The sequence below is a fragment of the Podarcis erhardii genome (assembly GCF_964252035.2).
Source record: "Podarcis erhardii genome assembly, chromosome: 9".
Taxonomy (NCBI): domain Eukaryota; kingdom Metazoa; phylum Chordata; class Lepidosauria; order Squamata; family Lacertidae; genus Podarcis; species Podarcis erhardii.
This window is the reverse complement of record NC_138512.1, coordinates 1,158,488-1,302,666: the sequence shown is the minus strand read 5'-3', so window position 1 is coordinate 1,302,666 and position 144,179 is coordinate 1,158,488. Positions and strand designations below refer to the sequence as shown.

Genomic DNA, 144,179 nt, shown 5'->3' with positions numbered 1-144,179 from the left:
AAGGCTCCCAGAGCAGTTTCCATACAACTAGTTGCTGCCTGCATGCTTACAATCTGAAAGGCACAGCACAAAAGGGAAAAGGTTTTGAGAGGGAAGAGGACAAACAAGCCCTGAATGACCAGTTGAAATAAAACACTCACACTCCCCTGTACAAAAGTTTCATCCTCCTCTTTCAGGTTGAATGTGACTATTTGGGTTGAGACCAATATTAGGTAAATGGGGCGTGCCCTGTAGAGCTATGGGGAGGGAGCATTTCCTGCTATTCCTGCCATGGACTTAACTCCTGCATGAGGAGGGTGCAAGCATTATACTGTGGAAGGGAAACAGCTCCCTTCCTTTGGAGAAACACGGCTGCTGGTCAGCTTTGAAACTGGCCTGCTTCTTCTGAAACCATCTTAGCTTGGAAGCCAGCAGAGTTCAGCTGGAGGTTAGCAGGAGGCACTGAGTGCTCAGAGCTGATTGGCTGCACAAGGTCGGTCCTCTGGGGTTGTATGTGTGGCCATAATAAAAGATACTGCATAGCCAGCCAGATTTACAGGCAAGACAAGGAGCCCTCCGTCGTGAATGTCGCTCCCACTCGGTGCTCGTAATTCTTGGTCTCCCCCTCACGTCAGCAGAAGGAGGAGGCCTCTGATTCTCTGTCTTTCCTCCTGAAAAAGAGGAAAACTGAAAATGGTGAGCAGCTGGGGGGGGGGGAGCTAAAGACACCAGGGGGTGGAGTGCCAATAAAATAGCTGGGGGATGAGCAACTGTTTTTCTGTGGAGAGTTGCATTCTGGGGTGGGGAAGGGGTTAATTTGTTGAGGGCGGACTGCTGTTAGTGGGTGGGGCTGGAGCCAGTGGTGGGTGGGGCCAGGAGCCCATGCCTTCCCTTCACTCATTCAACCCCCTTACTTTTCAATCTGTATTTTTGACAAATCTCTCTTTCTGCCACTCCTTTCATTCTCGTTTTCTGCCCCCTCCTCTTCCTCCCTCTCCGTAAGGCGGAGACACACCCTCCCTCCCCCTGGAGCCCCTTCTGCTCCCCTCCCTCTTCCTCGCTGCGCAGCAGGTTGTGGGGAGAAGAGCAGAAGGTCCCTGAGATCCACAGAGGGCTTTTGAAATTAGACCAACCACCACATTCAGCCCCAGGATTGGAAGTTGGGTGAACCTTCCCGTTTCAGTTTCTCTTGGTTTCTCGTTGACCTAGTCTTAAGTTCAGTTCTCCACATTTCCAGCTCAGTTTGCAAGTATTATCATTATCATTAGTTGTACTCCTGAGAATACATCAACATTTTTGTGGAAATTTATTTAAATATGCGCATTTTTGTATGCAATTTTGCCTAAAGCACAGCAGTTTTTCCTTAATATTTTTGCATGATATTTTCATTAATACCTGCATTTTAATGCACACTTTTTACCTTATAGTATATGTGTTTGATACACATTACTTGGGTGGAGAACTTCATTGCAAAATTCAGAGAGGTGGAGCGAGAAAGATGGTGTTTTGAATAGCCTGCCAACAAAAAAATGCCAGATTAAGCTTTGCCCATAACACATCAGGCTAAGCTGTCCCCCTAAGACACTGGGTTCCACCCTGGCTCCATTGATCGGCAGTGGGGAACCTTTTTCAAATTGTATTCCCCTCTGGGCAACCTAGTGGGCAGGCGCCATGTTGGCAACCCCCTAAGTACTGGATATTGTGGTCTGCTGGGCAGACATTTCCTTCAAGGTCTCCAGAACCTTTTGAAATCCTTTAAAAAAAAATTTTTTAAAGCAACTAGAGGTGCAATCCAGAGCAGGCCCAGGCATGGAGTTAAGATTGGACCCCAGTAGCAGAGCCTCTTTATTTAAGATATGTCCAACCCACCTCTCAGGCTGGTGCTACCATTAGGTACTATCGGTGATGGGGAACCTTTGCCTTCCCGTATGTTAGACTTCAACATCCATCATCCCTAAACATCCGAAGTGCTTCCTGAGTCTGGTGAACAACTGCAGTTCCCCCATCCCTGGACTTAGTGAATTAATGTCAAAGGCAGACCTAACTAGAGGCCTTGCATTCCACAGCTCAGTTGTTATATTTTTATTTTTTAAAAAAATATTTATTAAGGTTTAACGATTACAAATAAAAGAAAAACAGACAATAATAATAAGAGGGGGGGAATTACAATACTTCGAAACTATAAAGAAGATACAATACTAAAAAGAAAAACGAAAAACAATACAACTAAACAATAACAATAACATTTAAAAAACACTAACATCCAGTATTTTTGTATCTTTATCCTTCATTTACTTATTTCCTTGACTTCCTCACGCCTCCCTTTTTGTATTCTAATTCATAATTGCTTCAGCAAGTCCTTTCCCTCTTTCTCAGATTTTGTTCCATAAATTTATCTTAACACTATTTAACCTTGAATTTTTCACTTTAACCCATTAACAATCCAATTTAACTTAATTCTTTACAACCTTTCTGCTAAGACCATGTAAATTCACTCCAGCATCTTTCTAACATTCATTAATTTTACAATATTGTTTAAAATATACTTTAAATTTTTTTCCAGTCTTCTTCCATCGACTCTTCTCCCTGGTCTCGGATTCTACCAGTCATTTCCGCCATTTCCATGTAGTCCATCAGTTTCATCTGCCATTCTTCCCTGGTAGGTAGGTCTTCCGTCTTCCAATACTTTGCAATAAGTATTCTTGCTGCTGTTGTGGCATACATAAAAAACGTTCTATCTTTCTTTGGCACCAATTGGCCGACCATGCCCAAAAGCAAGGCCTCTGGTTTCTTCAGAAAGGTATATTTAAATACATTTTTCATTTTGTTGTGACGTGGGGTTTGTGATTTCAGCTTTCTTGACATAATATGCTGGAGTCAGTTCTCTAGTAACACTTCTTTATTAAAGCAACAAGACTAAAACCTGAGGAGGGGAGAGCTACATTTATAGGGACAGGGAACTAGCTAGAAAGGATACATTTTGGAGGGAACAATATCAGGCAATCCTGCCTTTTGGAGGCAACCAATAAGACAGAGGATCCAAATACAGCAGCTTAAATGAACCAATAGTAGCTGTACTTTACCCTAATGCAAATACAGACAATAATAATACAGATATAAAATCCTTTGACTCAATACACAACACCCCTCCCCCCCTAGTGAGCACAGCAGACGTAATCTCTCAGGTACTGTGGGGTCCTACAACTTCTACTTGATCTCCTGACAACAGGTGTTGCCGGTTCTGGATTGGGTGTCACCTGTGGTAGGGGGGCTGCTATAGGGGTTTCGTCAGGAACAGATGGAGTCCCAGACATCTCAGGGTCCCCTACCTGTACCTCGTCATCCTGAGGACTAGCAGACCCTGGTTCATTTGCTGAAGCCCCTGGTGATTGCACCTCTGGGCCATTTTCACTCTGGTCTTGCAGCTCTGTGTCGTTAGCCAGGGATGAATTATCAGACTCCTCCCTGCTGAGCGCCCGGCGCCTCAGCTGATCTATATGTCTCTTCCAAACTTGCCCATTTTCCAAGGTCACATAATAGGACACAGGTCCACTAGCCCGGGTGACCACACCAGCCACCCACCGCGAACCTCGTGAATAGTTCCTCACCCAGACCAGATCTTCAGGGGCGAAATACCTTGTTGTGTCAGTCTCAGCCTGGGGGTTTGCTCTTGAATTACGGTTTGGCATTTTATCCGGGTGGACATAATCCAGCACCGTTACCAATCTTCTACCCAAGAGCAGCTCAGCTCGCGACTTGCCCGTCGCAGTACACGGTGTCGCATGCTGCAAAAATAACATTCGCGCGATGCGAGCTGACCAGTTACCCTCCATTAAGCGCGCAATGGATTCTTTGGCTGTTCTTACCATGCGCTCCACCTGCCCATTGGAGGATGGGTGAAAGGGCGCGGATGTGACCCCCCTTATGAAGTTATCAGCCAAGAATGCCCTGAATTCTTGGGATACAAAAGCTGCCCCATTATCTGATACAATGGTCTCAGGTAACCTGTGGGTTGCAAACAGCTGCCTCAACACCTTGATTACGGCAGCTGATGCCATGCTAGGGACCATCGCCACTTCTAACCATTTGGAGCCCCCGGAAGTGTTTCCAGCATCATTATGTGCTCCGCTGGAGCAGGATCCTCATTGCTCCCGCCCGGAAGGGGCAATCGACTCAGCGCATCAGCGTGGCACAACCGTTTCCCCGGCACATGGGTCAAGGTGTACTGGAACCCGTTCAGGAATATAGACCAACACAACATTCTGGGGGAGAGAATTTGTGGCGTTTGTTTGTTCGGGTTGAACAACCCCAACAGTGGTTTGTGGTCCGTTTCAATGGAGAAATGACGACCGTACACATAATCATGGAACTTTTTGATTCCTGCCACAATTGCAAGCGCCTCTTTGTCAATTTGAGCATAGTTGCGCTCCGTGGGCGACAACGTACGGGAATAGAAAGAGATGGGCTTTTCCGACCCATCCAGTTCCCTATGACTCAGCACCGCCCCCAGGCCGTATTGAGAGGCATCACATGCCAGGACCAGAAGCTTCGATTCATCATAATGAGCAAGGACGCTCTTGCTACTCAGCATTCCTCGCAAGGAGTCAAAAGCCTTCTGCTGCTCCTGCCCCCATCGCCACACATTCTTTTTCTGCAACAGTCTATGTAATGGTTCAGCTACCGAAGCTTTCTGGGGTAAGAACGAATGATAAAAGTTAATAAGTCCCAGGAATGACTGCAACTCCGTCTTGTTCTGTGGTCGTGGTGCCTCGATGATGGCCTTAACTTTAGCATCTGTGGGGTGGATGCCTGATGCATCAATTTTAAACCCCAAGAATTCCACAGTTGGCACCCCAAAACTGCATTTTTCCTTTTTTTAGTTGCAACCCCACCTCCTTGAACTTGAGCAACACTGCACGGACACGCGCAACCAGTTCCTGTGGGTCTTTTCCAGCAATCAAAACATCATCAAAAAATGGCAAGACCCCCGGCAGACCTCTTAACAGGCGTTCCATTAGCCCTTGAAAAATCCCTGGGGCCACACAAACTCCAAATTGTAATCTGTTAACTCTGAACGCCCCTTTATGTGTGACAATAGTCTGTGCTTCCGCTGATTGTGGGGTTACTGGCAGCTGTTGGTAAGCTTGTGCCAGGTCAAGTTTGGCGAACACCTTGCCCCCAGCCAGTTTAGCCAACAGATGTGATACGACTGGAATGGGGTATGAGTTTCCCCTGAGTGCCTTATTGATAGTACATTTGTAATCAGCACAGATCCTGACTTCCCCATTTGCTTTAAGGGGCGTGACGATTGGAGTCTCCCACTTAGCGGAGTCCACGGGTGAGAGAACTCCCTGCTTGACCAATTTATCCAGCTCTGCTTCGATCTTGGGTTGCAGTGCAAATGGCACTCGCCTTGGTTTGAGTCGGATTGGGGCCACCCCAGGGTCCAATTCGAAGTCAACTGGGGGCCCTTTATAACAACCCAGTTTTCCATTAAAGAGACCAGCAAATTCTTTGCATAATGCCTCGTTCATCTCAGGGCAGGTTTGGATTGAATTAAGCCCTGATATACTCAGTCCCAGGGCGGGGAACCAGTCAGTGCCCAGGAGACTGGGGCGACTGCCCTTCGCAATCACCAGTTTGAGTACCGCCTGTTTGTCCCGGAACTGTACTCTCACGGCACACATTCCCATGACATGGATGCGGCCTGCTGAGTATGACTGCAAAGTTGCCAGGAAGGGCTCCAGAGGGGGCAACTTACCCCTGGGGAAGAATGTCCTCGCGGTCTGGTCCAACACGATAGTGAATCCAGATCCGGAGTCCACCTCCATGTCGCACAGCTGACCCTCAATCTTCACCTTGATGTGTGCCTTGCCTTGCGCTGGAAACTGCACGACCCTCCCGTTGATCTCCGTTACGTAGTGGCAGTCCTTCAGTACATGGTTTGCTGTGGGCTATCTGCGATGCTCCAGTCTAGGTGCTCCTGTCGCTCCCAACGCCGCCGATCTACAGACCCTGGCGATGTGACCTGTCTTTCCGCACGTCCGGCACATAGCATTCCGGAAACGACAACTCTTCCGCTCATGGTTTCCGCCACAACCAGGGCACCTGCCTCGGTGATCTTTGTGCACTGTGCAGGCCTGATGCACTGACTTGACCCCACGGACTGGACTCTGGCTCGGAGTAGCCTCTAGCTCGTCCATGGCATGCGCAACTTCTATCTGTGGCTTAGGGGCCCTGCGACTGGCATCAAGCTCCTCTCTTTCATAATTCTCCGTGGCAGTGGCCTCCTTCAAGGCTGAAGCAAGGGTAACCTCTTCTTTAGCCACGATGCGTCTTCTGGCTTTCTTGCTGCTCAGACCACTGATAAACCGATCCAGGAGAGTCTCTTCCAGATCTTGGAAGTCGCAGTGCTGAGCGAGCTTCCGCAGTTCAGCTAGAAATGCAGATACAGACTCCCCAGCACGCTGCTGCCTCTTATGAAACTCCATCCGCCGGGCCATCTTGGTCTCAGTAGGCGCTAAATGGCTTGTTAGGCAGGCAAGAATATCTTTGAGAGATGTCTCACTTAGCTTCGCTGGGGCAAGCAATGCCTTGGCCAGCTTGAAGATCTCAGGCCCACAGTAGCTCAGGAATGTGGCCCTTCTGTTGCTGGCATCGGTGATCCCTTGAGCCACTGCGAAGAACTCGAAGCATTCGACGTAGTCTTCCCACGTGTGGGGCTCTGATGGCTGGAAGGGCTCCAATACCCTTGGACTCTCCATTGTCCTGTGGGCAGGGTCGCCTTCTCAGCTGGCCAGTGAGTCTTGTTCTTAGCTACAATCCGGACTCTGAGGCAGGGCTGCGTTTAACCGCTCCTCAGCATTCCGGATCCCACCTTCGTCGCCAGTTGTTGTGATGTGGGGTTTGTGATTTCAGCTTTCTTGACATAATATGCTGGAGACAGTTCTCTAGTAACACTTCTTTATTAAAGCAACAAGACTGAGACCTGAGGAGGGGAGAGCTACATTTATAGGGACAGGGAACTAGTTAGAAGGGATACATTTTGGAGGGAACAATATCAGGCAATCACAGTCCTGCCTTTTGGAGGCAACCAATAAGACAGAGGATCCAAATACAGCAGCTTAAATGAACCAATAGTAGCTGTACCCTCTGGAACCAAAAGGCAGTTACTTTACCCTAATGCAAATACAGACAATAATAATACAGATATAAAATCCTTTGACTCAATACACAACACATTTCATTATAGATCATCTCCCAGAATGCCTTAATCTTTGGGCATGTCCACCAAAGGTGAAAAAAAGTACCTTCTGTCTCCTTACATTTCCAGCATTTATTGTCAGGCAAATGGTAAATTTTTGCAAGCTTGACTGGTGTTTAAGGCATTGCATGCCGTAAATTTCATACCAGTAGTCCATAACTGTTCCCAGTCAGCCATCATGATATTATGTCCCACATCTTGTGCCCATTTAATCACAGCAGATTTCACCATTTCATCTTGAGTATTCCATTTCAACAGCAGGTTATACATTCTTGACAAATTCTTAACTTTAGAGTCTAACAGTTCTGTTTCCAATTTTGATTTTTCCAGTTGGAAGCCTATTTTTTTGTCCAAATTATATGCCTCCATTATTTGATAATAATGGAGCCAATCTCGTACTCTGTTTTTTAATTTTTCAAAACTCTGCAATTTTAGTCTGTCTCCCTCTTGTTCCAAAATTTCCCAATACTTTGGCCATTTAGCCTCCATATTGAGTTTCTTCTGGGCCTTTGCTTCCATTGGTCACAGCTCAGTTGTTATACCACACTAGCTATATTTTATCACAATTGCTGTATCATCTAAGCAGGGTTTGCTAAGGCAGCACCCACAGGCACCTGTATGCCCATTGGCATCTCCCAGGGTACCCACAAAAGGTCTCAAGAAATATCATTTCAAAAATTCACAACACGTAAGAAGCGGCTTGATGTTCCTGCTCAGTTCCTGCTCAGTTCCTGTTTGTGCTGCCTCCTAGACGGAATGCACCCTCCTAAAGGACGGTGCCCACATCTAACTGGATGCTAGGACTGAACGCCAACCTTCCCATCTGTTCTGAACAGATGATCGGCACAAAGAGCTTCTCCCTGTGAGCAAGCGGAGCAGGAACGGATGAGGAACCTTCCCAACAATTCATAGGGAGGTTGGCGGAGGTCAGGCCTGCACAATATTGTGGACCAAGCCTGGCCCACCATGAGGCAGGGTGAAGCTGTGGAAGGAGACCCCGAGGCAGAACCTCCGAGATTGCCCTGCCTGCCCGGCTGCTGGCATTGCCACAGATTTCTGTCAAAATCTCACAAGATCATGTGGAGTCAGTGGTGGAGGTGGCAGGGCATGGCAGGATGGCACTTCCTGCTCACATCAAGCCCCAAAATGGGGAAGGCCTCTTTTCCTGTTCTTTTAGATGGGGCAGCCATTTTGTGTTAAGCTGCAGTTGCCCTGGCATCCCTTTGGTGCCCATGTCACTTTCTCAAAATTTAAAACGTGTCCCCTGACACCCTAAAAAGGTTGGTAGCCTCCTGCTATAATAGATAGACAAATAATTTGAGCTAGCCAAAAACCAGGACCTGTTCCTTTCTCGCTTCCCATGCTCAGAGGGAGAGATACAGGTAGAGGCTTGGAGAGGCACTGGCAAGGAATGACTGCCCTTGTTGGGTTTGGGAAGCATGGTGTGGGAGAGACCAAAGCAATACGGGGGGGGGGGAGGGCAGTGACCTGTGACCCTCCAGGTGCTGCTGGACTCCCGCTCTCATCATCTCTGACCACTGGAGGTTCTGGCTGGGGCTGATGGGAGTTGGAGTCCAACCGTGTTTGGCAGGGCCACCGGTTCCCCGTTGCTACAACACACAGAAGGCCTGTCCACTCGCGTTTCTGGTCTTGCGCCAGAGGCCTCCCTGACCTTGCACGAAAATGGCTGCCAGCTTTTCTTGAGAGGGATGAAATTGCAGCTGGAGCAGGAAGCTGCATTTAACGGCCTAAGATTTATTATTCCTGGCCACCCCCACCCCTGCACTTTTTTTATGAGGCACATAAATGTCTTCAAATCCAGGGGAATAATTAGATGCTTGGGACAATGTTTCTATCCAGGGTGAGTTCCATTCCCCTTTCAGCCTTATGAGGAGGGTTTTTTTAATGCACAACACGCACAGCAGCCTTGGCTGTGATGAAGCCACAACTCCCCTTGATATCTGTGTTTGCTCTTCATGGCTTGTTTAGTTCATTCAGCTCCATTTAAAGAGAACTCCTGGCAGTGGCCAGACTCCTCACTTGAATTCCTTGGACTGGTGGAGGGATAGGATCAGGCCCAGATTAAGGCTTTGAGGGACGTAAGTCTAATAGGAGGGGATGGAGGGAGCAAGCGAAGGAGGGAGAGACACACACCACACAGAGAGAGTGTTTGCGGTGCATTTGGACACTTCTCCAAATGCTCCTTGATGGCTCCTGAGATCAAGGAGCAGGTTTTCCTCTATGTTTGGACAGCATTTTGACTCAAGATGGCAGACTGAACCATTCAAAACTGCACTGATTTTAACCACTGATTTGAAAACTGCTGATTTTTTCATTTCTTAGAATTTTGATTGCAGAGTCAAGAAATGACACCGTCCACTTCTGGGTTAGCGCGATCGGCTAATGGCGGATTCCCTCCAAGCTCCGGAGGGAATCTGCTCAGCGGGGGCTGGGTCTTGCCGTGCCGGCGACACGGGGACCCTTAAAAACCTCGGGCGCGAATGACCGGGGACGTGGTGACTCGGCGGGCACCGCTAGCGCCCTCCCGACCCGCGAAGGAGCCTTTTTAAAGGCTACGGAACGGGTGCCGGGGAGCGGCGTGGTGCTGTGAGTCCTCTGCTCCCCCCGCTGAGTGAAGCCGCATGCCATTTGCCGGACAGCGCTGACTTCTTCCGTCTAAAATTCGGACTTAAATTTAAGAGCAACAACCCGTGAGTAATCTGGAACCGAACTTTTGAAATTATTTACATATAGATTTGGTACGAGCGGGGGTAGGTGAAAAGAGGAAGTCCGCCTCACCCCCATTGTAAACAGCTTAACAGCAAGGATCTGTCAACTAAGGTTGTGAGAAGAGTCGTCGCTTATTTTTTAGTGATCGGATAAAAGATATTAACTCCACGGATTTTAAAAGATTAAGTTATTGTGCTGGAGGGCAAGAGTTTAGATATTTGGATTAAGTACCACTTTTCTAAAGACTGGGAGTAACTTGTGAAAGAGCCTGCAGTGGACTTACAAGCCTTTGACAGCTGTCAGATTAGCTGTCAAGGTCTGGGAATAACTGAAAGTTTTAACTCTTAGCCGATTATCTGGATATAAAGTAATTTAAAGTAAAGGAAAATTGATACAAATAACATTGACTTTTGGGTCGAAAGTGAAAGGAATACTAAGTAACAAGAATCCCTCTAGAGGGGATCCACGGACATTACAAGATGGAAATATGTCGGGAAATACGAGCAGAGCTGCAAGAGCTGGTTGTTCTCATGAGAAAGCTGCAAGAGACACACGAGCAAGGTCATGTTTGGTCTACAAGCCCTTCAAAGCTGAAACTAAAAGAAAATATAATCATTGAGATGGAAAAGGGCCTGATACTCCAAACATCGGCAGCTGGACAAGAAAGGAAACTAAAGAAAGAAGAGGAGGAAAAGACATTTGTCAAACAAGGGACGGCCGAAGTGATACAGAAGACAAATGAGAGCCGAGGACCTATCAAGATGACTTCAAACCCGACCAGAGTGAAAGCTGGACTAGCTGGGATGTATGAACTTAAGAAACAAAGACAGAGTTTCACACTTAAACAACTTGACTTGGTTGGAAAAATCATTGATAGTATTGGGAAAGTACTTTTTCGAGTTTGGGTATTTAATATAAAAAATTTTCAAAAAAGCCGGCTGAGAGGGACTAAAGGGGACTTGAGAGCCTCGGACGTTAGGGCACCGGGTTAAAAAGATAGACTCATGGACCTAGGTTTGGGGTGAAAACTGGGGATGGAAAAGGAGGGTTTGGGAGCCCGAAGGGGACCTGATTTTCACTATGCAGTGTAAAAATTCTTTTTTCTTTTTTTTTATCTTATTCTTTAGTAATAAAATGGGGAATTCGTGGACGGGAACCAGGGACAACCTTAGGAAAAATATTTTTATTTTTATTCTCTATTCTCTCTGCTCTTCTATCCTGTTTATATATGAACAAGATATATAGTTTAAGTGTCTTTGATTAGATTAAAGCAAATACAATATTGAAATAATGGTTAAAACAAGTGATGATATTAAGGTTAAAACTTGCTGAACAAATATGGGAAATGGAATACAAGAAGGGGAGGCGTGGGGAAGTCCAGAAAAGAAGTTACTGAAAATGGGATTTAAAAGGTGGAATTTTTCTTTAATTTCTCGTTTTGTATGTACCTTTGTTATTTGTATTGTATTTTTCAAAAATGATAATAAATATTATTAAAAAAGAAAGAAAGAAATGACACCGTCCACATGGATAGTCTGAGAAATTACATCAGAGAAATTACTTTATCTTCCCATCATTATTTATTTACTTTATTTTTAAAAAAAATCTCCATGAGGCCTGGAGAATGTGCACGACAGCCAGTTGTTTTGCACATTAACTACTCAAATTACATTCCCCTTAACACATACATAAAACCTGTTTCCTGATATTGCCTCTGACAATTGTGTTTCTCTTTCAGAAGCTTTGAATGATCTCTCCCTGCGAGGATTATACCCTTTCTGACTCATCATTCTTGCACACATTTGCCTATTTGCTTGTGCATCCCTCTTCTCAAAATATTATATACTGTCTCTGTTGCTCTCCATTAATACTCCGCTCAGTACCCCAGCCCCATTTCCCTTGCTGGGGTTTCCTAATTAAGGGGATGTTATGTACTGAGTTGAATAGGATCCAAAATGCAGCAGTCTGATTGGTCCCAGAACAGCAGGATCCAAAATGCAGCACGAAGAAGACGCCAAGAAGAGGGTGATATTCTTCAGCGTGTGTAGAGAGGAGATGTTTGAAATCGCCCAGGCTCTCCTTGCGCCTGAAGACGTCACTACTGTTCCATACAAAACAATAATGGAACAGCTGAAGGGGCACTTTTCGCCACTGCCTTCCATGGTGGCTCGTTGAAATGCCTTCTACACAAAGCGGCAAGCCCCTGGGGAAACCATAACTGGGTTTGTGACCACTCTCCGCCAAGCCGCCCTGTTCTGAAACTTTTCAGAGTTGGAGAACATGCTTCATGACCGCCTCATGGCCTTCGTGGCCTGAAGGATGAGAAGCTGCAACGACGCCTCTACGCTAAGAGGAACCCAACATTCCAGGTCGCTCTGGAGGAGGCCTTGGCAACGGAAGCTGCCGAGAGGTCGACGCAAGAGGCACAGCCGAGCCTGCCGTCCCAACCGAGGGTCCACCACGAAGACCTCACCGACGACTCAGGATCTGACAGGGAGGAGGTGCACCGAGTACAGCAGCGCACTCAAGCAGCCCACATACCACAGCTGCCTCGACAAGAAGGAGGGAACTGTGCAAGCTGCGGAGAGTCATGAGAGAAGGACCTGCTGTTTCCGCAACGCAGAGTTCAGGCAGTGCAGAAAATTGGGACACATTGTCCGGGTGTGTCGGGCTCGGCCCACCCGATGCCAGGCATCAGATGACCGATCCAAGAGCCCCAGGTCCCGGGGCCCAACGCACCAAGGCAATTTGAGAGAGCTCACGGACTTCCAGGTATACCAGTTGTCCCACCCCAACGTAGAGAAAATTTATGTAGAGGTACAGATAGAGGGGGCCCCGTGCTGCATGGAACTTGACACGGGTTCAACTCTATCCATAATCTCAGCAAGGACCTTAAGGAAACTGTGTCCTAGTGGGGGTCCCAAACTCAGGCCGGCCCCATTCATCCTCCGGGACTTCCAGAAACGTAAGGTCCCCACAATGGGGGTGGGGACCTTCAGGGTGCAATACCGAGGCCGGACGCGGCAACTGGACTTCCTTGTGGTCAAGGGCCCCTACATTAGCTTACTGGGATTGGCATGGTTTGGACCACTGGGGCTAGCCATCACCGGGGTGAACCGCACTAGTTTACAAGTGGACGTGGACGCCATATGCAAGGAATTTCCGGGGGGTTTTCGATGGGAAATTGCGACAGTATATGGGCCCCCCCATTGCTCTACAGCTTGACCCCGCAGTACGACCTGTCAGACTCAAGGCCCACCGGGTCCCATTCGCCCTGAAACCCTGTATAGACAAGGAATTTGACCGGCTCGTGGAGCAAGAAGTGCTGGAGCCTGTCCCTAATGCCCCCTGGGAAACCCCGATCGTCACACCTGTCAAGCCTAATGTTTCGGTCCGCATCTGCGCAGACTACAAATGTACCATACACAAGGCCCTCACGGCCCATGCATACCCAGTGCCAGTGGTCAGCCATGTCCTTACCACCCTGGCTGGGTCAAAGATTTTTGGCAAGCTGGACTTGGCCCAAGCATATCAACAGCTGCTGATATTAAAAATTGATAAACCAGCAGCTATTATGTTGGTAGATGCTGAAAAAGCTTTTGATAACGTGTCCTGGAAGTTTATGAAAAAATTAATGGGAGAAATCGGACTGGGAGAAAATATTTGTGAAGGAATAAATGCCATCTATTCGGAACAATATGCAAAATTGATCATCAACGGAAGAATTACTGAGGAGTGCAAAATAAACAAGGGAACCAGACAGGGCTGCCCACTGTCTCCACTGATATTTATCTTGGTGATGGAAGTCTTGAACAATCAGATAAGAAGGGATCAGCTTGTTAAAGGCATCATTCTGGGAAACAAAACATATAAAATTAAAGCTTTCGCGGATGATCTACTTGTTATGACTGAAAACCCTAAAGAAAGTCTGAAAAGAGTGCTGGAACTGATTAAAGAATTTGGAGAAGTGGAAGGCTTTAAGCGGAATATAATAAAAACAAAAATGCTTGTTAAAAATGTAAACACAGAAGAAAAGGACGACTTAGAAAAAATATTGGGCCTGAAAATCTCTTCAAAAGCGAAATACTTGGGTATTTGGATCACCCCCAAGAACATAAACTTATTTCAGGATAATTACACCAAAACTTGGCTAGAGATTAGAAAAAACTTGGTAACCTGGAGTAAACTAAAATTAACATTTCTGGGTAGGATTTCCATTATAAAGATGAATGTGCTTCCAAAATTAATCTTTTTATTTCAAATGATTCCGATACTGGGTGAAGCAGGTTGTCTCAAGATATGGCAAAGAGAAATTTCCAAATTTCTGTGGGAAGGGAAGAAACCTAGGATTAAACACCTGATCTTAATAGACATAAAAGAGAGAGGAGGCTTTTCCCTACCCGATCTAAAACTTTACTACGAGGCAGCCTGTTTCACCTGGCTAAAAGATTGGTGCACATTGCAGGATCCGGACCTCCTGGACCTGGAAGGTTTTGACAGCTGTTGGGGATGGCACGCCTACCTAATATATGGAAAAGCGAAAATTCATAAAAATTTTACCAACCATATAATAAGAAAGTCACTCTTTGCTGTATGGGAAAAATATAAAGACCTGATGGAGCCTAAAGTCCCGTGGTGGACTTCTCCAGTAGAAGCCATAGCAATAAAAAGGAAAAATACTCAGGAAAGCTGGCCAACATATAAAACACTTCTAAAAAATGAAGATAACCAAATAAAATTTAAAAAAAAAATTGAGGAAATAAGAGAACACATTTCAGACTGGTTCCAATACCATCAGTTATTTGAAAAATTTAAATCTGACAAACAAAAGGGGTTCTCAGTAGATATTTCCCGATTCAAATCTGATCTTGTAAATTCTAAAAGAAAAACTCTTTCCAAAACTTACCGACTCCTCCTTGACTGGACAGTCAAGGAGGAGGAGGTAACAGTGGCAATGGTGAGGTGGTCCCAGGATTTTGGCCATTCAATAACCATGGCCCAATGGGAAAATTTATGGAAGATCAATTGGAAATTCACAAACTGTTACACAATTAGAGAGAACTTTCAAAAAATGCAACATCGATGGTATCTAACACCATGGAAACTTTCAAAAATGTATAAAAATGTGTCAAGTAATTGTTGGAGATGTGGGGACTCAGGAACATTCTACCATATGTGGTGGACATGTAGGAAAATACAGGTATTCTGGGAGAGTATACATGCAGAACTGCAAAAAATGCTAAAGATCTCTTTCAATAAAAAACCAGAGGCCTACCTCCTGGGAATAACAGATTTGGATATTCCACAAAAGAGGAAGGGTATCTTTTTATATGCGACGGCGGCAGCAAGAGTTTTGATCGCAGCAAAATGGAAGAGTAATGAAATCCCCTCTATACAAGATTGGATCCAAAAGCTGACAGAATATGCCAAATTAGATGGTTTATCAGAAAAAATAAAGAATAAATCAAAACAGGAATTTGTTTCTAAATGGGAGGTTTTCAAAGAATATCTGAAAAATAAATATAGTAGTTTAAATTCTGTTGCAGCATTCGAGGAACTTCAGTAATAGTTGCTAGGTAGATAGAAGAAATTAGATTTATTGAGAATAAGTTTAATTATGAAAAAAATGTGTATTGGCAATAAGTAATATGAATTTGAAATATGGAATAGACGGGAAGTTGGGTCTTTAGTGTTAAGACCAATAGATGTTTTATTGTTTGCCAAGAAAATTATGTCTCTATGGTTATTTTTGTAATTTGTGTGTAATTTGGTATTTGTGTTTTTTTTGTGTGTGTTTTTTTTCTTGTTGTATAAATAAATATTATTTGGGGGGAAAAAAACAACAGCTGCCGGTAGATGAGGCCACAGCAGAGGCACAGACTATTGTGACGCACAGAGGAGCATTCAGGGTAAAGCAGCTGCAATTCGGTGTCAGCGTGGCACCAGGCATATTCCAGAATCATCATCTTCTTCTTCTTCTTCTTCTTCTTCTTCTTCTTCTTCTTCTTCTTCTTCTTCTTCTTCTTCTTCTTCTTCTATTCAAAGTTATAACGAAACATATTATCCAAAAACATATCCTTATTTCCCCCCCATTTTTCCTGCCTCCCCCTTCCCCCCACAGAACCCATCCCCCCACCCCACCCCCCAACTTCCCTCAGTTCCAGTCTTTGGTTTCTCCAATAATGCTATATTCTGCATGTTACAAAATTGTATAGACCCTCAAACTGTTTAGCTGATTATTATCAGTAAAAAAATTGTGAATGTTTATTCAAAACCTGCCAAGGAGTCCAGTTCGCTTTGTTGCGTCTTCAGATACTTTGTAAAGGGTTCCCATTCATCCTTAAAGTCACAGTTATCCTTGTCCCGTAGCTTATATGTCAATTTTGCCAGTTCTGCATAGTCCATCAATTTTTCTTGCCATGATTCTTCAGTTGGGATTTCTTCAGTCTTCCATCCTTGTGCTACCAGAACTCTCGCAGCCGTTGTTGCATACATGAAAATGTTTTTCAACTTTTTTGGCAGGTCTTTCCCTACGATCCCCAACAAAAATGCCTCGGGTTTTTTAACAAATGTTAAATGGAACATTTTCTTCAATTCATTGTATATCATTTCCCAATTTTTTAAAATTACTTTACAATCCCACCACATATGATAAAATGTTCCCTCCTTTTCCTTACACTTCCAACATATATTTGAACTAGCATATTCCAGAATCTAATGGACTCTCTCCTTAAAGGGATTCCTGGCATACCCCCTTCTTCGATGATGTGTTGATTGCTGGGCCCACGCCAGAGGAGTTTGAGGACCGCCTCCGCACCATTCTGTATCTTTTCCAGACGGCGGGTCTCAAGGTAAAGCGGGAAAAATGTCTACTAGGAGTGCCTCAGGTGGACTTTCTGGGATTTATGGTGGACGCAGAAGGGGTCCACCCAACTGGGGACAAGGTACGGGCCATTTGTGATGCCCCAGTGCCCAAGAGCAAGACTGAACTTCAGGCCTTCTTGGGACTATTGAACTTTTACCATTCCTTCCTTCCCCACAAGGTGGCGGTAGTGGAGCTCCTACACAGACTCCTGGACAAGCGGGCCCCTTGGGTGTGGGGCCAGCACCAGGAGGCAGCATTCCAGGCAGTCAAGGACTTGCTCGTCTCAAACTGGGTCTTGGCACACTTCGACGAAAGGCTGCCGGTGGTGCTAGCATGCGACGCCTCACCCTATGGCATCGGCGCTGTCCTGGGACACCAACTCCCGGATGGAAGAGAGGTGCCGGTGGCATACTTTTCCCAGACACTCAACGCAACCGAGCGGAACTACTCGCAAATCGACAAAGAGGGTCTGGCAATCGTCAAGGGAGTAAAAAAATTCAATGATTTCTTGTACGGGTGGCCCTTTACTGTGGTGACTGACCACAAGCCGTTGCTTGGCTTGTTTGCCCCTGAAAAGCAGACCCCCGCAAATGCTGTCTTGTCGCATCCTCAGGTGGTCAATTTTCCTTGCCAGCTACCAGTATGCACTGATTCACCACCCTGGGAAGGCGCTGGGCCACGCGGACGCCCTCAGCAGGCTACCACTACCGGAAACAGGCCCCGACCCAGCACCCGCGCAAGAGGTTATGAGCCTGGAGCTGCTTCCCAACCGCCCCATTCAGGCACAAGAATTTGCACACCATTCCAAGAAAGATAGGGTCATCTCCCGGGTCCTGGACTGGGTGTGGTGGGGATGGCCCAGCAGCAGCCCCGGGCCAGAATTCACCAGCTACACAACCCACAAACATGAACTGTCAGCCCACGAGGGGTGCCTGTTATGGGGAAACAGCATTGCCGTTCCCCATCCCCTCTGCAAAAGGGTCCTCACAGCCCTACACGAGACACACCCAGGGGTAGTGAGAATGAAGGCCCTCTCCAGGAGTTATGTGTGGTGGCCGGGGATCAACGGAAAGATAGAGGTCTGGGTCAAACACTGCCAGGCCTGCCAAGAATCCCGCCCAGATCCCCCAAGGGCCCCAGTCCAGTCCTGGGAGTCTGCCCAAGCACCATGGTCATGCCTGCACGTGGACTTCGCTGGCCCCTTTCAGGGGAAAACATTCTTCATAGTGGTGGACTCCTACACGAAATGGCTGGAAGTCGCACTGGTACCGTCCACTTCCACGTCCGCAGCCATCCGGGTACTCCGCAACCCACGGGCTCCCTGACACTCTCGTCTCAGACAACGGAACTGCATTTACGTCAGTAGAATTCCAAACCTTCACAGCACAGTACGCCATCCGCCACATCCGCTTGGCGCCATTCCACCCTGCAACCAATGGCCAAGCAGAACGCATGGTGCGGACCACCAAGGACACCCTCCGCCGCATGACGCAAGGGGATTGGGAGTACTGCCTTGCGACATTCCTTCTAGCACAGCACAGCACCCCCAGCTCAATGACTGGCCGGAGCCCCGCTGAACTACTAATGGGCCGGTGACTTGCAATCAGATTGGACCGCCTTCACCCCGATAGAGCTCAGGATGAGGTAGTGGTGGGGGAAGGCAGGAACCCCCAGACTTTCGTGGCCCAGGACCCAGTGTACGCAAAGAATTTTGGGGCAGGCCCAGCATGGGTACCCGCCACAGTCACCAGGGTCACTGGCCCCGTGTCGTACAAGGTGCTAACGGATGGGGGGCAATGCTGGCGCCGCCACTGCGACCAGATACGGCGATGATTCCTGGGAGAAAACCAGAGGAGGACAGGTGAGAGGAGTCCCAAGGGAACAGTAGGGCAGTGAGGCTTGTAGAACAGGAGGGGCCAGCAGGAGAGGCAGAATCAGTAAATAGAGAGGACCCGCGAGGCCGAAAGGACACCGGAACCAGAACCACGACTGAGCGAGCCGGTTGCGCCCGATCAAATGGCCCCATCACAGCCAGCATCCTTGGAACACGAGCCAGAACCTGAACCCTGGACCAGGGAACACCCCAGGCCGCAACGCACACGTAGGCCGCCAGCGTACCTTGAGGACTATGAATGCGACCTCCTGGGCAGGACTGGAACTTAGAGGGGAGGGGTGTTATGTACTGAGTTGGTCCTAGAACAATGCAGCAGTATGATTGGTCTGCAGGAGCCACCCAATCCAGCTCCAGATGGAAGTGAATCCACAACCTGATTGGCCTACTGGAGAATTCCGGAATTAGCCAATCACGTGCAGCCCATTGTGTAAATAATGTATATAAAGCAGATACTTTGAGGGGACTTTCATTCCTCCTCACCACTATGAGCTGAATAAAGAGCATGAAATCCACTCTCGACTCTGAGTATATTTCAGGGGAGGAGGACTGGTGCCAAGGGGCAGCATTTTTTTTTTAAATAAATATTTATTGGCGTTTTCAAAATACATATAAAATAAAAAAAACAAAAATTAAACAAAAAAATAACAAAAATACAAAAAACCAAAACTTAAAAACAATTAAAAACACATAAAAATTCAAATACTTATTTTCTTTTAACTTGTTTCTCAGACCTCCTCACACCTCCCCTTCTTGTATTCCAATTTAAGTTATTAGCTCAGCAAGTCCTTAACTTATTTCTCCATTTTGACTTAATAATTTATTCTAAACTGTTACTATTTTCCTTTTTTTCTTTCTTCCATTTCCTCAATTTATGTTTACAAACCTTATTTTCATTTAATTTAAACCGTTTTAAAAACCAATTTTTACCTGTCCAAATTTACACATCAATATTTATACCTCATTATTTTTTCTTAAACGTTTTTCCTAAAGTCGACCAAAATTTCCCTTCCACGACTTTCCCAATTTCCATACCAATAGCAAAGCAAATTATTTACCCTTTGGATTCCCAAACTCCACCCACCCTTTTCCCGGTTTCAGTCCCCAACAAAAATCCATCAGTCTCAATATACTGTTTAGCCTGGAGAGCTCACGTCCGAGGCTCTCAATTCTCTCTCAGTTCCTCTCTGCCCGTCTTTTTGATAGTCCTTGATGTTAAACTCCAAATCTCGAAGAGGCTCCGGCCCAACAGGATCCATGTTTCTGCCAGCCAGACCTCCATATTTAATAGTAAAGCCTATGGGGTACTTCAAATCTTGTTTTGTACTCCTTTCAAGTCCAGATGACCCCCAAGCTCCAGCTTCCACCTTAATCAAATTTATAATCCTTCGGTCTTCAGATCTCCACATAAGGAGATCTCTCAGTGCTCCACTCTCCAATTCAGGCCAGGCTTTCCACATCAGATTTTTATTTTCCTTTTTTGTCATCATGTCAGGCTTCAAATTGCAACTCTCCTTTAGCATCTGTAAAATTTCAGCTCCTCCTTCCTTTTCTTCAGGAGCAACATATGTCTCCTGCTCCATATTGTCAAAGCTCTCAGTTTTCTCTATTTGTTCAGTTGAATAGGCTTCCTGTTTCAAATCCTTATCAAATTCAACAATGTTATTTACTGTCAAGTCCAGAATTGTAACGTTTGTAGCCAAAACATCGATTTGGCCTTGTAACTTTCCCAAGAGAACAAATGTTCTGTCTAATTCAGCTTGGATTTTCCCTCCTCCAGCCATTCCTGTAATGTCATTAAACCCCTCTAGGGGGATTTTAGTTCCTTAATATTTCTTTCAGCTGAAGTCCAAAAGTCAAGTTATTTTGTATCAGCCCTTCCTTATTTTCAACAGATTATAACCGATGTAACCAGCAGAAACAACAAAAACAAGGTTCTCTTTTCCCTTCTTGACAGCTAACTTGACAGCTGTCAAACTCTTCAATATTTCATCAGCAGGCTCTCTCGCGGGACGCTCCCGGGTCCGGGGGGGGGTGAAACTTCAGCCCCCAAAATTAATCTTTTATCCTCCAGTGAAAATTCTTGTAATGTCTAAACCGTGAAGTTAAAATCTTTTACTAAAAAGAAGTAAAAGGTTCTCTCGACCTTAGCTAACAGGTCCTTTGCTTTAAGTTGTTTACAAAGAGGGGGGGTGGACTTCCTTTTTAACCCTTCCCCGCTCGTTCCTGATCCAACAAATTTTTCTTTAAAGTTCTAATTTCCGTATTACTCACAGGTTGATGTTTTAGAGTCCGATTGTTCCAAGGAAAAAGTCAGCGCTCTCCGATAATGGCTTGCGGCTTCACTCCACAGAGGAAGGAGTACTCTCAGCACCGCGCCGCACCCCGTCCCCGTCCCCATTTAAAAAGGCTCCTTCGCAGTTTGGGGGGGCGCAAATGGTGCCCGCCGAGTCACTACACTCACAGGCTTCCGTGCCTGTGATTTTTAGGGTCCCTGCGTCGCCGCAGCGGCAAGACCCAGTCTCTGCAGAGCCGATTCCCTCCGGAGCTCGGAGGGAATCCGCCATTAATTGATGGCGCCAACCCGGAAGTCCCAAGCGGCAGCATTTTTGGGCACCTGTCCAGGTCCACAGCCCTGCAGAGCCCCCACTGCTGAGCCCCCAAACCTCCAGGCCCCTTCCTCTCTTGGATGCTTCCTGTTCACCTCTCACTTTCCAAACTGGCACTGGTCTCTGGAAACTATCCCTCTCCTCCTGGGAGCTCGACTGACTTGTGTGCCCAGGAGGAGGCAAACAAATCTGCAGTGGCATAGAGGAAATGGCCCTGCTATGGAAAGAAGGGCTCACTGAGAGCATCTTGACCGAGATGGAAGGAAGAGACAGCCCCCACCAGAGAAGAATGGCAAATCAAGTTGATGGACTATGCCCAAATGGCAAAATTAACTGGGAAGCTCAGGAATCAAGAAGACAAGAAATTTAAAAAAAGAACGGGAAATCTTTATAATGTATATACAAAATCATTGCAAACAGATCAAAACATTAGTAGTATTTTAAATACACTTGTATTATAGAAGAATGTATAGATAACTTAGATAACTTAGGAAGATAACTTAGAAAGATAACTTAGAATAGATAACTTAGGAAGATGAAAAACTGGAGAAGTGTTGCTATGCAGTTGAAAATAGAATTAAAAGGACCCATGAAAGGGATGGGGGGAAGTCACAAGATTCAAAGCAATCTTGATATTTGGATTATGTACTGGTTTTTTATGTATGTTTGTTTTCTTTATTTCCTTTTTCTTTCTCCCTTTTTGAAAATCAAATAAAAAGATTACAAAAGAGAGAGAGAGCATCTTGGCCCTCCAAAAACCTTGTGTTGGCAGGGAGGGATTTCTGCCTCTTCTCTTCTCTTGCGCCTCTATTAGACGGCAATAAAAATAAATTGCAGATTTAAGCAGAATGGGAGACTCTCCTCTCTTTGTGGAGCAGAAATTGCTCTCTGCAAGTTCTAGTGTCTCTCTCTTCTGTTCTGTCCATCTGCTTTAATCCTGCCATGGCCGAAGGAAGGTGGGCTGGGAAAGCATTACAGACAAAAGACCACCAGGGCTATTTCTGACAGACAGAGATAGAGAGATATGGACCTATAGAGATATAGTCTATAGAGATATAGTCTATAGACCAGGCTCTGCCTCTGCCTTCACCATTTATTCCGCAGCCAGAAACTCCATGGATGAAGGTTTTGATGCGCAGCGTAAATTAATAATGCAGAGTTTTTAAGTGAAAGAATAAGAGCTTTACTGAGTTAAAATAAACTTCTTCATAAACAATATGGTTCCAAACAGTTTGACTGAGATTCCATACTGCTCTGCTCACAGCGGAGGCAGACGGACTCTGACTAACATCTTACAGAGAGCACAAAGAGAAACTGGCTGCCGAGTCCCCGGCCAGAGGGACTCCCCAGTTAGCAGTCAGGCCTGAATAACTTGACTAGGCCCAAATGATTGTGCAGTCCCAGCACCTCCCAGCCTGCTTTGCTGCTTCTGCTCTCATGTGTCTTTGTCACATGACAGGTTTCTCCACATGAGACACATTGTGAAGGGGAAGCTGCATCTGTTTTACGACTGCCTATTTCACAGCCCTTTTTGTCTTTAAAAAGAGGCATTTTTGGAACAAAAGAGGTGCAAATTGCAAACCCATTGTAAATAAAGGGGTACATGTTTGTGCATCCCCACCTGAGATTAGATGAGGAGATTAGACTCTCCACAGAGTCTACACTGTGGAATACCACCCCCTCCTAAAAAGACAGGTTAAAAGTCATCCCAGTGAGAACTTTTGGGTGGAGGTAGCTTTTCACTGTAATTTTGCAATTTGTGAATTTTACTGTACTTTTAAATACAGATAGATAGATAGACATAGATGATATAGATAGATAGATAGATGATAGATGATAGATAGATAGATGATAGATAGATAGATAGATAGATAGATAGATAGATAGATAGATGATAGACAGACAGACAGACAGACAGACAGATAGATTCCTGGGGCAATTCCATGAAACAATGGGACATAAATGAGTCAACAAAATCAGTAAAATGTAAACTGGGGTGGGGGTGATGCTCTTGCTTCAATAGGGGGCAATTGCCATGCTGGAGGCTGGCCATTGGGGCAAATCGGGCACGGAGCCAGCAGCACCAGGCAGTCCTCAGCCAGCTCCCAGCTCCCAGCTGCTCTTTAGTCTCACTGCTACCTGCAGGGACGGTAGCTCAGTGGAAGAGCATCTGCTTTGTATGCTGAAGGTCCCAGGATCAGTCCCCAGAACATGCAGGCTTATTTATTTATTAAAATATCTGTATGCCACTTTATCATAAAGAATATTGCAATGATTTGCAGTAATAGAAACACAATTGGGTTGTTTTTGTTTTGATTATGTATTTTGTGTTTTTATATTCTGATTTTATCTTGTGAACCACCCTGAGATCTTTGGGTATAGGGTGGTATACAAATAAAAAAAATAAAATAGAAAGCCATACTATAAAAGAGCAAATCAGTTTACAACAGACATCAATCAACCATTGTGGAAGGATGTATTGTTAATTTCCTGCATAGACCTTGTGGAATAGAAACGATTTCAGCAGGCATTTGATAGTTGGCCTGGAAGATGCCCACAGAATCTCTCCTGGGGTGTTCCACAGGACTGGTTTGATGGTGCTAAGGCTTGTCATAAGATGAGCCTCACCAGCTTGGGGAATGACTAGTGATGCTCCTGAAAATGATCTCCATGATCAAGGTGAGGTACAAAGGTTCAGCTGATCCCTGAGGTACCTGCAATTAATGCAAGACATGATCCCATGTCTGAAGCCCCGGAGAGCTGCTTCTGGCCATTGCAGACAGCACGGAGCGAAATGGGGCAGTGGTCTGACTCAGGAGTTCCCTGGTAAGAGTCTGCAGGGTGGAGGAAGAAGGGGCCAAAACTCTGCCTGTCGTTGGCTCTGGCTCCCCCACCCAGCCATCGGCCTCCCTTCCAGTCCCACTGAGCATCAGCCACCATTAGCCCAGTTGGTTGGGAAGTGCTCCTGCCTGTGCAAGCAGCCAGTGATGGCTGCTAGATGGTCGTGATTAAAACATTTCTGAGAGACTTTGCTGATCCGAGGAAGGGAGCCAGCTTTTTCCTGGGAGCCATGACTCCTCTTCTCCAGGGGCCGCATGACAGAACTGCATCTTGACCCTTTCTCCCCCTTTACAAAACAGCAGGAAGCTCTTCTGGCAGCTAATAATTTGTTTACAAGATCTTAATAAAATCTATGGTATGTTTCATCAGGCTCTGATTTATAGCCCCGATGGGAGATAAGGAAGTGTGGTTTGGAAGCCGGGGAAGATAATTTTCTCCTTGCTTTGTGAAGGAGGAGAGACTTTAAAAGAATCTTGGTCTCCGCCAGTCAAAACAGCCAAGGGAAACATGCAGGTGATCCATATTGAGGGGCAAGTCCTGCAAAAGAGGGTCTGGGACTCAGAAGGTATAACAGAATCATAGAGTTGGAAGGAAAACCCAAGAGGTCATGCAATCCAACCCTCTGCAATGCAGGAATCATGACTAAAGAATCCCTGACAGATGGCCACCCAGTCTCTGTTTAAAAACCTCCGAGGAAGGAGAGTCAACCACCTTCCGATATAGCCAATTCCACAGTCGATTGGCTCTTGCCCTCAGAAAGTTGTTCTTAATAGTTAGACTCTCCTTTCTTGTCATTTGAATCTGTTGGTTTGTGTTCTGTCCTTTGATGCAGCAGAAAACTAGCTTGCTCCATCTTCCAAGCCCTCCAAGTATCTGAAGATGGCTATCATATCTTCTCTCAATCTCCTCTTCCACAGGCTAAACAGACTCAACCTCCTCAACTGTTCCTCATAAGGCCTGGTTTCCAAGGGGGTGGGATGTTCAAGCCAGGCATGGCTCGATTAGGTTCAGCCAGGACCCCAGGGAGACATTCTTGAAGGAAGAGGCTTGGAGTTCCACAGGATATCTTTCATAACTGGGCCCCAGGGAGAACCAGGAAAGGCAGCATGAAGTACTGTACATGCTGAACACCTTATGAACACCTTACCTGTGACCCTGACAAGCCCCTCTGATTGCATCCTGAATTTTGCCTTGATGTCCCCCCTTCGCCTCCCAAGTCTCAAGAGTAAAGGTGCCAGTGGATAGAGTTAGCGTAGGAACACTCTTTTGGTTTACCAGGGGAGGAGAGGGAGGGGGGGGAGGAAGAGGGAGAAGTCAGAAAAGAGTCAGCTGTGAACAGTGACCCAGCAAGCGATCAGGGGAGGGTCTGGAGCACCAGGAACAGGGCAGACTCTTCAGAGTACATGGACCATGCATAGATGGAGGAACTAGCTCTGATGTCTGAGTGCTATAGGGCCTGTTTCACTGGGATTGGTTCTTGTGGAGGGGAGGGCAGGGGTGGGTACCTGAGCAGTACTGCAGCAGCCCAAAGCCCAGTCTAGCAGGCTTACAGTCAGCACTGAGCCCTGCTGGTCTATAGGGATGAAGTACTGGAACTCAACAACTGAGAGGAACTCAGCCTTTTGCTGAGGGCTCATCCACACTTCCCTGGATCCCATGATATCTTTTCTTTGTCCCATGATGTCTAGCCACGAGTCTCAGAATCCTAGAATTGGAGTTGGAAAGGACCCCAGGGGTCATCTAGTCCAACCCCTTCCAATGCAGGAATCTCAGCTAAAGCATCCATGACTGATGGCCATCCTACCTCTGTTGGCTTGACAACCATATGTCAGGAGTGCTCTGATGGTGTTTCCTGCTTGGCAGGGGGTTGGACTCGATGGCCCTTGTGGTGTCTTCCAACTCTATGATTCTATGATTCTGTTAAAAAAACCTCCAAGGAAGGAGAGTCCACAATCTCCCAAAGGAATCTGTCCCACTGTCAAACAGCTCTTACTGTCAGAAAGGTCTTCCTGATGTATAGTTGGAATCTCTTTTCTTGTAACTTGAAGACATTGGTGCAGGTCCTGCCCTCAATTGAGCGTCCCCTCAATTCCTTCTTCCAAGTCATTTATGAAGACTTTGAAACTTTTCTGCAGATTGACATTCAGCAGCAAACAGCGGGGTTTTCTGGGTAAAGGGGTAGGACAAAAAAGAAGCAACCTCTTGGACCTATAACTAGAAACCATAGGGAAACGTCCCGTGTGGAGGAGCCCAGCTTCAGACCACTGTGTCCTCCCAGCTCAACATTTGTCTGCCCTATCTTTCAGCAGCTCTCTAGGATTTCAGGCTGCGCTTTCCCCCAGCCCTGCCAGGAGATGCTGGGGTTGAGCCTTCTACATGCAAAGCAGGTGCTCTGCCACAGAACTATGGCCCTTCCCAAAGGCTTGAGATCTTCCCTGCATCACAGTGAACCTCTTACGAAAACCAGCAGTGCTTATTTTCTAGAAAAAAGTGCCGGTACTAACCATTGTATTCCTCTTGCTTTTCTCAGCACTAATTTAAATGTCAATATTTCTTCTTCCTCCTCCTCTTTGCCTACCTTTCCCCTCTGTTGGCTTAAAAAACAAACACCCTCTTTCTCCCTCCCAGTGGGGAACCCTCCTTCTGGTTCCCCAGCCCCAGCACATCCTTTCTCCTTTCCCTCCAGCCCTTTCTCTCCCTAAGTGTTCCTAAACACTGCCCCCCTCACCACCCCTTAGGGCTTGATCCCTCTGTGCCTCTCGCTCTCTTTTTAATTCACACACCCTAACTGGGTCTCCTTCCCCTTCACAGTCACCCTTCAGAGCGGGGTCACTGAAAAGAAAAAGGTGCTGGTACTATGTACTACTGTATATCGCCAGAAAAAAAGCACTGAAAGCCAGAATCTAATACTTCCTCTGTATATTGTGGTGTGAGTCATTTCCCCATGGCATGGAGACCTTGTCCTTCAACCTGCTGCTTCCTGGCACCCAAAGGCAGCTTGTGGTGTGCTCTTCCATCTCTGAGAGATGAGGTTTGGACCTGTTAGAGGGCTCTTTTGCACCTGGAAGCCTGGCACATCAGACTTTGGCCCTCTGCCTGGGGGTGCTGCCCCCTCCCCTGAGTCCTCATGTGGTACAATCTGCATTCCTCTACTACCTCATATTCATCCCAGCTGCCTTAGTCACCTGAAGAGCTTTTGGTGGTAACACTTGACTAACAAGTAAAAATAATACTAGTAATAATAATAGTAATATAATTATTATTATTTAATTAAATACAACTGGAGGGTATTCTTGGAGCAACTGCCGTCCCTTCTTGCACTCCCAAACCATATTTGGATTCAAATGCATTTAATTTCCTTTGTAAGAGCACAAATGTTTCCTGATCCTATCCTTTGATAGCTGGGACACTCTGGCATGTGGCAGATGCTTCTTGGGGCTTTATTTCCCCCCCTATTCCATGCACAACTGAATTAGGCTCTTTAATTGCAGTATTAAAAAAGGATAACTGGAAGTCAATTATGAGAGCCCTTGGAAATTATTAGTGTTAATAGGCATCCAGGAAAAACATGGATCTTTTAGCACCTGCCCACCAGTCAGTGGCTGTTTCCAAGACTCTCTGAGTTTGACTCTTTAATTGCCAGGAAGGAAGAGAAAATCTGCAACAGGGCTGCTCAGAACTCCCTGGGCTTTAAAATGAAACGGGATGCTTCAAATAGAAAGAAACGGAATGAAAACCAGAGTTTGCTTCATCTTAGGGTTCAGACACATCTGGTGAAGCCAAATGCTGGAAGATTCAGCACAGAGAAAGTCCTTCTTCACACAGCTCAGAGTTAAACTAGAGTCCATTCCTGAAGAGGCAGCAGTGGTCACCAGCTTGGATGGTTTTAAAAGAGGATGAGATAAATTTCACATAGGGAAGGCTGTCAGTTCCTAGCAACTGGTAATCAGAGGCTTCCAAGAGTGGAGGCAGAACACACCAGGCCCCACTGTATTAGAGGAATATTCTTTATTTGAAGCAAAAGGTCAGGCAATTTTTTGATTTTGAAAGTAACATATATGTACCAGCACTATAAGCCTATGTGGTTTTATACCAGTTAGGGCCTAGCTACACTTTGTTTGCCCTGTGTTTTCTTCCGTCTGTTGTGCTTGCAGATTAATACCACCACAAGTTTGGTCCGGAATTCTGGGTCCTCATGCCATACCTGTTCTGCGCTACTTCAAGAAGGCAGCCCTGAAAACATGTGACATCCCACCCACTGCTGCTCCATTTTTCTTCCTGCTTACCCACCCCTTTCTCAGTCCCTGGTGCCACAGTGTTGCTGCACACGCCCTTCTTTTCAGTTGCTCGGGGGTTCTTGTGGTCCATTGTGTTCCTGCGCACAAGCACACAATATCAGGTTGTTGCTTCTCTAGAACACCAAAGGAGGTGTCCAACAAGCACAAGTTGAAAATAAACATATATGTAATTGATCACAATGCCTGTAGGCAGTGCTTTTTTTCTAAAAAAATGTTTAGGAGTACTCATATTGAAATACTGCCCCTCAGTGAGGCCAAACTTAGATTCATAAAATGTTTAGAGGCATGCATCCCCCCAGAAAAAAGGCACTGCCTGTAGGATTGCAAAAGGGAGACACATTTGGGGCAGGGAATCAGAAGGGCACAGCAACAGGCTCTGGAGACAATGTGTGGAGACACAAGGGGCTGGGGTCACAGAGGAACACCCACACAATGTGCCACAAGGGAAAGGAAGCCCTGCAAAAGGATTGAATTGGAAGGAAACAAATTTCTATTTGGGTTTTTCAGGGTTTTTCAATACAGTGGTAAAATGTGTTGCTTTGCGTTTCCGAGTTGTGATATACATGAACAACTTTTGGACCATTGCTATTGATCCAAAACAAATTCTAAGAAAGCTTGGGACAAATGGACATGTGGACAGGCCCTTAGTGTTTGCACATTTCCCCAAAGATTTCTGAGTATAAGTAGTTTGTGGGTGCTTGGCTTTCCGTGAGAGAGACTCCTGTGGGGAAGAGGAAGTAGCTCTTGAAGGCATTTACACCTGTGCTGTGTAAAGGCTGCATCCTAGCCAAGCTCCTATGCTTGAATGCCCTCCGGCCCCTGCAAAACCCCCCACCATTTTTGCACTTGGCAAAATCCCTTGTGGGCTGATATGCATGGCTAGCTGGTTACAGCGGTACCTCGGGTTAAGAACTTAATTTGTTCCAGAGGTCCGTTCTTAACCTGAAACTGTTCTTAACCTGAAGCACCACTTTAGCTAATGGGGCCTCCTGCTGCCGCCACACCGCCGGAGCACAATTTCTGTTCTCATCCTGAAGCAAAGTTCTTAACCTGAAATACTATTTCTGGGTTAGCAGAATCTGTAACCTGAAGCGTATGTAACCCAAGATACCACTGTATTTGGGGCATCTAGCATTTTCTGATTGCTTCAGTGCCACTTCCTCTGGGTGATAATTTTACATTAGTGGAAGGGCACCCGTGTCATGGCACTAAGCAGAAGTTGGATTGTGCACACAAATCTCTTTCCTCGGGGGTGGGGGGTGGGGTTAAACTGTGAGATCACCAGACTCTCTAGCTCACTATTGATCTCTATGTAGATCAGGGATGAGCAACCTTTGGCCCACCAGATGTCGCTTGACTGACAACATTTGGAGTGTTTACAGCCACAACCTGCAATATGGAACCTGATGGTAGGGTTGAGCACCCATGGGCCTGCATTTCAGACAAAGGATACACTCACTCAGGGACTGTGTACGCTGAGTGGAGTAGAGCTTTCCTAGTAAATTCTTCTAGAAAACAATTGTGCTCACATGATCAAAAGGGTGGAGCACCTGCTTTGCAAGCAAAGGCAATCAGATTCTTCTCTGAGTCCTTAGAGAGCCTCTGGCAGTCAGAGTAGGCTACAATGTGCAATTCGCACCAATGGGCTGACATGTGTACGGATGCGCATATAAAGACATCTCCTTAGCACCAAAACCTCAACTTTGAGGTTTTGCTTTATTTTAAGGTGACAGGGTGGGTGGACTATGCAAACTAAAGCTGGAGTGAGTGAGGAACCTGTGGCTCTATGGAGGTTGCTCCCTCCTTTGGCCCTGCTAGCTGATGGGAGTTGGAGTCCAACAACATCTCAAGGGCCACAGGTTTAAAGCAAATGCAGGAAACTAAACAGTAGAAAAAGGAGGCGCTGCACAGCTGGGAGTCAAGAACATCAAATGCCATTTTATACGTATATATCATTTGATGGATGGAACTGAGGGATGTTGCGTTCCAACACCTGAGGGCTACAAGCCCCTGCTCTAAATTGTCAAGTACTACAGCAATGGTTCCCAAAGCGGGTGTGGTTGCCCTCTGGGGGGCAGAAGGTGGGATAAATTAGGGGGAGCACCAAGAGGTAAAGAGGCAGCAGGGTGTGGGTCTATTATAGAATTTGTGCAACATTTCCACAGATGGTGGCACCAACCCTGTTAACGTAGGTGAGATGCACCTTGGTCTCTAGACCTGCTGCCCTTAGGACTCCGGTTACTGCAGAGTTCAGCAGATGGTGAACACCTTGCCCCTTCTGCACCCAAGTGAGCCTCTTTCTTTTCTTACAAGCCTGCTCTGCTGTCACCAGATTTCCAGCCCTCCCACGGCATTGACAGCTGAAGTCCCAAGGAAAGGCCTGAGGGGGGCTATCGGAGTCTAGCTCTCAGCTGCCAAGGATGAAGCAAGCCGCTGGGAGTTATTATGAGACAGTTGAAGGGGAACCAGAGGAAGGTTTTGCCAGGAAGGAACTCCCTGTGGAAGGTGTAGGCGGATGGCCATGGCAAATGAATCCCTGCCGGAGGCCAAGACAGACAAAAGGCAGAGGTTTATTTTGGGAGCAACCAGACTCTGAGGGCAGGCGGTAGCAAGTGGTTGCCACTCAGCTGCCCCCTCGAAGAACTGCAGCCACTCTGAACATCTGTTGTTTCTATAAGGTCAGCACAGGCATAACTCCTCCCCACATGGCCCTGACTTTTTCCAGCTCCAAACCCAGAAATGGGCCTGAAATGGAGCTGGATTTGCAGGTGGCACCTGTTGGAATTGATCATTTGGAATGCTAGGGCTGGCTTAGATAGTCACACCCATCACTTGATCCCCTGTGTTGCAGCCAGATGCATGAACTATATTGTAATAAGAGCCTGCTGGATCAGGCCAAGGGCCCATCTAGTCCAGCCTCCTGTTCTCACCATGGGCAACACATGGCTGTGTGAAACCAGCAAGCAGGATTTGAGCCCAAGAGCTCTCTCTCCTCCTGTGGTCTTCGGCAACTGGGATTCAGAAGCATTGCTGGGGAGGCAGAGCAGAGCCACCATGACTAGAAGTCGCCCATAGCCCTCTGCTCCGCCATGAATCTGTCTAATCCTCTTTCGAAGCCATCCAAGTTGGTGGCCATCTCTGCCTCCTGTGGGAGGGAGTTCCGCAGTTTAACTTCATGCTGCCTGAAGGATTGTCTTTTTTCCTTGTGTTCTATAACATATAAACCAACAATGAATTACAAAAGAGAAAGTTATCCCAACAGACAGGCATTGGAGGTGGCTCTGAGTCTGGAACTGCAAAGCTCCATGTCGACTTCCGTTGCAAGATGGGAATGTGCTTGGGAGGATGGACTGGCATAGGATGTTTGAGGCCACATGCGGGGAATATTAGTTTTAGCCTGAAGTCTGCATTTGCTCGTGGACAACTTTCCAGGGTCCACATGCAGCCATTGCGTAGGGGCCAAGGCAACGCTGGGCAGAGCCACTGGAAGATGCGACTCTTACCTTTGTACAGGCTATAATCCAGAGGCTGCGGTTTCTACACCTGACAAGTGAGAGCCATTGTCGCAGTTCAAGGACACATTCCCGCCAGGGAAGAAGCTTGGGGAGAGTCTGGAGGGCCACACTCACTTCATGTACCTCAGTGCACTTCCTGATGTATGGCTACCTTCAGCTTCTGCTATTTAATACTAACTAATAGCCCAGGGAATAGGAGTATGAAGCCATCACTGGGCTTTCTGCAAAAATATATAAATCCTGCCTTCTCCACCAGTGCAAACACAAGATAGATCTCAGTCATGAGATTTGTTTCACCTGATGCCAAGGACATCCTTGACAGAGGTCTCTGTGAATTCTCTAGGTTTCTTTTGCCCCCCCTCTCAAAAACAAACAAACAAACAAACAAACAAACAAACAAACAAAAAGCATGAGCTACTGTTTCACTTCCAACTCTGCTGCTGCTTTTATCAATGGGGACAGAGCAAGAGTAACAGCCTTGTATCCCTTAGCATCCCCTTGGAGCTGGCTTAGTCATTCATAGCTAGCAGGGTGCTCACTGGCATCCAGATACTGCAGATCTGAAATGTAAATAGATGCCAAGCGGCCAATGCTCTAATGGAGGAGAATGGACAGAAAGGCCCTTGGTGTTTTCATTTTCTTGAAAAAGAACTCTGCTCTCCATAGGAAAGGGGAACCTGGTTCAATTAACTCAGTGAACAGGCCTACCTGGCATTGACAAACAGAGACGAGCTGATAAAGAGAGGCGGCTGGATGTACAGCTGAGAATGAGGATGTACAGCTGAGTTCCATTTATCACAAGCCGCAGCAGCTTCAGATTCAACATTAAGGATGACCTGTGTGAGACAGAGACTTTTGCACCTGCCCCTGCAGCAGCAGAGTGGCATTGCTCACTTTCTTGAGCATCCGAGATGCAATGTAATGATACTGTAATCCTGTACTCACTTACCTGGAAGTAAGTCCACTGAAATCCATAGTGGCTTGCATTTAAGTAGACATATATAGCAGGGATAGGGAAACTTTTTCTGACCAAAGGCCACATTCCTTTTGGCCAGCTTTGGGGTTGGGGCTGTCACATGCCAGCAGAGGAAGGGGGGAGAGCAATGCACACGTGAGAAGGACCATCTATGCACTCACATCCATGCACATGCACCCCCCCCCCCCCGCTCATATTCACCCACACAATTGTTGCACACAATATGAACCACACAATATGAACATACATATTCAAAAGACTTCATCTGTAAAGCTGCAGTCTTAAGCACACTTAGCTGTATGTCCATTTAACTTGGTAAGGCTGACTTCTGAACAGCCATACCCAGGATTGCAAGGTAACCTACAGCAGCCTTAGCTCAGTGGCTGAGCATCTGCTTTGCATGCAGAAGGTCCTGGGTTCAGTCCCCAGTGTCTCCAGGCAGAGAAAGGAATGCCCCTTGTCTGAAATCTGGGAGGGTCACTGCCAGTCAGTATGGACTGTTGGGTTAGACGGTCTGATTCGATATAAAGCCAGTTACTATGCTTATCTGAAGGGAGCTTAAGAAGCTGCCTAATACAGGCATAGGCAAACTTGGCCCTTCAGATGTTTTGAGACTACAACTTCCATCATCCCCGACCACTGGTCCTGTTAGCTAGGGATAATGGTAGTTGTAGTCCCAAAACATCTGGAGGGCCGAGTTTGCCTGTGCCTGGCCTAATACAAGGTCAACTTGGGGGTTCCTTCTAGCCATGACTGTCTACTCTGACTGGCAGCAGTTCCCTAGGGGGCAGGAAGAGAGAGGTTGCTCCTTTTACTGCTACCTGATCCTACCTGAGACCTGCGGGTACAGGGCAGTATGCAAATTTAATTAATTAATTACCAGTAATTTATAATATTAACAACCAGAAATGCTGGAGGACTGAACCTGCGAACTTCTGCATGCCAGGGGTGCCAACTTGAATAAAATATGGGGGGGGGAGGTAAGCCCCGCCCCACATAATTGATCACAGGACGTGACACACACACACCATTTGAATGGCAATGTACATCAATTTTGGGGGAGCCCAGCCACCGCAAATATTTTATGGGGGGGGGATGGGACAAATGGACCTTGCTCCCCAGCCCTTGGCTAAGCCAAAGAGTTTATTCTGAGCCACTAGAGCAATTCTATTCTGGGAGGGTTTCTTCAAGAATGGAGAAGGAACAAGACGCAGAGTAAAGCAGCAGAGCTCTAGGCAAGCTGCCAATAGGGTGTGTCATAGATCTGAATGCTCTCAACACCTCAGAGAAAGTTTTCTGTATACAAGAGACAAGCACATCAGGGACTAATGCTCAATGGGTCTCTTTTCCTTGTGTGCTCATCTAGCATGGGGAGAGGAATCTGTGACCCTCCATGTGTTCTTGAACTCAGACTCCCATCAACCCTCACCATTGGACATGCTGACTGGGACTGATGGCAGCTAGACTCCAAGAATAGCTGGAGGGCCACAGATTCTCAAACCCTGAGCAGGGATTAAAAAACAACAACGCAACAAACTTGGACGAGCATTTAAAAATGGGATGTCCCCACCTGCAGTCAGAGGTAGCACTGCCTGAAATGTTACCACTTTGATTGACCACCTCACCTTGCATAGTGCATAGACAGAAAGGTATAAGAGCAGCACCGGAAGCGGTGCCCTTTGCTATTCAAGGTGCAGGAGCAGTGCCGCCTTTTTGCATCTGCTTGCAACCCAAGGTCAATCAGAGCCAATCCTAGAGAAGCATTAAAAATAAAAATAAAGCAAGCAAGAGCCAGAAACGAAAGTGGACAGATCAAGAAGTCAAGATTTTGCATTCCAACTATCTATAGGAAATAGTTTTTTTATTATTATTTCAAGTTTTCATAAAAATCCATAATTATTGAAATCAAAGTTACAGAGGAAGTTCGTAACTTTCTTTTTTAAATCAATTGTTGTTTTGAATTATTGTTGAATTTCCTGTCATTGTTAGGATCGACACTGGAGTCTGTCAGAATAGGTCCTACAAACATGGGAAGTTCTGGAGACGTCAGCAGAACCCCCCCCCCAAGAGGTCAAGGGGGAAGTGATGCAGGATTGTGGGCCACAGAAGGAGGGTGGGGAGCTGGGTGGAGAGAAGAGAGGTTTGCATGTTTCTTGAACTGGATCTCTTTATTATTAAATCTTTTTTATTAAAAAAACCCACCCACCCACGCCTCTCAGCTATTGCTCTCTCTCCCTTCCTCAGATCATTTTCATGTTGAACTTGCGTGGCGCATCCGCGGCAGAGCTGATGCCGGCATCGGATTTGCGCGGGACATACTCTATTTCGATGTTGTGCTTGGTGTTGCCTTTGCCCCGGCTCCAAAGGAAGAGGAGCACCAGGCAGAAGAGGACGACCCCCAGGAAGGAGATGAAGCCCATCGTGGTGGCAATGATGAGGGTCTTGATGTCAAAGGGGAAAGGCACCGTGGCTCGCGTGCTGTTGGCGTCGCTCTCGTTGGGCTGGTTGGAGATGAAAGCAAAGGTCTTGTTGGGCTGGTGGGGCCAGTCGGGGGAGTAGCTGCGGACGTGCAGGTGGGCCAGCATGGTGTCGTTGCCGCCAGCATTGCTGGCGATGCATAGGTAGGTGCCGTTGTCTTGGATCTGGGCATAGCGCACCTCAAGAGTGCCATCAGGGAAGACGGTGAGCCGCCCATTGGTTTTGGTAGAGATGAGGTGCTTCCTTGGCGAGAGCCACATGATGGTCGGAGGTGGGTCTCCATCCGCACGGCAGATGAACTGGACCGTGTGGCCCTCATCCACAAAGATCTGCTGGGGCTTGCGGTCCCTTATCCGGGACCGGCGGCAGATGAAGTAGTTGGGCAGGAGTGCCTCAGAGAAGTCCTTGAACTCTTTGCCTTGGACAAATTCAGGGGTTGCACAGGTGGGTTGACGCTTGTTGAAATTGAGCCTCCAACGGCGGCGGAAAATCCAGAGAAGCCGGCAGTCACAAGCCAGAGGGTTGTTGTCTATGATGAGAGTCTCCAGATTCCCCACAGAGTGGAAGGCTGACTCTTCCAAGGTGCTCAGGAGGTTGCCTGAAACATTCAAAATGCGCAAGTAGTTCAGGCCCCGGAAAGCGTACGGTTCCACCATGGTGAGCTGGCCACCAACCAGCTGTATCTCCTGAAGCCTGAGTAGATCATGAAGCATGGAGCCTTCGATGGTGATGATGGGGTTGTAGGACAGGTTCAGGAACCTGAGATAAACCAAGTGCCTCAAGGAGACGTAAGGGATGGAAGTCAGGTTGCAGTGGGTGATGGACAAGGATGTCAAGTTAAGCCCGTAGAGGCAGTTGGATGTCATGGTATCTAAGTAGGGCCAGTGTGAAATCTCCAGAACCTTGAGTCTGTAGAGCCTCTTAAATGAGTAATCCCTGATGGCGTTGATGTTCAGGTGGCGCAACCGCAGCACAATCAAGCCGTGCAAGTGAGAGAGAGCTTCTGTGGGGATGGACGTCAGGTTGCATTTTTCCAAAGTCAGCTGCTCTAAGCTGTTGAGGCCGCTGAAGGCCCGGTGGGAGATGTAGACCAGGTCATTGTCCCCAACCTCCAAAGACTTCAGATTGTACAAGTCCTGGAACATATAATCCAGGAGGATCACAATTTTGTTCTCGCTAATGTCCAACTTGGTGAGATTGCTGAGTCCAGTGAACACCCCGAGTGGGATGAGTTTGAGCCTGTTGCTCCTGAGACCCAGAGTCCTGAGGTTGAAAAGGTTATTGAAAGCCCCCGGCTCAATGGCACTGATAATGTTCTCGTTTAACTCCAGCTCCTCCAAGTGAGGAAAATTGGCAAATTCATCCTGGTTGAGAGTCTTGATGCGGTTCTTTCCCAGGTCCAAGAGCTTTGTCTCCGTGGGGATGCCCTCAGGGACAGCCAGGAACCGCTTCCGGTGGCACAGCACCGAGCGCTCCTGGGCAGAACAGTCACAGCGGGGTGGGCAACCTGTGGCAGAGCCTGAGAGGATGGATCCCAACATCAAGATGAGAATGGGCTGCCAGCAGGCCAGGATTGGGCTATACATGCTCAACTCGCCCACCACCATCCTATCTTTCACCTGCAGGCAAGAGAAACAAGAGGAGGTGTTAGAAACAGAATGGACATGAACTCACCAGGTGACATGATACTGTTGATATCTACGAAAAACCTGAGAGAGTTGATAGGGAGGCAATGTTTTAAAAACTCACAACTCCCTGCAGACTGCTAGCAGAGGAGCTAGCTATGCACTGAACTTGATGGCACATTCAAACAGGCTACACAAAGACACCTCTGCATGCTGCAGGCCTGGACAATGTGCTTGCCCCCTGCAATTGATTCTTAGGCATGTTCTTGGAAGTATTTGGGGGCAATATCTCTAATAGGCCATTTGTGGTGTGGAAAAATATCTTAGCACATTTTGGGGGAAGTGGGGTTTGGGGCCTGAGATCAGTAAGCCTTAGGTGGGCTTGACTTCCCCCTACTCCAAACTACATCAGAAGCAGGTGGAAACTTGACCAGTGTCCTGAGGTTCCGTGGCAAGGATCAAACCATCCAATCCCAAACCTCATTTGTGAAGCACCAGCATCTTTTAGGCTGTGGAACTAAGGAGGGAGGCAGGGAATCTGCCAGTGCAATTAAGGTTTAGCTGCATGACCATGAGGGGAAGAAGAGTGCTTGAAAGCTGCTGTTAATATCCTTTGCCAGATCAAGGTGATCCTGTGAAACTCATTGGAATGCAAAACCAATGGCAGCAAGGAGGTAGTTTGCTCTCTGCCACCCCTGTCTCCTTCCCAAAACTCCCCCAAAGCTGCAGCCCACAAACCTGGCAAGTAGGATTGGGTAATATATGGATATATCTTCCAAAACTGGTTTGAAGTTCACATTGTGATAATTGTTTCATAATATAAGTCACCAGCTAAACACTGCAAACCTCACAATATCACCTACTAAACATTGCAATCTACCACATAACGATGGGACTATACAAACAGGACAATGTCCAGGCAACTGTTACTACTTAGGGGTCTAAAATGGATACATGACAATATTATCAATCATCACACACTCAGTTTCATCAGCAGGCAAGCCAAAATGCACCCAAATGAGACTTTCGGTTTAGGGCTTTGCTGCCAAATGGTGGTATTCAGGACAATCCAAAATACGGTGAGGAGTCATAGTGAATACAAATAATCTGCCACAAGCAGCAGAAGCCTGGTGGCGGCAGAATCAACAACCGGGGGAGGGGGGAGCAGTGGCAGCTTGCGAGGCCTTGTTGTGGTGGCAGCAGTAGCGGCAGCCTGCAAGGTCTTGTGGCAGTGGCAAAGGCGGTGACAGCCTGGAAGATCTTTTCATAGCGATGACCATTGTGGCGGCCTGCGAGACCATGCGGTGGCAGCAGGAGATGCTGGCAGAAGCAGAGGCAGCCTGCGAGGCCTCGGTGAGGCAGGCTGCCACAGCTTCTGTCACCGCCTCCCACTACCACCAGGAGGACTTGTAGGCCACTGCCACTACTATTGCCACCATCTGCTGTCGCCACCGGAAGGCCTCTCAGGATGCCGTTACTGCCGTCACCTCCTGTCACTGCCGTGAGTCACCACAGGCCTCTGCATAGTTCCTCCCTTATCGCAATGTTGAAAACCAGTTATCGCCCAGCCCTACCGGCAAGTGCTGAGGGACTGCTTTGCAGTCTACTCATATATTAGGATAACAGGCTCCACTAATGAAAGCCCCACTACAGAACTGAGATGCGTATGAATGACGGCAGCTCCTAGCTTAGCAGGCAAGAGGAGTTGTGGGCCGTCATCCAAATGGATGACACACACAACCTTCTCCCCCTTCCCCCTGAAGCCATTCTTCAACTGCCTTGGAGAAGTTAAGAGCCAATGGACACCTTTAACACAAAAAGGTGGTAGACCAAGCATCCACCAGATGTTCCTCCCATCCTCCATGACCACTGGCCATGCTGGTTGGGGTTGTTGGGAGTTGGAGACCAATAGCATCTGGACTCCAGCTCCAGTCACTCTGGGCAGCTTCCAACACATACGAAAACATAATAAAACACCAAACATTAATAATAACAATCTGATCTGCAATAACAGGCTTCCTCAACCTTGGCCCTCCAGATGTTTTAAGACTACAATTCCCATCATCCCTGACCACTGGTCCTGCTAGCTAGGGATCATGGGAGTTGTAGGCCAAAAACATCTGGAGGGCCGAGGTTGAGGAAGCCTGTGCTAAGACTTCCAGATGGTGCCATGCTGCACTCCATGAGCTGTGGTCATTGCTCTGAATGCTCCACAATGTTATTAACATCAAAATGCCAACCCTGTCCACCCCCCATTCAATCTGGATTTGCCATTTCTGAGGAAAATCCAGTAAGTAACAAAACAAAACAAAACAAAACAAAACAAAACAAAACAAAACAAAACAAAACAAAACAAAACAAAACAAAACAAAACAAAACAAAACACTATGCCCAATTGTGTTAGCAACAGTTCATTGGCAAATTAAGTGCCTGTCCAGAAGCACACAGGGATCATTTGCTGAAGTGGATTCCATCAGCCCCAGGCAATAGCCAGGGATGGTGGCAGTTTGAGTCCAACTACCCCTGGAGGCCTTGGCATCCTCATGCCCTCCATACTGCAAAGTAAGGTGGGAGGGTGGCAGTGCTGGAGCTCGAGAGGTCTAGGAGTGGAGCTGCCATAAGGAGGGACATTCAGCCCTTCCCCTCCATGGACTTGGTTCCTCCTTCAGAGGAGGGGAAGAGTGAAATCATTCTCCCCAATCACAGTCACGAGGGGCGGGGTTTGCACTCCTGGAAATCCTATCAGCTCTGAGGGCAGCTGTTTCTTACCTGTTCTTTGGTTTGCTGCATTGGCTAAATAAAGCAAGTTCCACCTATATCTTGGAATATATTGATCAATTGTCCCATATTCTGGATTGTGCAGTTTCAGACTGAATGGCTGGTGGGGCTCTTCTGAACATCCCTTTTATTTGTTAACAGCCCTGAAATTACCAGAGGTGCAGAATGCTGCTCATAAACTCTCCAGGAAGCAAGTTAGAATTGTGTGCTGCATCAGGAATTTATTGGCAGAAGTGAAGCAGCAGGACTGCAAATTAAGAGACAGGCCCCTGAGGTCAGTAAGGCTGTGGATATTGCATCTGGGGAGGACAGCATTTATGGGGCCCACTCCTTTGCAGCCAAGATGGCTTGTCTGGGCTTTCTCATTCTGCTCCCGTTTGATAGGAGTTCTGTATTCAAATGGTATTTTACAGATTCAAGCTCAATCTCACGGGAAATGAGCAGCTTTATCAGCTTAAAATAGGATGTAGATCTTTTCCTTCCGAGAAAGAGAGAGAAGACATTCTCAATTCTAAGAAGTAAGTAGTTTGACAAATGCAATGACTTGAGGGATTTTTGCTAGAAGTGTTCTGCATTATGTTTCCAAAGCTAATTGTAATGGTTCTAGGGGTTGCTCGTGCGTAAGTTGTCGCCACACCTGGCTGAGTCACCTGGGTGAACCCTTTCTGTCCGGACAGCCATTCACCCGTGGCTCTCTCAATAGCTGGCAGAATCCGTCAGTGGGCGTTTCTTGAACTTCTTCCAGCAAGGCAGTTCTTTGACGCCAAGTCTCCGCCTACTCTCCCTGCGTGGAAGTCTTCTGCGCAGGGAGGGTGTGGGCAGTGGAGGACCCATGCTCTCCCCGCTGGTCTCTGGCGAGGAGTCATGGAGCCTCCTCACCAATTCCCCCATCTGCCCCCCTTCTCCACTGGTGCTATGCTGATTTCCTTCCCCCACAGATGGGCTGCCTCTCTCCCTCCTGGGACGCTCTCCGGCATCCCTCTGGAGCCCTCCCTCCTCCTCTGGCTCCGATGGCAGTTCCCTGACACTAATGTTCAAGGATACCTTAATTTTAAATTATGAAATGTTGTTGTACTGTGGATCACTCTTCTGGCTTCCTTGCTGTTACTAGGCTAGAGTACAAACACACGAATAACCTGCTGGGTCAGGGCAGTGGTCCATTTAGTCCAGCACCCTCTTCTCATAGGGGCTGAACAGATTTCTGTGGGAAACCTGCAAGCAGGACTCAAGCACAAGAGCCCTCTCCCCTCCTGTGGTTTCCAGCAAGTGATATTCAGAGCAGAGCCACCCTGGCTACTAGCCATCAAGAGTCCGTTCCTCCATGCATTTGTTTAATAGTAATGCACATGCTAAACTCAGCTTCCTGGAGTCACCGATTTCGCACATGCTACTCATGCGCTGCTCCCAGAAAGAGGCAAGTCCATTTGAAAGGCAAATGAGCCAGGAGAGAGCTGAGCCACCAAGAATCCCTGCCAAGGGACGGCACTGCATCTGATACATAAAGTTATTTGGGAGAAGTTATGGCTCTGTCAAAGCGGCCTTTCCTTCCCCGCCATAAACAAGCCCACTGCCTTGCCAGAGGGATGCTGAAACCTCCTGTCACATTGCTTCTGGTGCCTCCATCTTCTTTTCTTTTTTAAATGTTGCCCCAGCTGTTACAAAGGATTGCATCCGTTAATATCACACATTATGACGCTTCCACTCATCACCTCCACTGGCTGTGTTTATCTCTGTTGTTATGCAGATGCTCAGCGTTTGCTTTGGCTAATGCTATTTACAGCTGCTTCTGAATATATGCCACACATTACTTTCAGTGGTTAGGAGATACATCTTTGCATTACTCCTGTAAATTACTCTCCTCCCCTACCCCAGTACTATTTATGGCTCTTGGATACACCCTAAACATTGTTTTCATAGCTTCTGCTTATAAGTGTCATTTTGCAGAAATGTATGGCCTGCACTTAACTTCCCTTCCCTTCCTTGAAAATTATTCAAACATTTTTGTAAGTTGCAAGGTTGGGAAGTGATGGGTGAACCACAAATCTGTCCGTTTTCCAACCCCCTGCCAAACCCAAGGTCTTGTGAACCAGGGCTGTCCTGGCCAATGCAGACTAAGGAGTTAATTATGGTTTTACTCTGCTGAATTCCTTCTTCACAGGGTTAGTCCCAAACGGGATCTTCCTTCTCCATAACTCCCTTGGCAGTGCTCTTTGTGGTTGATACGGAAAGGGGGGGGGATGTCTTCTTTACCTTCTTCTTCACTACAATATATCCATTTATTCCCAATTGTCAATGTCAAAAGGGACTAAAATCTATAATCCCTCAAGCAAGGTGTCAAGACCCTAATCCTGTCAAATCGCTCTGATCAGCCTTTCCTCCAGGCAATGTCAGGTGGCAGACTGGACCATTGTCTTCTCATCCCCAATACTCAGGAAGTGTTTATCTGCGCATATCTCCGACTCTGCATATTCCCCCCTCCTTCCTCCATATGTTAATCTGTGTAACCCAACCTCCCTTTAATATATTCATGATGTAATCTGTGTAACCAAACCTCTCTTTAATGTATTCATGACGTGTTTTGCACTGTATTCTGGGACATGGAGGGAGTTTCAAAAACTCATGTCACCCCTTTCTCACTGTTCAATCTCGTCTTGAACCTGTTGCGCAATAAACTTGGATCTTCTGCACCTTGCTCCTGCCCGGCTGAGCTCATTTTCCTCCGCAGGGACCCACGGACTTAGTCCGATGAGCTGGGTGGCAGAGCAGCCTCGCACGCAGATTTTGCCGTAACAGTTGGCGCCCGAACGTGGGGCATGCGGTTCTCCCGCGTTGCTGACCGGGGCCCCCGAAATCTTCAGCCGGCACCAGGCCATTTTGCCTGGGAAGATCCTTTGGACCCCCAGCCATCTTCCGGGCGGTAATCGAAAGCCCCAGGAGTTCAGCCAGGGAGCAAAGAGGGATCCAGCCGGCTTATTCATCGACCCCGGGATCATCATAGAAGATGCGTGAGTATAAGGAAAAGGAAAACCCAGTGCACTGGTGGGAAAGGGGTGGAAATCTCCTGGCAAATGAATTCTCTGCCCTCCTCTCTATCGCTCCTTCTCGCCTGTCTCTTGGTCCAATTGGTGAGAGAGACCGTGGACTGCTGCTCGACCCAAAAGGGGGGTTCTGAGCTCTATCTCTTTCTCCTCTCAAACCCTCCAGTCAGGCGCACCAACTGAGAGTCTGAAAGTAAGACGGAGAGACCCGACTTGAAAAACAGCCGACTCTCCGCAACGGGCATCTCAGTTGAAAGCAAGGGGCTGGAGTTCTTCTTCCGAACTTCCCGAGCATCCTCACCGAGGGGGCAGGAAGGGGTCTGGCTTTCTGTATCAATCCCAGCCGCACTGGTCGGTGCCACGTAACACGTGTATCGTGCGTGAGCCCGCTTCCAAAAGCAAGGGGGATTTTCAGTTCGAAATTCTATTCAGGGATCACCCGATCTGGCACCGCATGGCGCGGGCGTTCAGTAGGACCCCTTTTCCTGAGATTGCGACGATAGGTAGGAGGTTGCCAGGAGGGATAGCCCATGAGGAATTGGGCGGGATCGGCAGAGTGGAAAAGGACCCCAGGTTATTGAATAGGAAATAGGAAAGAGTAGAGAAAGGAACCGAGTGGGTAGAGCTCGTTAAATTGTTAGGAAGTTGCCAAGCAACAAGGAAAAGGAAAAACCCTAAATAGCCCCCTGTACAAGTTACCCAAATCCTAATCAACCCCTCTCTTTCTCCCTTCTCTATCCCAGAAAAAAAGAAAACAACAACAAAAAGCAACAACAACAACACATGCATATATAAAGGGGTACCCAGTCAACTAAGCATTGTGAGCCCTGCCAGTTTGGTTAACTGGTGGTGTTTGAAGAGGCAAGGAGGCACTTAAAACCATGTGGGACCTTCCTACTAATTTCACTTAATAACTCCTTGCAATAACCAACTAAAGGATGAGAATATATATGTTTACATGTTGTCTGTTATGTGTGTTGTGTGTTAATACATATATGAGAATATGTGTGTTTACATTGTCTGTTATGTGTGTTGTCTGTTCCTTCTGTCTCTGACAGACTGCCTTTCTTAAGCGCGCATAGTTTAAACTGCAAGCTTGCTTCAAAATTTAAATCTAAGGAAGCCATGCTGGACCTTATCAGTCCTAAATAAGACAAAATGAGAATGAAGGGTGCAAATGTTTACCCCACCTCTTGCTTTGCCGCAACTTTTCAGATTGTGAGTCTACAGTCTATTTTGGAATGTGAATGTTTCTAATGTTTCTGGAATGTGAATGTTTCTAATGTGAATTAGATGTTTCTGCTGCAAAAGCGTAGTTGAGCACAACTGCTCTCTCAAGCTAAAATGCAGTGTATTTATTTCATGAAGCACATAAAAGGTAGAAGCTTTGATAGACAACAATTGTCTATCTATAGAGTCCAGTCCTGATACCAGTCTCTAAGATCAACCAGGGTTTCCTGGCTTCTTATTGGAAAATACTTCCCCCACTTGTTTCTGTCTCTTTCAGGTCCCCCCCCCTCCTTCTTACTTCTGTGCCAAGTGAATTTACTCTTGAGTAAGCTTCCTTCAACAAGGGAGGGGGCACATTATTTGCTAAAAGTACCCGACATCTCACCTTCCTATGTATCGTTATTTAAAAATCGTAGTTAGGCGTACTATTCCTATGCAAGTTCAGAGACATTAAATCAAATCCAGGACTGGTTTTATTATTTGAGTGGGTATATCAACTGAAATAACCCTATGCTTATAAAATATTCTCTCCCAGATTCTCTTCCTATCTTATCTTAGGAAACTGTTCTTCCTTTAGAGGGTTCTGTATAAAGCTGGATACTTTTATTTTCCTCTTCCTTAGTACATGATAGGAGCATTGAGTGTGCTCTCTTCCCCAGTAGTGCCTGTGTACATAGGTATGTGTGTGTCTCTTTGGTAGTACAAATCTTGCTGTGAAATCTTGCTGTGAACCCTATATTTCGGAGGGTTGGACTAGATGACCCCAGGGTCCCTTTCAACTCTCCCAATTTGTGGCTGTGTGGAAGGACATGTGTCCGCAAGCATTGCAGGGTAATTCTTAAATTCTGGTGTGGTGATGGAGTTGAAATTCAGCCTAGCTTTGCTTTTTAGTTTTAAAAGGTGGGAGGTGAAGCTGTGATGTTTTGAAGCACAACTGGTAATATCAAGCATTTGAGTGATTACAGTGTTTATCATTTTGTCTACTATTTAAAAATCAGACTTCAAAGTCAATTCAAAGTTTAAACACATACAAATACATATGGGCCTTGACCAATCCTGTAAATAAAGGGGCAGGAAAATTTTTGTCTGCAAATGGTAAGGCCGAAATAACTTAGAATGTTAAAAAATCCTATGAATTCTGACTCTCTGGCCTCTCTGGCCATTTTTTCCCATATATAAGGGCGTGGCATTGTTCCGCGAATGGCCAGAGGGATATTAGCCCTTTCCTGTACATAAAGGAAGCAGTTGCTTTGCTTGGGCTGAAACTGCTAGCTTTTGTTGGTGAATACTTCAATTGCTGAGTTTCTCTCTTTTGTTTTAAATCTAACCCTCTTTTAAAATCTACTCCTTACCCTTCCCTTATTCAAATTCTAATTTTGCCAAAAGATGCAACATTTCAATAGTATAAAAGGTTTGCTGAGACATGAACTCCACACATGCACAGAGACTAGATCAGCTATAAAAAAAAAGATAGGAAAAGAAGAGAGAGAGAGAGAGAGAGAGAGAGAGAGAGAGAGGAAGGAGGGGGAACTGTAGGGGGGGGGAGAGGAGGTTTATGTAAAACTTGGAACCATTGAGAGAAATCACCCTTAATGTGTCCCAAGTTTGAAATCTTAACATGCCAAATTCTTTTCACAGGTAAATATCAAAGCATTCCACCCCTCAATGGGATTTAAATCACGGACTTTGTGTGCATTTTAACAGGATATGTGAACCCCCGATAACAAAGTGTTTGTCCCTTCTTCTCTCCCACAGCAACTTTCTTTCCTGTTCTGTGAAACAAGTCTGAATCCCTGCTGTATTAGTGACTTCCATCTCTTTGTGGCTTTGACACTTTAAGTTACAAATAATCTCTTTTCATTTATTTAATCAGTTTTTCCATGATGTCTATGAAATTAATCGAAGCACAACCAAACATTGTTTGTGGAATGGTATTTGTTTACCTTTTTGCCTGAGTATTATTATTTTTGGTTCCTCATAGGCCATTGTGTGTGTGTGTGTGTGTGTGTGTGTGTTTTACTTTGGGGACATGTCCATCACATTGAAAGTCATTTTCATCAAGTGAATTTTAAGCCTTTTTCCATTGTTTTCCCATTTTTTAGTCCAGTAGTAATCTGTGTAGTTTTGATAATATCTTTGTATTATTTAATAATAATTCTTTTCTGAATCTGATGTCTTTCTTGTATTGTTTATAGTTCTCTTTCTCTACATGTGGAGTAATTTTTTATTTCATAATATGAAAAAACAACAAAAAAACTAAGTGAAGGAAAGCAAACAAACTTAGCAGATAATAACAGTAATTATATGAAAATGTGATAATAATATTAAAATGAGTAAAATGCTTAACATGCTAAGATTTTATTATTTGCAGCTAATAACTCAAGGAGATTTTCTTGGGGAGGGGGTTTTTGCTCCTCCCTTTTCTAACTGTCTTTTAAGTCCCTAAAAAACCCTAACCCCTTACAGGATATCACTTCTACAGATGTGAAATGATGAAAAAGCAGCAACAACCCCTCAATTCAGTTCTTCGCCATCACAAGACCTGCAACAGACACCAGAGTTTTCAAAATGCCCACAGCTATCTCTTTCAAAGGATATAGACTGCCGGGGGAGTGGGGCTGAAAAAGGGGGGTGGAGTTGAATTGCAAGGACATTTTCTGACTTTTGAACCTCAAGATACATACATAAAATATCTCAATTGTCTCAAGATATGCAACTGATATTTAATTAGTTTGTTTTGTATTATGTGTTATTACGTAGGAATGTTGAAATGTGTCTTGACAGTTTGTTATTTCCACAAGTGGGGGGGGGGGCTATTTTTTGTGTGTAATTGTTTTTATGTTTAATGTCTTATTCCTTACACCCCAGTGGAGGATTCTCATACATTTTATGCTTTTTTACAGATCAGGCTATTATGTAGTCCAATGTTTAGAATTAGATAAATTTATAACCACATTTCGTTGTTTCACCTGGCACTCCGCCAACTTCCCTACCCATTTTAAAATGTGCTAAAACTCACTTTACCAAGGAGAAGCTTCTAAGATACATGAAGGTGGATATGCTTTGGTTTAGCAGGAATGATCCCTTATAGAGTTAAATTGACTTATTTGGACAAGTGCCCTTTTTACGAATGGTTTTCTTTTAACAGATTGGTTTGAAGAGTTAAGAACCATGGGGCAAGATAAATTCAAATTGGACCCAGTGTGAATTGGGCAAGTGTATCCAGGCTGCAATTAGCTTTTGGTCCTTTTAAGTGCAAGTGAGCAACTTCCCATGACTGCAAGACCTGAGCCTACAATAATAAAACCCCATAGGAAGGCCAAGGCATAGACATTTCTCTCATGACGTGTCCAAAACCTGTGCCAGCTGTGATGGGTGCCAGGCAACATGGTTAATATGAAAGCCCTAAGTGGATTCACCAGGGATTGCCACTACTGTGACACCATGCCGGTGTGAGACCACAGAAGAGCTACCTTGACACCTGAGAACACAAAATGGCGGGGGGCAAAGCAAACTGCATTTTTTTTCCAGTCAATAGTGGACCTTCCTACTAAATGTAAAGTATAGACCACTACTGAACAAAATACAACAGGTGTTCCTTTATGGGATATCCTATATCCAACTATCTGCACTACTATACTTGCAAATGACCTTAAGAGGCATGGCTTGCAAGTCCCCTTCAGGTTTGCACAAACCCACACATCTGGTACGGTAGATACAAAGTTATTATTTAGTGCATATCTATATAACATACACATACATTGTATTGGTCCGTGTTGCTCCCTCCTTTGCTGCCCTGCTCAACCCACCTCCTTTTCCATTGGGCCTATTCCCACTCACAGGGCACCCCTACCTTCACCGAGATCTAGGGTGCGGAGAAAAGATTTGCAAGTTCTTACAGAACTTTAATGCAAATCTATCTCCGAATGGGGGACTGATACGGAAAGGGGGGGGCATGTCTTCTTTACCTTCTTCTTCGCTACAATATATCCATTTATTCCCAATTGTCAATGTCAAAAGGGACTAAAATCTATAATCCCTCAAGCAAGGTGTCAAGACCCTAATCCTGTCAAATCGCTCTGATCAGCCTTTCCTCCAGGCAATGTCAGGTGGCAGACTGGACCATTGTCTTCTCATCCCCAATACTCAGGAAGTGTTTATCTGCGCATATCTCCGACTCTGCATATTCCCCCCTCCTTCCTCCATATGTTAATCTGTGTAACCCAACCTCCCTTTAATATATTCATGATGTAATCTGTGTAACCAAACCTCTCTTTAATGTATTCATGACGTGTTTTGCACTGTATTCTGGGACATGGAGGGAGTTTCAAAAACTCATGTCACCCCTTTCTCACTGTTCAATCTCGTCTTGAACCTGTTGCGCAATAAACTTGGATCTTCTGCACCTTGCTCCTGCCCGGCTGAGCTCATTTTCCTCCGCAGGGACCCACGGACTTAGTCCGATGAGCTGGGTGGCAGAGCAGCCTCGCACCCAGATTTTGCCGTAACAGTGGTCAAGAGCTGAGGAAGTTGCTCTTCCAAGGGACATGCAGAAACCAGTTTGTGTTGCATGCCAGTCTTACAGCAAGAAATTTGGTCAATGCTTAAACTTTTACCAAATCCAGAGGTGAATGTCAGAAAATTCTGATGAGTAAATTTGAGAGCCAGCTGGGTGCTTTCCGTAGATGTCCAAATGCCAGGCCAGAATCAGAGGGTGGCAAGGCTAAGCAGGGCTAAGAAAAAGCTTTCTGACTCAACAATGCAATTGTTCTAATTTTGCATGGAGCATTCTAGAAGGCCAGTTAAGGCTATCAATGTCTGGATAAGGCTAAGTCACCCAAACCCTCTCTCAAATGAGAGATAAGGGTAAGGCTGTGACCATGGCTAGTAACCCAGTGGCCATGTCCTCCCTCCTCTGAATACCAGCTGGTGGGATGCCCAAGTGGCTGAGTTGCTGTTGCTCTTGGGCTTTGCTTGTGGGCTTCCCATCCATACCTGTGGGTCCCTGTGAGAGGAGGCTGGATTTGGTGGTCCAGCAGGGCTCTTCTTATGTTCAGTGGCAGGAGTGTGGGAATTATATCTTTGTATTAGTGATGTTGCTGCAATTCATAGAGCTCTCTGGTTTGCTATATTAATTTGCCCAGGCTTAAACGCTGGGCTCTGCTAAGAGTCAAGCCCCATTTCCCCAGAAGGACTCTGGCTCAGAATATTCCACCAGATTCTGAGCATGTGCACTCAGCGCTCAGCAGATCTAGTGGTCAAAGATCTAGATCACTCTTGAGATCAGGGTGGGGGCAGACTTTGATGGTGGTTTTTAAAAATAGAATGCCAGCATCTCCCCAACCCAAGCCGGGTGCAAAAGAAATAAAGAACAAGAATCAAGAAATAAAGAACAAAAAATAGCTCAGTGTTAGAGCATCTGCTTTGTGTGCAAAAGGTCCCAGGTTCCATCCCCTGCATCTTCAGGCAGGGCTGGAAGAGTTCCTTGCCTGAAACCTTAGAGAGCTACTGCCGGTCAGTGTACATTGAAGGAGCTAGATGCACCAAAGGTCTGATTCAGTATAAAGCAGCTTCCTATGTTCCTAGGGTGCCTCTGAGCCTAGGAATTTGTTTTCAGTACCAAAACTGAGCTGAGCTTGCAGTCATTGCACACAAAAAGTCTGTGCTTGGGTATATATATATATCAGTTTATTACAGTCATAGACCAGCAGTCAGAGAATAGAATATTAAGTGGATAAAAAACAAAACTGATAATTAAAACAGATAAAAAAAACTAAAAACAAATTAAAAACATTCAGTAAAACAGACAATTAAAACAATGTACAACAATGAATTTAGACACACTGTGCAACAATAAACTATCCCAGGGAGTTGACTCAGAGTCACCCATGGAACCGGGTTTGGGGATTTTCATACCGGACTCTTTTGAGTTGGGCGATGGTCTGCATCTACAGATTTGCACACAGAATCTGGCGACCATCCAGGTCTTCTTCTGGTCTTTGCCTAACAGCAAAAGGTCAAATTTTTGCTTTTGTGGGAGGTCGGTGAGCCTCACCAGTAGGGGATCAATGAACTTACTGCGTGCCTCTTCGTAAAAGGGACATTTAAAGAACAAGTGTTCTGGGCTTCCTATCTCTCCCAATGGACAGGAGCAAAGTCTCTGGGCATAGGGGACTTTTCTAAAGGCTCCATCCAGGACCGGCGAGGGAAAAGCCGTGCTTCTGGCAAGTGTAAAAGCCCTTCTTGCGTTTCTAGATACGAGAAAGGAGAGATATGGTGCCGGTGCAGCTATGTATCTCTCAATTTCTCCAATTTTATAGTCGGGGCACCTTCTGTGCTTGGGTAGTTTTCTCCATTTCAGCATCCTAATAATGTTGTTGCTGCTGCTGCTGCTGGGGCTAAACCACTGGAAGTCTGAAACCTTTGCTGATCTATTGCTGGTTGCTCAGCAGATCTAGCAGGATATCCCAATCCACCTTCTGTGGAAGACACATGCAATGAAGATCTTCCATGTTAGCCTTTACTCTTAAGGAGCTATGTGAACTGCAAAACCAGCTGTTTCACAGGCACAGGCACAGAAACAGAAATTATTAATACAAACCACATGCTTTTGATTAAAATTTAACAGATGTTCTGTGACCAGGCCATGCTGCTGCAGACTACGTTACCAAGCCAAGGATGAATGTTTTCCAAGACAGCGGGTAAAATCTCAAGCCATTTCCAAACTCCCAAGTGAGCAGCATTTGCTCCTGAATCATTCACACATCCCACTTCTTTCTGGCTCATTGAGATCACTGAGGAACTCCAAAATCATGGAACTGCCCAAATATTAACCTCCTACAGGTTAAAATGTGTTTACTGCGCTAGGGATGTAAACATCAAATCATACTTCCTACCACAAAACGAAGTCACTTTTCCCATTGGTCCTCTAAATAATTGCCATTAAATGTCAACATTCACCACATTTCCAACACTATGACACACTACAACTCTTCCAGCATTGAAGGGGGTTGGATTAGATGACACTTGGGGTCCCTCCCAACTCCACAATTCTAACTAGCTTTCACCATGTGGTTCTTTTCTTCTCTTATGGATTATTGAAAAGTTTTTAAGACATTTACAACAGAAGTATCTTCTCCTTTAAGGAATAAAAATATCGCTTTTTCATAAAAGGTCAGAAGACCTCAAACAGTTGCAACACCTGAGCAACAGCTTAGGAACCACAGGCTTGCTCGGAGGCTTCTCTTTACTGGCTTGGGGTTAGAACACCTGAAAACATGGCAGCTTGCTGTTAGGCTGTGCTTTATCTAGACACCTCCGCATGCTTTGGCAGGGGAGAACTTGCGCACACCTAGGCACTTCACTTCACTTCAGCATGCTTTAGCAGGGTAGGACTCTGGTATGCCTAAGAGGATGGCAGGAAGTGGCTCTATCACTTGAGTAAATGTGTGAAAGCATAGGAACACACTTCCTTATTTGGGTAAATGTAATTAAGAGTGATGGTCCCTGGATTTAGCGGAATGGGAGATGTCAACAGGGGAGGAGAGTTTAATATTTTAATTAGGTGGTCATGATAGGCTGTAACCCCTGCACACCCCCAGCCAATGGGGGACAGGGGAGGGACCTTTTTGCTCAAGGGATGGTGATATAAACTTGTGTTTTTCTGAAATTGGGTGTGCCTGCTTTTGGGACACCCAATTCTTGCAAGAAACATTCATGTAATCAATAAAACTTTTTGTTGCTTCACCAATTTTGCTCAGATTTTATTTTGAGGGTCTCAGGACCCCAGGCGTTTTTATATCTCACTCCCTTTCCCCCACTTGGTGATACAAGAAATGCACCTCCTGGAAGTAGACGGACCACAATGCCCCATGGCATTAACCTTCATCTGATGGTAGATGATTGGCCACTGGGTATGCTGACTGGGGATGATGGGAGTTGGAGTCCCACAGTTCCTGGAAGGCCACAGGTTCTCGGTCCCTGCATGAAAGTTATATACTGATCAAACTAGGATTATAAGTCATTCATATACTGGTTGGCTGACACTTGTATTTCCCACGCCAACCAAGGTTTAAATTGGGAGCCATCTGTGAGAAGCTTTTTCCTCCTATGCTACAGGTCTCATGCCTTTCTAAGGAGGCCTCTCCATTTAAGAGCCACTCCCATAGTTAAACCAAGCCAACACGCTTCTGAGTTGGGGGGAACCAACTGATCGCCCATCACTGGCAGAGGAATCATAGAATCATAGAGTTGGAAGGGCCATCGAGTCCAACCCCCTGCCAAGCAGGAAACACCATCAGAGCACTCCTGACATATGGTTGTCAAGCCTCTGCTTAAAGACCTCCAAAGAAGGAGACTCCACCACACTCCTTGGCAGCAAATTCCACTGTCAAACAGCTCTTACTGTCAGGAAGTTCTTCCTAATGTTTAGGTGGAATCTTCTTTCTTGAAGTTTGGAGCCATTGCTCCGTGTCCGCTTCTCTGGAGCAGCAGAAAACAACCTTTCTCCCTCCTCTATGTGACATCCTTTTATATATTTGAACATGGCTATCATATCACCCCTTAACCTCCTCTTCTCCAGGCTAAACATGCCCAGCTCCCTTAGCCGTTCCTCATAAGGCATCGTTTCCAGGCCTTTGACCATTTTGGTTGCCCTCCTCTGGACAGGAAGAGGTGTGCGGGGGGAGCGCACTGCCCCTGGCAGTGCAACCCCGGCAGGGTGCCATCACGGCTGCCCCCCTGCCCGTGCTGGGCACCATGCACCTACGGGCAGCACGCCCCACCCCGGGACGTGCGCCAGCCCCGCCCCGCCTGCTCTCCGCCCCCCAGTGCCGGAGCATGAAGCTCCGCCACTGTCGCCCATGAGATGCAGCTGGGAGAGCCAGAAAACCCTCCAAAGGCATCACCGGCTTTCCTGCAAGCAGCTGAATCAACATCTCACTTGCTTTAATCCTCTGGAGCAACATATGGGGTGCAGCCAGCAACCCGCAACCTCTCACCTACTTCTCATCCCAAAGGAGCAAGAGGAAAATCTGTTTCAGTTTAACACCTTCTGTTCTTGTGATATTCACTGGGGACATTTATTTTCCAGATAAGAGGGTATTACTTTGCACAAACCTAATTAAACTTCTTTTGCTTTCGAAAAGGGAAAAGAACAAACAGACACCTTCTTGGAATTAGCCAAGACAAAGAAAAAGATCATCCCAGACAATTAATAAATGTGCCTGTAATTGTGACTACAATACAGCAGGTAGGACTCTAGCATCTTTAAGGCCTTGTTTTGCCATGGCTGGGAATGGGGAAGAAAGTCAATTCAGATTGCATTTAAAGGTAAAGTTACCTAATTCACACTTTCTGAAACAATCTTGGAACGGAAACTTGGCCATTGTTCAAAATTTGCACTTCTCCAAATTTTCATTGCAGTTTTCCAGCCAAGTTGTGTGTTCCAAATGGCTTGTATACAAGGGCGAAGTGTGCATATACAAGCACATATTAGTGCAAGTATCATACACAAATGCATTACGTCAGGGGAAATTGCTTTGCAAATTTATTTCATAAAATTTATACATCGCTTGAGTTTTTAAAAACTCACAAAGCAGTTTACACAAAGAATAAAACAATAAAATTATCAATAAAAACAACTGTTTAAAACAACTGTTTTGAACATTCAAAAAAATTAAAGAAAATCAGCAATAAACTGACAGCAGATCACACACATGCACATTCTACATGTCTGGGTGGGCTTGTTTAAGAATAAATGTTTTTCGCAGGCTTCAGAAAGAGTACAGTGAAGGAGCCTGCCTGAACTCAATAGGCAGGGAGTTCCAAAGTGTGTCAAGGGAAATGGCATGCAAAAATATATACAGTGGTACCTCGGGTTACGTACTTAATTCGTTCCGGAGGTCTGTTCTTAACCTGAAACTGTTCTTAACCTGAATAACCACTTTAGCTAATGGGGCCTCCCGCAGCCATGCGATTTCTGTTCTCATCCTGAAGCAAAGTTCTTTTTTTAAAAAAAAATAAAGTAATTTTTATTGAATGATTTTATGTTACAAAAAAAATTACAACCATACTACCACTAAAGATGATTGAGAAATAAAAATTACATACATCAATATTTAGTTTGTTATTTGTTATCTACCGTCTTATTTCCTCCCAACATTCCATACAAAAACACACATATGTACACACACACACACACACACACACACACACGTGATAATAGTGAAAGTAAATATTGTCCCCCTTTTATCTTAAAAAATCTTTTCTTCAACTTTGACTTCCTGTCAAGTCCCTTTGCATATATTTTATCTTACAATTGAATGTACACAAAACAATAAACCTTTCTATATAAATTTTCCAATACATTCTGAAAACATAATAAATCCTTAATTGTTGTCCACCTCCTTTTAGTTCCTTTATCACTCGAATGCTAGCACGGAGTCAAAACTATCATAGTCTTTTTGAAGATATCTTCCATAACCATTCCATTTCCCCGCAAATTTTTGCTTTGAGTTTCCTCTGAGTTTCCTAGTCAATTGAGCCGTCTCCACCACTTCCTGTAACTTGATTTGCCAATCTGTTATTTTTGGAGCCTCGTGATCTTTCCATCCCTTGGCCACAAGTATTCGAGCCGCTGCGGTTGCATACAAGAATACCTCTCTTAGATTTTTTTTGGATCTCTTTATCTAAAATACTTAATAGAAACGCCTCCGGTTTTTTAGTAAAAGTTATCCCCATCATCTTTTTTAATTCATCATATATTCCCCCCCCCCCAATCTTAATCTTTTCACACGTCCACCACACGTCGCCGTTATTTCCTCCACATCTCCATCTCGGAGGGAGTCCGCCATTCGGCGATGGCGCTGACCCGGAAGTCCTATCTAAAGAACTTTTAACTGAGTTAAGATTAAAAAAAGGATGTGTACAAAAAATGGAAAAGGGGGGAAACCACCAAAGAGGAATTCAAACAAATAGCCAGCACGTGTAGACACAAAGTCAGAAAAGCTAAAGCACAGAATGAACTCAGGCTTGCTAGAGAGGTTAAAAGCAACAAAAAAGGCTTTTATGGGTATGTTCGTAGCAAAAGGAAGAACAAAGAAACAGTGGGGTCACTCAGAGGAGAAAATGGTGAAATGCAAACAGGGGACACAGAAAGGGCTGAACTCCTCAATGCCTTCTTTGCCTCAGTCTTCTCCGATAAAGAAAACAATGCCCGACCTGAAGAATTTGGAGCAAATGATTCAGCAGAGGAAACACAGCCCAGAATAACTAAGGAGATAGTACAAGAATACTTGGCTAGTTTAGATGTATTCAAGTCTCCAGGGCCAGATGAACTGCATCCAAGAGTATTAAAAGAACTGGCAGATGTGATCTCAGAACCACTGGCAGTCATCTTTGAGAATTCCTGGAGAACAGGCGAAGTCCCGGCAGACTGGAGGAGGGCAAATGTTGTCCCTATTTTCAAAAAGGGGAAAAGAGAGGACCCAAATAATTACCGCCCAGTCAGTCTGACATCAATACCAGGGAAGATTCTGGAGCAGATCATTAAGCAAACAGTCTGTGAGCACCTAGAAAGGAATGCTGTGATCACCAATAGTCAGCATGGATTTCTGAAAAATAAGTCATGTCAGACTAACCTGATCTCGTTTTTTGACAGAATTACAAGCCTGGTAGATGAAGGGAACGCAGTGGATGTAGCCTACCTTGATTTCAGCAAGGCATTTGACAAGGTGCCCCATGATATTCTTGTAAAGAAGCTGGTAAAATGCGGTCTTGACTATGCTACCACTCAGTGGATTTGTAACTGGCTGACTGACCGAACCCAAAGGGTGCTCATCAATGGTTCCTCTTCATCCTGGAGAAGAGTGACTAGTGGGGTGCCACAGGGTTCTGTCTTGGGCCCGGTCTTATTCAACATCTTTATCAACGACTTGGATGATGGACTCAAGGGCATCCTGATCAAATTTGCAGATGACACCAAACTGGGAGGGGTGGCTAACACCCCAGAGGACAGGATCACACTTCAAAATGACCTTGACAGATTAGAGAACTGGGCCAAAACAAACAAGATGAATTTTAATAGGGAGAAATGTAAAGTATTGCACTTGGGCAAAAAAAATGAGAGGCACAAATACAAGATGGGTGACACCTGGCTTGAGAGCAGTACATGTGAAAAGGATCTAGGAGTCTTGATTGATCACAAACTTGACATGAGCCAACAGTGTGACGCAGCAGCTAAAAAAGCCAATGCAATTCTGGGCTGCATCAATAGGAGTATTGCATCTAGATCAAGGGAAATAATAGTGCCACTGTATTCTGCTCTGGTCAGACTTCACCTGGAGTACTGTGTCCAGTTCTGGGCACCACAGTTCAAGAAGGACACTGACAAACTGGAACGTGTCCAGAGGAGGGCAACCAAAATGGTCAAAGGCCTGGAAACGATGCCTTATGAAGAACGGCTAAGGGAACTGGGCATGTTTAGCCTGGAGAAGAGGAGGTTAAGGGGTGATATGATAGCCATGTTCAAATATATAAAAGGATGTCACATAGAGGAGGGAGAAAGGTTGTTTTCTGCTGCTCCAGAGAAGCGGACACGGAGCAATGGTTCCAAACTACAAGAAAAAAGATTCCACCTAAACATTAGGAAGAACTTCCTGACAGTAAGAGCTGTTTGACAGTGGAATTTGCTGCCAAGGAGTATGGTGGAGTCTCCTTCTTTGGAGGTCTTTAAGCAGAGGCTTGACAACCATATGTCAGGAGTGCTCTGATGGTGTTTCCTGCTTGGCAGGGGGTTGGACTCAATGGCCCTTGTGGTCTCCTCCAACTCTATGATTCTATGATTCTATGATTCTATGATTCTACTATTTCTGGGTTAGCGGAGTCTGTAACCTGAAGTGTATGTAACCCAAGGTACCACTGTATGGAGAAATCCACAATAAAAGGAAGGATTTCCATGAGGACTAAAAAAATTAAAATTGGCAAACTGATGCTGAAATGGAGAGGCCTGAATGTAAAACTGTAAAAACAAGAAGGCAAACTTGACATATCTGCCCCTCCTTGGCCACAGCAGATGTAAAATGCTAACATGCTTGGTGGCACTGCAGCTCAGGCCCCACACTTGCAAAACCTCTGCTATTGTTCTCTCTGTTATTCTCCTTTGGAATCCCAGTCACTGTACTTGTGATCTTGCTGAGAAAGCATCGAGGAAGAAGGAGAGAGGAGAAGAAGCATCGCTGGCAAAAGAAAACACAGTCTAAGGGGTCTAATTAGGCTGAGACTGGAGAGGCTACACCTCATTATATCCATGAACATCCTGCCTTATTTGGACGAGTTTGGGAGCTGACAATTCCATGTACATCCTTGTGGTAAAGAGCTGAGCATCAAATGGATATTAGACAAAAGAAGCAGAGAAGCCACTAGACTCCAGCCTCCGCCTCTTGATATTACAAGGCTTGTGTTTTCAGATGATTCATCTGAGGAATGCCAGATTCTAACAAAAATAACACAGCCTTATGAGGAACAGTTGAGAGAGCTGGGCCTGTTTAGCCTGGAAAAGAGGAGGCTGGGTAAAGATATGATAGCCACCTTCAAATATCTAAAGGCTGTCACATGGAAGAGGGAAAAAACTTTTTTCTCCTGCTCTGGACGGTAAAGGACTCAAACCAACGGCTTCAAGTTACAAGACCAAGAGAGGATCCAACAGTCAAAAAAGCGGTTTCTGTATGTACTAGGGAAGTGTGGGGCAGAAGGGGCAATGTCAACCTGGGAAGGTAGCTCATTTAGGAGAAGGTAAACGCTGATCCTAAACCTCCACTGCCTTGCAGGACATCATTGGGGAAAGAAAAGATGAAGACGTAAACCCTAGACAAATCCAGACTGGAGTCCCTAAGGTGGTTGGGTGGCACCTTGTACACCTCCTTCCGGCAACACCTGCAGCCAAGCTGGTGCTAAACTTATTGATCTGCTCTCTTTTGGACCCCCTCAGTGAGTCTGAGAGGGGTCTCTTTTCATCTGGGCAGCCCAGGATCTCAATCCACACTGTCCACACTTGCGCTTCAGGGAGGTCACTTTGGATTCATCCCCATTGTCTCTCAAGACAGAAGGATGTCAACAGCTTTGAGGAGAACTTAGTTGTAGCGAATCCCCTGTGTCTTAGCCCACACGGTTTGATTTAAAACTGCCTGGGCAAAGGAAAATATATCACCTGATGCCAGGTGACTGAGAGGTGGGCAGCCCCACCCAGTTGCCCAAATGGCCTGTTGGGATTGGGTGCCAGAACCAATTCCCCCTCCCTTGGTCTAGACAGAACAATGGTCTGATTCAATGTCCAATAGTTTCCTATGTGTGCAAAGGACAAACTCTCCCAATAATTACTCCAAGTTTCTCTTTAGACAAAATTTCTGCAGCTACTCTGTGAGTAGTGTGGTTAGATGATCCTGACTCACACCAGGGGATTAAATTAAGTGGTCTTTTGATCCTTTCTGACCCTGATTTTATACATCTAATGACTTTTGTTTCTCCCTCCCCCTGACAATAGCAAACCATCTTTGTTCCATCTTTCCCTTCAATGTGTGAAAGCCATTACCTTCCTCTTCTCCCTTCTTAATCTTCATTTCCCAAAGCTCAACATACACATTTCTTCCTGCTTCTCCTGACCTGTCACCATCCCTTCCAGATGCTTTATTGTCTGTGTTGCTCTTCCCTGATAAGTTCAGCGTCATTAATATATTTGAATATATTTATCCTCATAAAGTATTCGGAAGGGAGGGAAGTGCCATTATCCCTATTTTCTTTTATTACAGTATGCTTCATTTATCTGGAGATGCTCAGAAGCAACATCTAAAAACAACAACAACACACAACACCATTTGGATAATGAGATGTTTGGATAAACAGGAGCACTATTTACAAAGGACTGCATTTGCAAGAGCTAAACAAACAGTGGTGGATATTTCATAAGGAGCACTGAATGTGGGCCGTGTTCAATGTTCCCACATGACCAAAACACACACACACACACACACACACACACACACACACACACACAACAGCAACAACCCTGCCCTTAGAAAGCTAGCCTAGGCTAGAACTCTTCTCTCTGACTTGGGTTGGCATGCTTGTCAAGGATGACATCTGGACTGTCCCAAACAGGCTATGTGACCAAATCAGGAAAAGGCCCTGCTCACAGAAAGCTAGCAGGTCAGAAACAAGGCTAGGTTCAAATTCTTCTCCCTGAACTTGGTTGGCACAATGGTCAACTGACCTGTCAATAATTATGATATCACTTTTAAACAAAAAGGCTTCTAAAGCAGCAAACAGCAAGTTAAGCAGGACATTCCAACGGCATAAAGGAAGGGCCACATTCTCTCATGGGCAACTTTGGTGAGCAGGACAGAGGACAAGGGAGGAACAGCTCTGACTCTTTCCTTTGCCCTGGAAGCTTCCTTCAAGATCTTTCTGCGCAAACTTCTCTCCATCCAGGCAAGCAAGTGGCACTTTCACCATTCGTAGAATTGGAGAATCGTAGAGTTGGAAGGGACCCCTGAGAGTCATCTAGCCCAACCCCCTGGAATGCAGGAATCTCAGGTGGCCAGGCAACCTCTGCTTAAAAGCCCTCCAGAGCAAGAGAGAACAAGCTCGCTCCATCTGCGTGAAAGCCCTTTAAGGTTACCAGATTTTTTCCAATGAATCTGGGGACACTTTAAATAAATAAACAAATAGTGTGTGTGCGCGCACACACGCGCACATAAAGTTATTTTAAAAAATTGAGAAGTAATATCTTCTCTTCTGGGATGCAGGTGGCACGGTGGGTTAAACCACTGTGCCACTTGGGCTTGCCGATCGGAAGGTTGGTGGTTCAAATCCCCATGACGGGGGGGGGGGGGGGAGCTGGAGGGAGCTGTTGCTTGGTCCCAGCTCCTGCCAACCTAGCAGTTCGAAAGCATGCAGTGCAAGTAGATAAATAGGTACCGCTGCAATGGAGGTACCTCAACAAGAGCAGCCACAACTTAAAAGGACATAAGGCTTCTCTGCTCCATTTACACCTATTGTGACACAGAAGGTACCCCCCCCAAGCCCCATCCCAGCAATCTCTCCCTTTTTATCAAAGGGAAGGGGAGGGAGGCAAGCAAGCAAGCAGAGGTAGCCTCTTTTTATTTTTTTAAGGGTTCATTTTAATTTTTTGAAGGCTCATTTTTCAATAAGAAGGGAACAGGAAAGCTGTTTAGGGGGAACCAACATAAACATCCCTCCCCTTTTATTTTTTGCTAGTGGGGGTGGGTGCAAGAGAAGAAAAATGAAGCAGCAGCACATAATGATGTATAGGGTTGGGGAACCAAATGTGTGAAAAGACAAAGGGAGAACTGGGAAGAGTTTATGGGTAAGGAGGAAAAAATGGGGAGACAGACAATAACACAGAGAGAAGGCAGGGAGGGAAGGCAGTCTAATGTAGATCACAACATGCAGAATGGAGCAAAAGAGGCAAGACAACCCCCCCCAACTTTGAAGCAACAGCCTCTGTCTGGGAGAGCGAAGGGGAGGCTTAAGGCAGCATCCTGCTTTCTGCCGGCTTGGTAGCTCACAAGCAGGCAGAATGCAGCAAAGGGGGCTTTAAAGGCATGAAAAAGTGCTCCTTCTTCCTCATGAGCAAGCAGGACAGAGTAGGCGCAGAGATGTCATGCAGGGAGGATTCTTCCCTGCTCCTCAGCTCTTCCGGTCCAAAGAGCAGCCTTGTGTCTCCGGCTCAAGCAAGCAAGCAGGAGGAGCAGGGCTGTTTGCAGAGCTGACGGAGAGGGAGGTTTCGGCGGAAGAGTTGCAGCAAAGTCCAGCTGCACCTCCGACCTCCGGCTCCTGAGGAGACCCTCTCTGGAGCTGTAGCGGATGATTGCTTCGGGCTATGGGGAGGGTCTGGAAGTCCCCAGGCATATGATTAATCCGGGGACATTACATTAAATCCAGGGACATTCTGGGGATGGATTTTGTCTGGGGACAGATTGGTAAACCCGAGGGCTGTCCCCGAGAACCGGGGATGTCTGGTAACCATACTTTAGACCCAATCGGTCCAGGCAAAAGCACTGAAGGGAGGTGGGGCGTGAGTGGCCCGTGTGGCACGGGAAAGGGCATGGCCTGGGGAGAACCCGGGAGGGCCACATGACCCCTGGGCCTGAACTTCCCCACCCCTGTCACAAATCAGTCAGCAAGCAAAATAATGCAAGACAGCAACATCACAACATAGGGAGGGCAAGGAAAAAATCTTCCCAAGCCGGTGGACTAATGAGCTCCAGGTGGCATGCAGGGTATTGATCCTCCTATTCCCCTTAAGCTGACAGAAAAGAATCCCAGGTCAGCCAGCAAGCATCATGGCTGAATGGGAAGTTGAAGCTCGGTCTCCGGAATCTTCCCCTTTAGTTGCTTCATCAGAGCTAGACAACCTGGTCCTCTCTCGATGCTGTTGGACTCCCAGCTCCCATCCTCCCTGACCACTGACCATAGTTGCTGGGTCTGGTGAGAGTTAGAGGCCAGCAGCATCTCTCCCTGTGCTACATAGAATCATAGAGCTTGAAGGCACCTCGGAAAACTATTCTAATCCTGGGCTCAATGCAAGATACGCAGCACAGATGTAAGTGCAGCATCTCCAACAGATAAGCCATCCAGTCACTTCTTAAATCTCTCCAGCCAAGGAATAAGATGGAGAACATTACCATCCCATTTAAAGAATAGTACACATGAGACTGGAAAAGATATCCCTTTCATTTAACGTGGGATTAACTTTTGTACAAATCACCAGGGCCTTGAATCACGGGGGGAGCATGGGTCTGCTTTGTGAATGCAAGCTGCCTTCCCAGCATACATGTAAAGCACATTCAAAACACCCTCCCAAAGAATCCTGGGAACTGTAGTTTGATAAGGGTGCTGGGAATGGTAGCTCTGTGAGGGGTGCACTACTGGTCCCAGGAATCTTGGGTGTGTGTGCATGTGCTATAATTGTATGGAGCATCTACAATTACAAAGGCTCTATCTTCACTGTATATTTAAAGCAGGATGCTGCTGCTTTAAACAATCATGGCTTCCCCCAAAGAATCCTGTGGGGTGTAGTTTGTTAAGGGTACTGAGAGATGTTCCAAAGGCCTCCTATTCCCCTCCCAGAGCTATAATTTTCAGAGTGAGAATTGTAGCTTTGGGAGGAGAATAGGGGTGTCCTGCAAGTATCCTTAACAAGACTAAAGTCCCTGAGATGCTTTGGGGGACACCATGAGTGTTTAAAGTGGTACGATACTGCTTTAAATTTAAGAAGGACATTGACAAGCTGGAAAGTGTGCAGAGGAGGGCAACCAAGATAATCAAGGGTCTGGAAACCAAGCCTTGTGAGGAACTGTTGAAGGATCTGGGTATGTTCAGCCTGGAAAAGAGGAGGCTGAGAGGAGATACAGTGGTCATCTTCAAATATATGAAGGGCTGTCACATGGAAGATGGAGCAAGTTGGTTTTCTTCAGCTCTGGAGGGCAGAACCTGCACCAATGTCTTCAAGTTACAAGAAAGAAGATTCTGACTAAAAACACCAGGAAGACCTTTCTGATAGTCTTCTTCTTCTTTGGTGATCACTTGTAGCTGAGTAAGATCTGAGTAAGTCTTCCATAAACATGGTCTTAACAGTGAGTCTATTACTGTGGAGGCCAGTTCTGCATCCGCACATCCTTCCATAGTGGGGACATAGGTTTCCGGGTGGGAGTTAATCATGGTGTGGGTTTGCCAAGTGTGCCTTCATCTTGGCATGTTTCTCCCTTGCGTCCTGAGTTTGAGTGTCTTCAAAGGCCATGACACCTTTAGTAAAGGCTGTTCTCCAACTGGGGCACTCTCAGACCAGTGTTTTCCAGTTGTCAGTGTTTAATATTACATTTTTAAAGATTTGCCCTGAGAGAGTCTTTAAACCTCTTTCGTTGACCACCAGCATTACACTTTCCATTTTTACGTTGGGAATAGAGTAGTTGCTTTGGAAGATGGTAATCAGGCATCTGCACAACATGACCAGTCCAACGAAGTTAATGTTGAAGAATCATTGCTTCAACACTGGTGAGCTTTGCTTTTTCTAGTCACTGGCGGAGGAAGGTGGGTGCGGGGGGTGCGCACCAGGTGTCAGCTGTGAGGTGGGTGACATCGCTGCGCCACCCACCCCCACTCGCTGTGCGGGCGGAGCCCCTGGGCCCTCACTGCGTGGGTGGTGGGCTGCTAGGGATGCTGCTGCTGTGGGTGGCTAGCAGCAACCCCCCCCCCGGACGCTCACCATGCAGGCAGCAGATGGCTAGGGAAGCTTGTCACATGGGTGGCAAGCGGCACCCCCCCAGGCTTGCTGCGTGGGTGGCAGTCAGCTAGGGACTCTCCCCATGTGGGCAGCTAGCAGCGCACCCCCATGCTCGCCGCACGAGCGGCAGGCCGGCTAGCCCCGCCCCTTACCTCTCCGGGTGCCAGGGCAGGTAGCTCTGTCCCTGCTTCCAGTACACTGGCATTAGTTTGCCTGTCTTCCCAAGTGATGTGTAAAATTTTCTGGAGACACCATTGATTGAATCTTTCGAGGAATTGGCGTTTATAAGTGGTCCATGTTTCACAAGCGTACAGTAAGGTTGGTAGTACAATAGCTTTGTAAACAAGCATTTTGGTTTCCCTGTGAATGTCTCGGTCCTCAAACACTCTGCACTTTAGTCGGGAGAAAGCCGCACTCGCAGAGCTCAGGCGATGCTGGATTTCGGCATCACAATAAGAGCTGTTTGGCAGTGGAACAGACTCCTGCAGGAGATTGTGGACTCACCTTCCTTGGAGGTTTTTAAGCAGAGGCTGGATGGCCATCAGTCATGGATGCTTGAGCTGAGATTCCTGCATTGCAGGGGTTGGACTAGATGATCCATGGGATCCCTTCCAACTCTACAATTCTATGATTCTATGAAATGTATTGTGCGGATGGGGCCAAAGACTCAATTTCAATGGTTGGGTCTGCTGCTGTGCGCCCACTCAATCAGTGGAGCTGAACATTAGCAGAACTCATTTTTTATGTTTATTTATTTGTCTATCTTTGTTGTTATATTTCATAAGACCCCTTTGCTGCTAGGCTAGGAAGGCTTGGCTGCTCAATACTTCTGTGTTCAGCTTTCTAGAAGCAAGGGCACAACCTGCCTTAAGCTGGGAAGAGTCCTCTGTGAGGACATAAGCCTAACTAAGCTGATGGAGCACAGTTTGGGCAGGATGTTTTCTATTTGAAAGAAATGGAGTGGGGGGAAAGAAATCCCCAAGCAGCATTTCAGAGTCAGCTAATAAAAGACAATCATAAATTACATTCCTGATGTTTACCCTTGAACCAGATGCCTGCATGAGCATCTCTTAAGTTTCTCACCACTGACTTCAGCAAACCTCAGCAGTGCGAGGGCAGAGACTTAAAAGTTTGAGGTGGCTTGAGATGGAGTGGCTTGGAGAAGGCTGGGCTGGCGAGGCATGGGATAGGCAAAGAAGGGAGGAGGGACCCTTGTTCTCCTGTGTTAAGGCTGCCATGCAAGCTGTGTTGTAGAAAGACTTACTCATCCACCAGGCAGGAGATCTAACTCCCATGTCACTCTAAAGGGATGCTGGAATAAGGAGTGGCAGTTGGTGGTGGAAGAATGTAACAGACAACTTGGAGGGGTCAAATCCAAAACATCCATCACAGGTTCTTGATTTCTACTTGTTGGATTTGTTTTGCAAGAAAAGAAAGCAGTTCTTCCCCCGAGATCTCCACCGTCCATTATGGACAAGTATTATACCTGAACACTTTTGGCCTTTAGCTTACACATTCATGAATGCCTTTGCTCTTCTAGAAGGCTGGCTCTATATCTTACCTCTTTTATGGGTCCTCTGGTTGGTTGCTTCCATTTTTTTTCTGTGGCTTAGCCAGTAGTACTGGGCAGTGCTATTTTTTCTAGAGAAAGAGGTGCCAGAACTCACTGTGAACACCTCCCTCATTCTCTTAGGATGGCAAGGGTGCCCACCTGAGAGAAGCCAGAACTGAATTCTGGCTGAAAAAATGCCCCGGGGCTGGGATGAAGAGCTCACCCACACCTCTGCTTGTTCCACTTTCGCCCATGCAAACCCACTGTTCACTGCTGAATAGGAACAAATGGCAGTAAGTTTTTCTGTGGATTGATGTTTGTTCTGATTCAGCAGTGAACAGCAGGTTTCCTGGGGAAAGCAGTGGGACAAATGAAAAACTGCTCAGCCACATGCCTAGGAAGTGTGCTCTCTAGGCAGGGGGCCAGAGGAAGTGTGGATGAGCCCTAAGCTCAAAGTCAGTATTTGTCATGTATGTTGTGTTTGTTATTAGGTCTTTCTCATTTGTCTGAGTTGGGGTAGATCACTGATCTTCCACTGGTGGGCCGGGACCCACAAGGGGGCCATGGCCTGCACCAAGGTGGGTCACAGGAGCACTATCACCACGCAAATAGATGGCAATGGGCCCTCAAATTCATGTTTGAGTTAAAAGTGGTTCCTGGGTTTGAAAGGGTTGAAGATGCCTGGTACCTAGATGACCCTGCAGACCCCTCCAACTCTCCCATTCTCTGACTCTGCAAGAGGCTCCTCTAGTCCACCCCTCTGACCTCGCAGTGGGGAAGCAGATGCCGTGGGGACCTGGCAAAACTGGATGTGGGTGGCACTTTGGTCTAAGCCACTGAGCCTCTTGGGCTTGCTGATTGGAAGGTTGGTGGTTGCAATCTCCAGGATGGGGTGAGCTCCCATTACTTTCTCCCAGCTCCTGCCAACCTAGCAGTTCGAAAGCATGCCAGTGCAAGGAGATAAATAGGTACCCTTGCGGCAGGGAGGTAAACAGTAAGAGCTGTTCGACAGTGGAATTTGCTGCCAAGGAGTGTGGTGGAGTCTCCTTCTTTGGGGGTCTTTAAGCAGAGGCTTGACAACCATATGTCAGGAGTGCTCTGATGGTGTTTCCTGCTTGGCAGGGGGTTGGACTCGATGGCCCTTGTGGTCTCTTCCAACTCTATGATTCTATGATTAAACGGCGTTTCCATGCACTCTGGCTTCCATCATGGTGTCCCATTGCGCCAGAAGCGGTTTTGTCCTGCTGGCCACATGACATGGAAAGCTGTCTGTGGACTAACGACGGCTCCTTCAGCCTGAAGCAAGACGAGTGCCACACCTCATAGTCACCTTTGACTGGACTTAACCGTCCAGGGGTCTTTATCTTTTTTTATTATTCAGAGGCCCCCTGCCTCCAAAAGGGGAGGTTTAGGGACAGATGAGATGAGTTATTTGCAAAACATTTGCTTCTGGTCAACTTGCTCATTCTGCATCTTGAGTGACACTTTGTGATAAAGTAGAAAGTGAGCCTAGGTAGGAGGCGTATCTGGCAAAGGCACAAGGTTTTTGGGATGTGTGGATGACTGTTCAAAAATTATTATTAAGTATAAAAAGCACATTTCCCCCTCTAAAAATAGTAACGCTTGTTTTTGAGAGCAGTTATTTCAGCATATCCTGACATTCCCAGAGAGTGGAGCTATGAAGGCTAAGACTAGTCAGGGGGTGTCATTGTACTCCAGAGTTTAGCAGGTGAGCCGTGGAGGGACTCTCTACCTGTCTTCCTCCGCCTGGTCCTGCTGGATGTAGGTGGACTTCCATTCCCACCAGCCTCCACCAGCCTGGCAATGGTCAGGGATGATGGGAGCTGGAGTTCAGGAATATCTAGAGGACCACAGGCCAGGTAAGCCTGCTCTGTACTAGGAATATTTATTCCTCTGGTACATTTGGATAGATCTCAATGGATTTCAGCATGAATGGACAAAGCTCAATGGGCATGCAAGCAAGTTATCATCCCTAGATCTGCGCAGGTAACAGGAGAGTGGATCTTGACTCCCAGGGATGTCGCAAAAGTAGCCTAGAACTAATCCTTGCATTTCCATTTTGGATTTCTTTTTAAAAGCCCCCGAGTCAGGGCTTTCCAGTGCAGTCCTCCAGCTGTAAGCTGCTAAATAAATTTTTATTGAACTCAACACAGGTTTAGAGATAAAGGCTCTGGGTTTACAAATAAATATTTAGCAACTTTTTTCCTGCTGCTAAGAGACTGGCTTCTGCAGACCTCAGGCTTTGTGCTAAGTATTCCTGCAGCTATCTGCAAAGCAGTGAAGCAAAAGGGTGGCGGGAATGCTTTAATTTCCAAACACGTTTATGCCTTTGTCTTCTCCTTGCTATTCACTCATTTTGGCCCCCCATCCTCCACCTCCATTTTTAATGAAGGAGTTGACTGGCAACTGGATGAGGTCAGAAAAATGAGACCCCTGCTCACACACCATGAGTGACAGAGAGAGGAAGGTCACTAAAAGCAGGCCCCCAACAGAATCCCCATTGCAGCTGGTCCTGGGTCAAATGGAAAGGCAGGGGCTAGGACTGCTACTGTCTGAGTGAATTGCAGCCTCTGCCTCATATTAGTTTCCCTCAAATCCAAGATTTGAGGAAACCACCCAAAGGGTAGAAGCCCTTTGAGGATGCTCACCAATGGTGGGATTTTGTTTTTTCCTTTTTTAAACCCCAAACCCCCAAACTTAAAAGCAAAACAGGAGAGAGTTGTGGAACTCAAGTTTCATCTAGTTTTACCCATAATCCTAGACTTTGGGAAGCTGAGTTAACAGAGTATATACACATCACAAATCAAATTCATTGGTTGTCAACTAGTGCGCTGTTGCACCCTGGGGAGACTTGAGGAATGTTCAGGGGAGACCCAGGCATCCTTTCATTTTCTGCACCCTAAACCTGGCCAGCTTTGTGGGTGAAAACCTGCACAGCCTTTCTTTAGCGGAGGAAGTCATGCGACACATGCTGACTTCCTTGCCATTTCTACCTAACATTCTGAAGAATAACCTGCTTCCATATTGAGCTTGTTGATAATAGGTTTATTTAGTAATTTTGCTGATGTTTCGGTTCACTTCTGATTGATCCATCTCAATTGTAAACTAAAATCCATTGGATTAAAAGGCTAGATATAAATGCCTGAAATAAATAAATGCATTGGACTTCTCTGCCTTCAGTTTTGTAGGCCTGTAATATCTGTTAATTGTTGTTGTTTGGTACAGAACCAGAAAATGGTAGTTACTCCAGATTAATTTGCCCAAAATACAAAGGTATGCTTTGGGGTGCTCATTTTGTTTTTGATGCTTTCTTTTTTTGAATGGTTAATTGCTTCCATTTTTCAAAAGGTCACAAAAGACACCTGAAATAAAAAAGCAGCAAAAAAATTGGGGAAACACTTTTGCATGACTGTTTATCTTCTTAAAATCCCCCAAACAAAAATCCTCCCCAGCTTCAGTAACTAACAGTTCCTTAGTTTTTACACAGAGGGCTTGAGAAATGCAAGAAAATAGCAAAGCAGCTGGATGGTGTGTGTGCCTGGATGTTTGTGTGTCGCATAAGGAGAGATGTACAAATAGCCCTACAAGTGGAGAATGTTCTCTGTATTAATCTCTCCTTCTACTCCCGACATCCCTTGCCCCTCTTCTTCTCTCCCTCCCTCCTGCTTAACAGTCACCCAGCTTTATAGGGGCCGGGAGTCTGGAGCCTCTCCTAACCCTACTTGCAGATGCCAGCGATTGAACTTAGGACCTATTTAATTCAGCCCTTTATCCAGAGACACGAGGACTAGAATCTTACAGTAGCTCAGTGACAGAGCATCTGCAGAAGTTCCCCGGTTCAATCCGCAACGGCGTCTTCAGGCAGGGCTGGGAGAGACTCCTTGCCTGATATTCTGGAGAGCTGCTGCCCCTGAGATGAGAGAATAAGGAGCTGAATGGACGAATGGTCTGACTCAGCACAAGGCGGCTTCCTATCTGCTTTCTCTGGGAAAGCTTGGAAAAACTGGGCCAATTATGGAGAGGGCCAGAGTGTGCCTGCCCACGACTAGTGACAAGCCCCTTCTTGGATGATGGAGCACCTCAGGAGGGAAATAGAAAACAACACTCAAAACACTTCTTCAGTATTGATGCTCTGACCTTTGCTCGAATAACTGCACTAAACTCATGTTACATCTCTATAAAAGGGCCTGTTGGGTGGGGGAATGGAAGAGGGCAGCAGAAATATTCAAGGGCAAAGGAGCGCTTAGGCAGAGAAGGAGAAAAGGCTGGATAGCTAGGTATGGGGACAGGTCAAAGGGACTGTGAGCAAATGGGACATTCAGGTCCCCTCTGAAGGAAGACAGTAGTCATACCCTCGAGTTCTAATGTATCTGCTTTTGAATTAAGTCTCACAATAATTGCAAAGCTATTGCTTCCAGTTTTCCCCCCAAATCTCTATACTCTGGTTTCTCTTCCTAACTTCCAGCTCTGACTGTCATTACCTGTTGCAGAGGCCAACTTGGTTACACTCAGCAAACACATTTGACATTAAGAGCCTGTGGTAGGGGCTGCAATGTGACCAAGTCCCCTTTTAGTATTATTAATTTTAAAAACTGATTTGGTTTTCTTAACATTAATAATGGCTTCCCAGTTCTGCATAAATGCATGAATCTTTGGCCAGCCTTCTTTCATCAGCTTTGCCATGATGGCATACTCAAACAGTATCAGTTTCATAAGACACAATTTCTATTCCTCACAACATCGACAAACGCTGAACAACTCCCTTTCCTGCCTCACATTTCTCTCTCACCTACACACACACACACACACACACACACACACACACACCCCTGGAGTGGCACAAACCCTCAAATCACCTCCTTTCTTTGGACTTCATTGGCACAAGAACTGACGTTGGTCAGCAATTCATGTTGGCTTTAAGAGAGGATGAGACCAGTTCATGCAGGAGAAAGTTACTGGTTGTGGTGGCTATATGCCAGAGGTAGCCAAGAGGATGCTCCACAGATGTTGTTGGACTACGACACCCTTTTCTGCTGACCATTGACCATTGCTGGCCAGAGCTCCTGGGAGTTGCAGCACAATAATATCTGGAGGGCATCCCCTTCGGCCCCCCTTGCTATATGCCTTCAGGATGAGAGGAAGCATTCCTCTGAACAGCAGTTCCTTGGAGAGAGGGCCCATACCTGCCTGGAGGCTTCCAGAGGGACCAGGCTGGAAACGGTGGGAAAGAGGATGCTGGACTATAAAGGTCTTGGTTTGGATCCATCAGGGCTCTTCTGAGGTCAGCTAGGAACCCATAACCCTTCACTTTATTGGGAAATAGCTGCGTACATATGGAGATCCCCAACTGCTGCTATGCCCGCTTTTAATTCTCCGTCACCTTAAGAGCCATGGGTGGAGTGAATAGGTGCTCTCTCCCCTGCAGCCACTATGCAGGGAGCAGGCATGAGGGGGGCATTTTGGATCTGAAGAACAGCAGGGACCTGATCCAGCTAGCAGTTCATATGTTGGCTATCTTAGAAGGAATACATGGCACCTATGTGGAAGACACGTATTTTGGCACTGAATGGCTATCATAATCAATTCTTAGTCTCTTAGGGGTATACGGATTGTGTTAGTGGAATGTTGTCATGCAATGGAAAACACAAGTACTTTGCCAAACTTGTTGTGCAAAAGCTGATTTGTGTTGTGCAACCAGCTATCACCAAAATCCCGTTGTTGAAGGACCTTTGAGCTCTGCCACCCATAAACACACAGAACATAGCATATGGTCCCAAGTCTTAATATCCCTGGCTCTCTCTTTGCCTCGGGGATGACTGTTTCATTTGTGTTGAGGACATTCTTGCAGATCCAGGATGGGGGACTCTTGCCCCCTCCCTGATGTTATTAGATTCTGCCTGCCACCAGCTCTAGACCAAGAGTGGCCAAGGATGAGGGCAGTTGGGGCCATAAGTTTCCTGCCTCTGCTATAGATATTTTGAGGTATATATACAAAAGGAACAAATGCCTTAAGTTTCATTACTCCCCCCCCCTTTCTATTTGAAAGTGTGGGGTGTTATAACCACAAATGAGCCGACTTGCCAGGCTTTGGGGGAATCATTTCTTTTCCAGAAATGTAGTTCTCATCTTTTGCATGTACCAATGTTTGCATCTGGAAAAGCAGAGGTTCTCCAGAAACACCCATATATTTCCTTGTACATAGGTATGGGGAAGATGAGAGAAGCCATCCTCATTAGGCCTTTGGACTGGAAATTCACGTAATATTTCTTCTTTCCTCTCTCTGTGCGCCTGTCAAATGTAATCTCTATTGAGCTGAATCTTGCATGAATCAATTCCACCCAGCGATGCAGCCCGTCTACCAAGCTACTGGGTTCCAGTTTCTAATTTGTGTGTGCATCTTGTTGTTCCTATTTATTACCGTTCTCTTTCTGCTGAAAACCTCAAGACAGATAATTTGCTTTGGAAAAAAAACTCCAAAGGCTAAACTAAACAGGATTGCAGGACTGGCCAAAGACATATTTCTGCCTGAAGCAAAGGACAAGAAGGAGAGCCGCCCCCCCCCCCCCGCTCGAATTCCACATACAGAAGTCAATTGGATTTGCAAAACTAGTGACGGGGCAGCATCCCCCATAACACCTGGTTGCTGGAGGCCAGCTTCCGTGGTGCAGGGCACATGCAGCTCCACCCCCTTGTTGCTGCCGCTCCCCCCTCAAGCCTCTGGCACCTGAGGCAGCTGCTTCCTTCTGCCCAACAGCAGGGCTGGCTCTGCAAGGCTGCTATTTCAAGGCCCAACCAGAGAATATGTGAAATGCAGGAATAATGTCTCACAAACAGGTTTTATTTACATACAGTACATATGGGTGGGTAGATATGGGGAGCCAGGATTCGTTCTATGGCGCACTAATGAAAGGTGAAGGAGGAGTTAGCCTCCTCTCCCTGATGCTGTTCAACCTGCGACAGTTATTTGAAAATACAGTGGTACCTTGGGTTACATACGCTTCAGGTTACAGACTCCGCTAACCCAGAAATATTACCTCTCGTTAAGAACTTTGTTTCAGGATGAGAACGGAAATCCCACGGCGGCAGCAGGAGGCCCCATTAGCTAAAGTGGTGCTTCAGGTTAAGAACAGTTTCAGGTTGAGAACAGACCTCCAGAACGAATTAAGTTCTTAACCTGAGGTACCACTGTATACTGATAAAGTTTGGGCTTTTCAACATATAGCAGACTTCATATGTTATGTCATTCAGTAGTACGCCATTGTCTTTCCCCCCATTTTGTTGCTGTTGAAAAAATTAATAAACACCTCTCCCCAAGCAGCACAATTCTTATTACCATGGTTGCTATTTAGTTCTTATTTTTAAACACATGTGAGAAATGCACACAGGTATTCCACAATTCATCTTGTTTTGCCCCCCAAATGGCAACCCAGTTTTTGCAATGCAACACAGCGGGAATGCTTCTCTTCAGAGTGCTTAAAAGAAGAAGCTCTGCACTGGATTCAGCTGGACTGCAAATTATCATCTCCATGCGAATGTCTCCCCTCTCCCCCCTTCATATCTCAGATTACCATGGCCCTTCCACCTCAAATAAGATTTTCTCACGCTCATCTTGCACATGCCTCAGTGACCCACCAACAAAGAATATGTTCTGTGAAATGATCAATAAGTAATTGCGAAGGCAGCTGAGCAGAGCTGGGGTCAAAGCCCAAGAGAGAAGGCTGCAGTGTGGAAGGGGGGGGGGGGCTTCAGCTGTTGCCTCTCAGGCTCTAACATCTTTCTTGTCCATATAAGACCCAAGGTTTTCATTTGCCATGCCCTGCAAAGCCTCTTTTTTGTAGGTCATTATTTTGTATCTCAAGCAAGTGATTTGAAGAATGAGATTTTTTAAATTATATGTATTTATAGTCTGTGCTCTCATGTGAGAAAATGGGCTGCCCCATTTCCCCCCGGGGACACTTGCGGGGAACGTACTCACACCTCTCTATCCTCTCTCCAGGCAAGCCAAATTCATTATCAGATCTCAAGGACATATTCCCAAGGAGAGCGCAAGCAAAGCTGGTGAAAGGTGTGGCCTGAGGAGAGTGCCAAGGGCCAGTTCGGGGGCTGCATTTGGCCCCTGGGCCTGTGGGAACCCATCCCCTGCAGTAGCCCGTGGCTACTGATCACACAACCAAAATGGTGGAAGAGTTCAGTCCAGTGTCCCTTTTCTGCTAGTTGTCCACAAAAGCTGGACAACCATCTAGCATAAAGGCAGCCAAAGAATAAAACGCTCTCTCTTAGTTCTTACACTGTGCAACATCTACCAGGCCCTGAAGCAAGGATGAGCTTCCTAAACTGGTGTTTGGTGGATAAAATCCCCTCTTCTAGTGTGTAACTTTGGCAGACTCAAGCAGCAAGGGGTATCTGGCACCATGTCATTGCCATCCTGCAGGCAGGGGGCTGCAGAGCGAGGTGCACACCAGCATTTAAAAATAAATAAATAATCTAAACACAGTCACTTCCCAGATTACAGAAAACTGGCAGAATAACACTTGCTGTCATTTTAATGTTACTTGGGCTGACATGCTAGTGTCCCCTGGGAAGGTATCTCAGAGGCAATGACAGAGTGGGGGAACCCCAGATCCAGGGGGGCAATATGGCCCTCAAGTCTTGTCTGTCTGCCCCTCGGGACCCTCTCCAGGACACTTCCCTTCCCAGTCACCTCACTTTCTCTCCCCAGGCCCAGGCCCTTCCTTCAAGCCTCCTGATTTCCCTGGGGCATCCTGGAATTACAGAAGCCATGTCCTGTTTCCCCCCTCCAGCACTCCCCCCCAAGCTTGGGGAGGTGGGTGAGCCACTCCTTGCAGCCAGCGCTTGCAGTGGTGCTGTGCTCTTGCACGAATCAGCTGGCTCCCGTGAGAGCCACTTAACTCAGGCAGAAGCACCACACCAAAAGACACGCACCCCGATTTCCATCAGAGTAATGTTGGAAGGTCTGCAGGCCATGCTGCTTACCCACCTTGCTCGACATTCTCTTTGAGTGCTTCTCTTTTGCCTGGCTGGCATGTGCCCTTGAACTCCACTAAGGACCTTTGCTTTCCTAGAGGGAGAACACTTAGAAACTAGCCGAATGTGTATGCAAAGTAAAGTTTTTGCATTCCTTGGCCTGGGCTACTTTTGCCTCTGGGGCCACCCAACACGGGCACGTGACTCTTTAGGAGGTTGCCCCAAAGAAAGCCTTGGGCTGAAATGTGCCCACCCTCAGCTGTAAGCTGATCTGCATCTCCTTTTCTTGGGGAGGAAAGGTCCACCCTCAAAGGAGGAGGAGGAACCCTCTAAGACCTCCACGGCCTATTCCAGAGGTTGACTGAGAGGAGTACAACCCATTCAGTCGCACTGGGGAGCTGCAGGAGGTGCCACAACTATGATGCAGAATGGAAGGCAAGAGGAAGGGGGCAAATGTTGACGTTACCCAGGGCACTGCTGAAATTTGAGACCCCAAGGTCCACCACCATCTATGCCTTATTGAAGTTGGCGCTTCAGTGTTGGTACCATTGGGAAGTGCCAGGGGCAGAGGTGGAGGAGACATTAATTCAGTTCAGGTTTAAATGCAAAGCTACAAAATCCATACTTTCAGAAGCAATACGTGAACACAGCTATCCTTTGAAATCCCTACATCTCCTAATTTCATAAGGCAGTTCCCCTGCCAAACACAAAAATGCCTATAGTCAATTAATTTCCTTCCTTTTTCAGTTTTGTTTTGTTTTTGCAAAGCAAAGAACATAAGAAAATCCCTGCTGGATCATCAGACTGAAGGCCACTGAGTTCAGTATCCTCACAGTGGCAGCCAGATCCCTGCAGGAAGGCCACCGGCAGAACCTGAGCTCAGCAGCACTGTTCTCACTTGTGATCTCCAGGAACTGGCATTCAGAGGCATCATGTCTCTGACCATGGAGGTAGGACAAAGACATTGTGGCCAGTAGCTGGTATATGATGGATATGATGTCAGTGCTGCATGGAAAACACTCCAAAGTACTATGCACGGTGCTATTGTCATCATCATCATCATCATTCCAAGGCAACAAGGTGGCAAATAATCCCAAGGCATTAAAAGTTCATTAGGCCTCCAACAGGCAGCATTTGAGGGTATTAATGCCCTTGTACGGGCATTAAATGCATTTTGCAGCCTCAGAAGAGATCTGAAGCGGATTTGTTGGCAAGTGTTCTCATGCCTCCATAATTATTTGGAAGAGTGGAAATTGGAAGAATGTGTACGCCAATGGCTTTGAGAGACACTGAAGGAAGTGGAGCAGACACAAGCTATACTCACAAGACAAGAGGGAGAGCAAGACAGACATTTCACAGAGTTCCTGCGTAGCCTGACAGACCCCAGAGTGGCCACCAGAATGTTGCCTATGCACTTGGAGATGGAGAGCACTTGGAGCCCTTCCTCCCACTTGAACCTGCCTATTTCCATCTTCTATGGAAGCCCCTGCTTTGGAAGAGAAGGTCAGCTTCTATCAAGAACAGGGCCTTTTTTTGGTCATAGGTCCTGTTTTATGGAATGTGTTACCCATGGATGTCCACCATGAGCATTTGCTAACATCTAACTATTCCATTTGGCAAGACATTTGGTTGGTTGCAAATTATTTTATTTATTGAGTGGTTAAATTTGTATACCGCCCTTCATCCAGAGATCTCAGGGCATTATGCAGAGTTTGCTCTTCCTCATTTAGTACAACTGCTGCAAGCTGTTGTACAACTTTGTGTGTGTGTGTGTGTGTGTGTGTGTGTGTGTGTGTGTAGCTTCATTTTAAAATTTGAATTGAATGTCTGGGTATAACTTTTGAGAAGTAAATAATATGCAAGATGAAATCTCAGCTTCTATCATCTATATCAACAACAACAACAATATTTATTACGGCCATAGGCCCATACAGGTAAAAACAACACATAAATAACAGCTTGTGCACGTGGGAAAAAAACAGCCGCTAAAACACCACAATAACAATAAAATACTATAAAATAGAATGGCATACTACGCCTTAGTTAGCTTGTAGTGCTCCTTGGCGTCGCTTTTGGGTAAGGACAGCGACCAGGAACCTAGCCACATTCAGGGTCGTATGAGTATCCTTATCCTGCAAGATTTGAGCAAGGTGGAATTTTGGTGGGGTACCCTCTAGTTTCTGTATGATTGATCCCAACAAATTTGCCCGTGGCACATTGAACAGGGGGCAAGTGAACATGATGTGCTGGAGCGACTCTGGCGTCTCCTTATCACATTCGCACGTGGCGGGGGCTTGGCCCTTTGAGAATCTATGTCTCAAGACGTTGGAGGGAAAAACATTGAACCTCGCTTTGGTGAAGGCCAGTCTATGGGCAACAGTCGAAAGGGAGGAGAGGTATGATGGAACGCAGTAAGTTAAAGTGATACCAATGTTCTGGGGCGAACAAACACCTCCCCCCAGCATATAATTTCGCTGTAGATCGATGTCATCCAGTCTTTGGCGGATCAGTCTTTGAGCAGTAATTTGGTCCAGTTTTAGGGAATCTGAAGGAGAGATTCCATAACTCAGGAGTTTGGCATGAATTCTACTAGTCCAAAGGCTAGAGAATTCATCTCTCCATAAGCATTGGACAAGGTAGTGGTTTGGTAATCTATGCCACAATGATAACCAATAATTGAAGACTTGCTTCCACAGGCAAGTTTCTAAGGATGAGATCTTCAGTTCTAGTCGCATGGCTGCGTTGCTTACGCACAGGGGGAGCATTAGGAGCCGACGCAGGAATTGATTTTGCAGTGTCTCAAGAGGAGCAAGATCTGTCATCACGGCCCAAAGCGGGGCAGCATAAGCAAGCACGGTAACCACTTTTGCCTTGAACACCTTTAGGGCCGAGGGAACATGCAAAGCTCCATCCGAAAAAAAGAATCGGAGGAGCGCATATGACAGAGTTTTGGCCTTGTTAAGTAGGTGTTGAATTTGAGCTTTCCACCCCAAATTGTGTTGAAAAATAACTCCTAGGTATTGAAATTTTAGGACTTGCTCTATTTTTGCTCCACCAAGCTTCCATTCGTATAATCTCCGGCTTCTGGAGAAAATCAGAATCTTGGATTTAGCATGGTTGATGGTTAATTGGTTGAGTTGACAATACGTGGCAAAGATCTTCAAAGCTCTGGTTAGTCCAACACGTGTATAAGATAGAATTACCGCGTCGTCCGCATATAAAAGGAGTGGGCAGCGGTAATCCGCAAGTCTAGGCGCGTGTGTACTTGGAGATGAGTTAACTAGGGGTGCTCGCATGTCGCTGATGAATAGGTTGAATAGACAGGGAGCCAATATACATCCTTGGCGCACTCCCTTGTTTATTGGTATCGAATTTGTGAGGTCGCCCGCAGGAGTAAGTCTCACTCTAGCAAGGGTACCTTCGTGGAGCTGACTTATAAGCCATAGGAGTCTTCTATCAATGCCCTGTTTCGCAAGTTTCTCCCATAGAATATTTCTAGGAACGCTGTCAAAGGCTGCCTTTAGGTCTAAGAAGGCAGCACAGAGGTAGCCCCGGGGAGGAGAGGAGTACTTTCGTGCCAGATGGTAAAGAACTATCGCATGATTGGTTGTAGAGCGTTTAATTCTGAACCCTGCTTGTTCGTGGCCAATCTGATTAGTCTCATCTACCCATCGCAATAGTTTAGTCAGCAAAAAGCTGGCATAAATTTTCCCTATGATCGAAAGGAGGCTGATGTTACGGTAGTTTTCCGGCTCCATTGGAGAACCTTTTTTATGAATTGGTACTATAATGGCCTCCTTCCATATTTTGGGGATGAGGCCAGAAGCGTTGATTGCATCGAAGGTTTTGGCCAAGATGCCAGCCCACCATTTTGGGTGTAGTTTAATGGCTTCAGCAGGGATCAGATCGGGCCCTGGGGCTTTACCCGGTTTCAGCTGAGCTATTAGCTTGGCTATTTCGTCAGGATCGGTGGGAGGCCAAATAGGTAGGTGGGTAAACAGATGCGTCAGGTGGTCGGAGGGAGCATCTGCCTGTGAGAAGCATTTCTTCAGGAACAATTCCCATGTCGGTGCAGGGAAATCATCTATATCTATCTATCTATCTATCTATCTATCTATCTATCTATCCATCTATCTCTATCTATCTATCTATCTATCTATCTATCTATCTATCTATCATCTATCTTTCTCCAACCCCAACGAAGTGAGTGATATGGCCCAGGAACAAGGGTGAGAGGACCTGGTTGAATGAAACAGTCCCTCTGATGAAATCCTCACCTTCCTGTGAAGAAACCTTGAAGTGGAACAGTGATGTGAGACAAGTTTTGGAATACAGAGCAGGTTGCATAAATGCTCTGCTGAGGAAAGCAACGCAGCCTAAACCATCATTTGCAGCCAGAAGGAAGCCAGAAGGAAGCTGGTCAGAGCTGTAGATCAAAAGATCTGGAGGGCAAGGCAGGGATAGCCTTCATGCTGCCCTCCAGATGTTTAGATCTACAGCTCTGACCAGCCGCATGCAAGAAGGCCGGCAGTGAGGGAGGATGAGAGGTGTAGTCCAACACAGCTGGAGGGCCCCATGCTCTTCTAAGGCAGGCAGAAGTGAAGTCCTGCCACCAACAGTGTATCTACCCAGCAACAAGACAAGACAGAGAGGCAAGGCCACCAGAAGCACGAGTAAAAAGCTGTTTCTTTTCTTGAAAACAGCTTTACGCTAGTTTTTATTAATTTAGTTAGGGGATGATTCTGCTAGAAAGATTTGCATTCCCATGGCACATCCCCTAAAATAACCTCCCAATTAATGTGTTGCTGTTTAATTATGCAAAGGGCTGGTGTCGTATCATCTGCGCTGCAGCTCTGGAGCAGGATCACATGAGCCATAATACGGGCACAAATCACTATGTCCTAGCGGTTTATCTGCAGACAGCATCACTAAGCCACAGTTATCGCCCAGCACACTTCAGGCAGTCAGAACATCGCAGAACTGATGTTCCGATAACTTCCGATAACTCATGGGCACAGAAAGGTGTTCTTGGCCAACAAGGCAACACTTGCAGTGACAGGTGAGCACTGATACAGCTTGATTAACTTGACATTGTGAGCGCAGCCAGATTACCGGCAGTGTGAAGAAGTCTTAAAGTCATCTTGATAACACTGTTGCATCTGTCACCTGGTGGAGAGCTACAGAGCCCCGGTGCTGAGATACCAAGGCGAGAGAGGCTGATGGGAGTGCCAGGAATGAGCCACAGGGAGGAGCGGATGGGACTGAGAAACAGCCAAGTGGACATTAAAACAGAGGCCCAGGAAAGCATTCGTCCTCTCAACATGGACAAGTGCATTTTCCATCCCATGAAGAGTCCCCAGCCTACATTTCATTTTTGCCTTTGATTTGTTCATTGCCTTTTTATATTGCTATACACAAGGCCATTTACAAGCTGTAGAAGCAACAACAAATACATCAAAGGTCACATGCCCTATAAAAATCTGATCCAGTGCAAATAAGTCATAATAAAAAATATGACTTTAAAATAAGCAACTTTTATCAAGTAAAGTAGTATTCAGTAGGGGGAAGAGGGGCATATTGATACACGGGGCACACTGATACACCAACAATATTTCAATTTTGAGAAATGTTATTTGTGTCGCGACATCACTAAAACGTGTCTATACATGTGTGAGTATAACTGGGCAGCAGCTGAAGAAGGAGGAAAAAGGTGTTTCTTGTGTGTGTGTTTCTTGTGGCTGATTAGCTGCTCTCCCTGTGCAAAGGTCAGAGGGGGCAGGGTTTCTGTTGAGGCAGGTGAGTAGCTGTGGGAGGAGCTTATCAGAGCTTGCAGGGCAGCAGCACGCACAGTTTGATCGATCTTTAGATTTAGGGGAGCTAGTCTCAAATGTTTGTTGGGCGAGACCTAGGGTTTTTGGGGGGGGAGTTACTTGTCCTGTCTGCACGCTTCTTATGATGGAGGACCGCTGTAGCCACCCCCAACGACACGTTCTCAAGATGGAGAGTGAGGGAACAGCTGCAGTCTCCTGCGGTTCCTGCGCAATGTTTGCCATCTTGCCAAAGGTTGCAGGCAGCTTTACCTGCAGCAATTGCATGTTGATTGCCCTCTTAAAAGACAAAGTCCAGCAACTGGAGGAACGTGTGGCTACGCTCCAAAGAATTAGAGAGCTGGAGCTCTTCTTGGAAGCAACAGAGCACACCGTCTCCACCAAGGAGGAGACAGGGGACTCCCCTGAGAAGGAGGCTAGTTCACCAACACAGGAGCCAGATATATGGAGAAACGTGACACAAAGAAGTAGGAGGCCCAGGGTTCGCTCTGATTGTTTAGAAATACACAATCGCTTTGAGGTCCTCTCCCCTAGCATGGAAGATGAAGAGCAGACTCCATTTGAGGATCTCTCCCTCATTACAGTTGATCAGGTATATGAAGACGAGCAGCAAAGTCAGTCCTCAGGGAATGTGCACAGCTCACGGAACGGACAGCTCACGGAAGAACCCCGACCAGACCTAAGAGGAGGCGTGTAGTGGTGATAGGGGATTCCCTACTGAGGGGAACAGAAGCAGTGATCTGTGGGCCTGACAAGATGTCTCGGGAAGTGTGCTGTCTCCCCGGGGCTAAGATCCAAGATGTAACTGAACGACTGCAAGAAATCATAAAACCCACTGACAAATACCCCTTCCTCTTGGTTCATGTGGGAACCAATGACACTGCAAGCAATAGCCTCCAGAAGATCAAAAGAGACTATGAGGCTCTGGGCAGGAAATTGAAGCAATTAAATGCACAAATTGTCATCTCATCTGTCCTCCCAGTTGAACGACGTGGCCCAGGGAGAGAGGGAAAAATAGTGGAAGTGAACAGCTGGCTTCGCAAATGGTGTAAACAGGAACGGTTTGGATTCTTAGATCACGGACTGCAGTTTCTTGAAGATGGACTTCTGGCAAGCGATGGGCTGCACCTCACAACGGTTGGGAGGAATGTTTTTGCCAAAAATCTCAGAAACCTCATCAGGAGGGCTTTAAACTGACTAACGTGGGGGAGGGAGACAGTGCTCCTGAAGGTAGGAGTCTATCAATTGATGAAGATGATCATCCAAATGTCATAGACCAAATGGAGCAAACAGCACACAGACCTAGTGGTGGGAGGAAAAAATCCTTAAATAAGAGACATGGGGGAATGATTAATGGACTTCAATGTCTGTACACTAATGCACAAAGCATGGGAAATAAACAAGATGAGCTTGAGCTCTTGGTACAGCAAACTAAATATGACATAATAGGCATCACTGAAACCTGGTGGGATAAGTCCCACGATTGGAATGTAATAATGGAGGGATACAATCTATTTCAGAGAAACAGACCAGACAAGAAAGGAGGAGGAGTGGCGTTATATGTCAGGGATGTGTATACCTGTGAAGAGATCCAAGATTTAGAACCTCAAAGCCAAAGTGAGAGCATTTGGGTCAAAATTAAGGGAGAGAAGAATACCAGGGACCTCATTGTGGGAGTTTACTATAGATCCCCAAGCCAAACGGAGGACATAGATTATGCCTTCCTGGAACAGATGGCCAAGCATGCAAAAGGAAGGGAGATAGTAGTAATGGGGGACTTCAATTACCCGGATATTTGCTGGATGTCAAACTCAGCCAAGAGCATAAGGTCAAACAGATTCCTCACTGGCCTTGCAGACAACTTCGTTGTCCAGAAAGTGGGAGAAGCAACAAGAGGAACAGCCATTTTAGATCTGGTCCTAACCAATGTTGATGACCTGGTTAGTGGGGTAGAAGTGGAAGGATCATTAGGCGCGAGTGATCATGCTCTTCTGAAGTTTACTATACAGCGGAAAGGAGCAGCCAAGCATACTAGGACTCAATTTCTTGACTTTAAGAAAGCCGACTTCATAAAACTTAGGGAAGTGCTGGGTGAGATCCCATGGACAGTAATACTAAAAGGAAAGGGAGTTCATGATGGCTGGGAGTTTGTTAAGAGGGAGATAGTAAAAGCACAACTTCAGGCAATACCAATGAGACGGAAACATGGAAGGTGCCTAAAGAAGCCAGGGTGGCTATCTAAAGAACTTTTAACTGAGTTAAGATTAAAAAAGGATGTGTACAAAAAATGGAAAAGGGGGGAAACCACCAAAGAGGAATTCAAACAAATAGCCAGCACGTGTAGACACAAAGTCAGAAAAGCTAAAGCACAGAATGAACTCAGGCTTGCTAGAGAGGTTAAAAGCAACAAAAAAGGCTTTTATGGGTATGTTCGTAGCAAAAGGAAGAAGAAAGAAACAGTGGGGTCACTCAGAGGAGAAGATGGTGAAATGCAAACAGGGGACACAGAAAGGGCTGAACTCCTCAATGCCTTCTTTGCCTCAGTCTTCTCCGATAAAGAAAACAATGCCCGACCTGAAGAATTTGGAGCAAATGACTCAGCAGAGGAAACACAGCCCAGAATAACTAAGGAGATAGTACAAGAATACTTGGCTAGTTTAGATGTATTCAAGTCTCCAGGGCCAGATGAACTGCATCCAAGAGTATTAAAAGAACTGGCAGATGTGATCTCAGAGCCACTGGCAGTCATCTTTGAGAATTCCTGGAGAACAGGCGAAGTCCCGGCAGACTGGAGGAGGGCAAATGTTGTCCCTATTTTCAAAAAGGGGAAAAGAGAGGACCCAAATAATTACCGCCCAGTCAGCCTGACATCAATACCAGGGAAGATTCTGGAGCAGATCATTAAGCAAACAGTCTGTGAGCACCTAGAAAGGAATGCTGTGATCACCAATAGTCAGCATGGATTTCTGAAAAATAAGTCATGTCAGACTAACCTGATCTTGTTTTTTGACAGAATTACAAGCCTGGTAGATGAAGGGAACGCAGTGGATGTAGCCTACCTTGATTTCAGCAAGGCATTTGACAAGGTGCCCCATGATATTCTTGTAAAGAAGCTGGTAAAATGCTGTCTTGACTATGCTACCACTCAGTGGATTTGTAACTGGCTGTCTGACCGAACCCAAAGGGTGCTCATCAATGGTTCCTCTTCATCCTGGAGAAGAGTGACTAGTGGGCTGCCACAGGGTTCTGTCTTGGGCCCGGTCTTATTCAACATCTTTATCAACGACTTGGATGATGGACTCAAGGGCATCCTGATCAAATTTGCAGATGACACCAAACTGGGAGGGGTGGCTAACACCCCAGAAGACAGGATCACACTTCAAAACGACCTTGACAGATTAGAGAACTGGGCCGAAACAAACAAGATGAATTTTAATAGTGAGAAATGTAAAGTATTGCACTTGGGCAAAAAAAATTGAGAGGCACAAATACAAGATGGGTGACACCTGGCTTGAGAGCAGTACATGCGAAAAGGATCTAGGAGTCTTGGTTGACCACAAACTTGACATGAGCCAACAGTGTGACGCGGCAGCTAAAAAAGCCAATGCAATTCTGGGCTGCATCAATAGGAGTATAGCATCTAGATCAAGTGAAGTAATAGTGCCACTGTATTCTGCTCTGGTCAGACCTCACCTGGAGTACTGTGTCCAGTTCTGGGCACCACAGTTCAAGAAGGACACTGACAAACTGGAACGTGTCCAGAGGAGGGCAACCAAAATGGTCAAAGGCCTGGAAACGATGCCTTATGAGGAACGGCTAAGGGAGCTGGGCATGTTTAGCCTGGAGAAGAGGAGGTTAAGGGGTGATATGATAGCCATGTTCAAATATATAAAAGGAGGTCACATAGAGGAGGGAGAAAGGTTGTTTTCTGCTGCTCCAGAGAAGCGGACACGGAGCAATGGATCCAAACTACAAGAAAGAAGATTCCACCTAAACATTAGGAAGAACTTCCTGACAGTAAGAGCTGTTCGACAGTGGAATTTGCTGCCAAGGAGCGTGGTGGAGTCTCCTTCTTTGGAGGTCTTTAAGCAGAGGCTTGACAACCATATGTCAGGAGTGCTCTGATGGTGTTTCCTGCTTGGCAGGGGGTTGGACTCGATGGCCCTCGTGGTCTCTTCCAACTCTATGATTCTATGATTCTATGATTCTATTCTATGATTCTATGATTCTAACTGTTGTGCCCGTGCTGCCCGCCAGTTTGCTGGTGGCGTTTGACGAGAGGAGGTGTGTTTTTAGCACGGCCAACTAAAAAATTATGTGGAATGTAAAAGTGTTCCAACACTGTTTTACGTCATTTACTTAAGATGTAAAAATACCAAAGATAAGTTGTTCCACTCAGTAATGAGGATTACAAGTGATTTTATTAATAATTGTTAGTTTTTTTGAAAATGTCTGTTGGGGCACTTTGATACACCAAGACACAGGGCACATTGATACATATAAAAGTGCCCCGCTAATGTACAATAGTGCCCCAATATACAAGTTTGCATGAAATCTCTAAACTCATTAAATTTGAAAAACACACACAACTGTTTACTACATGGCCAAAGTCATTTCTAAATATAATATGACGATTATCAAGTGTCATATCTCAGGAAAGAAACAGGATCTTGTATGTTTGTTTTCCCCACTGTAGAAGATAAGGCAAGTGTTGATTTCAAGGATGTTGTTTTGCTAGAGCCGAAACCAAATTTCCCAAAGGGCACATCTCAAACATCATCTCTTTATACTTTTTCTATTGACTTAAGTGGATAGAATGTGCAATAGAAGCTAAATGTTAAGTAATTATCCTATTTTTTTATAAGCATTTTGTTTAAATTACAATTTTTTGACTACCTAATGTGAGTTCTTATACTTTCTAAGTTTTTCCAAAGTTTATTTTAAAATGGATAGGTGTTTGAGGAAAGATTAATATAAGTTTTGATGTTTTGTTAAGAAAACCTGCCATAAAGTCTATGATATGTGTGAAACACTGTTAGTTTTGATACGTAATTTAGATTTTAAGCAACAAATTGTAAGGCTGATTATGATCTCTCACAATAAAATTTGTTTTTTCATTAAATTTTTGAAAATAATTACCATTCTCATACAATTTACGCTTTGTATCAAAGTGCCCCGTCCAGTGTATTAAAGTGCCCCGTAGGTGGAGCAGAATGATACAAAACCCATTTTTTTACTGGTCATTATATTCTCATTATCTTCTAACTTTAATGGTTCTTTTGATTGCTATTATAATATTGATTAGTTATGCCATGCATCAAGCAAAAAAAATATTATTTGACTCATTTTTGTTACATAAAATATGAGATTGAATTTTTCTGTATCAATCTGCCCCACTTCCTCCTAATCCTTTTAGAATATTACACAATAACATTAATTATCAGTGAATGTTTATTAAACAGAAATCCACTCCAAATCATTACAGGAAGGGACCATTTTGCATGGGGGTTCCATTCCTGACCCCATGTGTCTTGGCAAAGTGCGCAGAAGCCCTCCCCATTTCCTGGCCACTTCCAGGTCAGCAGTGACAAGTGTGTGCGCATCAATCGGAGACATGCAAAATGGTCGCTGCCTGTACTAGACTAGAATCAATAAAAATAGCAGCAAAGTCACAAGAGGCCATTTACAAGGGTTCAGCTGAGCAGCAAGGGCACATAGCTTATAAAATTACAAAATGCACTAACATAACTGGTGCTTTGGTCCAGGCCAACACTGAGGAAAAGGGAGGGGATCCCACAGATCTTGCACTGGCTTTGGAAACTGTTGCTGTTTTCCCAACCTTTCCCAAGGTTCCACATGATACCTTGGAGATTCCTCCTTCTGTTTCCCAGAGCTAGAAACTGCCCAAACCTTTCCAGACTGTTTTCTGGGCAATTCTAAGGTCCAGGACTACCCAAATTCCAAGGATCAGTCCAGACTTCCTAACCTGGGGCTGGGGCATGTCACCCCAGTCATGCTGAGCACAAGAGGGTAATCCGTCATCTTATGCGTGAGAAGCCCTTCTAATGTTGAGAGACTGCTGTCCCGACTTTGCTTTCTCCTGGTTTTTCATTCTTCTCAACCCTAGGTTTGGTTCTCCACATTTCCATGCCAGTTTGTGCTTTTTCCTTTTTTTAAAGAACTTCTCATGGAAAATTCATCAGCATTTTAGCGTGCATTTCTCCCAATACAAATTTTTGTACGCAATTTCACACAATATGACTTTTTTGGGGTGAAGTAATTTCCCACAACAGAATGCATGTTTGCATGTTAATTTCACTAATTTATGCATTTATTGGCACAAACCCCCAGAGTATATGCAGTTCTGTACACATTACTTGACTGCAGAACTGCATTGCAAAATTCAGAGGAGTGCGAATTTTGAAGCACAGCTGTGCTTTGGTTCGCTAGGACCAGGAGGAGACTAGGGTTCCAATCCCTACTTGGCCATGAAGTAGGGCCAGTTGTTGTGGGGAATTAAATATGGAGGGGGAAAGCCATGGATGCCACTTTGAGCTCCTTGGAGGAAAAAGGTGGGATATAAATGCAATAAATAATAAATTTAGTTTGGCTTTAAATGTTAACTGGATCAAATTTCTCCCCCAGCCCTCACCATGACTCCCTGTCATCTTCTCTTCTCCAGGCCAAACATCCCCAGTGCTTTCAATCCTCCCTCGTAGGACTTCGTTTTCAGACATCTTGTGATCCTGAGCCCCCTACGGCTTCTCTGTGTCCTTCTTAAAATGCAGCACTGCATGGAGAAGCAAATCTGTTTGGCAGTGGGCCCAGGCTGCCTTGGGAGGTGGCTGGCTTTCCTTCACTGGACCGCCATCCCTTAGGAATGCTGCAGGCGCATCCTGCCTTGCGGATCCTGCACTATGTAAGGGGGTTGGACGAGGAGGCCTCTGAGGTCCGTTCCAACTCTACAATTCTGCTTTCGTGAAAGCACTAGTTTGTGCCAGCCCTTCTGATCTTCACATTGTTGTTGTTGTTTAGTCATTTCTGACTCTTCATGACCCCCTGGACCAGAGCACGAAAGGCACTCCTGTCTTCCACTGCCTCCTGCAGTTTGGTCAGACTCATGCTGGTACCTTCAAGAACACTGTCCAGCCATCTTGTCCTCTGTCATCCCCTTCTCCTTGTGCCCTCCATCTTTCCCAGCATCAGGGTCTTTTCCAGGGAGTCTTCTCTTCTCATGAGGTGGCCAAAGTATTGGAGCCTCAGCTTCAGGATCTGTCCTTCCAGTGAGCACTCAGGGCAGAGGGCAATTTTCTCTTCTTGCCCCCCTCCAACATACCCACAACAATCTGGACATAACTAGCCACCTGTTTCCAATAAACCTAAGACTGTAAGCTCCTTAAGAATAGTCTCTTTGATTCTGAGCCTGTTAGGTTGCATTCCTAGTCCAAATCTGGGGCTCTGGGGGGGCTTAAACACAACACAATACAGAGAAACAAAGATGGTTAGGCAGCAATTTGGAACCAGGAAAATCATTGCCACTGCATGATGGTGACAAAGGAGACCGTGACAGGCCCCTATTTGCAACCACCCAGCAGTCTTGTGTGTCCCAGAGCCACAGCCATACATTTCCTGCCACTGAGAGGCTCCATTGAGCCTTTTTTACCCACCTCTCTTCGTAGAAGCAGAACTGAAAAACCACTGGTGTATCTAAGTATTTGATATCAACTCCCAGAAGGATCCTGCAGCCCCAGCCCCGAGGCTCCTACTGCTTGCAGCTCAGTATTGCCACCATCAACTCCCACCTGCCTCTCCAGGTAAGGGCTCTTGAGAGCTTGCAGGGCAGCAGCTGAAGAAGGAGCAAAAAGGGTTTTCTTGTGTGTGTGTTTCTTTGTGGCTGATTAGCTGCTCTCCCTGTGCAAAGGTCAGAGGGTTTCTGTTGAGGCAGGTGATTAGCTGTGGGAGGAGTTTATCAGAGCTTGCAGGGCAGCGGTGCGTGCAGTTTGATCCATCTTTTAGATTTAGGGGAGCTAGTCTCAAACGTTTGTTGGGGGAGACCTAGGTTTTTTGGGGGGGGAGTTATTTGTCCTGTCTTCACGCTTTTTATGATGGAGGACCGCTGTGGCCACCTCCAATGACACATTCTCAAGATGGAGGGTGAGGGAACAGCTGCAGTCGCAACGGTTGGGAGGAAAGTTTTTGCCAAAAATCTCAGAAACCTCATCAGGAGGGCTTTAAACTGACTAATGTGGGGGAGGGAGACAGTGCTCCTGAAGGTAGGAGTCTATCAATTGATGAAGATGATCATCCAAATGTCATAGACCAAATGGAGCAAACAGCACGCAGACCTAGTGGTGGGAGGAAAAAATCCTTAAATAAGAGACACGGGGGAATGATTAATGGACTTCAATGTCTGTACACTAATGCGCAAAGCATGGGAAATAAACAAGATGAGCTTGAGCTCTTGGTACAGCAAACTAAATATGACATAATAGGCATCACTGAAACCTGGTGGGATAAGTCCCACGATTGGAATGTAATAATGGAGGGATACAATCTATTTCAGAGAAACAGACCAGACAAGAAAGGAGGAGGAGTGGCGTTATATGTCAGGGATGTGTATACCTGTGAAGAGATCCAAGATTTAGAACCTCAAAGCCAAAGTGAGAGCATTTGGGTCAAAATTAAGGGAGAGAAGAATACCAGGGACCTCATTGTGGGAGTTTACTATAGATCCCCAAGCCAAACGGAGGACATAGATTATGCCTTCCTGGAACAGATGGCCAAGCATGCAAAAGGAAGGGAGATAGTAGTAATGGGGGACTTCAATTACCCGGATATTTGCTGGATGTCAAACTCAGCCAAGAGCATAAGGTCAAACAGATTCCTCACTGGCCTTGCAGACAACTTCGTTGTCCAGAAAGTGGGAGAAGCAACAAGAGGAACAGCCATTTTAGATCTGGTCCTAACCAATGTTGATGACCTGGTTAGTGGGGTAGAAGTGGAAGGATCATTAGGCGCGAGTGATCATGCTCTTCTGAAGTTTACTATACAGCGGAAAGGAGCAGCCAAGCATACTAGGACTCAATTTCTTGACTTTAAGAAAGCCGACTTCATAAAACTTAGGGAAGTGCTGGGTGAGATCCCATGGACAGTAATACTAAAAGGAAAGGGAGTTCATGATGGCTGGGAGTTTGTTAAGAGGGAGATAGTAAAAGCACAACTTCAGGCAATACCAATGAGACGGAAACATGGAAGGTGCCTAAAGAAGCCAGGGTGGCTATCTAAAGAACTTTTAACTGAGTTAAGATTAAAAAAGGATGTGTACAAAAAATGGAAAAGGGGGGAAACCACCAAAGAGGAATTCAAACAAATAGCCAGCACGTGTAGACACAAAGTCAGAAAAGCTAAAGCACAGAATGAACTCAGGCTTGCTAGAGAGGTTAAAAGCAACAAAAAAGGCTTTTATGGGTATGTTCGTAGCAAAAGGAAAAAGAAAGAAACAGTGGGGTCACTCAGAGGAGAAGATGGTGAAATGCAAACAGGGGACACAGAAAGGGCTGAACTCCTCAATGCCTTCTTTGCCTCAGACTTCTCCAATAAAGAAAACAATGCCCGACCTGAAGAATTTGGAGCAAATGATTCAGCAGAGGAAACACAGCCCAGAATAACTAAGGAGATAGTACAAGAATACTTGGCTAGTTTAGATGTATTCAAGTCTCCAGGGCCAGATGAACTGCATCCAAGAGTATTAAAAGAACTGGCAGATGTGATCTCAGAGCCACTGGCAGTCATCTTTGAGAATTCCTGGAGAACAGGCGAAGTCCCGGCAGACTGGAGGAGGGCAAATGTTGTCCCTATTTTCAAAAAGGGGAAAAGAGAGGACCCAAATAATTACCGCCCAGTCAGTCTGACATCAATACCAGGGAAGATTCTGGAGCAGATCATTAAGCAAACAGTCTGTGAGCACCTAGAAAGGAATGCTGTGATCACCAATAGTCAGCATGGATTTCTGAAAAATAAGTCATGTCAGACTAACCTGATCTCATTTTTTGACAGAATTACAAGCCTGATAGATGAAATGCTGTCTTGACTATGCTACCACTCAGTGGATTTGTAACTGGCTGACTGACCGAACCCAAAGGGTGCTCATCAATGGTTCCTCTTCATCCTGAAGAAGAGTGACTAGTGGGGTGCCACAGGGTTCTGTCTTGGGCCCGGTCTTATTCAACATCTTTATCAACGACTTGGATAATGGACTCAAGGGCATCCTGATCAAATTTGCAGATGACACCAAACTGGGAGGGGTGGCTAACACCCCAGAGGACAGGATCACACTTCAAAACGACCTTGACAGATTAGAGAACTGGGCCGAAACAAACAAGATGAATTTTAACAGGGAGAAATGTAAAGTATTGCACTTGGGCAAAACAAATCAGAGGCACAAATACAAGATGGGTGACACCTGGCTTGAGAGCAGTACATGTGAAAAGGATCTAGGAGTCTTGGTTGACCACAAACTTGACATGAGCCAACAGTGTGACGCGGCAGCTAAAAAAGCCAATGCAATTCTGGGCTGCATCAATAGGAGTATAGCATCTAGATCAAGGGAAGTAATAGTGCCGCTGTATTCTGCTCTGGTCAGACCTCACCTGGAGTACTGTGTCCAGTTCTGGGCACCACAGTTCAAGAAAGACACTGACAAACTGGAACGTGTCCAGAGGAGGGCAACCAAAATGGTCAAAGGCCTGGAAACGATGCCTTATGAGGAATGGCTAAGGGAGCTGGGCATGTTTAGCCTGGAGAAGAGGAGGTTAAGGGGTGATATGATAGCCATGTTCAAATATATAAAAGGATGTCACATAGAGGAGGGAGAAAGGTTGTTTTCTGCTGCTCCAGAGAAGCGGACACAGAGCAATGGTTCCAAACTACAAGAAAGAAGATCCACCTAAACATTAGGAAGAACTTCCTGACAGTAATAGCTGTTCGACAGTGGAATTTGCTGCCAAGGAGTGTGGTGGAGTCTCCTTCTTTGGAGGTCTTTAAGCAGAGGCTTGACAACCATATGTCAGGAGTGCTCTGATGGTGTTTCCTGCTTGGCAGGGGGTTGGACTCGATGGCCTTTGTGGTCTCTTCCAACTCTATGATTCTATGATTCTATGATTCTATGGACATGTGAGGGCTACTGCAGTTATGCCCATTTCAGCACCTGATCAGCCATGGTGGGAACAAGATGGACCTTCGGATCAGTCAAACAAAGCTTTTCTTATATCCTTGCCTACTCATTCTGCTGCCAAATTGAGGGATTGCTACTCACCAGGGACAGGCATTGGAAAACAGATAAAACCAGAACAGCTGGAGCATGGCAACAGTGCGCCGTTCTGCCAAACACAGCAGCTGGGTGTCTCTCTTCTCTGCAATACCTGCATTTTCTTTCGCTGGAGCCAAAGGAGACCTGGTTGGTTGCTAGAGCATGCTCACCCCTCCCTCTGCAGCCATTCAAGGCCCCCACTGGCTGCACCATCACTTTGCTTTGGGGCAGTGGGGGAAAGGCTGTGATACGGAACCCGGCTTCTGAAGGTGACACTGCTGCAGCTGACGATACAGAAAGGAGCAGCAGATTCTTCTCTTCCCCACCTGTCTCTTCTTGCAGAGATTTTTCCCTGAAAAGTCAGATTCCTGTCACTCCCTGGGTTATTGTCAAGATACACCTAATAACAAAAAAGTATGGCCCCAGGGAAATGCAGAGAGAAAGGATGAAATGAGAGGGAGGGTGGGAGGAAGGGAGAGAGAAAGTGTTGGGGGGGGGGCCTCTGGCTATGATCATTCTTGCAGCCTCCCTGCCTCCAGGCTGGTTTTACTTCCATACAAATATTTTCTCCCCTTCTCCTCTGTGTCTCTCGCTTGTTTGAGTTTACATTATTTATGGCTTTGTCCATATTTGCCGTTATTGTTTCATTCAACAATAAAATGGATTAGATAAAAATGCCAACTGTTCTCTGCCTTTGTTTGTCCTAAGCACTGTGTTGTGACGCTGACGTTGCCTCGCTTTGGAGAGGAGCAGCGTCCCATTGTTTTCACAGCAGTGAACCGCCCAGAGGACATGGCTAATTGGGTGGCATATAGAATGCCCAAGACAAAATGAATAAAGAGGGAAAGAGGGAATCGAGCTGTGAGCCTTCACACACACACACACACAGAAGCCAAGGTGTCTGGCTTGCAGTTCCCCAGAGGTCTCCCATCCAGGCAATGTCCCAAGTCAGACATGATCAGCTTCAGCCAAGAAGTGGTCCTGTGGGCTCCAGCATGGGGGGCCGCCCAGATGCTGCTGAACTACAGCTTCCTTCCTTCCCAGCCAGCAAGGCCAACAGTAAGGGATGATGGGCACTGTAGTCCAACAATATCTGAACATCACAACATGGGCTACCTCTACTCTGGGTCTTGAAGGTGCTGTTTTGGGGATGCATGTGCTGCCTTTGCTAACCCAAAGGAAGCAGTCATTTTCTCCCCTTCAGACCATTCTTCTCCAGCCTGTTTCCTTCTCCTCCCACTTTTCCAGTGAGAAGCTGGTCTCATTATAACTGCTAGGGAACCATCTGGATGGAAGCAAAAGACAGGAATATAGATCTGGCCACACCCATATCTCCCTCTCAGTGGGACGTTAGGGGCTCAAGTATTCAAAATTCACGATGACCTGAGCTCATTATGCTCAGCTGGGCTACAAATGGAGCCGTTTTCTGGGCCAGAAGTTCTCCACCATCAATGTCAAGCCAGCAGGCCCATGCTGGGGGGGGGGGGGGCAGGTGGGTACACTTGCCACAGGCCTCAGAGGGCTAAGTTGGTATGGGGACCCCCGCCAGGGACCAGCTGCTGTTTTACTTGAGTTTATAACTTTATTCCAACAAGACTCCCGCCCTGGGTCTCTGACAAGCTCTGCATGGGCCTGCAAACCTGTATTGCTCAGACCAGCATTCCGCAGGCCAACAGACATTTTCAGGGAATCCACTTGGAAGGGTCTGATATGCCAGCAGATTTCATCCAGTTATGTTAAAAGGAAGGAGGAAGTTATAGCCATTTTTAGCTTCCACACTGTAGTGAATGGGGAAGAAACACTCCTAGAATAATTTCTCATAGTGAATTATGTGAACCAAGAGTGCTTGGTTTGCACTGAATGTACAACCCTCTTGCTCTTCACTCAGAATTGGAGTTACCCTTCTTCCAGATCTTTGCTGCCTTTCTTTTTTTAAAGTGTGGTGTGGAAAATTGTAGTGATTGTTAATTACTGAATGCGATGCCTGCATACTCCATGAGCTAGTTAGAGACCAAAGATTTCCAATGCGCAGCCTGGTCCATTGCTGCCAGCGCTCTGGAGAAGAACGACACGTCTGATCAGCTCTTGCCTGAGACTCCCTGAATCAAAGTTTCCCTTGCACAAGACCCCCACAAGGTAGCCTGTGGTAAATGGTAGAAATTTGTTTAACAGGCGCACCATGCGATGGGTCCACTGTATTTAAATGGGGGCAGTGAGCGGGGGGAGTCCATTCTCTACTGGAAGGGCAGCTGGGTCCAAATCCAGTTAAAGAAAGACCTAAGGTTTAAAGATAAAGAAGGGGGAGCCAGGGGGCCATCAAGAGTGAGCCCCTGGCAACACTCAGGTGGCACACGGGTCACAGTTTCCCCCACTTAAATCACAGCGATTATTTCTAAATTTGCATCCAGACATAAACATTAGCACATGCAAACTGCATGCAAAACAGCATCCTCCTCTGCCCTCTTTCCCAGCAAAGCATAAGCAGACACCCCACTTGGCTAAATCCCACAAGCTCCGCTCTGTTTCACTTGCTTTTCCTGAAGAACTAGACTCTGTGTGATGACAACAGAAATAAATAAATAAAAATATAATGTCAGCAATGATAATGATGAAGGGAGAATTCACATTGGGCTGCATGACAGTAAAAAGCAATCACAGGAAAGTGCCGACATTTAATTTAAACCAGAGCAAGTCATGGCAGCCAAACCTGACTGCTTCCCTCACGTGACTTGAGTCTCCCAAGCGACAGCAGGCAGCCCGGGAACCGAGAGATGGGAGGAGGCAGATGCCGGCCTCAAGAGCCCGCCTGGGCTGCCCGGCGTTCGCTTCCTCCTGCCATTGGCAGAGAAGGGACTTGAGCTGCAGGTGTTCTGTTTTTGAAGCATCTCCCTGGGGAGCTGTTACTGCTGCAGCTCACATGCCACTTAGCAAAGAACGCATCCAGTAGCCTTCCTGCGGAGAAAGGCCATTACTCTAGAGCAGAGCCAGTAACATCAGCTCTGGAGGTGGGGGCTGGAACTGATGGCCCCCTGGATGTTGCCAGACTCCCACTAGTCCAAGCCAACATGGCCAGGGAGGATGGCAGTTTTCATTCAGCAATCTCTAGAAAGGCAAAGCTTAGCAGGCACTGACCGAGATAATTTATTTTTATTGTTTATTTTATTTATTAAATTCCTATCGGGATGCGGGTGATGCTGTGGTCTAAACCACTGAGCCTAGGACTTGCCAATCAGAAGGTTGCAGTTCAAATCCCCGCGACTGGGTGAGCTCCTGTTGTTCAGTCCCAGCTCCTGCACACCTAGCAGTTCAAAAGCACGTCAAAGTGCAAATAGATAAATAGGTACCACTCTGGTGGAAAGGTAAACGCCGTTTCCATGCGCTGCTCTGGCTCGCCAGAAGCGGCTTAGTCATGCTGGCCACATGACCCAGAAGCTGTCTGCGGACAAACGGCAGCTCCCTCAGCCTATAGAGTGAGATGAGCGTGCAACCCCAGAGTCGTTTGCGACTGGACCTAATGGTCGGGGGGGGGGGTACCTTTACCTTTATACTGTCCTTCATCCCAAGATCACAGGGCGGTTTAAAATATAAAACCACAAAAAGACGTACCGTAATTACACATAAAAACAATTTCCACCCCCAGTTTAAAAGTCCACAGATTATTTAATTGGCCAAAGGCCTAGGAGAAGAGGAAGATTTTCACCTGGAGCATAAATATATGTAACAAAGGCGCCAGGTGAGCTTCCCTGGGGGGGGGGGAGCGTCCCACAAGCTCATGAGGCCAGGCCCACCTCTCCCCCCCCCAATGCCATGTGTTTTGTGAAGCCTGTTGGTTGCCCTCTCATTCCTTATCCAAAGTCGAAACAGATCCTTTTATTCCTCTGTGACCATGCAAGAGGTTTAATCCTGGCATGTTCGTGGTGCCTCGAGCTGAGGGCAAAGGTTGGCACTTTTTGATGCTCTGTTCTCATTTTCATTTTTTTAAAAAAAATAATATTTATTAACATTTTAAAGACTGCAAAAGAAAGACAAAGAATTAAACAAAACAAAACCAATATAATACAAAAACAAAAACACCACACAACACCAACCCCCAAACATTAAATTAACAAAACCAAACAAACACAATTTAAAACACATCTAATAAGTTCAGTATCTTAACTTTCATTTACTTGTTTCAACGACCTCCTCACACCTCCCTTTTTGTATTCCACTTTAATTAACTGTTTCAGCAATTCCTTTCCCTCTTCCTCTGTTTTCTGTCCTGTAATTTATCTTAACATATTCTAACCTTATTTTCCCCTTTAATATATAATTGTCTTAACATATTTTAACTTTATTTTCCCTTTAATACTCTAATAATCTATTTGTACTTAATTCCTTGTAACATTTCTACTAAAGCCATATAGCTCCTTTCCAACATTTTTCTAACACTCATTAATTTTACAATATTTTTATAAATAGTCTTTAAACTTTTTCCAATCTTCTTCCACCGACTCTTCTCCCTGGTTCCGGATTCTGCCAGTCATATCCGCCAATTCCCTATAGTCCATCAACCTGGTGATCTTCTGTCCGATGCTCTTAACTCTTTTCCAAGTCCCTTCTGCGAGTCTTCTTGATATTTATACATGAACTTTACTTTGTCTTCCACTAATCTTATTTTCATTTTCCTTCCTTTGAGGCTAAAGAGTAGATCTCGGGGAAACTCCCACCTAAAGATGATTTTATTCCTTCTCGACAGGGCAACCAAATCTCCGTAGTTAAATCTAAGATCCGAAAGGTATTTCAGGACGTCTTTCAAAATTTCCACTCTTGACTGTTGTTCTTCTAAGTTCCTCTGGTATTTCCAACAGTCTCTTATTTTGTTCCTCTCTTTTCCCCCTCCTCTTCCAAGTCCAAGAGCCCTCACAGTTTTAATCTCTTCTTGACCCAAGTCCCGGTCCCAAAGGTCATCAAATTCCTGTGTAAGGAAATCTATCAAACTTTCCTTCTCCAGTTCAGGTAGGGCTCTGATCCTCGAAATCTGATTTTCTTTAAATTCAGTCATAGCAGGCATCAACTTTTGGTCATCAAATTGCATCTGTAAGGCTGGGACTCTCTCTCTCTCCAACTGTGTTACTTTAGGTTCAACGGCAATAACTTTCTCCCTAGCCTTCCCCGCAGTTTGCCATGTCAAAGTAGATTCCTGTGTCAGTTTCTGAATAGTTTCTATATTGGTGTTCACTTTTTGTCCCAAATTGTCAATTTTGGTAGTTACCACATCCACCTTCTTGTGAAGCTGTTCCAGTGAGTCACTTATCTTACATAATACAACCACGAAGGCCTCTTCTGTCAACATTCTTAACCAATTCAAGGTCCCCAGAATCTCACAGGTTTTTATCTTGCAGCTGGAAATTCCCCCAGCTCAACTCTTGTGACAGTTTCAAAAGCTTCCTCTAGAGGGAAACATTTCCTCTAGAGGGAAACAGTTTCTATTTGTATTAGTCCTTTTAAACTCAATTCAAACAATAAAGTTAGTTTCAATTTTCTGTTACTTTTACTCCTTTTTAAATGCAGACGGAGACCATGGAAACAATGTATTCCTCTTATTTAACTAACTGTCAGTGAACGTTCTAATCACGGTCAGTCCTGTTGGCAGCCCGTTTCCAGGATCAGAGCAGTGGTATATTAACTCTGTTCGCTCTCTCCTGCAGGTATACTCAGTCCAAAACTTTCCCCCCTCTTCTCCTGCCACCAAGGGGGGTTTAGTATTTTTTACTGATGGAAATTTAGACCTTTACAATAGGCTTTCCGAGACTTCAGCTTGCATCCTCATTGCTTCAATCTATTTACAAAAGGGGAAGGTGGACTTCCTGTTTTAGACCTCCCCGTTTCGGCACCAAATTAAGACGTTTAAAAATCCAATTCTCCGCTCTACTCACGGGTAGTTGCTTTAAGATCAAATTGTCCACAGGAAAAAGTCAGCGCTCTCCGGCAACAGCTATGCGGCTTCGCTCCGTGGAAGAAGCAGTCAATTCGAAGCACCGCGCCGCTCACCCCACGTCGCTCCGGATCCCCGAAACCGGGTTTCTCTGCGAGTAGGGGAGGCGCAAAAGGTGCCAGCCGAATCCCACGTTCACAGGCTTCACCCGCCTGTGATTTCTAGTGGGTCTCCGCCTTCGCCGTGGCGGCCAGACCCGGATTCCTACGAAGCAAATTCCTCCCGATCAGAGGAATTCCGCCATTACCGGAGGCGCTAACCCGGAAGTCTCCTGATGCTCTGTTCTCATTTTCAGTTTAGCATACCCTCCAACATTTCTCCAATAAAAATAGGGACATCCTATTCCATCATCATAATTTTACTATTTATACCCCACTCATCTGACTGTGTCGCCCTAACATATATTAAAAACATAATAAAAGACTGAACTTTTTTAAAACAAACAAACAAACAAACAAACCCTATACAGGGCTGCCTTTAGATGGCTCAGGGGTCAGATAACTCCATACCCTCCAACATTTCTGTGATGAAAATAGGGACATCCTAAGGAAAAGCAGGACATTCCAGGATCAAATAAGATATCAGGATGGCTTCTATAAATCTGGGACATCCCTGGGAAATAGGTACACCGGGAGGGTCTGGTTTAGTCCAGTCTCAGGTTAGAGATCAACATCCTTCCATGGAAGATTAAACACAGGACCTTCTAAATGATCGTCTTTCCCTTGAAATTCAAGCAGCACACAAGCAAAAGCCTCACCTGCGCTACAGATGACAAAACTTCACAATGCCCACCCCCCAGTAGATTTCTGGGAGCTCTTGTCGCATCCCAGGGCAAAGTTCGCTCCCAGGAGCATCTACTTCTGGGTTAGTGGAGCTCGTTACCCAAAGCGTTCGTAAGGAGGACAGTACGCAACCCGAGGTTCCACTGTATAGTGTAAATGGCCAAAGTCAAGCAATTAATACTCCCTTTGCTAGAATGGGAAGATGCCGCCTTCTAATTCAATGTTCTTCAACCTGGTGCCTCCCAAATGCTTTCTACTGCAGCTCTCATCAGCTCCAGCTCCAGGGATGATGAGGAGTCACCATCCAACAGCACTGACAGTGTGGTGTAAGGGTTACAGGGCTGGAGCCATAAAACTCACTGAGTGACCTTGAGACAATCAGAGCCCAGCCTACCTCACAGGGCTGCTGCAAGAATAAAATGGGGAGGGGGAGAGCCAAGGGGCTCCTTGGGCAAAAGGTGAGATAGAGATTTAAAAACATACAATGTAAGTGAACAAATCAGGGGGGCCACCAGTTCCCCATTCATGCTGTGGGTCCACATATTTCACATCTGTTAGGGTTGCCAGGAAAACCCAGACATGGCATCTTTGGGAGGGCCAACATGCCCAATTGGGCAGATTTTTACATTTTAAAGGAAATGTCTGGATTTTGGGGTGGGGGTGGGGGCTTGGGCTCAGGCAGCTCAGCCCTCCCCAGCACCTCTTTCCCCGGCTTGGGCTGGCAGTGACTTGGACTGTCCTCTTTTTAGCATTGCAAGATATGGCAGCCCACCTGCCATCCATGCTCTTCAGCTGGAGAATGGACCTAGGAACCTTATATCTATATTAATAGAATTGTAGGGTTAGAACCAAAGGGTGCTCATCAATGGTTCCTCTTCATCCTGAAGAAGAGTGACTAGTGGGGTGCCACAGGGTTCTGTCTTGGGCCCGGTCTTATTCAACATCTTTATCAACGACTTGGATGATGGACTCAAGGGCATCCTGATCAAATTTGCAGATGACACCAAACTGGGAGAGGTGGCTAACACCCCAGAGGACAGGATCACACTTCAAAACGACCTTGACAGATTAGAGAACTGGGCCGAAACAAACAAGATGAATTTTAACAGGGAGAAATGTAAAGTATTGCACTTGGGCAAAAAAAATGAGAGGCACAAATACAAGATGGGTGACACCTGGCTTGAGAGCAGTACATGTGAAAAGGATCTAGGAGTCTTGGTTGACCACAAACTTGACATGAGCCAACAGGGTGACGCGACAGCTAAAAAAGCCAATGCAATTCTGGGCTGCATCAATAGGAGTATAGCATCTAGATCAAGGGAAGTAATAGTGCCACTGTATTCTGCTCTGGTCAGACCTCACCTGGAGTACTGTGTCCAGTTCTGGGCACCACAGTTCAAGAAGGACACTGACAAACTGGAACGTGTCCAGAGGAGGGCAACCAAAATGGTCAAAGGCCTGGAAACGATGCCTTATGAGGAACGGCTAAGGGAGCTTGGTATGTTTAGCCTGGAGAAGAGGAGGTTAAGGGGTGATATGATAGCCATGTTCAAATATATAAAAGGATGTCACATAGAGGAGGGAGAAAGGTTGTTTTCTGCTGCTCCAGAGAAGTGGACACGGAGCAATGGATCCAAACTACAAGAAAGAAGATTCCACCTAAACATTAGGAAGAACTTCCTGACAGTAAGAGCTGTTCGACAGTGGAATTTGCTGCCAAGGAGTGTGGTGGAGTCTCCTTCTTTGGAGGTCTTTAAGCAGAGGCTTGACAACCATATGTCAGGAGTGCTCTGATGGTGTTTCCTGCTTGGCAGGGGGTTGGACTCGATGGCCCTTGTGGTCTCTTTCAACTCTATGATTCTATGATTCTATGATTCTAGAACTCCAGGGTCATCTAGTCCAACCCCCGCAATACAGGAATCACAACTAAAGAATCCCTGACAGATGGCCATCTAACCTTGAAAACCTTGAAAACCATGAAAAAGAGCCCCACAAGCAGAAAAGTAGCACAGCAGGATAAGGACTGTACTGGGCCTTTTTTCCCCCCATTATTGGTTTGTTTTTGTTTTTATCTTAAATACATTTTTATTATGTGTTTTGTGTTCTGCCATACACAATCCTGGATCTGGCCTTTTATCTGAAGCCACCAGGGAAACTGAGCAGGAAAATCAGGCAGCGTGATTGGTAGTGGAAAATACAGAGAGGATCGGGGAGGAAAGAAAAGAGACCTCTTTTGCAAATATCTCTTGCAAATGTGGCCAAATGTCTTGAAACGCAAATTTACAATGCCCAGGAGTACAAAGGAATATTTATAACTTCTGGCCAGATATTTCCACTGGGTTATTGCAGCATGGGGATCTCAAACATTCAGGCTGAACTTCTATACTCACTTGCCTAACCCTAACCCTAACCCTAACCTTTGAAGGGGACTCGGAAACTACAACTAATCCAGCTAGACTGGTGACTGGGGGCGGCCGCCGAGACCATATAACACCGGTCTTGAAAGACCTACATTGGCTCCCAGTACATTTCCGAGCACAATTCAAAGTGTTGGTGCTGACCTTTAAAGCCCTAAACGGCCTCAGTCCAGTATACCTGAAGGAGCGTCTCCACCCCCATCGTTCTGCCCGGACGCTGAGGTCCAGCGCCGAGGGCCTTCTGGCGGTTCCCTCATTGCGAGAAGCACAGCTACAGGGAACCAGGCAGAGGGCCTTCTCGGTAGTGGCGCCCGCCCTGTGGAACGCCCTTCCAGCAGATGTCAAAGCGATAAACAACTACCTGACATTCAGAAGACATCTTAAGGCAGCCCTGTTCAGGGAAGTTTTTAACATGTGATATTTTACTGTATTTTTGGTTTCTATGGAAGCCGCCCAGAGTGGCTGGGGAGGCCCAGCCAGATGGGCGGGGTATAAATAATAAATTATTATTATTATTATTATTAGTCCTATTAAGCTCAATGCAGCTTACTTCTGAGTAGTCGTGCATAAGATGGCACTGCTGTATTTTGTTATTGGGAAACCTTGAGATGGGTGGCCTCAGCATGAGAGCAGAAATTTGCCTGTTTCTAAAGGGTGGGAAGGAACCTGACCCAGACATTGCTGTGATTGAGAGATGAGAGGGAGGGGAGGCCTTCTCAGAGAAAGCCAGAACCACCGGTGTTGCCTGTGGGACATTGGGAAAGAGGCAGAAACACGGGGGGGGGGGGGGCAGAAGAGAGTCAATAGGCAACTGTCTGGCAAAAGAGCTGGTTTGATCATAAAGGCGATGGGTTCGAAAGATATAGCTTTTTCCGTAGTGGTGGCCAGATCATGGCATTCCCTTCCAGATGAGCCAATTAATATAGATTATAGAAATCTCTCCTGTCAGCTTTTGAAGTATGATCTGCAATTTTAAACTTGCAATACTCTTGCTGTGGTTTTCTTTTTCATTTTGAACTGCTGCACATTAATACTGTTACACAGTTAATGTATTAATATTGTCATTTTAACTGCCTATTTGCAGCTACCCAATTGTTGCTTTTATTTTTGCCACTATTTTCACCAGACGTTGCTTCAAGTGGTTGTGCTTGGTTTATTTATTTAGTTTTAAGGAAGCAGGATATAAACACAGTATTTAAAGTGAAATGAACAAAATGCAAGTGAACAGACTGGGCGCCTTTGAAGAGCTGCCTCCATGAGGTTCAGGGTGTAGATGGGAAAGAACAAAAGCAGAGCCTGGCTATAGGATCAGCCCAAGGGTCCATCTAGTCCAGCATCTGGTTCTCACCATTGCCCAGAAAATGCATATGGTGATGCCCAAAATGCACAAGGGCACACTGCCCAGCACCTTGCATGGAGAGGCAGGCTGCCTCGGATGCTGGAGGGAGGAAGAGAAGCTTCTTGAAGTGTCAGCTGAGTGGAGGATGCAAAGAGCCTCTTCCCAGAGGGCTGTCCCTGAGTGACCCAAAGAGAATTAATTTGTCGCCTGCGCAAAAGAGGTGAAAGTTGTGCTCTCGTTTTCTCCCCATCCTTCCTGTGTCGGCCAGTTGGCTAAAGATACAATTTATGCCCCTCCACACACCCCTGTCAGTGATGGATGGCACTCCAGACTTCCTGCTAGTGCTAAAGAGAGGATGGCGGCCTTTGTGGCATTTATTAGCATTTATTCAATTCCCTGGGTCAAGAAGACAATTAATGCTCACCTGCCTCGGACACGTCCACTGCTCTGCCATCCATCTTTAGAGAGCCAGGTCCTCTTTGCTAGCCAGCAGAGGCCAATGCTCAGGCTTCTCCAGGCACACATGGACTCCAGCAGCCTCTTCTCACAGTGCCCCCCCCCCCACGCCTCAAGGGGAAGCCCCCAAGCGGCAACCAAAGAACATGAAAAGAGCCTACTGGATCAGGCCAATGGCCAAGCTAGACCAGCACCCTCTTCTCCCTGTAGCCTCCAGGGGAATCTCACAAGCAGGATTCGCGTGCAAGAGCCAAACTGAGCAGAGTAAGCGCAAATCCATGAGGAAAGCTTTCAAAGTGGGATGAATCATCCATGGAAGAAACACAGCCTTGTGGGGTAGGGCTAGAGCTGCTGCTTTGAATGCAGGAGGTCCAGGGTCCAAACCCCCAGCATCTCCAGGGAGGGCTGGGTGGCTGGCTGTGTCACCTGGCCTAGGTGGACAAGCAGATTGGCTCAGTCCAAGGCAGCTTCCTGCATTCCTATGGGAGAAAGGATTTTTTTTAAAGAAAAGAAAAAAGGGGTTGGGGTGGGGGAGAAAGCCAAGAGGGAAGGAGGGAAATGACAAAAGTGCAAATCAGAAACTTGCTTGGGAGGTTGTTCATTCTGGCTGCCACATGCTTGCATGCACAAGCTCTTGCTGGCCATGGGGTCTCTGCAAGCAAAAGGAGCAGGCTGCTTCTTTACCTGCAGCTGAGAAATCGCTCTCCTTCCCTTCCCACTGTCTGCTCCAATCCCCCCTCCCTCCTTCCCTTCAAAACGGAGGGAGAAAAATCAGCACAAAATAAAATTGAGGTCACAGCCTTTTGTCACATTTATTATCTCTATCTATCTATCTATCTATCTATCTATCTATCTTTATCTATCATCTATCTATATCTATCTATCGATCATCTATCTATCTATCTATCTATCTATCTATCTATCTATCTATCTATCATCTATCATCTCTCTCTCTCTCTCTCTCTCTCTCTCTCTGTATATATCTCTCTCTCTCTGTATCTCTCTCTCTCTATATATATATCTATCTATCATTATCTATCTATCTATCTATCTATCTATCTATCTATCTATCTATCATCTATCTATCTATCTATCATCTATCTATCTATCTATCTATCTATCTATCTATCTATCTATCATCTATCTATCATCTATCTATCTCTCCCCCTCCCTCTCGCTGGGTGGGTTAAACACTTACCCCCCCCCCAAATCTGCCCTCCCGCCTCCTCACAATTCCTTTCAACTCCCAGTTGGTTTTATTGGCAATTTTCCACCAGCAATAGCATTCATTCTCTCTCTCTCTCTCTCTCTCTCTCTCTCTCTCTCTCTCTCTCTGGCATTGGCTGTGCTGCAAAACAAATATCTCTTGGTTGGTCCCTGTTGCATCCCTGGGCTCATCAGATAAGTGATGGAGCTGCTGAATCGACAGATTTGGATCCCTTCAAACATGCAGTGAAGTACACACTGGCATTCCCTCCGCCCCCCTCCTTCAGTTCAGGCTGAAACTGGAGACCAGTGTCCTTGTCCTTCTGCGCTGCCAGCTCAGGCTGCAGAAGAGGCGCCTGGTCTGGCTCATGCCAGCAGGTGCAGCCAGCCTGGGGAGGAGGGCATGCTGGATCAGGCCAGGGGCCCATCAAGGCCAGCATCCTGTTCTCACAGTGGCTGACCAGATGCTTGTGGGAAACCAGCAAGTGCTCTTCCCCTCCTCCTGTGGTTTTCTGAAACTGCTATGCAGAAGCATTGCTTCCTCCAACTGTGAAGGAAGAACAGAGCCATCCTGGCTCCTAACCATCGAAAGCCCTCTCCTCCTCTGTGAATTTGTCTAGTCCTCTTTTAAAGCCATCCACATTGGTGGCCATCACTGCCTCCTGTGGCAGTGAGTTCCATAGACTAACTATGCTCTGTGTGAAGAAGTATTTTCTATTATCTGTCCTGAACCTTCCAGCAGTCACCTTCATTGGGTGTCCCCATGTTGTTGTTGTTGTTGGGGGGGGGGAACTCTTCTCTGTACACTTTTTCCACACATAATTTTACACACTTCTATTGTGTCACTCATATTTTCAGCAAACCAAAAAGCCTGAGACACTGCAACCTTTCCTCCCCAGGGAGCCTCCTCCATTCCTTGTGGTTTCTCTTTCTCTCTTGGTTTTCTTGTGATATTGGAGCTCAGAGTTGCCCCACGGCAGCTGCATTGCTCCTCTTCCACGGAGAGACAGTTTGCCTCTGAATTACAAGCCAAGAGGATCTGCTTTAATTCTGCTGCAGCCCTCCTTTCACCCAAAGTGCAGGGAAAAGTGTGTGTGTGTGTGTGTGTGTGTGCAGGAATGGGGTGAGGAGCAACCCTGGGGGAGAGGAGCGACCATCACACTCTGTCCACTGTCATCTCCGTGGAAGATGAGACCACAGCCCCCCCAAAGTCGGCTGATGGGGTGAGTTTATGGCAGAGGTGAGGTTTGAACCAGATCCTTTTTGCTTTGGAGTTCAGTCTGCCATGGGCATAGCCAGGACTGAGGGGGTGGGCAGAACTGAGCTACCTGCAACACAATTGGTCAGCTGGTTAAGCATTTTTATTTCTTTCCCTGGTTTTTTTTTGGGGGGGGCAGCTGCCCTCTGGCCCCCTCTTGGCTACACCCATGCACTCTGCTACTCCAACTCTCTCTTGTAAATATAACATTTAATAGAATAGCTCTGCTCTTTCAAAGTAGAGGGTTTACCAATTGTGCCAAACGCAAGCTGCTAACCAGATCATCCTGAGCCGTTGCAAGCAGATCTTACAAGGCCTCTTTAGAGGGATTATAATTTACAAAAGTAAAAGAAAGCTAGATGTGTACTTTTCAGCCTTTAAGCTTGGCACTATGGAACCCGCTAGTTTTTACACAGAATAAAATGCAGATGAATATGGGGATGAAAAAATAGGAGCCCTGTTTTAAGTTGGTTGTGCTCACATTGTGGGTCAAGGAGTGAGCTATGGGGTGGCAGAACACCTGCTTTGGGTGCAGAAGGTCCCAGGTTCAATCCCCAGCATCTCTGGGTATGACTGGGAGAGACTTCCTGCCTGAAACCACACAGAGCCGCTGCCAGTCAGTGTGGACAGTATGGAGCTAGATGGACACAATGGTCTGATTCAATATAAGGCAGCTTCCTATATTCTTACCTACTAAGACAGCAGTCCTAACCTAATCTAAACTTGGAATAAGTCCCATTAAATTCCATGCAGCTTACTTCTGAGTAAGTAGATGTTGGTTAGGTTAGCAGCTTTAAGGCTCATTCACACTAGAAAGTATGGGGGGGAGGGGTGTCCAAGCAGCTTTCCGGTTGACCAGCACTTTCTAGGTTTGACCTGTTTCCCCCTTGCTTCACTCCTTTCCAGGGAAAGCCCCCTCTTTAACTTTAAACTGGAACAAACAACAACCCACCAATTGAAAATACAAGATAGAATGGGAGCCCAGGGTATTTTGCCCTGTGAAGGGCAAGTGGTGCCCCTCCTCCCTGGCACCAGGCATGCCTGGCACCCGCCTTCTCTGGCACCCACAGGCTTCCCTCCCTGTGTCCCCTCCCCCCTGAGCCAAGTGTGTTTGCCCCAGCCCATGGAACAGGCTATGGTGTGTGTTGGGCTGAGGCTTGTTTAGTGCCCACAACAGTTTCTCTGATTTGCAGATATGCCCATGGAGCTGTCTGCAAAAGTTGGCAGTCCCTGAGAATCCCATACAATTGGGAGAAGTCTCCCACATCAACACCCGTGAGGGATGATATTCTCTGCCGTGCCCTGAGGGAGAAGCTGAGCAGAGGGTGCTTAGGGGGTGGAAGGAGACTGCTGCCTCCCTCTGACAAAGGATGGGGCTGGTCCTGGAAATGAATCATAGAATCATAGAGTTGGAAGAGACCACAAGGGCCATTGAGTCCAACCCCCTGCCAAGCAGGAAACACCATCAGAGCACTCCTGACATATGGTTGTCAAGCCTCTGCTTAAAGACCTCCAAAGAAGGAGACTCCACCACACTCCTTGGCAGCAAATTCCACTGTCGAACAGCTCTCACTGTCAGGAAGTTCTTCCTAATGTTTAGGTGGAATCTTCTTTCTTGTAGTTTGGATGAATGGATGGATGAATACAGAACAGCAGAGCAGAAAGGGAACCAATGAAAGCCCAGTAAAATGTAAGAAATGGGGATAAAGAAGTGGCCTAATCCTGTGGCATTGTCATGCTGAAAACACAGCAGCAAATACCAATTCTATTCCCTGGGTTGATTTCCACCTGAAGCATGACACGAATGTGCAATTTCTGCTCATGTGCCCATCTGAATTCCCAGAATTCTCTACACACACCTGTCGTTCAGGTACAGGCAGTCCCCCCTGGGGGTCCCATGCTTGGTTGCAAGCCCTCTTCAGGTGTTCTGAAATTCAGCTTGCAAAGAGAGAGAGCAGGGCCACGAACACCAGCCCTGCCCCCAAAGACCATATCTGGATCCTTCATGGGAAGGACTGGAAGGCAACTCAGCTGAATTCACTTTGTCTCCCTGCCATGATTGGGAACACTTGCCTAACTGGGGTTCCTGCACATTCAGCGGAACCTCCCTTTAGACCTTCCTACTTAATACTGGGAGGTTGGGGATGAAGCCATACTGTGGGACGCTTGGTGTGTGTGGGACGCTTGGTGTTGAATTCAGGATTTAATTCCTCCTCCACTCTGTTTGTCTCTCCCTTTCCTCCTGGGCCAATTTATGGGATCTATTTTTAATGTGAGCCCTTGAAAGGACACAGACCAATTTAACTGCTCCTAGTCACCCCAAGACCCGAGATGGAGTGGAATGCAAAATGAGCCCATTAAGAGCACTGAGTAAGTCAAGATAAAGGGGTGGGATGGGGGGGGACATTATTATTATTATTATTATTTGAATTTATATACCGCCCTATACGCAGGGATCTCAGGGCGATTCACAGAATAAAATCAAAATATAAAAGCACAAAAACATAATAAAAATAAAAACAACAACCCAATAGCTCCCCCCCCCATAAACATATTTTAAAAGGGCATAGGATGTAAATCAGATCAACCAAAGGCCTGGTTAAAAAGGAATATTTTTGCCTGGTGCTTAAAAGTGTATAATGACAGAACCAGGCAAACTTCCCTGGAGAGAGCATTTGACAGATGGGGAGCCACTGCAGAGAAGGCCCCGTTCTCGTGTTGCCACCCTCCAGACCTCTCGAGGAGGCGGCACACGAAGAAGGGCCTCAGAAGATGATCTCAGGGTTTGTGTAGGTTCATATGGAAAGATGCAGTCCTTGAGGTATTGTGGTCCTGAGCCGTTTAAGGCTTTATAGGTCAAAGCCAGCACTTCAGGGACAGAAGGCAGAGGGGCAGGCAAAAATGGCAGCTGCCAAAAAAGAAATGGAAAGAGGAAATGAAGGATGGGTTGATGGAGACAGAACAAAAATGTTTGAAGAATAAGAGCCTCTTGAAGATGGAGAAGAGAAAAACGAAAGACATCCTTGGTCCATCATGGCCAGGATTGTCACCATCAAGCGTGGGAAACTAAGGAAAATTCCCCCTCCAAAGCAAGCATAGGCACTGGGAAGATTTTCTGTTTTGTTTGCTTTTCTGCTTTTACATGTTTTCATATTGCTGTTTTATTGGTTTTTACATTGCATTTTTGCTCCAATGATATACTGCGTTGTCGTTTTCTCAGACTGTACACTGCTTAAGAGATTTTATTTTATTTTTTACTATTAACTTGCTTGTAAATACCTTTATAAAAATATATAAATAAAGCTGGCAGTGTCCTTTGAAGGAGGGAGCAGAAGACAGAAGGAAATGTGGATTTGCAGAAATGGGGAGCTGAAGAAACCGTAGCCTGGGGTCAGGAGGCAGCCAGCAGCAGTTACTGTCTGCTGCTCACAGAGGGAGAGTGGGCAGAGCACAGGGTGGAGCACGAAGGATCCGTGCGGTTCAGTCAGGATTCTATGACGCCCTTGGCTGTGGTTTCTGCTGCCGCTGCTGCAGCCTTTGCAGTCTGGCCGCCCCATGGACACGGTGAGAGCCAGGAAGTGACCATGGCTGAAATGGACATATTGATCCAAGCTAAGCTATCAGCTCTTTGGCTGCAAGCTCTTAGCTCCGTTTTCTTGTGGCATTTGCATTCAGAATTGAGAGCAATTTTTGGCCATGGGCTTCCCAGCAGCTGGAAACCGAACGCAATGCAATCCTCCACTCTGACAGCACTTTGGGAAGCCCATAGTTCAGCAACAGAGTGTCTGCTTAGCATGCAGAAGGGTCCAGTGCCAGCCCTTGGTATCTCTGGGGAGGACTGGGAATGTCCCCCTGCCCAAATCTCTGGAGAGCCCCTTAGAGACAGAACTACTTACATTAAAACAACAACACCTGCTGCTATTGGGCACTCGTGAGTTGGTGGGGAAGGGCAGGCTGCACATCAAAACCAATCCACCCACCCTGCCCTCCCTCCAAGGAGAGAGGATGGTCCAGGCCCTTTATCCTCACAAGAGGCCTGCAAAGTAGGCTAAGCCGAGAATGAGCGACAATGCAGTAAGACTGCATTGCTAGACTGCACTGTCCCTGGTTATTATGAGCTGAACTTAAGACTTTAGCTTGCTCTTGTGGCTACTTTCATTTTCTTATGCAATTGTGTGTGAAGCAGTTGATCAAGAAACAGCGGCTTCTTCTGAGCCTATGAAAATAAGTAACCCTATGTTATATATATTTTTAAAGGTTCTTTTTTAACTGTGGGGATAAGAAAAAACAGGTATGTCACCCTATGGTAAAATTACTTGTAGTGATCAGAGGGCCATCAAAGGCTGTTAGCCAGGAAGCCTCTGCTCTGCCTCCCCCAGTGGAGGCAGCCATGCTTCAGAATGGGACAGGGGTTGCTCTTGGGCTCGTGTCCTCCTTGTGTTGTGGCATCGGACTGGCCATGGCAAGATCAATGCTGAACTAGGTGGGCCATTGGCCTGATCCTGCAGGTTCTTCTGACATTCCATTTTTAAAGCCATCCAAGTTGGTGGCCATCACTGCTTCTTGTCCCTTGCCGCTGCATATTGTGGTGATCCAGACCATGCTTGGGACAATGTGCCTTATTTCGGATCACCACTCTCTCTTAGGCACAGGACATCCCATGATCCTGGCAGATTCCCTGCCAGGTAATTTTCTGCCTCCATGACCCAGTGGACAGATGCTCCTGGCCTTCCACAAATCCCACTCATTGAATAGAAAAAGCTCCCCACTCTCCATATAGTTTATCTTCCATTCTCATGGTTGATGGCGCTTTTTTGCCCTCCACTTTGAGGTGTTTCTTTGTCCTAGTCCCCCCGCCCCCCCCATATCCTATATTCTAGGGGAAAATGTGATCATTTTCCTCTGCTTGGCTGTACCCATAACTAACAAGGCGTGACCATGCAATACACAAGATCTGCTTTCCGATAGCTCTCTGCATACTTGTCCAGAGCTCTGCTTCTGTTAGACAGTGTGGCTGTTCATGGGCATCCAACCACGGAAATCACCCAAGAGGCAGGATCCCATAACTGGAGGAGAATTTGAACGTATGCTCCAACAAGCCCTTTTTAAAGCATCCTAGTCCTGTCCGAGCAATCATTGGCTCACAGTTGTGTCCCTGCCCCCTTTTAAAAAAAGCCTTTTGAGGAGATGCAATCTTTAAAAGTTGTTAGCATGAGTCATTTAGCATTGCCCTTCTCCCTTCTAACTCCCCAGGGTCTCTGAAAGGTCATTGTTTCAGCCAAGGTCACCAACCATTTTAGGCCTGATCTGGGCCTGATTGTCCTGCCCCCCAACACCCCTCCCACCATGAGCTGCAGGAAGGGGGGAATTTGGTTGCACCAATGGGACACACACCCTCCAGCATCCTTAGAAAACTCATTAACCCTGGCTTTGGTAGATTTACGGAAAGAAAAACACACACCAACAAATAAATTTTAGAAAGGGGCAAGATTTTTTTAAAAAATTGAAACTCCTTGTGCTCCGCTCCACTTCCCCTTTCTTCCCAACGGCACCCCTGCCCTCTGCCTGCCCCCCAGAGCTAGTGTGTCCTGTGGGGCTGGGCTATGGCAGCCTCTCCTCCTCCTTGCCTGTTCCCCAGCAGCAGCTGCGCAAGGGAGGAGGCCAGCAGCAGCAGCTGCCATGGAGAGGCAACAGGAGCTCCCTCACAGCTGCCACTGCCACCATTCGGGACAAGCGGCAGCTCTTCCTCCTCCCTACGTTTGGCAGCGACACTGGTGGGAGAAAGAGGGATGTTTCAGGATCAAATGAGAAGCTTGGGTGGCTTTTGTGATTCTGGGACTGTCTTTTGAAAACTGAGGCATTTGGGGGCGCATTGGAAGATGGCCGACAATACCATCTCTCCAACCCACACGGGGTAATTAAGAGGCTGTTATGGGAGTAGGCAGCCTCCCTTGTTGCCCCAAGGAAATGGGGAACACTGCCCTTGCCTGCTGTGCCCATAAATCACCCCCTAATTCAAAAGAAGGGGGTGAGGCCCTAGGCAGAATGCCCCCGTGTGGACCTCGGCTCCCCTGGACACTGTCTCTGATCGCGCACTAGTTGCAGCAATTTGGAATAATTAATTACAAAAGAAGCAAATGCACATATTTCAAGTGAAGAAGGGGAGTGAAGTCTGCTAATTTAAGTGACCTCTGCGAAAGAAGACGATGGGTTGGAGAAACAGGAATATTTTACGATGAAGATACACCCAAGGCTGGGTATGTTGACAACGGGACTGAATGGGGAGGGGGGAACCTTTTTACTTTCCTTCTATGTGATTTACAAGAACCCCTCCTCATTAGAATCGTCGGTTGAACTGACCCAAGCAGGATGATTAAGGTCTGTGTGGAGATAAACTTTAACCAAAAGTATGCTTTATGGAGATTGAGAAGCAATAAGAGCTTTTGGGAACAGCGCAGCAATTAATTCGGAGTCGCCATCTTGCCAAAAGGATTTATAGCCGGGAGGAAGAACGGACTTGTTTTTAGACTGCATTCCTAGTGAATCTCCTCAGAGGTTTTGAGAAAGGAGGCAAATTGGTGAAGATTAATGACGCTAAGACTGTTTTGATGTATGGAAGTGATGTTATATGGAAAACGTCTGGATATGGCTACTGGATAAAAATAATAATATCCACGCAGGATTACAAACTGTTCTAACCAGCTTGCGGACATTATCAGAGGTCACAAAGAGAAAGGAAAAATATATGAAAACAACAACAAGAGATGTGGAAAAACAATAAGAAAGGACTGGATAGTACTGTGAACATCATAAGGTTAGATTTGTGGACATTAAAACAGCAGTAAGAAGCAAGAAGTTGATTGGATCCCCTTCGGAATTTGAAATATGGGTATCCCCAACAAAAATTTAAAATTCGGCTGTGTAATTTGGAATTTATGTAATTTGGTTTGATTTGATGTGATTGGTCGGTTAATAAAAAAATATTCTTGAAAATTGGGGCATTTGGTGGGTGTGCGCTCAGTCAACACTCAGCTACCATGGAACCAGACCACTTGCCCACACAGAGCCGTCTCCTAAGCGGCACTTGAACTTGGCGATCTGTTCCCAAAGCCATCTCCCAGGCAGCGGGTGGGAAGGAAGAGTCAGGGATGCCGGTTCTCTCTGGGTCTGCCCTCCAGCAAAGCCAAGTGGCACTTAGCAATGAAGAAAAGAAAAAAGAACAGCATCCTGGTTCTTATAAACCAATCCAGTCTTTCAGACAGGAAGATATCGTGACCCTGGGATGTCACAGACCACAGACTTATGATGGAAAGATCACTGCACAGTACTAATGCATCTCATAGCCAAGGCGGGGGGAGGAGGTTTGTGTGTGGAATTATGGTTCAGGAGACTGGAATTTGTCTCCATTCGTGTTGCTGTATCTCCAATGCCACATGGATTTCCGCAATCTATGTTTCTGGCAAATGTGGCACAAAGCTTCTAAAATCCTATCACTTTTTACCAGACCATCAAAAGCTTCATCTAGGACCTTCATTCTTACTTAAGATAATTTGTCTTCAGCTGAAGCAGTTGAAGACAAAGCAAGGGGATGCAGTGACATCCTTTGCTGGGTGTACCCCTTTGCTCTTTGTCCCCTGCTCCTGGGCTTGGCCACTGGGGGCCACAGGATGCTGCACCATTGGGGGTGGGGAAACTCAGGCCCAGGGCCCAAGGCAGCCCTCCAGGCCCCCTTCTCTGACCCACCCCTACACCCACCCCTCACCCTAGGTCACATCCTTTGCTGGTCCTGCTTCACACCCCGAGTATTTTTGTCTACAATGATAAAATTAATATTTGTTGTGGCACCTGCTTTTGCCTCCACTACACTGGCGTGTGGCCCTTGGAAGCCTGTCCAGAAGGGAGTGTGGCCCTCAGGCTGCACATTTCCCCCACCCCCGCTTGACAGTCTGCAAAGGCACCTGCGTGGGCAATGAATGAGATATTGCATCCATCAACATCCATGAAACACCAATTAATTTTCGTTCCACTAAGGCAACTTTCCATGATAAGGACCGCCCCCCTCTCCTGCACTGCCTTAGAAACCGACATACGAGCTCTTCACTACACATATCCTTAAACCCAGGCTATGGGTGCAGCAGCAGAATGTTTAGGCATTATTTTTCTTCCTGCAAGATTACAAAGCAAAAAATAAAAAATGTGTATATTGTCAACATTAATATATTTATAATTCAGCCTCACATTTTACCTATTACAGTAATCTTCCCCCCCCCCCAAAAAAACACCACATGAACTAATCCACAATTCACATCAGTGACAAATTGTTAATACATATAACATTTTTAATAGCAATTGTTAATTGGACACCACAAACATAAATGGGGCTCACTAGACAAGTGGATATCTCTCAGAATGCCCATTCTGGATTTAACTTTTTCAGTCAACTTATCAGCTGTGACAGAAAGTTGTGTAACATGTTCTAGGTAACTTTCTGGCTAGATGAATGCCATTTTTTTTCCTGGTGAGCACCTATGGCTGAAGCATATGCAGATGAGGCACAAATTCAACTGGTGATGCTTATTTTGTCACTGTGTCTCTGAAATGGGGAGGTTCCAGCAGTTTGACTTCCAAATTCTGCCTGCTATCAAGCTGTCAACGGTACAGAAACCCTGCCATTAAAAAGTTGTAACTCTGGGTGGGAGCTGGTTTATCAATAAGAACAAAACCAGAGTTGCTATAATACATTTAACTATGTTTAATGGTTTTGTGAATGCAATTTCCAAGCCTCTTGGCATACCTGACTGCAGTGTCAGAACAAAATCTACCACAGAGATATCAAAATTTGCAAAAGTAGGGGGTCCATGGCTTGGCTTTTGAAAAACAAGAGGTCTGCAACACTTAGGTGATTGGGAACCACAGCTCTAGAGGACCACAGATTCCCCACCCGACCTAACGTTTTAAGATGCAGCTCTCTTTATTGTGGCATTTCAACATCCTAGAGTAGACTGCACTTCTTGTATTCCACAGCCATTGGTCCACCCACCTCTGATGCACCAATTCAGATAGCCATGCTGGCTTGCTGTGACCCTTTCTTCAAGGTACTTAGCTTTTGTTCACATGCCTGCATTATTTCTATCCCCCCCCCACTCCATTTTAGGCCTCCTCTTTCCATTCGGCTTTCCCTCTCCATTTTCTTTCTCCATTTCTTCCCTCTTGCTTCAGCACAACATTGCTCATCTCCATTTCACTGCATCTTCCTTTCCCTTCCTCTATCAAATCACTAACCCACGGCACCCCATGCAAGAGCAGGTGCAGCCACCTCCTGACAGGCAGACTCCCTCCCTGCCATGCAGGACAGCGGCCAGGAAGTCCCGCGCCAGGAAGCCATGGAGCAAAGGCGAGAGAGAGGTCAGTCGGTGGGGTGTGTGAGATGAGCGCTTGCCTGGATGGAGGGATGTGAGGATGAAGACACTGCCCCATGGAGGAGGTGTTGCTGCCATTGCTGCTGCTGACCTAGATCATGCTCTTCTGAAGTTTACTATACAGCGAAAAGGAGCAGCCAAGCATACTAGGACTCAATTTCTTGACTTTAAGAAAGCCGACTTCATAAAACTTAGGGAAGTGCTGGGTGAGATCCCATGGACAGTAATACTAAAAGGAAAGGGAGTTCATGATGGCTGGGAGTTTGTTAAGAGGGAGATAGTAAAAGCACAACTTCAGGCAATACCAATGAGACGGAAACATGGAAGGTGCCTAAAGAAGCCAGGGTGGCTATCTAAAGAACTTTTAACTGAGTTAAGATTAAAAAAGGATGTGTACAAAAAATGGAAAAGGGGGGAAACCACCAAAGAGGAATTCAAACAAATAGCCAGCACGTGTAGACACAAAGTCAGAAAAGCTAAAGCACAGAATGAACTCAGGCTTGCTAGAGAGGTTAAAAGCAACAAAAAAGGCTTTTATGGGTATGTTCGTAGCAAAAGGAAGAACAAAGAAACTGGGGTCACTCAGAGGAGAAGATGGTGAAATGCAAACAGGGGACACAGAAAGGGCTGAACTCCTCAATGCCTTCTTTGCCTCAGTCTTCTCCGATAAAGAAAACAATGCCCGACCTGAAGAATTTGGAGCAAATGACTCAGCAGAGGAAACACAGCCCAGAATAACTAAGGAGATAGTACAAGAATACTTGGCTAGTTTAGATGTATTCAAGTCTCCAGGGCCAGATGAACTGCATCCAAGAGTATTAAAAGAACTGGCAGATGTGATCTCAGAACCACTGGCAGTCATCTTTGAGAATTCCTGGAGAACAGGCGAAGTCCCGGCAGACTGGAGGAGGGCAAATGTTGTCCCTATTTTCAAAAAGGGGAAAAGAGAGGACCCAAATAATTACCGCCCAGTCAGTCTGACATCAATACCAGGGAAGATTCTGGAGCAGATCATTAAGCAAACAGTTTGTGAGCACCTAGAAAGGAATGCTGTGATCACCAATAGTCAGCATGAAAAATAAGTCATGTCAGACTAACCTGATCTTGTTTTTTGACAGAATTACAAGCCTGGTAAATGAAGGGAACGCAGTGGATGTAGCCTACCTTGATTTCAGCAAGGCATTTGACAAGGTGCCCCATGATATTCTTGTAAAGAAGCTGGTAAAATGCGGTCTTGACTATGCTACCACTCAGTGGATTTGTAACTGGCTGACTGACCGAACCCAAAGGGTGCTCATCAATGGTTCCTCTTCATCCTGGAGAAGAGTGACTAGTGGGGTGCCACAGGGTTCTGTCTTGGGCCCGGTCTTATTCAACATCTTTATCAACGACTTGGATGATGGACTCAAGGGCATCCTGATCAAATTTGCAGATGACACCAAACTGGGAGGGGTGGCTAACACCCCAGAGGACAGGATCACACTTCAAAACGACCTTGACAGATTAGAGAACTGGGCCGAAACAAACAAGATGAATTTTAACAGGGAGAAATGTAAAGTATTGCACTTGGGCAAAACAAATGAGAGGCACAAATACAAGATGGGTGACACCTGGCTTGAGAGCAGTACATGTGAAAAGGATCTAGGAGTCTTGGTTGACCACAAACTTGACATGAGCCAACAGTGTGACGCGGCAGCTAAAAAAGCCAATGCAATTCTGGGCTGCATCAATAGGAGTATAGCATCTAGATCAAGGGAAGTAATAGTGCCACTGTATTCTGCTCTGGTCAGACCTCACCTGGAGTACTGTGTCCAGTTCTGGGCACCACAGTTCAAGAAAGACACTGACAAACTGGAACGTGTCCAGAGGAGGGCAACCAAAATGGTCAAAGGCCTGGAAACGATGCCTTATGAGGAACGGCGAAGGGAGCTGGGCATGTTTAGCCTGGAGAAGAGGAGGTTAAGGGGTGATATGATAGCCATGTTCAAATATATAAAAGGATGTCACATAGAGGAGGGAGAAAAGTTGTTTTCTGCTGCTCCAGAGAAGCGGACACGGAGCAATGGTTCCAAACTACAAGAAAAAAGATTCCACCTAAACATTAGGAAGAACTTCCTGACAGTAAGAGCTGTTCGACAGTGGAATTTGCTGCCAAGGAGTGTGGTGGAGTCTCCTTCTTTGGAGGTCTTTAAGCAGAGGCTTGACGACCATATGTCAGGAGTGCTCTGATGGTGTTTCCTGCTTGGCAGGGGGTTGGACTCGATGGCCCTTGTGGTCTCTTCCAACTCTATGATTCTATGATTCTATGATTCTATGAGATCCACATCTGCTGCCTCCAACAGCCTCATGGACCTGGTTGTGGGCTTCTCATCACGGGCATCTGACCGGCCACTCTGAAAACAGGGTGCAGGACTAGAGAGGGGCCTTTGGCCTGAGTCACCTGGGCTCTTACGTTTTTATGAAGCTGACATAGATCTCTAAATCTTTCAGGTGCCACCTCGCTCTTTGCTGGCACTCTCCAAACTCCTGACAGGAGCAGCAACAAATCCCTGTCAGATGGTAGTGAAATGAAAGTGTAAAATGAAAGGTAGTAAGTGAAATGTGAGTGCATGTGAGTGTCTGAGGGCCCTGCTCCTTCCTGCCACTCACCATCTGGCCTGGGGCGGGGCCTGAAGCCTCATAAAGGACTGCTGGACTCTGCTGCCCAGGAGGACTCTCCTGTATGTGAGTGTCTGAGGGCCCTGCTCCTTCCTGCCACTCACCATCTGGTCTGGGGCGGGGCCTGACGGGCCTCACTGGAACAGTTGCTGTTACTGCCGGAGGGGTGCAGAGTGCTTTTAAAATGTTTTAAAATTTTTATTTTGAATTTTTTGTATGTGGGGGGGGGTGCGGTGGATGTTTATTGGGCCTGGGAATTTGTTTGATTTTATGTTTTTGTAATTTTTGTAATTTCTATTGTTTTTTGTTTATATTGTCTTATTTGTGTTTTTTTTTTTGTTTGTTTGTTTCTTAAAGGGGTTATTTTGTTCTTAAGGGGAGGGGTCAGGGCTGCCGGGGAATGGGCCCCAGCCCATAAAATGGCTGGGATATGCTTCACAGGGGGGAATGCACTGGGACAACCGATCTCAGTGATCACGGGTAGGAGGAGGAGTTACGCTAAGACCAGACCATGTCATTACAGAGGAGGCAGGTTTAGTCGTTGTCTGAGGACTATCCCTGCCTCTGGGTCTGGTCCTGACCGGATGAATACTAGAATCAGCAAGGGATACCCACATGACCTGAAAGTGTTGCTGTGCAATGCCAGGTCAATGATTCATAAGACCACTGCCATCCATGACTTGATCATGGATGGAGGACTTGATCTGGCATGTGTAACAGAGACTTGGTTGGATGAAGCAGATGGGCCTGTCCTTGCCGCTGCTTGTCCACCAGGTTTCTCTTACGCACAGCAACCCAGGTCATGTGGGCGGGGAGGGGGGGTTGCAGTGATTTTTAGGAAGTCATTAGTTTGCACCAGGCGTCCTATTGGGAAGACCCAGTTTTCTGAGTGCATGTTCTGGAAGTTGGGCAATAGGGGCAGTACAGGATTCCTTTTGGTGTACCGACCTCCCCGCTGCACCAAGGATTCCCTGCCCGAGCTGCTTCAGGTCGTGGCGGATGTTCTCCTGGAGACACCTAGCTTGGTCGTCCTAGGGGATTTTAACATCCATGCCGACACGACCTTACAAGGGGCCGCTCGGGACTTCGTGGAAAGCATGGCCTCCATGGGGCTGTCCCTGAATAAGTCTGGCCCAACCCATAGCCGCGGACATGCCTTGGACCTGGTGTTTACCTCTACGGATGTTGGTGATCTGACACTAAGTAAAAGCGAAACGAAAGAAGTGCCATGGTCAGATCACTTCCTGGTGCAACTGGACTTCTCCGCGACCCATCCCCTCTGCAGGGAGGTGGGACCGATTCGGATGGTCCGCCCCCACCACTTAATGGATCCAAATGGTTTCCAGAGAGTGGTTGGGGATGCTTTATCCCATGTTGATGGCCTTTCAGCCGATTCCCTGGTGGCCCGCTGGAATGTGGAGTTAACCAGGGCTATTGACTGTCTGGCTCCGAAGCGCCCTCTCCGATTGCATGAAGCCCGGAGAGCCCCGTGGTTTTCCACGGATCTGAGGGCAATGAAACAATCGTTGAGACGGCTAGAGCGCCGGTGGCGGATAACTCATTCTGAATCTGACCGGACACGGGTTAGAGCTCAACGTCGAGCCTACCAAGTGGCGATAGCGACGGCGAAGAAGACTTTCTTCACCGCCTCTATTGCATCTGCAGAAAACAGCAGCAGGAGACTCTTTCAGGTGGTTCGCAATTTAGCGGAACCACCTGTAACATCGGGGCCCAGTACGGGCCACATGTTCTCCTGCAATGATTTTGCAAATTTTTTTGCAGATAAAATCGCTCAGATTCGGGAAGAAGTAGACTCCACCGTGGGAGCAGGGCCGGGGCGGGAGAGTGCTAGAGTCCTGTCTGGTCAAGTTGTGTGGGATCAATTTCAATCTGTTACCTCCGAGGATGTGGACAGGCTGCTTGGACGAGTGAAGCCAACCACCTGTCTCCTGGATCCTTGCCCATCCTGGCTTATAAAAGCTAGCCGGGAAGGACTGGGCGATGGGCTTCGTGGGGTGGTGAATGCTTCCCTCCGTGAGGGAGCCTTCCCAGACCCGCTGAAAGAGGCGGTTATTAAACCGCTTCTTAAAAAACCATCTTTAGATGCGGCCACGATGGCCAATTATCGCCCAGTCTCAAACCTCCCATTCTTGGGCAAGGTGATTGAGCGAGTGGTTGCTGAACAACTCCAGGCACGCCTGGAAGAAGCGGACCATTTGGATCCCTTCCAGTCGGGATTCAGGCCTCATCATGGGACTGAAACTGCCTTGGTCGCACTGGTTGATGATCTCCGGCGGGCTAGGGACAAAGGTGAGAGCTGTTTCCTAGTTCTGCTGGATCTCTCAGCGGCGTTTGATACCATCGACCATGACATCCTTCTGGACCGTCTTGAGGGGCTGGGAGCTGGGGGCACTGTCATACAGTGGTTCCGCTCCTTCCTCCTGGGCCGTGTTCAGAAAGTGGTGGTGGGGGATGAGTGTTCAGACCCCTGGCCGCTCACCTGTGGGGTGCCTCAGGGTTCTGTCCTCTCCCCCATGCTTTTCAACATCTACATGCAGCCGCTGGGAGCGATCATCAGGAGGTTTGGGCTGGGTGTTCATCAGTATGCAGATGATACCCAGCTCTACCTCTCTTTTAAATCAGAACCAGTGAAGGCAGTAAAGGTCCTGTGTGAGTGTCTGGAGGCGGTTGGAGGATGGATGGCGGCTAACAGATTGAGGTTGAATCCTGACAAGACAGAAGTACTGTTTTTGGGGGACAGGAGGCGGGCAGGTGTGGAGGATTCCCTGGTCCTAAATGCGGTAACTGTGCCCCTGAAGGACCAGGTGCGCAGCCTGGGAGTCATTTTGGACTCACAGCTGTCCATGGAGGCACAGGTCAAATCTGTATCCAGGGCAGCTGTTTACCAGCTCCATCTGGTACGTAGGCTGAGACCCTATCTGCCTGCGGACTGTCTCGCCAGAGTGGTACATGCTCTGGTTATCTCCCGCTTGGACTACTGCAATGCGCTCTACATGGGGCTACCTTTGAAGGTGACCCGGAAACTACAACTAATACAGAATGCGGCAGCTAGACTGGTGACTGGGAGCGGCCGCCGAGACCATATAACACCGGTCTTGAAAGACCTACATTGGCTCCCAGTACGTTTCCGAGCACAATTCAAAGTGTTGGTGCTGACCTTTAAAGCCCTAAATGGCCTCGGTCCAGTATATCTGAAGGAGCGTCTCCTCCCCCATCGTTCTGCCCGGACACTGAGGTCCAGCTCCGAGGGCCTTCTGGCGGTTCCCTCACTGCGAGAGGCCAAGTTGCAGGGAACCAGGCAGAGGGCCTTCTCGGTGGTGGCGCCCGCCCTGTGGAATGCCCTCCCATCGGATGTCAAGGCGATGGACAACTACCTGACATTCAGAAGACATCTGAAGGCAGCCCTGTTCAGGGAAGTTTTTAATATGTGACATTTTAGTGTATTTTTTATCTCTGTTGGAAGCCGCCCAGAGTGGCTGGGGAAACCCAGCCAGATGGGCGGGGTATAAATAATAAATTATTATTATTATTATTATTATTATATTATGAAATGAAATGCACCAATTTCCATGTTGTCGAATGAGGTGCGGCTCTGAGGTTAATATGCAGGGGTTAGCGGAGAAAACTTCCAAAAGCCATGAACTAACGTGGTCAAAACTGAAGTGTGTGTACCACTGACCTTGCAGATCATGTCATGCGGTAGTAACTGGAAGTGCCACTAAATAAATTACATTATAGATACAGATGTTCTCATCAATGGCCAGGACATCTGAGAAGAAGATGTGAAAACGACTTATACTGCTTTCTTGTTGCTTGAGGTTAATGGAGTTGCATTTATGCATACCAGCATTGTCATATCTGCAGAGTTGACATCGCTGCTGCCATTTTTTAGAGGCTCCCATGATTTTAATTTACTTTGTTATACCTCTGCACTTTTTCTGCAGATCTTTACAGCATCTAGTTTATTATTTCATGTTTAACCTGTTACTGAAAGAGTTATTGAAATGGGTTGTTTGATATGCCAGTGATATTTCTTTTGCTATGAGTTACTGCTTATTACCTAGTTACTGTTGTACTCTTAAGATGCCTTGGGTGCAAATTCTCCTGCAGAGAAGAAAGGGATACAAACTGAATTAGGATGCTCAATGGGTATCAGCCTTGCTGGCTCTGCTCCCCCTTCTCTGTCAGGCATTCAGGCCCCAGAAGACCAGATGCTGGGACTCAATACGTGACGAGAGCACCACTGTGGGGCTTCCCGTGGGCATCCGGGTGGGTGAAAACCAGTGTGATGTAGTGGTTAGAGTGTCGGAATAGGACCTGGTAGACCTGGGTTCAAATCCCTACTTGGCCGTGAAGCTCCCTGGGTGAACTTGGGCCAGTCACAGCCGCTCAGCCTGACCTACCTCACAGGGTTGCTGAGAGCATCAAACAGGGGAAGGGAGAACCTTGAGCTCTGCGGAGATAAAGCAGGATAGAAATGGTGGGAGGGGGTAAAGTAAGAAAGAACGTCCTTATGACACAAACACATTTTTTTACACCCTGGTCTGGTTTGGATGTCTTGACAAATAAAAAAGCCAGGTTAAGGTGTGTGCTGGGGAGGGGCTTTGCTGGGGAGGGGAGGGGGGTGGATGTGGCCTAGGCGGAGTTTCAATAGAAAGATCGGGGTGTGGTGTCACATTTGCTCCTCAGGCATCAGGCTTACCAGCCCTAACATAGTGTGTTATACTCTCCCCAGAAACAACCCCCCCCCGGCAATCCCAATGTTTCTGACCCCCACCCCCACCCCGAAGTGAGGCTATAGGAACCTGGGAAGCTGTCTTATACTGAGTCAGGCCTTTGATGCATCTAGCTCCATACTGCCTGCACAGGCTGGCAGTGGCCCTCCAGGGTTCCAGACAAGGTTCTGCCCTAGCCCTACCTGGAGATGCCCCTGGGAAGGGAACCTGGAACTATTCTGCATGCTAAGCAGGTGCTCTACCTCTGAGCTACAGCCCTGCAGCAATCAGTATTGATATGCAAACAGCATGCAAATCTGTGCCATACCTAGTGATGCCCCTGTAGCACAGGCTTCAACCCTGCCCAAGGGAGAAGAGACAAGCAGGTGGCTGTTGCTTTGCATCCTCTGCAAAGACAGGTCAGGAAGGATGAAGCCGACAGACATCCAAATCAGATTCATTCCTCACTGTTACATAAAGATGAAGTGAATCTGCTGGCATCGCTTATTCTGGAAAGGAGGCAGTCCCGGGTGTGGGCCTGTGCACAAAGGCCAAAAAAGGGGTGACTTGTGGACCATCAGATCTGTAAACCTTTCTCTGGAGCCAACTGCTTTTGACACTTCCCACCAAGATAAAGACATACCTCTAAACAGAGAGATTTCAAAAGCAAGACACCCTCTTCTCTAGACAGTTTTTTAAAATATATATATACTGCAGAATATGTGGGCTATTTTGAGCTGCTCAATACTTTTTCCTGATGAAATTTTATGTATGACTCCAAAGCTGGCATACTTCTATTCCAACATTATAAGAGCATGATGAAAACAAGCCTAGGACATTTCTGATGTGAGATCTGCTGAATGTGAAGAGGGCTGAACCCTGGAAAGGGCAAAAGACTGGAGAAAAGAACAACTGATGATCAAATGCTGTTAAAGGCATGGGAGCAAGGGCCAGGGAAATAGTTGGCAACCCTAGCCAGGAAATAGCCAGCCCTTCACATATAAGACACACTGTTTTTCACAGGGTCAGAATAGTAGATCCAGTCCATCAAGACCCTGACTGTTAGGGCAGCTGCATTACCCAGTGGCTTGGGTGCTGTTCTGCCAATCCTCGAGTCTCTGGGATTTCACATGTGCGTCCCTGAACATTCTGGAGAAGAAGGAAAGTGAGGCTAGAGAATAAAATAAAAAATTATTTCTTTGGAAGTTGCAAAACAGGAGGGCCTAAGCTATCCGGCCCCACTCTGTAGCGATGAGAGGTATCATCTCTCTTTCTCTCTCTGCAAACTATTCCTGAGTTATTTTTCCATTTACAGGCATTTTCTGTGGAGCTGATGACCATACTCCCAACTGGAAATTGGCGTGTGGAATGTTTAGCTGTATAGAAGAAGTGGTGGTGGAGGGAGGGCAGGGGGAGGATATACACACCAAGATTTCTGCCTGGACAACAGTCTGGGAGAAAAAGAAATGCTTCCGACCACCACCGTCACCATCTGAGCCAATGGTCCCCAAATCATTTGGGGCCACCACCACTCTGGTTCCATCACCATAGCTGTCACGTGTCCCTTATTTGAAGGGACAATCCCTTATTCCAGTGCCATATCCCACTGCTGTCCCTTATTGATGGATGTCCCTTAAATGTCCCTTAAATGATGTCCCTTAAATTTCAAAGGAAGCAGCTCCTCTCCCTCCCTGCCGGCCAGGGAGGAGGGAGGCTCTAACTGTGTTGCTTGGCTATGTTGCTCATCCAATAAGAAGTCTAAGAACGACTGGGGGTGGAGCTTGCATGCCTTGTGTGTGGCTAGTTAATGCAAGCTGAGGGGTTTTTTGAATGCTGGACGCCATTTTGTTGCACGTGCTGCTGCAAACTTTGCAGTGCAAAGCCAGGCCGGGGAGCCATCTTAAGTTGAGGCTGCATGGGCCTTGTGGTGCATGTGATTCAGATTCTATTCAGTTGAACCTCTGGTTACAAAGTTGGTTGGACAGTGTTCTCGAAGCTACCCAGCATGAGTTTGACCAGACTGCAGGAGGACAGGAAGACTGGAGTGCCTGGAACAGGTGAGGCTGCAGGTCCCTTATTTTGGCTGCTGGTCCCTTATTTTCAAGGCTGCTGGTCCCTTATTTTCAAATCTGTAAGTTGACAGCTATGTCCATCACTCATCCCCAGAGCCCCCTGCCCTACTCTACAAAAAGCATTATTGAGAATAGAAGTTTGCACAATCTACAAAGGAAGAAAACAGCACAGTGAAATTCAAAACAGGAACAATTAATTGCACATTTATCCAGCCGAAACTAGTGTAATTTGTTAAACAAAACTGATGAGCTTGATCCAGGGATACCAGCTTTTCAAAGTCCGATAGCCATTTACACCACCAGCGCCCCCCTGCTGCCCCCTTGCCTCTTAGCCCTAAGTAATCCCATAGCCTGTGGGAACCACTGATCTAAACCCAGGATGGTCCTGAAGCTGCAAACCTTGTCTGCTCCATTTTTGCCCCCTCTCCCAACTTGGGAAAAGGATTTGTAATTGATGCATTCTGTATGCTGTGTTTTGGGATTATACAGTCAATTAGATGATCTTTCATTATTACTACCAGACATTTGCAGTGACACCAGAGTGGTTCAGAGTGAAAAGGCAGACAGGGCTCCTGAGCCTAGAACAGTTGTGCAGGAGGAAGAATTTTGGCTGGGATATCTCATCCCACCACAGCGCTGGGGTGGCAAAAGCTGTCATGAGCCAAAACTCCTTCTTCCTACATGACATTCATGACAAAATTCCTATCCTCCTAAAGCATGTGCTCATAAAATTCTTACTCATTCTCAAAGGTTTTACAAATGTGGGTTGGGGGTGATGAATTGGATTGAGAATAGGCTTTTGACCCTCACCATTTTGCCCCTGGGGCGTTATCTGAAGGAAAGCAAGGCTGCACCTTCACTGAAGGGAACGTGGCCTAAATCTGCTTAACACCAGGATCCTACACAGCTCTGCTTGTTTCCCTAAAATGCCCTCAAAATGTTTTGGAGCACATTTCCCATCAGCTCCAGTAAGTGCAGCCAAGGGGCATGGGTGATGTAGCCCAATACAGCTTGAGGGCACTGGACTGGAGAAGGATACAGGACCATCTGCTTGAGGGGGGGGACCTCAGGCCCATCAGCCCAATGCAGCCCCCACTCAATGGAGAGCTCAGATGGCAGAGCACGAGACTCCATCTTGGGGGCTTGGGTTCGATTCCCATGTTGGACAAAAGATTCCAGCATTGCAGGAAGCAGGACTAGGTGGCCCTCCTGGTCCCTTCCAACTCCATGATTCTATGAAATCCTCTCCATCTTGCCTGGGGGGGCTCTTGCCCTGGGCATGCCAATGGCCACCTCAGTTTGGCTGGTTGGAATATGTATTGAAGCTCTGGAAATTCTTTTGGCTCACCCAGACAGAGGAAAGAGAGGGATGTGAGACAGTGTGGAGGAACTAGCCTACCATGTGGAAGCAATTATTACATGTGTTGCTCCTCCCCCTTTTACCTTGGCCCCACCCACTGCTGGCATGCAGCCCCTGGAAAGTTCCCCACAAGGATTGGCAGCCCTTAGGCTGAAAAGGTCCCCCCACCCTTCTTGATCTACTTTGACACCAGAGTAGGCCAAGAGCAGTCCACCAAAGTCCCCAAATCACGTCTCTCCATCCTAGCTGAAAGCCTAGTAACTGAAAATGCCCCTGACTGAACTTGGATCTTTCTGCACGCAAAGCCCAGAGCAACAGAAGACGGAAAGAGAACAGAAACATCTGCTCTGGCTATTCTTCTTCTTCTTCTTCTTCTTCTTCTTCTTCTTCTTCTTCTTCTGTTTGCTATTTTAAAGCCTAGGGCTAGAGGCTCCTTCTGGTAATAATACCCACAACTGCTTAGAGAAAGAAGAGCGGGTTGCTGTCTGGGATCAGGGCCACCACTTTCAAACCACTTCAAGACTACTTCCAAAAAGGCATCATGGGAGATTTCTCTGAAGGAGCTGTATTAGCTTGCATGGGGGGGGTGTATGTGTGATGCTCTATGCAGTAATCTAATGGATTGTATGTTCATTTTCCACTCTCATCTAGGGAAGGAAGAGGAAGGACCATAGTTTGATGGCACACTTTTGGCAGGCTGAGCTGGGAAGGGCCTTCAGACAGGAGGTTCTCCTCGGCTGTGCTGAAAGTATCCAAGTGATGGACTGTGTCTAGGGAAAGTGGTAGGATCTACATTTATTGATTATGGAGTTTTGCCCCATGGAAAAATATTTGCATCAAAGCTCCCCCCCCCCATGTTTTCTTTAATTAGGTAGATATTGTTTCAGCAAGAATTGGATAGCAGGTGGGATGCCTGATCAGCACTGGGCACTTCCCTAAAAACACAGCACACAGCAAATTTGCTGTTCCTGTCACATACAACCTGAACTGAATGAGAAGAAGCCCTGGAGCTCTGAGAGAAACTCAGAAGCAGATTTTTGCTTGGGTTGGGGCTGCCCAAGGTGTTCTGCTGCCTGAGGAGAAGTGCAAAGTGGCACCATGACCTTCCCACATAGAGAAACTGACCGCACTGGCAAGTGAATCTCATTTTAATATTGGTAACTGGACTGCAACGTCCACCGACCTCCATCGCTCCTGCGGGCAGCAGGCTAGCTATTGGATTGAGGGACAGGACATGAATCTCCCTGCTTGGTCCTCTAGGAGAAGGATGGAGCCACAGGGCTTAGGAGGCACAGCCAGGGGGCTGCCTTCACTTTCCCCATCACCTGACGCCTTGGGTGCTGATCTCACCCTGCCTCAGAGCAGAGCCAGCCCTGACTGATTGTTCCAGTGCAAGAGGCAGCTGGCTCGGCCATTCTGCCTCTGGTTCCAGTTGGCGGACCTCAGGAAAACATAAGAAGAGCCAGGTTGGGTCAGACCAAAGGCCTTGCATGCCCAGCATTCTGTTCTCACAACGGCCAACCAGATATGCACCTATGGGAAGTCCACAGGCAGTGCATGAGTGCAATAGCCCTCTTCCACCCTGTGCTCTCCAGCAACTGGTATTCAGGGACACAATGCCTCTGTTCATGGGGGTAGCATGCAGCCATCACAGCCAGCAATAACTGCTGAACTGTACTGAGCCAAAGAAAGCCAAGTAATACATCTGTTGACACTGAATCAATTAGCTTTAGGCCAACCACGGCTGAGAACTATTAGAATCATTTACTGTATTCTTATGGAACAGCAATTGACAGCAGCACAATGAAGCCTAAAGTCCCATATTTAAGATGGGAAACACTGAGGCTCATAGAGCAGGCACAGAAGTGCAACCTATGTATGAACAAAATATCATTCCTGACGCTAGCTGTGTATGTCTACTACTCACAAGCTTCACTTTTCATGGTTACCATGGTTCAGCTGTTGGGAGTCAGAAGACCTCACCAGCCTATTGCAAATTATCCAAGAATCTGCCAGTAGATCTTGTTCTTCCTTCAGCCCAGGAAGATCAGCAATAGCAGGCATTGTGTCTGTCTATCATCCTTCTAATTGAGCAACCCTTGCTAAGCATCCAAAAATCACTGCAGTTCCCCAGAGCAGCCTTTCCCCAACCTGGTGTCCTCCAGATGCTGTGCACTACAACCCTAACCCTGACCCCTATCAGCTCTGGCTAGCATGGCCAATAGGGACATAGGAGGAAACTGCTGGGGGCCGAGGGGGTCTTCACCCCTCTAATAAAATATTTGAGGGCCCCCCCAAAAGTTGATGCATGCACTGCATCATGTGATCCATTATGTGGGGCAGAGCTTACCCTGCCCCTCCCCATATTTTATTAAAGTTGTCACCCCTGGTTAGGGATGGTGGAAGATGTAGGCAAAAAAAAATCTGGAAGGCACCAAATCTGGAAGGCTGTCTGAAAAGCCCTGGTATGCCTTGCAGTAGAATTTAAATTGTTGAAATGCAATGGTATATTGTGGCCGCATAATGCAATGCCATTCAGTATACTCTACAGCATAACCTGCAATAACAGCTAGTATTTTTGACAGGCAACAGCTTGTGAGTTGTCATATTTGAAGCCTGCCAAAATCAACAGTCGAAATAGTGCCCCAAGTTCCAAGGTTTCAAATTCAAAGAACAAATTCAAGGGGGCCTTCAGCATTTTTCTTTCAAAAGAAGCCTGGTGAATTCTGGAGAAAAAAAATGGTGGGTATTCATTTCTGCTCCACCAGGAGATTCTTGGTTCATATTCTGCCTCTTTCATAAGCTCATTATACTCAGTAGGTGGCCCTAGGCAATCTGCTTTCTCTTTGCCTCAGCTGCCCCATCTGCAGTATGGGAACAATAATACTTACCTCCTGCCTTATGCAACCGTTGTAGGTGAAGTGCTCTGGACACTCAAAAGAATTATATGAGAAACATGGGCACTGAGCTAACAACAGTTAAGCACTTTTAAATGTTATTTATTTCAATTTAAATACGTGCTCTCTCGCCCATTTAATTCAGCAGTTGGTAGTTGCTGGATTGTATCCTACGTTGGTGCAGCCATCATAGCAATATCATTAATATCATTTTCTGTGCATTTTCAGCTGTTTTCACCACTTCTTCATGTCCTGGGGTCTCCAGGTTACTCTCCTGCATGTCCTAATCCAGTCTTCCCCAACTGGGTGAGGTTGACCTCTTAATCCAATTGAGCTTTTTCACTCCCAGAGAAACCTCTTATCCTCAGGCCAACATGCCAGACTGGCCCACTCGTATGAGGAGTTGCCTGAGTCTTTTGCACAGATGTGCACCAGTTGCTGACGTACACACACACACACACACACCTTGTGTGTCAATGTGGCACATTTTCATTTGTCTGTCAGTTTCTTTGTCCAGAGGTCAAGCAATCTCATACAGATGAATACTTTTGAGTTGAGCTAACTCTGGTGATGGGGACTTGGCAAGCTTTCAAAACACACAGAGCCCTTATTCAAACCATTGCCTTCTTTAAATCTCTGATGTATGTAGATCCAGAGTGGCTGGAGCAACTCAGTCAGATGGGCACCAAATTATGATTAAAATTATTACTTGGAAGCTCAGAGGCAGAGCACAAATTTTGCAAGCAGAAAAAGTCCCAGATCCAGGCATCCCTAACAGAAAGGGATCTCAGGTACCCAGGCTGAGAAGGTCCTCTGTTGAAGTCTCCAGAAGCCACTGCCAGGCCAAACAGCCAACAATGCACAATGAGCACAATGTACCATGAGCTAACTCATCAGCTTTTAAGGCTCATGTACTGGTTGGCATCTTCCGTTTCTAGATGTCCCATTCTTAGTACCAGAACATGGCCTGGAATGCCAGAAATACAAGTAGTGCCACTGGGCATGCGCAAAGTCACTAAGCCACTGCAATCAGCCCACAGACAGCAGAGAGTGTCGGGGTCAGATAGCCAAGGGGCACAGCACATTCTTTGCTCATAGAAGGTCCCAGGTTCTATGCCTCAACATCTACAGTCCAGGGGACCAAGCGATAAAATATCTCTTAAGTCTGAGATTCTGGAGATCCCAGGCAATCAGAGCCCACAGCACTGGGCTAGGTGGGTGAACAGTTTAATCTGCCATATGGCAGCTTCCTAAATGTGATTCCTAGGCAGCTTAAAATCTCTGCACTGCACTGTGCTTTTGCTCTCCCAGGCTGCAACTGTTATGGTTTACATTTTTGATTCTTTGGTTTCTTCCTTGTTTGTTATATTTGTACTTAACTAAATCAATAAGAAGGAAAGGGGAGGGGGGACTAGGCACCTGCTTTGATAGTAACCTGGCTTTTAACTGCCTCCTTATAGTTTAGGACACCCAGGTAAACAATAACCTTAAACCCAGCTGGCTGCCGGCCTGGACACTGAGGTGAACTTTGCTTCCACTGACCCTCCCAGTTACATCCAGCAGAGGGTCACCAATGTTCGATTCCCAGCTCTCTGCCCAGGGGCCAAAGGGCCCATCAGGGCAACCCTGAACAGGCCCAGCCATTCACCCTGATGCCAGGGGAACCCTGTGCAGCCTGTTTCTCAACCCCATCTAAGTACCTGCCCCTCCCCCTGCTTCACACACTTCCTCCCGAAGGCGATAAGGGGGTTCCGTGGGTTCCAGCTAAAGATATGGGGGCAATGGCTGTGCAAGGGATGCAACTCTCCTCACATGGAGACCTAAGGCTGGGGCAGCTGGTGTGGCCACAGGGAAAGCCAGTGAGTGATTTTGTCGAGGGGTGGGGAGGTGGGGAGAAGGAAGGAAGGAAGGCATTGTCAAAAAACAAAAAAACAAAAAAACAAAAGCCTCCAGCTCTGAGGCATCATCATCCAAGAAAACATTGTGCCTTGGCTGCGGGGGGGGGGGGGGCTCTCTCGACTCATCCTCTTGCAACGCAACACATTCCTGCACTCGAAAAGGACTGACCCCCAACGACACCCTTTGATTCTAGACCCCTTGTTTGGTGCGCAAGCACATCCAGAGAGACAGAAAGAGAACTGACAGGTCTCCTCTGATAACAGATCTGCCCCGAAGCACCCAGTCCCTATCCCTTTCTACAAGGCAGTCACACACACAACCATCGTAGATCGGGACAAAAGAGAAAGGGACATGCATTGCATAAGAAAAGGCGACCTAGAAACGCTCACCTGGGACAAAAGACCCAGAGATGATGCAGAAGGGAAAGGCAACACCTCAACCCCCATGCCGTCCATTGCAGGATCCACCCAGAGAGATCTCTCATTTTTTACCATTTAAAACCCTCCTCCTTCCTTAGTCCAAAAATAATGCCACATTGTACACCCGAACATCGATTCAAGCAACACATACACAGCCCCACATCTGTTAACACGAACACACACCTGGCAAAGGTAAAGGGAGAAAAAGGCATCGCTAGACAATAAACACACCCAGATGTCACTCCCAAGGAACGCAGCTTATCCTGCATGTACCCCCCCCCCAAAAAAAAACCCCCAACTATTCTCCTGGTGCACATATAAAATCAGCCAGTGCTTACTAACCTCAGAGCAAATTCACCCAAAGCCAGCAGGCTCCATAGGGCAAACCCCGAAGACCCAGGAAAGGGGGGGGTGATGGTGGGCTATTACTGCCTTGTTAACAGCTAGGAGTACCGAGACTGCATGCTAGGAGGCTGGCTGTGGACGGACTGGTGCAGACTGCCCCTCCAACATCAGCTCCCAGAGCAGACCCCCTCAAGCTCACAGCTGAACCCCAAATCTGGTGCACCCCCTTCCCAATCGAGGCAGGAGCAGCCCACCCGGTTCAATCAAACTGGGGGGTGGGGAAGAAAACAAAGCCCTAAATCGCGGGAAAGGCAGGCAACCATTACCCCGAGAATCTCAAAAGAGCCAGGAACCCGAAATCTCCACAGCCCCCCGCCCTAAATCTGAAAAGGATAAATACAGACACATCTAGAGCGGAGTTCTGAACGGGCAAAGGAGGATCTCTCCGCCCCCCGGCCGCCCCCGCACCTCTAGCAAGCTCTCCATCGCCACAGCATCGAATCTGGAGCACTGTGTAAAAAGGCAGCAAATTAGAAGCCCCCCCCCAGCAACCCCCCCTCCCTCTTATTAAACCTGGCTCGGGTTCTCCGGCACCAAACCAGGCGACCCCCGCCCGCCCCACTACCTATTACAGCGGAGAAGCACAATCCCCGGAGCCACGAATTATGCCTTGACACCCCCCCCCCCAAGATCAAAATCCGGACCAAGCCATCATGCCTCACCTTCGCCCCCGCCCCGCCCGGACCCCCCCCCCCTCGTTTCAGCAGCCTCCCCCCTCCGGTCGCCCGGCGCCCCTCACCTGCATCTTTCATGCTGGCCGCCCGTCTCCCTCGCCAAGAAATGGCATCGCCCGCTTCGCCCTCGAGCGCCGCCCGCCCGCCCAGCGCACCAGCCGCGCTGGCTCCCCGGCCGTCCTCGCTCCGCGCCCGGCTCCCCTCAGGACTCGGCGGCGCCTCGCCCTCTTCCCGGCACGACGGGGCCCCCGCCCGGCCCCTCCCGCAGGCCCTCGTCGGGCTCGCGGCGCTCGGCAACGGCGGCTCCTCAGGGCGCCTGGCGAAGGGCAGGTGCGACGGCGCGCGGCCCGGGAAGAGCGGCGGCACACGGGGCGCGGGCGCGGAGCAGCGGGCAGCCGACGGGAAGCGGCGCGCGTCGCCCCGTCGACGCGCAAGCGGGCGGCGCGCTGCGCTGCGCTGGGACGGTCGCCGCTTGGAAACGGGAGGGAGGGACGCGCGGGGAGGGGAGGGCGGAGGGAGGGAGGGGAGCCACCGATCAATGGGGCCGCCTCCTTCCTGACTGCAGGGAGGGGGCCAGTTATGCTAATCGCCGCCGGAACAATCCAGGTGCGCGGGGAAGGGGAGGGGGGTCCCTGGATGCGATGGGGGGGACCTCAAAGGCAAAGCAGGAGGGAGCCAAGCGCGGGATCCATTCTCCGCTCGCTCGCCCGCTTTTTCCGCCGCCCTCCCTGTAATGATCTACTAAGCGCGGAGCAAGCGAGGCGGAAGGTAGAAAGCCAAGAGAAGAGAACGGCGGGAGGGGCAGGTTGATTCTGGGTGTGGAGATCTCTCTCTCTCCGTCTCTCACAGATGGGAAGCCCAGAGACCTCAGAAAGAGAGCGGGGGGGGGGTCGTCTTCTTAGGCGGAGATCTGCCTAAGGAAACGGTGGAGAGAGATGGGAGCGAAGACGAGCCTGCTGGATCAGGCCAGCATCCTGCTCTCACAGTGGCCAATCAGATGCCCCCGTGGAAACCCACAAGCAGGAGCTGAGCACAAGCGCCCTCTCCCCTCCTGAAGTTCCCAGCAACTGGCATTCACAAGGGTTGCTTCCTCTGACCACGGAGGCAGAGCAGAGCCATTGTGCTTGGTAGCCACGGAAATCCTTCTCCATGAATTGGTCCAGTCCTCTGGGAAAGCCATCCAGGTTGGTGGCCATCACTGCCTCTTGTGGAAGCGAGCTCCATAGTTCAACCGTGTGCTCTGTTAAGAAGTAAGCTTGTTAATTCTCTACACAGTCATCAGCTCTTCTCTGTTGTGAGAAGAGAGAGGAGGAGGGAGAGTCCCTCTGGCTGCACACCCTTGTTCTTCAGTGATGTTGGAGGGGTCCAAGACCATCATGAGTGTTTATGTTGGGTTGTCTCCCCCCTTCCACAGAAAGGTGTGTGCAACCTTATTCAGAGTTTTGACACCCCTGAAATTCTAGATCTTCCCCTGCAGCAGCCCTTTGTAACCCCCCAAGCGGAGTGCACACACATACATGCGCGCACATAAAACAGCACAGTTTGCAGGGCATTCAGAACACATCCCTGATTGGGCAGTGGGGAACTGAAATCAGCTAGACAAATGTTGGAGATCCTACTGGGATAGGACAGGCCTGAGAAACCGCAATTGGGATAATTGGGAAATGGGGACAGGAATCAAGTTCTAACTCATGGCCAATGTTTTCCATCCACCTAATAAGAAATCCAAACTAAATATTTGCTTTGTAAATGGGATAAGGTGAAGTTCTTGGAATGGGGACATGGAGTTCAACTTTTGTTTTTTTGTTTTTTATAAGATATTTATTGAAATTTTCCAGAATAGTACATTGTAAAACAACAAAAAAGAAACAACAAAAATACAAAAATTCAAAAAAATATAAAAAAACTAAATTTCCCTTTACCTATTTTCTTTTAACTTATTTTCCGGACCTCCTCATACCTCCCTTTCTTATATTCCAATTCAAATTATAAATTCAGCAAATCCTCACCATTAATTTTTGCTTATTTCAGAACCTTATTTTCCATATCTCTTAAGGCATTACAGCTGGAAACCACTTAATTTCTGTCCAACATCATTCTAACATTCATTAATTTTACAATATTTCTGCAAATAGTCTTTAAACTTCTTCCAATCTTCTTCCGCCGACTCTTTTCCCTGGTCTCGGATTCTGCCAGTCATTTCCGCCAATTCCATATAGTCCATCAGCTTCATCTGCCATTCTTCCCGGGTGGGTAAATCTTGTGTCTTCCAATACTTTGTGATGAGTATTCTTGCTGCTGTTGTTGCATACATAAAAAAAGTTCTGTCCTTCTTTAGCACCAATTGGCCGACCATGCCCAGGAGAAAGGCCTCTGGTTTCTTCAGAAAGGTATATTTAAATACCTTTTTCATTTCATTATAAATCATCTCCCAGAATGTCTTAATCCTTGGGCATGTCCACCAAAGGTGAAAGAATGTACCTTCAGTCTCATTACATTTCCAACATTTATTTTCGGGCAAATGGTAAATTTTTGCAAGCTTGTTTTTTTATATATATATATATATAATATTTTATTAATTTTCCAATTTTTAACACTAAACAGCAACAACACACAAACATCAACAAATACAAACACACCCCAAAAATATCATTTCTTAACCTCATTTTCATACGCCTCGTTTCTCGGACTTCCCCGTACCTCACCCTTTTTGCATCCTTATTTTGCAGTTTTTCAACAACCCTTTTTGCCAATTAAATTTTAAATTTAAACTCATTGTCATTCTCAATTTCACCTTAAATCATCAAACAGTTTTAGCTGCAATTCTGCATCTTCCTTCCCCTTGACATTTTATCACTCCTCTATTTTACAACAGTTCTTAAGATATACTTTAAACTTCTTCCAATCTTCCTCCACTGTCTCTTTCTCTTGGTCGCGGATTCTGCCGGTCATTTCTGCCAGTCCCATAAAGTCAATCACTTTCGTCTGCCATTCTTCCAGTGTGGGTATTTTTGCAAGCTTGACTGGTGTCATGTACCACCTGTAAATCATTTTCATTAAATTCTCTCTTAGGGCATTACATGCCATAAATTTCATACCTGTGGTCCATAACTGTTCCCAGTCAGCCATCATAATGTTATGTCCAACATCTTGTGCCCATTTAATCATAGCAGATTTCACCGTTTTGTCCTGAGTGTTCCATTTCAACAGCAAGTTATACATTCTTGACAGATTCTTAATTTTGGGATCTAACAATTCTGTTTCCAATTTTGATTTTTCCACCTGGAAGCCAACCTTTTTATCCAAGTTATATGCCTCCATTATTTGGTAATAATGGAGCCAATCTCGCACTTTGTTTTTTAATTTTTCAAAACTCTGCAGTTTTACTCTGTCTCCATCTTGTTCCAAAATTTCCCAATATTTCGGCCATTTGGCCTCCATATTGAGTTTTTTCTGTGCCTTCGCTTCCATTGGTGACAACCATCTTGGGGTTTTATTTTCTAACAAATCCTTATATCTTATCCAAACATTAAACAATGCTTTTCTAACAATATCGTTTTTAAACGCTTTATGTGCTTTTACCTTATCATACCACAGATATGCATGCCAACCAAATACATTGTTAAAACCTTCTAAGTCTAGCACATCAGTATTCTCAAGAAGCAGCCATTCTCTCAGCCAGCAAAAAGCAGCTGATTCATAGTAAAGTTTAAGGTCTGGCAGGGCAAATCCACCTCTTTCCTTAGCATCAGTTAATATCTTAAATTTTATTCGAGGCTTCTTGTCCTGCCAGACAAATCTGGAAATATCTCTCTGCCACTTCTTGAAACAATCCACCTTATCCAAAATTTGCAAAGTTTGAAACAAAAACTACATCCTTGGCAATACATTCATTTTTATCGCAGCAATTCGACCTAGCAATGATAACTTCAAATTTGACCATATTTCTAAGTCCTTTTTCACTTCAATCCAACATTTTTCATAGTTATCCTTAAACAAGTTCACACTCACATGCAATAATTTAATGATCTGTTAATCCCGTATGGTTGGCATGAGGGGACAAGAAGCGTTTTACTCCGCATTCATTGCAAAAAGGAACATGGCATTCTCAGCACCACTTTATGGCCATGTGCTGGCTGCTTAAAATATAAGGCATGGCTGTGGGCTCCTTGTCTGCTTGCCATGTAGTTTTCTCTCTGCCACAGCCAACAAAGACTTCCCCCGCCCCCTGGCTGTCTGCAGAGCAGGTGGCTCTAGACAAATGAAGCTGTCTCCATGCAGTCTGGATCTGCAGCCAGTGTGGGGTTCATCTTAAGAGATGAAGCTGCCTTACCCTGAGGACCAAACTGGAGGAGGGATGTTGATCGTGTTGTTAGCCCTTGTGTGTGTGTTTAAATAAATAGCAAGCTTGGGATGTGGGCTGGCTAGGTTGGAAGATACCCAGTCAAGATTGGAATCTCTGGCCACTAGCTGGGATGGCTCTGCTCTGCCTCCCTTCTCAGAGGCAGCGATGCTTCTGAAGACCAGCTGCTGGAAACCACAGGAGGGGAGGGGCTCTTGTGCTTGAGTCCTGCTTGAGGGTTTCCCACTGGCAAATGGTTGGCCAGTGGGAGAACAGGAAGCTGGATGGGGTGGACCATGAAGAGTCTGATCCAGCAGACTCTTCTTATGAACCCTGGTGTGGGGGCAAAGGGTCTGCAACCGTTTGCCCCTCCTGCAGTCCCAATCTGGCTCAGACACCCCCCAGGGCCTGCTATTGGAAATATATATTGCTCAGGTCTTGCTTGCAGGCTTCCTACAGGTTGTCCACTGTGAGAACATGCAGCACAATGAGAACAGGATGTTGGACTAGATGGGTCTTTTCCTCTCCGAAGGTGGCCCAACTGAAAAAGAAGGATGTTGACTAATGTATCTCTCCCTTAGTTGCCCCTACTTTATCTTAACTGATTATTTCATTCAATAGAAGTGATTTGCCAAATGAAAGCTCTCTAATAGTTCAGAAGGAATGTGCATTATTTTCATTCTGTGACATTAAAGTACTGAAACCAAAAGGATTTTGAGGATAGACAGGTCCTCAGTTTGCTGTCGTATTACTTCATTTTTGCTCTCATTGATTAGGACTGGCCCCTGAAGTTTTAGTTCAGGGGTGACAAAATTGTGGTCCTCCAGGTGTTCTTAGACACCAGTGCCTCTCCATTCCAGCCAGCAGGAGGATCACAGATCTGGAGGATCACAAATCCCTCTGGCCTCCTTTACCTGATCCATGGTCGGAGTAAACAAAACAAAGCTTCCATCCCTGTTCAAAAGCTGAGTTCAGAGAGTCTTCTTTCTAGTTCTTGTTACTGGATCCCATAGTGGGAGGAGAGTCAGCATGGCACCTTCAGGTGATGGAGGGTCACAACCTGCATCATCCCTGACTGCTGGCCCTGCTGGATGGGGGAGTCCTACCTCATCTGGACAGCACCATGCTGATTTAGCATCATCACTATCAATACTGTGACTTATGGATGTGAATTGTAGTGACCCGTGTTGTTATTATTATTATTATTATTATTAATAATAATAATAATAATAATTTATATATACCCTGCCCATCTGGCTGAGTTTCCCCAGCCACTCGGAGGCTTACAGCATATCTAAAAACATAATCAAAAACATCAAACATTAAAAACCTCCCAGTACAGGGCTGCCTTCAGCTGTCTCTGAAAAGTAGTGTTGTTCTTTATCTCCTTGACATCTGAAGGGAGGGCGTTCCACAGGGAGGGTGCCACTGCTGGGAAGGCCCTCTGCCTGGTTCTCTGTAACTTCACTTCTTGCAGTGAGGGAACTGCCAGAAGACCCTCACAGGAGGACCTCAGGGTCCGGGCTGAACAATGGAGGTGGAGACGCTCCTTCAGGTATACTGGGCCGGGGCAGTTTAGGGCTTTAAAGCACCAGCACTTTGAATTGTGATTGGAAACACACTGGGAGCCAATGAAGATCCTTTAGGACCTGTGTTATATGGGCCTGCGGCCACTCCCAGGCTATTGATCCCTGGCATGCAACCAGTCCAATAAGCAGTAATGAGTCTCTGTCAGCTTCACGTATGTTTATTTACAAAGGACAAGACATCCACAGCAAAACTTCCTGCCCTCTCTCAGCAAAGGAGTTGCTCAGTCTGACTCAGAATCCCTCCCCCAGCAGGAAGGACGTCAGAACTGTGCCTTTCTCCTCCTCCCCTTCTGCAAGTCTCTGAGCCTCTCCAATCTCCTGGCATGGGGACTGAAAAGCTGGCCTTCCCCCTCCCCCTCTCAGTGGACCCTGTCTCTCACTTAGCTGCTGGCAGGCCACCTTCGCTGTGGCTGCCTTCCAGCTCTCCTTCACCCTGAGAGCTAACAGTGACTTGCTTGGGAAGGAGGGACAGACAGCTGTCTAATCTCAGACAGACAGCTCTCAGCTGAAGAGTCGGCTCCTTGCTCAATGTCTGAGGCTGACCCTTTTGCTACTCCCTGGGGGGCCACGTTCCTGACACCCAGTCACCAGTCTAGCTGCTGCATTCTGGATTAGTTGCAGTTTCCGTGTCACCTTCAAATGTAGTCGTACATAGAGCGCATTGCGGGAGTCCAAGCGGGAGATAACCAGAGCATATACCACTCTGGTGAGACAGTCCGTGGGCAGGGAGGGTCTCAGTCTGTGTACCAGGTGGAGCGACAAGGGAGAACTATCTCAGTGCCTTGGGGGTGGGGAACCAGAATGTTGAAGTGTCTTCCAGGCTAATGTCCCCTATCTTGGAATTCATCCGTGTGCGCGCGCGCATGTTGTGAAGGGGAAGCAGGGAGTTTCAGCTCCTCTTTCTCCATGCACATTGTTGACGTCTGGCTTCCCATCCATCAGCACTGCCTGCTGGCTTCCAACAGAGGGAACCAGCGTGGCATGCACAGAGCCCTTGGTGTCTGGGCTGACACCACAGGAGAATCATCCAGGGATGAGAAAGCAGGAATGAGCCTTCCTTGAAGACTCCCAATAGCGTTGTTTCACCTTGGAGCTGCCTGCCCACCTGCCCCGTCCTGAGGACAGGTTGGAGGAGAAGAGCATTGGCAGCATCCTGCAGAAACAGTCATGTTGGGTAGATGTCCCTGAGAAGCAGGAAAGGTGGAAGGCAAGGGGTGTGTGGCTTTTGCTCAATGGACAGGAGCGATTGAAATGGGTGCCCATGGCTAAGTCTCTGCCTCACCTTTTTCTTGTCCTATGTGCAGAGCCTTCACACATAAACATGAACCAGATGGAGATCCATCTCTCACATCAGGCCCAGCACATAAGAAGCATGCTGCTGGATCCAGCCAAGAGTCTGTCCTGTTCCTCACAGTGGCCAACTGGACACTTCCAGGAAGACCACAACCAGGACATGATTGCACCAGCCCCCCCCCCGTTGGCTCCCAGCAGCTGCAGTTCAGAGGTAGACTGCCTCTAAATCTGGAGGTTCCATATAGCTGTATCATGAATAATAACTTTGCACAGATCCATTCTCCTGACCAGTCTGCCTTCTTTTATAACTCCCCTGCAGTTTGCCTTAATCTCAGTGGGTGCGCTGGCTGACTCCGAAGAGGAGTCTTCTACCACATCTGGAAGTTTCAAAAGCTTTACTAATGAAATTGCTAGTGTCCCAACCTAGCACTGCAGTTACAAAGAGGTCATCCACACAGCTCCCCTTTCTCCTCCCATTCTCCCTCAGCACTGGACTACCCCCTCTCAACAACAGCTCCATGGGAGGGGACACATCCCCATTTCCCTAGTTGAGCCAGGAGCGCCTATCTTGAGAGCCACGGAGTCCCTGATTTCCCTGCTAGTCTCTCCGTGAACCTTGTTTACGAACACACAGCCGGCGCTCATGCACTCCCAGTCTTTTGTCTTGCTTTTCGCAATGCAATCTGTGAAGTGGCTTTCCATTAATTTATTGATCTCTCAAATATCAAGTCTCTAACCTTTGTGATTCCAAATATGTGTTTGGCAGCTTACAAGGCAGTCAGGGGCAGGGTCTGTGGTCCTCCTCTTCTTGGACTCTTAACTACCATCAGGCCCAGCCAGGATGACCAATGGTTAGGGACATAGGAGCCAACTCCTAGGGGCTGAGGTTCCTTCGACCCCACCAATAAAATATTTGAGGGGGCTGGACCCCCCCCCGTTGATGGACATTGCAATTCAAATGGTGTGTGCGTGCCATGTCATGTGATCAGTTATGCAGGGTGGGACTTACCTGGGCCCTCCCCCAATATTTTATTGATATCTGGGCACCACAGTTTAAGAAGGAGATGGACAAGCTGAAAGGCATGGAGAGGAGGGTAATAAAGGAAACTGAGTCTTGTGAGGAACGGTTGAAGAAGATGGGTATGTCTAGCCTGTAGCAGAAGACTGGGAGGAGATATGAGAGCCATCTTCAAATATCTCAAGGGCTGTCACATGGTAGAGGGAACAAGCTTGCTTTCTCCTACTCTGGAGGGCAGGACTCAAACCCATGGCTTCAAGTTACAAGAAAGGAGATTCTGACTCCACATCAGAAATAACTTTCTGATGGAAAGAGCTGTTTGACAGTGGAATGGACTTCCTTGGATGGTGGCATTTTCTCTTTCACTGGAGGTTTTCAAGCAGAGGTTTGATTGCCATCTATCATGGATCTTTTGCTGAAATTTATGCATTGCCAGCGGCTGGACCAAATGACCCTTGGGTTCCCTTCCAACTCCACAATTCTATAATTCTACCATTATTATTTGTTAAATTTATTAGATACTATTTTGCCGAAGGGAACTCAAAGAGACTTTACAAAAAAATGTGGTGGTGGTGGGGAAACCACCAAGACGGCCTCATACATTCATTAAAACCAACATTGTACAATTCAGCAGGAGGCAAGAATGACATGGGCTGCCCGTGATTGGCTCTCTGGAGGTCACCCTTGCTGTCTTCTGCCCCAGCTGCCCCAATGCACCCCCTTTGGACTCGCACTTACCATTCATGACAGTGAAACTCCCATAGGGCTCTGGTTCCTAGGGGGCTTCGTAGCTGAGGAGGGATTAGAACCCAGATCTCACAAGCCCTAGTCTGATCCTCCAGCTGCTCCAGGATGCCTTGCACATATAGCATAGGCTTAGGAAAGTAATCACAAAGCAATAAGAGCTTTGTGGGCTTGCCCCCCCCCACCTCTCCTCAGCTATTCTGCAGGTGTGAGTCATCTTTGTGTGCAAAAGTGTGAGGTGCCCACACGTGCATTTGTCCCCAGCCCCAACTGGCAAACAGCCCCTGGTGGGCTGGCCAATGTGGAGTGTGGCCCTAAGGCCAAAGTTAGTCAGCCCTGCTCTAAAGCCACAAACTTGGATCCTAATGGCTCTTCTCATAGAATCATAGAATCATAGAGTTGGAAGAGACCACAAGGGCCATCGAGTCCAACCCCCTGCCAAGCAGGAAACACCATCAGAGCACTCCTGACATATGGTTGTCAAGCCTCTGCTTAAAGACCTCCAATTCTGCTCAGATTGAGTCTTGCTTCCCTCCCTCCTCTCTCTGCAGTGCATGCAGTTCCCAGAAACTGGATCCTTGGGGCTGGGGAACTCTAACACTGCCTGCAAGGCAAACTGTTTGCGGTGTTGTTGGGGGGAGAAAACCCCCCATGCATGCAAATGCACCCTCTGCCCATGCAAGAGTGCTTTAGGGCCTGATATTTCAAGTGCATTGTTTTGAGATGCTTACAGAACAGACAGCATCTCAATATTTTAATAAACAAACCCATTTGACACTTGAAACGTGTATTTTTAAGATGCACCTTACTTCCATAACTGAAAGTTGTTTTCAACTGTTTTCGATATTGTGTTTTAATGTTGTATTTTAATGTCGTAACCCGCTCTACGACCTTAGGCAACCCGAGAACAGCAATGATTTGCTTGTGGGGTATTTATACCATTTTTGGTTGTTGCTTTTTAAAAAACTCAAGTCATTGCTTGCTTCCGCCCATGAAATGAAGTGGCGCTGGGCTCAGCTGCTCACTGACTGGAAGCAGGAAGCTCTGCGTCCTGGGCCTCTGCTGTCCTCAGCTTCTCAATGGGCCAGGCCACCATCCACTTTCTGAGGCCTCAAGGCTCCTCTCTCACTGTCTCTCCAGACATATCCTTGGCACTTTAAAATCATTAATAGTAACAGCAACACTTCAGAGGAGGCGGGGGGGGGGGAGGTGACTTGGTGTCTCGGTAAGTATAACGAAGGGAAGTGGGCGTTGGGGGGGGGGAGAGAAAGGGGAAAGGACAGCAAGATGCCAAAGCATCTGTGTGTATTTGTCATTTGGAAACATATGGGAGAGAGTGGGAGGGAGAAAAGGGGCTTGCGTGAAGGGGGGCAGGGAAATGAGGTGGGCAGGGAAGTGTTGCAGATGAGGAGGGGGACATAGTTAGGTAAAATTTCCTTTTATACTGACGAAGGACCACATGAAAGAGAAAAAATAGAATTCCAAAACAGGGGAAGAAAATTGCTATTCTAGGACGTTTCCAAGATCACAGGGTTGATTCCTTTCCTGTAAGTGACATTTACTATCACTTCAGCTGAACAGATTTTTGCACCCGGTGATAAAAAGATCAAAGACAAGATGCCAGATTGATGCACCTGCGCAGTCCTGCTGTCTCCAAAATCAATGGAAAGTTTTCTTTCTTTCTTCTTCTTCTTTTTTTTTTAAAGCCTAAAGCAAATCTCACCAACAGACAACCCTGGGCAATTGTACAGGGTGCCGTTGCAGAAGGAGGAGCACTTTAGCTGCTTGGTTGTACATAGGTGTGGCAGATCTGGGTGCTCAGCTGCAGGGAAGAAGCGTAGTTCAGTGGCCAAGCACATGCTTGGCATGCAGAAGGACCCAGGTTCAATCCCCAACATCTCCAGGTAGGCCTGGGGCAAACGCTCTGAAATTCTGGAGAGCTGCTGCCAGTGTAGGCTGGACAATATTGACTTAAAGGTAAAGGTAAAGGTACCCCTGCCCGTATGGGCCAGTCGTGTCCGACTCTAGGGTTGTGCGCCCATCTCACTTAAGAGGCCAGGGGCCAGCGCTGTCCGGAGACACTTCCGGGTCACGTGGCTAGCGTGACGAAGCTGCTCTGGCGTTTACCTTCCCACTATAAAGTGGTACCTATTTATCTACTTGCACTTAGGGGTGCTTTCGAACTGCTAGGTGGGCAGGAGCTGGGACCGAAAGACGGGAGCTCACCCCGCCACGGGGATTCGAACCGCCGACCAGGCGATCGGCAAGCCCTAGGCACTGAGGTTTTACCCACAGCGCCACCCGCGTCCCATAATATTGACTTAGGATGCAACAATGGTGCGAACCAGTTGAAGGCAGCTTCCCTGTGTTCTTCTGCAAAGTGTCTAGGGCTGCATTCTTATGCATACTTAACCTGAGCCACATTGAATCCAACGGAGCTTCAGTTTGAACAGGTGTCAAATTGGGTTGTATCAGGAACTTGACCCCCCCCCCCAGAGCGCAGCAGAAGAGTTGGCCTCAGAAATTGAGCTAAGCGAGCAAGGGGCCGACTCTGCAGCTGAGACCTGCTTGTCAAAGTTTAGAGAGGACAGCCTGCCCCCCCCCTTCCCAGGGAAGAAGCTGTTAGCTCCTATGGAGAGGAAGAGTTGAAAGTCGGCCTGAGCATTGCCAGGCAACCGTCAGATAAGCCAGAGTCTGAGGCTGTGTCTTCAGGGAGTGGGGAGGAGACAGGCCAGCTGTTCAGTCCCCGTATGAGGAAACTGGAGAAGCTCAGAGAACAACAGAAGGGAAGGAGAAGAAAGGCAGGATTTTGGCGTTCTTCCTGTTGGGGGAGGGATGATGAGTCAGACTAAGCAACTACTGTTGATGAGAGCAGGTGGGAGGGCCGTGCTCTGGGTGTGCTTTTTCTTGTAAATAAACTTACATAAAACTGAAGGAGAGTCGTTGCTGCTTATCAGGCTGCTTGCCTGCCAGAGATTGTTATAGGCTGTATGTGCTGGTCCCGGGGGAAGGTACCGTGGGTGTAAGCAGAGTCCACACGAAGAGGGGCGAGGTCCAAGACGGGGAGCCGGGCGGGGAACAGGTACGCTGGAACAGGAGGCCGAGCTGAGAACTGGAACACCGGATAGTCAGGAACAGGAGGCCAAGCAGGGATCAGGAACACAGGAAGGTCCAAAGCCAACAACGACGTTGCTCCCGCAACCTGGGGCCAGGCTGACTGGGCTTTTATCCTCTTCTAAGGCCGGGGGCGGTCCCGACCCCCAGGAGCCCCGCCTCCTCTGGCCTTAAGGCGAGCACTCCTCCTGGGGGCAACCAGTTCCCTTCGCCTCTCTGCCCTAAGCCTCTGCAGATCAGGAGAGGCCGAAGGGTTACTGGGCCCTGGAGGAGGCTCACCTGTGGCCACTGAGTCGTCAAGCCCCTCTGGGGCCAGAAGGGCTTCACCTGGGGCCAGCTCCTGATGCTCTGTCACAGGTGCAGGCTCTTCAGCATCTAGGCCTTGCCCCAGTTCAGCCGGCCCTGGAGGCGGGGACTCCTGTGCAGGCTGGGATTCCTCTGGTTCATCCTCAGAATCGGAATCCCAGGCCATCACACCATCCCCCCTCCCAGGCCCCCCCCTCAACCGAGGGTCCGGACCCGGCTTGCCGGGGTACGTCGCATGGAACTCTCGGAGGCAGGCAGGTGCGTGGACGTTGGCCGCTGGTTCCCAGGAACGGTCCTCCGGTCCATACCCCTTCCAGTCAATGAGATACTGCAGCTTTCCCCTGCGGTATCGGGAGTCCAGGATGCGTTCCACCTCATACTCAGGCTCTCCCTGAACCAACACTGGCTGCGGACGGGGACGGTTCGGGTGGAACTCGTCGGGTGGGGCCACCGGACTCAGCAGGGACCTGTGGAAGACCGGGTGAACCTTCAGGGTTGCGGGTAACCGGAGACGGAATGCTACAGGAGAGACTTGGTCCACGATAGGGAACGGGCCGGTGAAGCGGGCGTCCAACTTCCGCGAAGGTCGAGAGGGGTGGAGGTGGCGAGTGGAGAGCCAAACCAGGTCACCGACACGAAGTTCCGGCCCCACCTGGCGGTGGCGGTCGGCCTGGGCTTTGTACGCTTC

At 46.9% G+C, this 144,179-nt stretch overlaps 1 protein-coding gene across 4 annotated transcripts; it reads right to left on the bottom strand.

Moving 5' to 3' along the window:
- Window positions 1-34,808: 34,808 nt before the first annotated feature.
- Window positions 34,809-131,334, bottom strand: LINGO1 (leucine rich repeat and Ig domain containing 1). Of its 4 annotated transcripts, none has more exons than XM_081876292.1 (2): window positions 131,151-131,334; window positions 34,809-37,065 (listed from the first exon to the last, which is right to left on the bottom strand). In XM_081876292.1, exons 1-2 carry the CDS (start codon window positions 131,154-131,156, stop codon window positions 35,209-35,211), a joined length of 1,863 nt encoding a protein of 620 aa, XP_081732418.1. In that variant the 5' UTR covers window positions 131,157-131,334; the 3' UTR covers window positions 34,809-35,208. The 4 variants fall into 4 exon arrangements, with proteins under 4 accessions (XP_081732418.1, XP_081732420.1, XP_081732419.1 ...); XM_081876294.1 differs by lacking the exon at window positions 131,151-131,334 and adding an exon at window positions 130,678-130,750; XM_081876293.1 differs by lacking the exon at window positions 131,151-131,334 and adding an exon at window positions 130,349-130,654.
- Between the last annotated feature and the right edge of the window lie 12,845 nt (window positions 131,335-144,179).

Bases quoted from the DNA above. Each gene is read 5' to 3' on its own strand.
- LINGO1 (XM_081876291.1), bottom strand. From the start codon at position 102,080: ATGGCAGAGCAGTGGACGTGTCCGAGGCAG. The intron at 37,066-102,050 runs GTGAGCATTAAT...TCTTGCCTGCAG, and splicing joins AGTGGACGTGTCCGAGGCAG to GTGAAAGATAGGATGGTGGT.